This window comes from Coregonus clupeaformis, chromosome 1 (genome assembly GCF_020615455.1).
Source record: "Coregonus clupeaformis isolate EN_2021a chromosome 1, ASM2061545v1, whole genome shotgun sequence".
NCBI lineage: Eukaryota > Metazoa > Chordata > Actinopteri > Salmoniformes > Salmonidae > Coregonus > Coregonus clupeaformis.
Window position 1 is genome coordinate 10,930,897 of NC_059192.1, and position 144,179 is coordinate 11,075,075.

Consider the following 144,179-nt stretch of genomic DNA (forward strand, 5'->3'; position numbering starts at 1 on the left):
GTACATGTCCAGGCCCGTCTGAAGTTTGCTAGAGTGCATTTGGATGATCCAGAAGAGGATTGGGAGAATGTCATATGGTCAGATGAAACCAAAATAGAACTTTCTGGTCAAAATTCAACTCGTCGTGTTTGGAGGACGAAGAATGCTGAGTTGCATCCAAAGAACACCATACCTACTGTGAAGCATGGGGGTGGAAACATCATGCTTTGGGGCTGTTTTTCTGCAAAGGGACCAGGACGACTGATCCGTGTAAAGGAAAGAATGAATGGGGCCATGTATCGTGAGATTTTGAGTGAAAACCTCCTTCCATCAGCAAGGGCATTGACGATGAAACGTGGCTGGGTCTTTCAGCATGACAATGATCCCAAACACACCGCCCGGGCAACGAAGGAGTGGCTTCGTAAGAAGCATTTCAAGGTCCTGGAGTGGCCTAGCCAGTCTCCAGATCTCAACCCCATAGAAAATCTTTGGAGGGAGTTGAAAGTCCCTGTTGCCCAGCGACAGCCCCAAAACATCACTGCTCTAGAGGAGATCTGCATGGAGGAATGGGCCAAAATACCAGCAACAGTGTGTGAAAACCTTGTAAGACTTACAGAAAACGTTTGACCTGTGTCATTGCCAACAAAGGGTATATAACAAAGTATTGAGAAACTTTTGTTATTGACCAAATACTTATTTTCCACCATCATTTGCAAATAAATTCATTAAAAATCCTACAATGTGATTTTCTGGAGAAAAAAAATCTCATTTTGTCTGTCATAGTTGACGTGTACCTATGATGAAAATTACAGGCCTCTCATCTTTTTAAGTGGGAGAACTTGCACAATTGGTGGCTGACTAAATACTTTTTTCCCCCACTGTAACCTCTCACTCAACGTCAACAAAACAAAGGGGGTGCACCCACCTATCCACATCGACGGGACCGCAGTGGAGAAGGTGGAAAGCTTCAAGTTCCTTGGCGTACACATCACTGACAAACTGAAATGGACCACACACACAGACAGTGTGGTGAAGAAGGCGCAACAGAGCCTCTTCAACCTCAGGAGGCTGAAGAAATGTGGCTTGGCACCTAAAACCCTCACTAACCTTTACAGATGCACAATTGAGAGCATCCTGTTGGGCTGTATCACCACCTGGTACGGCAACTGCACCGCCGCAACCGCAAGGCTCTCCAGAGGGTGGTGCGGTCTGACCAACACATTACCGGGGGCAAACTACCCGCCCACCAGGATACCTACAGCACCCGATGTCACAGGAAGGCCAAAAAGATCATCAAGGACATCAATCACACGAGCCACTGCCTGTTCACCCCGCTATCATCCAGAAGGCGAGGTCAGTACAGGTGCATCAAAGCTGGGACCGAGAGACTGAAAAACAGCTTCTATCTCAAGGCCATCAGACTGTTAAACAGACATCACTAGCACATTATAGGCTGCTGCCTATAGACATTGACTAGAAATCACTGGCCACTTTAAGAAATGGAACACTAGCCACTTTAGTAATGTTTACATGTCTTGCATTACTCATCTCATATGTATTACTGTATTCTATACTATTCTACTGTATCTTAGTCCATGCCACTCTGACATCGCTCATCCATATATGTATATATTCTTAATTCATTCCTTACTTAGATTTGTGTGTATTGGGTATATGTTGTGAAATTGTTAGATATCACTTGTTAGATAGTACTGCACTGTCAGAGCCAGAAGCACAAGCATTTCGCTACACCCACTATAACATCTGCTCAACACGTGTATGTGGCCAATAAAATTTGTTTTGATTTGAAAAGTGCCCCAAAACTCCTGGCCCTACTCATACTGTATTCAGACTTTTGTCTGGCATACGGTGACTCAAGAGGTGATAAAATAGCCTTTTCCTCCACAACGGACTGTTTGGAAAGGGCATAATTAAAACAGAACACAGCCCTGCTCATATAAACCACATTAGGGATTGACAATGGTTTAGTTCTCTCCAGAGGAATAGAAATGTTGCAAAACACCACTCCCGCCCCCTCCCTCCCTCCATGGTTTTTTGCCAATGTTGCCAATCCAAACATCACTTTGCCTTCATTCTCGATTGAGGGAGAGAGTTCTAGGGTGTTTCTTGCCTACAATTTGTATTTATTTATTTTTGCGCAAGGGTTCTACTGTCAGCAGTGGTAGGAGAGTAGGGCGTACTTCATCTTGAACATTACAGGTAAGACATTCACACAGTCCAGTATACCTCCTCTCAGGTGTTGTATGAACCATCTTGACAAGAAGATTAGACCGACTATCACAATGCACATAACACAAAGGCCTACTGGAGGCATGTTGAATAGGCCCACAGAGTAAGCCATTCAAGCCAATCTGATGGTAACAAAGAATTTGATATTGGTATAGTGACATGCAGCCAGGCAACCTAACCCAAAGACCTGTAACCAGAGAAAGGGACAGGGCAACAACTCTTACAATTCCCAACTATTTTTTTCATATATTTGTTGTTTTTTTCCTCACAGAATTTTCAGGGTACAACACCTCTACTTCCCATGGCTATGAGGCGATGCCATTCTGTAAAGCATATATTTGACACTGCAGACAAATCAATAACTATAGCCTAGTCGGCCCTTTTTGTCTAAAGGTAGGTGCTTGCTGAATAGTGCAAACTGATATGGAACTGATCTAGGCTACAGATTTAAATGTTACTCTAAAATAACTTACTTCAAGTGCAACAGTGCTGCGCGCCTTAGGTCAATGCAAGGCAGGTAGTTCGTTGCCGACGCAAGGTGGTAGCCCCCCGGATACACGTGAAGTTGACACGCTTCAGCTACATTTAGCCTACCATATTGCTCTAAATCCAGTCAAAATGTCATTGCATACAAAATGTCCAAGTTTAGAACTTTTTGGACAGTCTCCCCAACCGATTCTTCCCAAATCCAACTCTTGCGCTTTGTTCCAACACACTGTCCAGTGCCAAACTCGGATTTCCATGACAAAAGCGCGCGTTCAATATAGTCTTTGTGCAGTTTTTTCTTCTTCTATGAAACGGGTTCAAACACGGCCAATGAGACATATGGCCTGTTTCTCGGGGGAGTGGGACACCAATTCATGAAGACATACCCTAGGCTACATAAGTGCTTGGCGTTTCAGTGCATTTTGTCCAAATGTGTTAGACTTCAGTAGCTAGCCTATCATTCTTTAGGCTATCTATGTTTTAAAAGAGTATATCTAATTTTCACAATGGATAATGTTTTAGACAATTAGACCTCTTATTCACCAAGTACATTGAGTCATACCTGTGTCAGTGTACCAGATGGAAGGTCTGTTGTGTTGAGGCAAGGTTTAGGCCTGTTCAGCACTTTAATAGCTGTACACTGGGTGTGTCTCTGACTCACCTCTGTGCAGAAACACACACACACACGATTCCAAGGACAGGCCCAGATCAGCCAAAATAGTGTGTGTGTGTGTGTGTGTGTGTGTGTATGCTGGGTAGGACTGCTATGCAGAAGCTACAGATGAAATGCAGCCTGCAGGCATGTATCTCAGCACACTTCCATAAAACAGTATTTAACCCAACAACACAGGGAGGGGAGGGAGATGGAAAGAGAGAAATAAGTACTGACATAACAGGGGGACAGAAAGAGACAAGTAGTAGAAACTGATTTTGCACAAGCAGAATAAAGATTCATTACATACTGAACCTCATACTGTTTCTAGTTCTCCACTCATCTGGTTTTACAGTTCAGGAGCATCTTGGGGAGCCGAGCCAGTGGTGGTGGGACGATATCCAGGAGAGCATGCCAGTGGCTCTGAACCACAGCTGACAGACAGACAGACGTCTTCCATATTCTTAGCTGACATTCCTGAGACAGAGAAATATCTGGGTGGTGGGCCCCATCACGTCTAACAAGCTGAAAAAAAACACAATCATATTCACTTTAAACAAATGTTTGTTCATTTACAAACGTCTCAAGATTGGTCTGAAAATGCCTTGGATGTGACTTCATACTCTTTCATGGCTTCCTTTCCATAAATCACCACTGACAGGTGAAATGACTGGATGGGTTATCACCATATTGGCTTTCACTCTTTACAGCAACAAAAAAACTAAAGCCCTCTTCACTCATCAAAAGACAAACCAGCCACCTGTGACGACTTCAATACACTGATAAATGATACAGTTAAGACTTACTACAGGCTTCTAAGTACTCAAATCCAAATGGCGCTATGGGGATCTGTGGAGGGTAAGCTGATCCTAGATCTGTGCCTAAGGGCAACTTTAACTCAAACGGCACTTACTCTAGTGAACGACTACTCTGAACTATGACCTCCCGCGGTGCTTCAAAAGACTGCCGAGTGGGGCAGTGTTTTATCCTTCCTGCTGGATGGAACTCAGATGGAGAGATAGAAGATGGGAAGAGGTGAAGGATGGGTGTAAATCACAACCGCACCTGGACACAAATACCCAGGGAAGGGTGGAATGGAGAGAGTGTGAGAGAGGAAAAGGGAGAGAGAGAGCGAGAGGAAAATAGAGTGAGTGAGTGAGAGTGAGGAAGAGAGTGAGTGATGAAAGAGAGAGTGAGTGAGGAAAGAGAGAAAGGAAAAGAGAGAGAGAGAAGCAGGAATTCCTCCAGCCAGATTCAGACCAGTGGCTGAAGTCAACAGCACTGGAACACAATAACATCCCTTCATTTCCAGACAGAACATTCAAAAGCTTATGTACAGTATGAAAAGTATTTGATCATAGTTATTTTATCTTACATTATGTATAAAACACAGTTGCTATTGAAGCCAAGACAAGTGTACAAGAACGGGCACACAGTCCGATTGAAAAGGCAGTATGACGTTTGTTTTATTGACCGTACCATCATCATCATCATCATCAGTGATATATATGTACATTTGTAAAAAATATTCCCCTTAAACTCTTTGAATAGGTCATTTAAAATTAAATGAGGCAAGAAACGTTGATGCAAATGTCCATAGTCTGAGTATTCCCCTTTCAGCCTTACTAGACCGCATCCAAGTACATTCTCAAAACACAGTCCAGGATATAGTACAGATTCACTGTGGGTAGACAGGAAATCATGTTGTAAAGCCCAAAAATAATACAAAGATATACTTTACCATAACAGGTGGGTGGATACTGTAAGAAACCATTTACAGGAGGAAGTAAGAAACCATTTACAGGAGGAAGAAAGAAACCATTTTACAGGAGGATAAAGGAACAACTTTACAGGAGGAAGTAAGAAACCATTTACAGGAGGAAGAAAGAAACCATTTACAGGAGGAAGAAAGAAACCATTTTACAGGAGAATAAAGGAACAACTTTACAGGATGATAAAATAAACCATTTTACAGGAGGAAGAAAGAAACCATTTTACAGGAGGATAAAGGAACAACTTTACAGGAGGAAGAAAGAAACCATTTTACAGGAGAATAAAGGAACAACTTTACAGGATGATAAAAGAAACCATTTTACAGGAGGAAGAAAGAAACCATTTTACAGGAGGATAAAGGAACAACTTTACAGGAGGAAGAAAGAAACCATTTACAGGTGGAAGAAAGAAACCATTTACAGGAGGAAGAAAGAAACCATTTACAGGAGGAAGAAAGAAACCATTTACAGGAGGAAGACAGAAACCATTTACAGGAGGAAGAAAGAAACCATTTACAGGAGGAAGAAAGAAACCATTTACAGGAGGAAGAAAGAAACCATTTACAGGAGGAAGTAACAGAGAGACAACCTCTCCAAGTTTCAGACATGAGGCTAATATCTTATCCCATAACTAGGCTACTTCCTAGGTAGGATGGTTTTCCCAATGGACAGTCATTAGCTAACATCTAAACCCAGTTTCTAGCTGACAGAAACACAAACAGATCAATGGATAACTTCAACAGAGTGCTGACTGGAGAGCTGGATGAAAAAGGAGCCTCACATTGATATTCATAAAAATGTACAGACAAAGAGTCTTATTAAATCTCAAATCAGGATTGAGTCCTTTGACCATATGCTATAAATCCAATCATCCCAGAGACAGAAGGAGAGAAGGTCTTGTATGGCAAGGAGGGATGAATATAGAAATGTGACGTCCATATTGTCTGAAGACATTCTCTCTCACTCTTCATTCTTTTAGCAATACAGTCACACAGGACCATACACCAACACACTTCTCTCTCTTACACACGTTCTCATCCATCCATCCATCCATCCAAAACACACACTTCCTCCTCGTGCCTGTTCACTGCTTGGCTTTCTTCAGGATGGTGCCCACGGCAGAGATTACGGTGGTCTTGGTTCCGCTGGCGGTGGTCGTCACGGAGACGACCCCTGGCAGGGTTGCCGTGGTAGTGAGCAGGGTGGGCTGGGCCAGGGTCACCGGCACCGCAGAGTCCCACTTACTCTTCCTCTTCTGAGCTTCTGGTGGGGGGAGGAGAGCGAGAGAGAGAAAGGACAGGAGAGAGAGACAGGACGGAGAGAGAGCGAGGACGGGGGAGAGCGACAGAGGACGGGAGAGAGAGAGGGGAAGAGAGAAGATGGGATAGAGAGAGAGAGGAGAGAGAGAAGATGGGAGAGAGAGAGAGAGCGAGAGGAGAGAGAGAAGATGGGAGAGAGAGAGAGGATGGAGGGAGAGGGGAGAGAGAGAGAGAAGATGGGAGAGAGAGAGAGAGAAGATGGGAGAGAGAGAGAGAAGATGGAGGGAGAGGGGAGAGAGAGAGAGAAGATGGGAGAGAGAGAGAGATGGAGGGAGAGGGGAGAGAGAGAGAGAAGATGGGAGAGAGAGAGAGAAGATGGGAGAGAGAGAGAGAGAAGATGAGAGAGAGAGAGAGAAGATGGGAGAGAGAGAGAAGATGGGAGAGAGAGAGAGAAGATGGGAGAGAGAGAGAGAGAAGATGGGGGAGAGAGAGAGAGAAGATGGGGGAGAGAGAGAGAGAAGATGGGAGAGAGAGAGAAGATGGGAGAGAGAGAGAAGATGGGAGAGAGAGAAGATGGGGGAGAGAGAGAGAGAGAAGATGGGAGAGAGAGAGAGAAATAGTGAATGGGAGAGAAAAGGGAACCAGATATAATCTGAATCTTTCTTTCAGGAAGGTCATGTTTCTATAGCGGGGGGTTTCTCTCTGTTTCTATAGTGGGGGGTTTCTCTCTGTTTCTATAGTGGGGGGTTTCTCTCTGTTTCTATAGTGGGGGTTTCTGTCTGTTTCTATAGTGGGGGCTTCTCTCTGTTTCTATAGCGGGGGCTTCTCTCTGTTTCCGGGGCTCTCTGTTTCTACAGTGGGGGGCTTCTCTCTGTTTCTACAGTGGGGGGCTTCTCTCTGTTTCTATAGCGGGGGGCTTCTCTCTGTTTCTACAGTGGGGGCTTCTCTCTGTTTCTATAGCGGGGGCTTCTCTCTGTTTCTACAGTGGGAGGCTTCTCTCTGTTTCTACAGTGGGGGCTTCTCTCTTGTCTGTTTCTACAGTGGGGGGCTTCTCTCTGTTTCTACAGTGGGGGGCTTCTCTCTGTTTCTATAGCGGGGGGCTTCTCTCTGTTTCTACAGTGGGGGGCTTCTCTCTGTTTCTATAGCGGGGGGCTTCTCTCTGTTTCTACAGTGGGAGGCTTCTCTCTGTTTCTATAGCGGGGGGCTTCTCTGGGCTTGTCTCTGTTTCTATAGTGGGGGGGGGGGCTTGTCTCTCTGCCAGTGACAGTAGTGGTGGTGTTGCTGGTGATACCTGTGACTGTACCTGTACCTGTGACTGTACCTGTACCTGTGACTGTACCTGTATCTGTACCTGTGACTGTACCTGTATCTGTACCTGTGACTGTACCTGTGACTGTACCTGTGACTGTAGTAGCAGCAGCAGTATTGGTTGTGGGAACTGCTGCGTTGGTGGGGTTGCTGCCCTTCTTAGTGGCCGTCACAAACTCAATCTAGGACAGAGAAGACAAAACACTTTATCACACTTGTACTGCAGAGGGCTGAGCTGGGCTGGGCGGTGTTGACGTGGTGTTGCGATGAGACTTAATCTCTTGGCAGGACACTTGAACATAAAGTACAGGCAGTTTGTGGCAACATGCCCCTGACATAGACTGATTACAGAACAGCCCTGTTTGTGATTGGTGAAACAGGAGAGCAGTAAATGAGAGTACAGAGTTGGCAAAGCTATTTTCTCTGTACGGGTTATATTTAACAGAGATTGAGCATTGCATTAGAGGAAGGCATGTGTTAGTTTTGTGAGGGGGGTTGAAAACAGGTGTATTGTAATTCAGGTTACCTCAGGTGCCCTCTTCAAGTCAAATAAAACGCCCGTGTCCCTCACCTTCGTCCTGTCCTTCTTGGCTTTCTCCAGTTTCTCCATCTCTGCTTTCTGAGCTTTGGCTGCAGGGAGGGAAAGAAAACTGTTGAGTTGATAGGACATACAGCCACAAACACACCAATGACTTCCTTACCCAGTGCGTCATAGTAGGAGTCCTCTGTCCAGCCGTGGGGATCAAACATGTCTTTAGGGTAGTTGGTTCCCAGTTCATCAATGCCACAGAACTGGATGAGTTTCTCATAGATACTGGATAGACACACACAGACATGTCAACAAATGTATCTGGAAAAGCAACAAGCTTATCGTCGACATGATCATAACTCTAGGAATCTGTGTGTGTGTGTGAGTGTACCTGGGATTCCTGAACTCTTTTTTCCTCTGAATGTGGTTGTTTGTGTCAAAGCCTCCATGTAGATTCTTCTCATACAGCTTCTGGATCTTCACCTGTTGACAGAAAACCAACATATCTGATATGTAACACAGGAGTCAAATCCCCACTAGTAAAGTTCCTACTACAAGTTTCTAATACCTCAGGGAAATATTTGGCAACCAGGCTCCAGGGAGCCGGGGCCTGTCAACTGGAGCCAGGGGGATCCACTACGATAAATTAGCCTTAGAAACGGACAAGATGGAGGATTGGAATGTAATGGCACTACTGTATCTACGGTACTCACAACAGTCCGTTTAATTGGCCCAAGTACTAGGACAAAGGAAGTGTTGAAACGGTCTTCTTTGGAGAGAGACGTGAGCTCTAATGAGCTTTTACTAACACAAGACAGACTACACCCTGGCTAACAGTCCCCAGCCCTTCCTGTGTGTGCGCTGGTGTTAGATGCAGCCTGAGGTGAGGGATATCCAGATAGTGATGAATCATCACTGATTCACTTGATAGAGGGGTGTTGTGGTTTGTTCGCACCCTGAGGCAACGCTATAAAGTGCTGAACTGTTCACTCAGCCAGTCAGCCACACCCTCACCTGCCTCAACATCTACCCAACAAGAGCTACATTCACTTTACTAAACTTCTCCCTTATGGGTAGGGTTAAGATTTGGGGAGGATACGATAATCCTACATCTGTGCATAATGCCAAAGGTTACGGGAAATGTACTACCTGGAAACCAGTGTTCATCTCATACCCAGCCCAATTTCAGTACACCACACCTACCTGTCCTCCCTCCCTCCAGTACACCACACACCTACCTGTCCTCCAGTACACCACACACCTACCTGTCCTCCCTTCCTCCAGTACACCACACCTACCTGTCCTCCCTCCCTCCAGTACACCACACACCTACCTGTCCTCCCTTCCTCCAGTACACCACACACCTACCTGTCCTCCCTTCCTCCATAACACCACACACCTACCTGTCCTCCCTCCCTCCAGTACACCACACACCTACCTGTCCTCCCTTCCTCCATAACACCACACACCTACCTGTCCTCCCCTCCTCCATAACACCACACACCTACCTGTCCTCCCTTCCTCCAGTACACCACACACCTACCTGTCCTCCCTTCCTCCAGTACACCACACACCTACCTGTCTCCCTCCCTCCAGTACACCACACACCTACCTGTCCTCCCTTCAGTACACCACACACCTACCTGTCCTCCCTTCCTCCATAACACCACACACCTACCTGTCCTCCCTCCAGTACACCACACATCTACCTGTCCTCCCTTCCTCCATAACACCACACACCTACCTGTCCTCCCTCCAGTACACCACACACCTACCTGTCCTCCCTCCCTCCAGTACACCACACACCTACCTGTCCTCCCTCCCTCCAGTACACCACACACCCACCTGTCCTCCCTCCCTCCAGTACACCACACACCTACCTGTCCTCCCTCCCTCCAGTACACCACACACCTACCTGTCCTCCCTTCCTCCATAACACCACACACCTACCTGTCCTCCCTCCAGTACACCACACACCTACCTGTCCTCCCTCCAGTACACCACACACCTACCTGTCCTCCCTCCAGTAGTCTACTACTTGTTGACAGAGTGCTTACTGTGTCACTGCTAAATTGGAGGTACTGTAGGCCAGTGTGACAAACATGAAAGTGATGGTTGTTTAGACCAGGTGACCAGACCCTTTAGACAAAGAGGAATTGCACAGGTATGCAAGATGTGCAAGAGTGATAGCTAGTCATATAGCACAGCAGTTCAGGTGACTGGTACAGGTAGGTAGGGGTGTGTACCTGTAGGTGACTGGAGCAGCGTCCTGGTGGTTCAGGGGGGATCCGGATCTTGTCAGGTGACATATTCCTCACCTTCTCCGAGAACAGAGCTGGGAGACACAGAGAGAAAGAACCAATCAGAAGAGCAGACTACAGACAGACACTCTGAGAGTGTAGTAGCTACATTCTTTAGAGGTGAACCCAGAAATCATGTGTGTTGAATCAACATGTTCATCGCTGAATGTTGTTCTGCTTGCGTGTGCAGTGTTAAGGAGCGTCTGGTCCTGGTACAAGACCTAGGCACCACACCCAGTCAGGGAGTATTTGTTGGGGCGAGAAGGGAGTAGCTCCCTCCCTCCCTCCCTCCCTCCCTCCCTCCCTCTCTCTCTCTCTCTCCCTTCGTCTCACAGCCTCATCAGTGGGAGAGCATTTTACAGTCCCTCAGCACTGTCAATCTAACACAGGCTTTAAATGGTTGCGCAAAAATGTGTTTCTAAACGTTGCATGTGAGAACAGTTAAGTTGGGTACAAGACTGAGCATGAATTTAGATGAAGGCAACAAGCTCCTCTATTCACCCAACACACTCCAGTCCAGTCTTGACAGGTCGAGGGACCCCTCTATGACCTGTCCCTCCTCAATCTCTCTTTACCCTCTTCTTTCTTTTCCAACTTCTCTCTCTTCTTCTTGTTGTTGTTTTGTTTGATGCTGGGGTGGAAACAAACCCACTCCCCTCACACTACCCTGCTTGACCTTACCCTCCCCTCACACTACCCTGCTTGACCTTACCCTCCCCTCACACTACCCTGCTTGACCTTACCCTCCCCTCACACTACCCTGCTTGACCTTACCCTCCCCTCACACTACCCTGCTTGACCTTACCCTCCCTCACACTACCCTGCTTGACCTTACCCTCCCCTCACACTACCCTGATTGACCTTACCCTCCCCTCACACTACCCTGCTTGACCTTACCCTCCCCTCACACTACCCTGCTTGACCTTACCCTCCCCTCACACCCTGCTTGACCTTACCCTCCCCTCACACTACCCTGCTTGACCTTACCCTCCCCTCACACTACCCTGCTTGACCTTACCCTCCCCTCACACTACCCTGCTTGACCTTACCCTCCCCTCACACTACCCTGCTTGACCTTACCCTCCCCTCACACTACCCTGCTTGACCTTACCCTCCCCTCACACTACCCTGCTTGACCTTACCCTCCCCTCACACTACCCTGCTTGACCTTACCCTCCCCTCACACTACCCTGATTGCGATGCAGTGCCTTAGACCACTGTGCCACTCGGGAGTATCATGTACTCAGAGACAAGAACACATGAAAACACAAATATGCACCTGGCTGCACGCACACTAATTAGCAGTAGAAGATACCATACCGAATCAGACGAGTCATACGCCCTAGCGTGAGCGTGAGGTGCTTTACATGAACACCGCCTGCAGTGTGGGTGTGGTAACAGGAACATAGCAGACAGTGGTCTGAATCACAAGAGGCACCAGCCCTGTATGATCAACTCTGACTAGGCCTACCTCAAGCTAGAGGTGTTCTCGGATCCCATTTGTAAAAAAAAAAAAAATCAACACCCAATCCGATTCGGATTTCAGGTGGAACCAGATCCGACCCAAAATATGTCCCAGATGAGAGAGAATCGGATCCAAATTGGGTCGGATCTATAGCGGCTTGTCTGGCAGGCAGTGGCTTGTCTGTTAGACAGTGAACGTTAACGGTTCACATGCATTTTCTGTTGTAGGCCTATCTAAAATAATTGAGTCGTGGTCTACACTACAGCTTAGTGTTTTCATAAATGACATCCCTAATTTAAAATGTGGACACAGTGAGAAGGGAAGGGGTGTGTGGTGATGTCACTACTAGTCTTGTCTCTGCAGAATGATCTCTGTTTCCCGCTAATTCATGTGCATTCATTGTTTCATTGTGTGAATTGTTTGTTAATGTTTATTTTTTTATATTTTTTGTTAGAGCACGCATAGAAGTACCTGGCCTGTGTGCAAATGTAGGCCTAGAAAAGTTGCCATTTGGGGATGTCTGATAATATTTCTGATCGTCTTAACTAACCACCATGTATGATCTGCGGAGCTTCTCAAAGTGGTTGTTCCATCAACTCACACAGGAAGTCAACAGAGTGTTTTACAACCATTGTGAACGACAATAGTTCCTCACTCTTTCTCGATAGGCCGAAGTAACCACCACGCCTCGTGTGAAATAGCAACATATTGCTGATCCCATATCTCCAGTGGAAATGTCATAAAAAAGGCTACCTGAACATGTATCCTTTGCGCAAATAGAGTGGTGTCTGTTTGGAGCTCATTGGCGCAGGAAACAGTGAAGGCCCAGTTGAAACAATGTTGCAAGTTCGCTACAGCGAGACCTCAAGCCAGACAGAGAGAGAGAGAGGCAGACAGGAGGAGGAGAGAGATGAATCCTATTGACTGAACCAACTGCCATGCGTAGCAAATGTGATTTATAGAGGATATTTATTTATCATCAGGATATTTTCTTCAAATATAGTTTGGGATCTGGGCAGCATTTCACATATGATCAGACTGATCCGAGGTCCGTGGCCATCGAGCATTATCCGAGGGTCAACTACCGTATTTTGGATCCAACCTGTTCGGATACCGAGTCGGATCTCGGGTATATGCGTGAAGACCTCTACATCAAGCTATGCCATATATACAAAAGTATGTGGACACCACTTCAAATTGGTGGATTCTACTATTTCAGCCCCACCCGTTGCTGATAGGTGTATAAAATTGAGCACACAGCCATGCAATCTCCATAGAAAAACATTGGCAGTAGAATGGCCTTAATCCTTGATCACACAGACAGCGTAATTGCGCAAAATGGTCCGCAGCATCATCTGGATGTGTGTGCAACAAAAGTTCAACACTAACCTTCTGCTACCATTTCTGTCAAGCCGTCTACGCATAAAGTTTGACCCAATACGTTCGATAAATCCAACATATGCACCACACAGAACGCACTGCAACTGCCTCTGCAAGTCAAACGCAGCGTTCCATTGGAAATAAATGTATTGCTGGTGTACCAAAACGCAATGACGCTGTCAGTGTGATCGAGGCGTTACTGAAGAGCTTAGTGACTTTCAACATGGAACCGTCATAAGAGCTGCCCTGGTCAACTGTAAGTTCTGTTATTGTGACGTGGAAACGTCTAGGAGCAACAACGGCTCAGTTGCGAAGAGGTAGGCCACACAAGCTCACAGAACGGGGCCGCGAAAAAAATCGTCTGTCCTCGGTTGCAACATTCACTACAGAGTTCCAAACTGCCTCTGGAAGCAACGTCAGCACAAGAACTGTTCGTCGGGAGCTTCATGAAATGGGTTTCCATGGCCGAGCAGCCGCACACAAGCCTAAGATCACCATGAGCAATGCCAAGCGTCGGCTGGAGTGGTGTAAAGCTCACCGCCATTGGACTCTGGAGCAGTGGAAACGCGTTCTCTGGAGTGATGAATCACGCTTCACCATCTGGCAGTCCGAAGGACGAATCTGGGTTTGGCGGATGCCAGGAGAACGCTACCTGCCCGAATGCATAGTGCCAACTGTAAAGTTTGGTGGAGGAGGAATAATGGTCTGGGGCTGTTTTTCATGGTTCGGGCTAGGCCCCTTAGTTCCAGTGAAGGGAAATTGCTACAGCATACAATGACATTCTAGATTATTCTGTGCTTCCAACTTTGTGGCAAGAGTTTGAGGAAGGCTCTTTCCTGTTTCAGCATGACAATGCCCCCGTGCACAAAGCGAGGTCCATACAGAAATGGTTTGTCGAGATCAGTGCGGAAGAACTTGACTGGCCTGCACAGAGCCCTGACCTCAACCCCATCGAACACCTTTGGGATGAATTGGAATGCCGACAGTGAGCCAGGCCTAATCGCCCAACATCAGTGCCCGACCTCACTAATGCTCTTGTGGCTGAATGGAAGCAAGTCCCCGCAGCAATGTTCCAACATCTAGTGGAAAGCCTTCCCATAAGAGTGGAGGCTGCTATAGCAGCAAAGGGGGGACCAACTCCATATTAATGCCCATGTTTTTGGAATGATATTTTCGACAAGCAGTAGTTCACGTAGTGTACCTATAACAGTAGCTTGAACAGAGGTTTGATATAGTAAGATAATATTTTATTTTGAAAACAAAAGCAACCTTGCGCTATTATGAGAACGTATTTGTTTTGGGGGGATGTTCAAAGTTTTAATGCAATAATATGGCAATAGGAAGGGCTAGTCCAGAGTGTGCTTTATATTCAGCAGATACTCAGAGAAGCTGCAAAAAGGGACAGAAAGAGAAAGGCGGACAGAAAGACAGACGTGGCAGTGCCAGACGACAAGACGGAAACGAAACAGACAGAGTTCAAGGCTCAATCAACAGCTAGACAGACAATTGAACTCCAGGCAGTAAACAGACAAAGCCCATATTCAGTCTGCTGTCTGGCGTGAGACCTTTAGACCAGAACCCCCCAGACTGGGCCCAGGGAGTGACAGTCTCAGGCCATGAGGATGAATCACAGTTAAGACACTGGAGGACAGTGGCTGTTTTTCCAAAAGCTTTTGTCCGTTACCCAGTCTGTTAAGTCTCTTTCCACTTTGTACGGAGAAAAGGGGTTGTATGTCGAGCTCTAGTATGGCTGTTGCTACAGACTGGGGAAGAATCTGTGCTTCATCGTACAACTGTGGACCGCTCAATCAGTCTGTTTAGAGTGTGGGAATCAGGTTAAGATTTCTCGCACACCCACGTTTCTTCCGTGCCCTGGAACTTAGCTCTAGGTATGTATTCGGACCTCTCCAAATGGCCAGACATACGTATCATACACATTCGTCATTCCTCTCTCCCATAAAGTAGAGTTTGGACGTGACACGGAAGATGAGTGTTGTATTACTTCATGTGTGTGAATTTTCGCACCTGGATGTGGGGTCATACATATGTGTACACACAGTTTCCCTCTCTCACACGCACACACACACTAAAAAAAGAGACAGTAACACACAAACACTTTTGTCAATGTGCACGCACACAAACACACACACTGTAGAGGGAGTGATAGTTGGCAGGGGTTTGGAACCGGTTCAGGGAACAGAACCGAAAACCGGAAAAGAACGACATTTTTCAAAGAACAGAATCAGAACCAGGAACAAAAGTGATCTATCCTGTTCTGGAGAAGCTATTTAAAATAATGGGAATCGGTTAACATTATTTTAAAGTTCTGGGCTGTTTTTTCCAGTCCCATAAAAAAACGCAACAAAAGTGCCTATGCAAAGCCCTCCCTCTGCCAATCAGAAACTTCTTCCAGTGTCTGCCTGCCAGCTGAACATCTTTACCAGTGTGTGTTTAGGCTACCTGCCGCTCCCCCTCTGAAGCAGAGGCTGCTGTATTGACATTACAAGCTTGATTCAGAAGATAAGAGGGATTTTTAAATCAGAGAATACTGGATTCACTTTTATAATGCTAGTTAGGGATCCTATAGTTATCACATTTCACATTGGATTTATTAACTACAAAAAAGGTAAGACGTGTTTTTTAATTCTGCTGTCGCTCTGCACGCATAAGGTTGCTAGCTAGCTTCTCTGGTCCAACGTTAAGCCAACTCTGAAGTTCAAAGACATTCAAAGTTCCTTCATAGAAGCCGCTCCTCCGTAGGTATAATTCTGTGGGCCTAATTCAGATAATGCATGTCGTCACAAGATGCCAAGCCACCTCCTCTACCCTCTCTTGCGCTCTCTCCCCACCTGCAAAATGTCAGTTGCATCTCGCGCCCAACACTTGTCTTTCCATCACGCATGTAAACAACTCACTGAGCTATAGCTTGCCCGCTCCATAGCAAGCCGCGCTATCCTCACTGCATGATTGGTGAAGTAATTTAATGTAGAGTGAAATAAAATAAATAAAATAAAAATCAGAAGTTTAAAAAAGGAACATAAACCGTTACTTCTTTTTTGGGGTCAGACCGGTTTATAACTTTATTTTGCTGGTCGGAACCGTGGAACAGGGAAAAAATAAAAAATAAAAGGTTCTGTTCAGAACGAAACGAGCTGAAAATAATTTGGGTTCCAACCCGATAGCTACTACTGTTTTATAGCCTAATAGAGCACGTATTAGCCAGGGACACTCCGTTCTCTCCTGCTCCGAACACACACACGTCAATTAACAATTATAAGGAATGATCTAAAAACATGTCAACTCCGATTTGTTTCATATTCGCATAATGTTGTAGCATAGAACCTATTTTACATTATCGGAGGTTGTGTTGTGTCCGCCATCGGTTGAGACACAACGTGCTCTTGAATACAGGGTGGGTGTCATGTGTAGGCTGACAAATGCACTAAAATGGACTTTTTCTACTTTCAATTGGCACCACAAAGATGGTTGGAGGTCCACACATCAGAGAAAGTTGACTTGAATGGGAATATCTGTTGTTTTAAATGATACTGTCACAGGAAACCTACTGAAATCATAGAGATATAGGTAATAGAATATACATGACCATTTAAGTTGACATTTGACGGTGGGTGGACTGGCGGCCATCTTTGTGGTAGTAATTATGAAGTTAACATTTCAATTCAAATTACATTTCAATGGTGTACCAGCTACATTGCAGCGCTCTGAAGGGATAGGTTCATTCTGTGAATTCTATTTGTATGATTGAAATTACAACCACCCTGTATTTAACCCCGTCAGTCCCGAGACCCCAGCAAAAGTAGGCTTTTCATTTATCTGACTTTCATTTATTAGCAAGTGTTTTACCATTTTCTATTCAGGACAACGAGTAAAACACAAAACAATTACATATACAGTTGCATTCATGAGTCAATAAAAAAATAAAGGTTCTCCAAAAGCAAAAAACCTGATAAAATGAATTTATATGAATGATGTAAGTACAGAAATGGTTTGCTCACTGGGAAATGAATATCCAACTAGTCAGTGACAACTGTGTGGAGTTTGTGACGGCAACTATGTGAGCTTATTACAGCATTATAGAGACTATGTCCTGGGATTTCCTATGATCTTCCATTTAGAAAAACCCCTCACTTTACTGTTAGATGTGTGTGTTTGTGAGTCTCAGCTTTTCAAACAGCTATTAATAGTTTGTAGCTCCAAACCGTTCAGACTCTACAGATGTTTTTGTTTAAAAAAAAAGACCCGGCCCTGGGCCCCTTCGGAATCCTCCCTTGTCTCACAAACACCGCTGGAGCTTAACCCCGTTAAATCACACTTACTAACGGTTGGTATCTACGGATACAGAAGAAATAGACGAATCCAAAAATGGTACAATCCAGAAGTCTGTAGCTCAAACGCGCAATGTTTATTATTATTATTGTTTTAACTATAAAATAGTTTGACAACCTTGTTGGTAAGCTTTTAAACTATGTCAAACACAACCGTTATATTCCAGTGATGAAGACATGGATGTCTCATGGTATGGTGGGGTATGCAAAATGGGTCAACTTTGAACACCTTTATCTCATCAATGTTTTGGCATTCAGGTCCTGAAAGTCCCTTTCTGACCACTTCTTCCATGGGCAAACATGTATGGAAAGTTTGGTTTGAATCAAAAGCGATGCCGTCAAAAACATATTGAATTCAAATGGATTTTCCCTATGACACATTTAGACCCTGAATTACCCCGTCTGAAGACAAATGAAGACTTATTGAACTCCTATCTACATCAGTTACTCATTTAAATCACTCCATAGCATAGTTTGGGCATCTAATGTTCAATTGTCACAATATGAATAAATATTTCACACCAAGTTTGTATTGTATGTCTGTGTCTCGAACACCTTGGTTTGTCTGTTGGGGTGTGTGTGTGTGTGTGTGTCTATGTATATATACACTCACCAACCAGCTCATTGGGGTCCCTCCTCTCTGCCTCTGGGATCTCCTGAAGAGAACACACAGAAGGGGGGTTTGCACATTAGTCAGAGAACCATAGCCTGTCCTGGATCTCCAGGAAGCATAACATCACAGCTGCGGTTGATGCACTGTCAATTACACCAGTTATACATCTTGTTAAATGCCCACACCAGTAGAAATCCACTTTTTCAAGCTGAAAGACGATGGCCAGAGCTTACCCGCGATGTTGCACAACGATGTAATAAGTCATCGTTTTATTCAAAGTATGATATATTTAGGCTTGAAGTGCCAAATCCAAATGTCTGACTTCAGATGATTCCGTGAGTCTTACGCGTCAGTTCCTATGAGATGACGCGCAAATTCTTTTCATGCCTACGTTTAGTTTCAGGGCTGGATTTAATTTAGATGTTACAACCCACCAGCATGGCAATGTATATTAATCAGAAACAACAGCTGCAAAGTACTTCCTATTCGCGAGTCGTCAGAGCCAATCAGCTTTTCTCTGTAGCCTACACTTGGGTTTCCACAAGATAAAAACAGCCAAAAAACAGCCAGTAAAAATTGCCTATATTGTACAAATTCATGACAATAAAAATGAGCTTTTTGGTCTTAATTTAAGGTGAGAGTTTGGTTTAAAATCCAATTTTAAGAAGATAACATTTAGAAATAGGTTTATGACTTTGTGGCTGTGTTAACTAGTGACGACCCTACACATGGCCGCCTTGCCCTGGAGCAAATTAAAATAGGGTGTGAAAACTAATGTTTTTGCACCTCCCGCTTATTACCAGCAAATTGGATAGTTAGTCAAGTTCCACTTATTTTTTTAGCTAGTCTGCATAAAAATACAAATAAATGACCATTTTATAAAATGGTAAAATTATGTGATATGATTGCATTTTAGAACCCCGCTTCCCCGTCGCCCAATATTAATGGATTTGACCAATGACGTTTTAGGCAAATTCGTTTTGCATGCAGGGTTTGCTAATTTTCAACCATTCCATTGATCCTAAAAGAGAGTCACCCACCCGGGGCACCGGGCAATGCAAAACAAACTCGCCCATTACTTCAATATACAAGCTCCAAACCGTTTAATAGTAGCAGTAGTAGCAGTAGCAGGCTATCCGTATTACCAGAGCTTATATGCTGTCTATTTCTATGGTGGATTCGCGGACGCAATTTAGATCATGCATTGATATATAGCTATGCAATTTAGATCATGCATTGATATATAGCTGTGCAATTTAGATCATGCATTGATATATAGCTGTGCAATTTAGATCATGCATTGATATATAGCTGTGCAATTTAGATCATGCATTGATATATAGCTGTGCAATTTAGATCATGCATTGATATATAGCTGTGCAATTTAGATCATGTATTGATATATAGCTGTGCAATTTAGATCATGTATTGATATATAGCTGTGCAATTTAGATCATGTATTGATATATAGCTGTGCAATTTAGATCATGCATTGATATATACAGTGGAGAAAAAAAGTATTTAGTCAGCCACCAATTGTGCAAGTTCTCCCACTTAAAAAGATGAGGGAGGCCTGTAATTTTCATCATAGGTACACGTCAACTATGACAGACAAAATGAGAAAAAAAAATCCAGAAAATCACATTGTAGGATTTTTTATGAATTTATTTGCAACTTATGGTGGAAAATAAGTATTTGGTCAATAACAAAAGTTTCTCAATACTTTGTTATATACCCTTTGTTGGCAATGACACAGGTCAAACGTTTTCTGTAAGTCTTCACAAGGTTTTCACACACTGTTGCTGGTATTTTGGCCCCATTCCTCCATGCAGATCTCCTCTAGAGCAGTGATGTTTTGGGGCTGTCGCTGGGCAACACAGACTTTCAACTCCCTCCAAAGATTTTCTATGGGGTTGAGATCTGGAGACTGGCTAGAGCCACTCCAGGACCTTGAAATGCTTTTACGAAGCCTCTCCTTCGTTGCCCGGCGGTGTGTTTGGGATCATTGTCATGCTGAAAGACCCAGCCACGTTTCATCTTCAATGCCCTTGCTGATGGAAGGAGGTTTTCACTCAAAATCTCACGATACATGGCCCCATTCATTCTTTCCTTTACACAGATTAGTCGTCCTGGTCCCTTTGCAGAAAAACAGCCCCAAAGCATGATGTTTCCACCCCCCATGCTTCACAGTAGGTATGGTGTTCTTTGGATGCAACTCAGCATTCTTTGTCCTCCAAACACGACGAGTTGAGTTTTTACCAAAAATATATTTTGGTTTCATCTGACATTCTCCCAATCCTCTTCTGGATCATCCAAATGCACTCTAGCAAACTTCAGATGGGCCTGGACATGTACTGGCTTAAGCAGGGGGACACGTCTGGCACTGCAGGATTTGTGTCCCTGGCGGCGTAGTGTATTACTGATGGTAGGCTTTGTCACTTTGGTCCCAGCTCTTTGCAGGTCATTCACTAGGTCCCCCCGTGTGGTTCTGGGATTTTTTGCTCACCATTCTTGTGATCATTTTGACCCCACGGGGTGAGATCTTGCATGGAGCCCCAGATCGAGGGAGATTATCAGTGGTCTTGTATGTCTTCCATTTCCTAATAATTGCTCCCACAGTTGATTTATTCAAACCAAGCTGCTTACCTAATGCAGATTCAGTCTTCCCAGCCTGGTGCAGGTCTACAATTGTGTTTCTGGTGTCCTTTGACAGCTCTTTGGTCTTGGCCGTAGTGGAGTTTGGAGAGTGACTGAGGTTGTGGACAGGTGTCTTTTATACTGATAACAAGTTCAAACAGGTGCCATTAATACAGGCAAGGAGTGGAGGACAGAGGAGCCTCTTAAAGAAGAAGTTACAGGTCTGTGAGAGCCAGAAATCTTGCTTGTTTGTAGGTGACCAAATACTTATTTTCCACCATAATTTGCAAATAAATTCATTAAAAATCCTATAATGTGATTTTCTGGATTTTTTTTCCTCAATTTGTCTGTCATAGTTGACGTGTACCTATGATGAAAATTACAGGCCTCTCTCATCTTTTTAAGTGGGAGAACTTGCACAATTGGTGGCTGACTAAATACTTTTTTTCCCCACTGTAGCTGTGCAATTTAGATCATGCATTGATATATAGCTGTGCAATTTAGATCATGCATTGATATATAGCTGTGCAATTTAGATCATGCATTGATATATAGCTGTGCAATTTAGATCATGCATTGATATATAGCTGTGCAATTTAGATCATGCATTGATATATAGCTGTGCAATTTAGATCATGTATTGATATATAGCTGTGCAATTTAGATCATGCATTGATATATAGCTGTGCAATTTAGATCATGCATTGATATATAGCTGTGCAATTTAGATCATGCATTGATATATAGCTGTGCAATTTAGATCATGTATTGATATATAGCTGTGCAATTTAGATCATGCATTGATATATAGCTGTGCAATTTAGATCATGCATTGATATATAGCTGTGCAATTTAGATCATGTATTGATATATAGCTGTGCAATTTAGATCATGCATTGATATATAGCTGTGCAATTTAGATCATGCATTGATATATAGCTGTGCAATTTAGATCATGCATTGATATATAGCTGTGCAATTTAGATCATGTATTGATATATAGCTGTGCAATTTAGATCATGCATTGATATATAGCTGTGCAATTTAGATCATGCATTGATATATAGCTGTGCAATTTAGATCATGCATTGATATATAGCTGTGCAATTTAGATCATGCATTGATATATAGCTGTGCAATTTTGACAATGCATTGATGTATAGTTAGCTAGATAGCTGAAATAATGAGAGAACAAAGAATATAACTATTTGATCATGTCCGTGTGCATGTCCAAATACTAATGACGTCTGAGAACAAAGAATATAACTATTTGATCATGTCCGTGTGCATGTCCAAATACTAATGACGTCTGAGAACAAAGAATATAACTATTTCTTCATGTCCGTGTGCATGTCCAAATACTAATGACGTCTGGAATCCGACACAGTTTTATTGGAATTATCAAAACGGCAAGTCAGACAAAACATCAACCCTCAACATGTCAACAGGTCGTATAGGCACGGTTTAGCGGAGTCTCATCTCTTGACAATAACTTTCACCTGACTTACAATATGTCTTAACTGAAATGGTGCTCACATAACTTGAAATAGGTTCAGCAACTTCCTCTGAGGTGGGCCTTTACCTACTTCCCCAGAGTCAGATGAACTCATGGATACCAATTTGTATGTCTCTGTGTCTAGTATGAAGGAAGTTAGAGGTAGTTTTGTGAGCCAATGCTAACTAGCGTTAGCACAATGACGAAGTCTATGGGTTCATAAGTTGAATGCACCAATTTGTAAGTCGCTCTGGATAAGAGCGTCTGCTAAATGATGTAAATGTATATGCTAGCAGATACCATTGACTTCCAGTGATTGTGATTACACTAGTTAGCAATTACGCTAGTGCTAGTTAGCAACTTCCTTCAAACTGCTCACAGAGGCATAAAGTTTATCTACTTCCCCAGAGTCAGATTAAGGGCGTCATTGCCAAAATCACAAAGTATCCCTTTAACAGTGATAACTATTAGAATAGGGTAATAGCAGTGGAACTGTCTGCAATAGGATATCAGTTTGTCAACCATGGTGACGTGACAGAACCTCCTTCAGTTGTAGCCTTCCTGACAAGTTAAACAGTGCTTTACCTTTTGGAAAAAACTGTGCCACAAATAGCGATATCAAACAGTTTTTTAGCATAAGATTACCTTCATGGTATCATGGCAAACGTGGCTACAGGATAGTCAATTAACGAGTTTCAGGACATTCTAGTGAAAACAGGGGCTTGGCAGGAGATGGGGGCGATCTGAGCTGCTTCTAAAATATGGCCCGTCTTCACCAGAACTGTGGGCATAACACAGGTTCAGCAGAAAGGAACAGCGCTCCTATTCACTGGAACACACACACACACACACACACACACGTTCTGCCACCCAGTCACCTAGCAATTGCATGGTCACATCTAAGAATTGTCATGAATTGGCCCGAGGGCCAAACTTAGTAGAACAGGAGGACCCAGGAAGGGGTGTTTGTTACCAGAGGTTCCTCCGAACCCCCCTGCCCCCATCTCACTGTAATGAATGGTACTTTCGGCCAGAGAGAGAACTACAGCAACAGAACTAACAGGGCGGCCAAACTGCCATTAATCTGGGTTACTGCGTCTTCACTATGGGCCAAAACACAGGTCAAGACTGTAGAGAGAAGGGGGCAAGAGACAATCAAACAACCCCCACTCTTTCGCCACTGTCCCTGACACAATCAAGAGCCAAATGTGACATTTGGTGACAACCCCTCCTCTGCCCATCGCTTTCCACCCCACTGCTTTCTCATTGACCAAGGAGAGGAGTGTTGGTTCTATCATGGTTCTAAAAGTATCCCAATATATCCATAATGTTCTATAAATGAATCCCCTCTATAAATCCATTAAATTATTACTGTTATTTATAATAAGAATAGAATGCAGTATATACATATGAGATGAGTAGCGCAGGATATGTAAACATTATTAAAGTGACTAGTGTTCCATTTCTTAAAGAGGGTCTTCTTGGGTATGACGCTACAAGCTTGGCACACCTGTATTTGGGGAGTTTCTCCCATTCTTCTCTGCAGATCCTCTCAAGCTGTCAGGTTGGATGGGGAGCGTTGCTGCACAGCTATTTTCAGGTCTCTCCAGAGATGTTCGATCAGGTTCAAGTCCGGGATCTGGCTGGGCCACTCAAGGGCATTCAGAGATGTTTCCCGAAGCCACTCCTGCATTGTCTTGGCTGTGTGCTTAGGGTCGTTGTCTTGTTGGAAGGTGAACCTTCGCCCCAGTCTGAGGTCCTGAGCGCTCTGGAGCAGGTTTTCATCAAGGATCTACATTTACATCTCTGTCATTTGCTCCGTTCATCTTTGCCTCGATCCTGACTAGTCTCCCAGTCCCTGCCGCTGAAAAACATCCCCACAGCATGATGCTACCACCACCATGCTTCACCGTAGGGATGGTGCCAGGTTTCCTCCAGATGTGACGCTTGGCATTCAGACCAAAGAGTTCAATCTTGGTTTTATCAGACCAGAGAATCTTGTTTCTCATGGTCTGGGAGTCTTTAGGTGCCTTTTGGTGGAGTGCTGCAGAGATGGTTCTCCTTCTGGAAGGTTCTCCCATCTCCACAGAGGAACTCTCAAGCTCTGTCAGAGTGACCATCGGGTTCTTGGTCACCTCCCTGACCAAGGCCCTTCTCCCCCGAGTGCGGTTTGGCCGGGCGGCCAGCTCTAGGAAGAGTCTTGGTGGTTCCAAACTTCTTCCATTTCAGAACGATGGAGGCCACGGTGTTCTTGGGGACCTTCAACGTCTCTGAGTTCTACGGACAATTCCTTTGACCTCATGGCTTGGTTTTTGCTCTGACATGCACTGTCAACTGTTGGACCTTATATAGTCAGGTGTGTGCCTTTCCAAATCATGTCCAATCAATTTGTAGAAACATCTCAAGGATGAGCAATGGAAACAGGATGCACCTGAGCTCAATTTCGAGTCTCATAGCAAAGGGTCAGAATACATAATTAAGGCATTTCTGTTTTGTATTTATAATAAATTTGTAAACATTTATAAAAACCTGTTTTGCTTTGTCATTATGGGGTATTGTGTGTAGATTGCTGAATATTTTTGTGTATTTAATCAATATTAGAATAAGGCTGTAACGTAACAAATTGTGAAAAATAGTCAAGGGGTCTGAATACTTTCCAAAGGCACTGTATGTCTGTAAAACAGATATGGCATTTTCTCAATTCAATCTAATCAAAGCCATTGCATTTGCAGTGGATAGGAGAAAGCAGTGGATAGATAAATCATGCTTGTGCAACAAAGAAGCTATTACCAGTAAGTTTGGCTAAGAGTTGGAGACGTGTTTGAACAAACTGCTAAACGTTTAACTCCCTTAGATTACCAGTAAGCAATGTGCAACATTCACACAAGATCCTGCTCCTAGATACATCTCCCTTATAGAAACTAACCTAATCCAAACCAACACTCTATGACTTGTAAGATACAATAGGAAGGCCAAAGCAGTCGATTATGACTGTGTGCCATATTTGAGTGGGGATCAACGGTGTGCTGACAAGGCATAACTCATAATAGTGGGTCTCAGGATTATAGGGCAGCAGTAGCTAGTAAAAACACATTCCTGATTTAGTTTTTGTCAGGTTCTGGATCAGTTTACCACAACTCCAGCACTCCCTCTGACAGAAAGACACACACCTCACCAGTCCTCCACCTGATCCCCCCCCCTCCTATGTTATGAAATGCTATAGTTCTGCAGACATGTTGCTTCCAGGGCCTGATCATAGGCCTCTCGTAGCATTGCCAATTGTCAGACACACACAGGATGCTATGTCATTAATGTGGCCCTGGCCCTGTAATGATTATATTTGTTTGAGCAGCACCTAGTCCTCCGCGGCCCCGCAGAAATCTAATTCGCATAATAAACAAATCCCCATGACTAGCCGTCATTTTAAGCTTGAGATATCTGTTTTTTTATCGGTTGTTTTGCTCTAGGACGCCCACAAGCCTCACAAGACTCATCTGAAGGTCCCCCGGTACCAGATGAAAAAATGAATGGAAGTACAGAACATATGGAGATAGTTTAGTGCCAAACATAAGGGGTTAAATACATGTAAGAAAATATGTACAAATAGTTTCCTGATCTTGCTTATATGTCTCAGATATAGCACAGACACTTCGGGAACAAACCTCCTTTAGATTTTTTTTGGGGGACCATCTTTTGTTCCATGGAGCTAATCTGTTATTCAATGCATTTGTATGGGCTGTAAGGCCAAATTCAACGTTTCATCAAATCATTTTTTGATTTAAAAAACTGTATATTTCAAGGGGTCTTAAAATTCCAAATCAAATAGCTAAATTGTCCTTGGTATGACCTTCTTAAAACAATTCCATATGTTAGATTAGTAGAACTAAAACCAGTAGATAGTGATAGCAATAGCGGCCAGCAGGGCTTGTGACCTCATTTAATAGATCAACAGTCCCACCTAGTGGCACATACCAGAATTGTAACAATCTTCACTATTCTTTGTAGCCCCATGACCCCCTAACAAAGTCCAAAACATCCCACAATCAGGGGGGGTTCAAATACCTTATAATCATCTGTGTCTCCCCCCTCGTCAGACTCATCCATTTCCTATGAAGACAAGCATGCAACAGGTTAACATCCCTGAGTAACCCCCCCACACACTGAGAAATACCTCTAGCAGGGTGCTGTGGGAAAGAGACTGACTAAATTGTTAAGAGAAAGAGAACCGACAGAGTTGCGGGAGCTCTCCCCACGTTCCTCGTCTCCAGATGCCTTGTCGTCGCCATCCTCAATCCGGCTAATGTCATCCTCTCCATAGGCAGCCGACACCAGACCTACTCCATGGCTCTCTGCAGAATGACAAAGAGCTTGGTTATCTGGTTGGAAACATGACAGCATTCAGTTTACCGGGTTCCTGACCCAATAGCAAGCTAGCTTGGTGAGATTAGGTTGGCCTCTACTTCATTTACATTTTGTATAGCCAGTATATTGAATAAACTGTCATTTTAATTTACTCTACTGGTTGTCAAATTGGTTGGTCCTTATGCCATTGGAAATTTTAGACATAAATATCCACAGGAAAGTATTATTGACTCATTTTTTCTGGTAATGCCATTCTGACTTCCATCACCTGACACATGCGCAAAACCATGCCTGCACAAACTCAGCAAGTCTCAATATCGCGAGAGCATGGGTCAGGTGATGCACAGACGGTTTGAAAAGTCACTTTCAATAATAATAATAACAACAACCTGTCAATATTTTGTCTAAAATGTCCAACGGCATAACATATTAAGGATGAACTTAGCGGACAACCGGTAGAGTGAGTTTAGCTAACGTAATATGGATAAGTAAAAATTCAAATGAGAGTTTATTCAGAATTCTGACTTATAAAGGTGCCGGACTGTTCCGTCTTAATGGCTCGTTAAAGTAACATTCCGATACTAGATAGTAACGTTAGCGGGCTGATGACTTGCCCCTCTTCCACCCACACACAAAGCTAGCTAACGTTAGTTATATTCTGTACAGGGTTCACACAACGCCTTGTTTTAGATAACGACGATAATTCAGTGTTTGTTTACCGTGCTGTGGGACAAAATTAATTAGAAAAGTAACGTTAACACATCGATAAAGTATTTAGCTAGCTAGCCAGCAACATTGTTGAACCTACACAATGCGAGTTCTGGTTAACCACTTCCGTCTCAGTTAGGACTGATCTGGGGCCGAAATTCTCATTTCTATGCAATATCAGTCAGGGTATGTGAGCGGAGCTGGGGCGAGATTCCCAAAGACTGGCGCGTCGGCCTTCTCGCCCGCTCCAAGTAGCGCCCACTTCACCAGCTCAGGGCGTGCCTGGCCAGCATGCATTTGTAGTGTACTTGTGTGCTGCTATAGCCCCTTGCTTTAGCTACTGTCATGGAGTTCGCTAAATATTTTCATAAAGAAACTGATAGAACACACAGGTGCTAAATCAAGGTGACTTACAATGATGAGGACCAAGAGCAAGAGAGGGAGTGCTGTGATGTAGTGTCCACAACTAAAGAATCACTGTGGAATCTGAAAAGACACGTATCCCGAAAGCATGATGGTGTACTTATTACTATGTGCACATGCTAAAAGAAAGGAACGAGGTGGGTAGATAACTGTGTCATTGTAGCAAAGTATTTATAAACAAAAAAATCAGATTTCTTAAACGTTTCGTTCATTTTTGTTCTATTATCTATACTAGGGTTCGTCAACTAGGTTTGGCCTCGGGCCACATTTTTTCTGAGCTAATAGTCGGCGGGCCAGAACTCAATTAGCATATAATATTACGCTCATAAAATCACAGATGTCTCCATTCAATTATATTTTGTCTATTTCTCTGTTTGTTGATAGGTGGGGGGAAAACAGGTCTACGTAGACTTCTGTTGGCTACACTACTTTTTGTTTTACTTCAACATTCGTTCAGAACAATTAGCTTGATAGCAAGATAAATTGTCGCTCTCAAAAAGTATCAAACGAAAGGTGGATAATGAAAATCGAAGTTTCAGGGAAGAATGGACAGAGAGATATGCGTTCATCTTACCATCTTTTCTCAATGCCAAGCCAGTGTGTCTTATTTGCAATGAAAATGTCGCTGCTTGCAAATAATTAAATCTCAGACTTCATTATGAATCTAAGCATGGTCCTTTTTAAAGTGGCATTCCCGCCCCAGACAGAGGCCCGACGCAGAAACATTGAAGCGTGAACTGCAAGCTACACACACAGCTTTTTTGGCTGACATATTCTGTCACTTAAACTGATTAAATCTGCAGTTACAAGGAAGAGGGAAAACAGTCGTGGACATGGTGGAAAAACTTGAGGCCTTTACTGGGAATAATGAGTTGTTGGATTTGGACTTGTCATCTGGAAGGCACTTCAGCACACTGAAGAAACGACAGGCAGAGGGACCAGGCCGCAGCATTGTCACAGAGGGGATGGAAGATTTCATCAAGCCGCTGAGGGACAACTTCTCCACCAGATTTGAAGACTACAGCATGCCCAAGGATATCATTGCGTTTGTACGTGATCCTCTCACAGTCCGCCCAGGTGGAAAATTCTCCTCCCTTGCTAAGAAAACGATATGGATGAGGCCACAATTCAAACTGAGCTAATTGAATTCCAGACGTTGAGCCAAATCAGGGATGCGCTCAGGAGTGCAGAGTCCTTGTGTGCGTTTTGGGTGGCATGCTCAAAAGAAATACAGCACAATAAAGAAATGTGCATTTTATGTGCTAACAATGTTTGGATCGACTTACACCTGCAAGTCCTCATTTTCCTCTATGAACACAATATAAACTGACGACAGGAACCAGCTTTCACATAAGTCAGACTGCCAGCGCATTAAAATCACATCCATCACACCCGACATCCACAAGATCATGTCTGAGTAAGTCACTTAGTGGCCTATATGACTGTATTTAGTAAATACAAACATCATTGTGAGTGCTTATCCAGGGATATTTAGGTCTCAAGCTGACAGTATTTTCTGTTTGTTCTGTCGTTACAGGAGCAGGCTATCCTGATACAGACATTCAGACATCGCCTTTTTTTGTTTAAATGATTGTTTTATCTAGGATGCTACATTTTTGACCAGTTGCAATTGTAAGTAGGCCTAATAAAAAACATCCCACTTCTATTTGGCCATTTTTCTTTCTCCATTGTGAAAGATACTGTTAAGTCTCATAGCCTACCTCAGCCAGTTAAGTTATTTCATATAGGCCTAGGTTCAGAAGAAATAGACTCCAATTAAACCCTCGTTGTTTGTAAAGTCAAATTCAAATGAAGATTATTGTTGAAATGAATTACTTGACTGGTGTAGTTTTTCTCCATCTGTTGCTGTGTGCCACTTGCATATCAAGTTGGCTATATGTTCAGCACCAGGTGCTGTTCACCTCCTAATGATTGCGATGCGGTTGCAGCTTTACATTTCAGCACCTTAATTGGTCCGCTGCCTGCTTTGAGTTGACCGTCTCCTGCATTCTCTCTCCTCATGAATGAAGTTAAAATGTAACTTTTGCTTTATTTAGGTAGAGTAACTTCCTTCTTGGGACATTGCATTTGGGACTTCTTGCATGTCTTTATTTTTATTTTTTATGAAAACAATATTCATAATAATTTGGGGGGCCAAATAATATTGCCAGATTTGGCCTGCGAGCCGCCAGTTGGGGAACCCGGATCTATACAATAGGCCATATTCCCATGTTAAAGGAGCGTTCCGTTTTGATTAGGTTCATTATAGTCATTTAGCAGATGCTCTTATCCAGAGCGACTTACAGATAATGAGTGCATACATTTCTTTTTATTTCATACTGGTCCCCCGTGGGAATCGAACCCACAACCCTGGCGTTGCAAGCGCCATGCTCTACCAACTAAGCTACACGGGACTACAGGTTATTTTGCCTAAAAACCTTTAGGCCTACCTATAGAAAGAAAAAAAATACTCTGCATCTCTGCCCAGCCTGGCAAGAGTGCCTAAAAGGGCGTTTAGCATCCCCAGTGGCTCTGCAGGGGTGGAGAGGATATTATCTGCTGCTGGCCTGCTCTCCAGGCACCATCGCATGAGCCTGAAGCCACAGACTGGCCAAACTCGTGTTTCTAAAAATGAATTCAAAAGCACTAAGTCATTTTTCGTTTAATTTGTATTTAATTCTAAGTAAGTCACAGCCTATATGCGCAATTTATAGACTATAATGATTTAATACAACTAAATGTTGTTTAAATGCTGAGCGTTTTATGTCCCTACCAGCCTAGTGTGTAGCACTCGCAAATGCTTCCAATGTATTTCTTTGTAGGCTGTAGCCTTGAAATAATATAGACGAAATCATTCATTTTCGTTCCTTCTTAGGCTCCCTGTCTGGCCCCAGACCTATTTAATATGACATGTGCTCTTCTTACGTTCACCTTTTCATGTTTATTCAAATACTTTTCATTCAAATCCATATGGTTTGGTTTCAATACCTCAAAACGAAATGGTAGGTCCAGGTAGTCACACAAATAGATGGGTGTTGGAGCGCAAGCACTGCTCCATGAGCGATGAGCGAGATTTCTAACCGCACAACTTCGCTCACATGCTCTGATATCAGTAGCTAAGCAAATGATCTACCTGTTTCTTCGGTCTCTGGGTTGGAATCTGGCTCCGAGTCGTCTCCATATTCCGCCAAAGAAGAGAGAAGTACACTCTTCTTGCCGCTCGCCATTTCTCCTCCGGTCGCACAACAATGACGTCACCTTCTTCTTCTTCTTCTTCTGCTTCTTTTCTTTAGAATTTGGTTGACGGATGGCATCCTAATTTTAGACGCATACACCGCCACCTACTGTACTGGTGTGTGAGGCCATTCACGGCTTACCTACATGAAATTATTGATACGATAATACAAATTGGGGAAAAGGAAACGGAAAATTGCCCTGCCAACTATTAACCCTCTATTAAAAAAACACCACCCCATTCCACTATTAAACCCTATCTAATCCTACTCCAGGCCACTCAACATCCCTGTTTAGCAGTAAATCCTCGCAATCCCAAGTACTTCTCTGCAGCTGCCACCACAACCTATCCTCTGTGATTTACGTTCCATTCCTGCGGTATAGTTGACAACCATGGCCACGAACGCCAAAAAACTGACCTTACTGAAGCACATGCTATTCCTATCACTCTCTATCACTCTACCCCCAGGGATCTTCTTAGGATCCCTCACCCTGGACCGATCTTCCTCTACCACTCTCTTCACTGCCTCAGCATACGACACCTTCTGTACTACTCTGATCCTGGCAACCTCAACCTGCCTTTCTCTCACCGGACACCTCTGCTCTCCAGCACCATTGGTACCCCTACAGTTTACACACACAACTTTTTTTCCAGCGATACTACACATTCCTTTGTCTCATGTCCTACTGCACACTTATCACATCTAGGAATCTCCCTCCTACACACTGCTGCCACATGACCATAAGCTTGACACCTAAAACACCGTAATGGGTGACACCTAAAACACCGTAATGGGTTTGGGACAAAAGCTCTAACTGACACATCCTAACTTGACTTTATCTGGTAAAAACTCTGCATCAAAACTCAGTAGTACAGACAGTGTCTTCTCTGTTTCACCACGCTCTCCACTGGGTCTGCGTCGTACCAAATGGCAGGCGTCACAGACACCGGGAATCTTCAACTTCAGTTGACCCTCCTCAACTCTTAACGCCACTCCAGTTATCACACTTTCACCAACCCAACATTCCCCAACCTCTTTTCCACCCAACCTGACAACACATATGGATCAGCCAGAAGGCAAGGATCCATTCTCTCCAAAGATCTCACTCCTAATGGGCAAAAAAAACATATTTATCACCATCGGGACGAGGCTTCAATTCTGTGTTCTTTACCGCACCTGCCACCGCAGTTAATTAATCCTCACTTTTTAATTGAAATAATTCATTTAAAGTTTCAACATTAATTATAATCAAACAGCACATTTTCATAATCAAATACACAAATCAATTTAAGAACGTTATTGTCTTGGCTTGATCGAATTACTGAATATTTAGACATTCCTCCAAGTGTTTTTTTTTATCACGGTCCCATTGATAATGCTCGGGCTGGAAACTTTTTTTGCACAGTCTTTTCTTTTGGAAAAGTCATCATAGACGTAGGGTTACAGAAAATCTAAATGGGAGTGGGACCCACTTCTCTAAACCACCCCCTTCTTCATTCTCCTTTTCCCCTCTCTAGGTGTGCAGCAACAGCCATATATCAGAGCGAAGACCACCAAGCCCAGGATCATCAGCAGGAACAGCCCTATGACCACAATGCCCCCCAGTGCCCAGGGCTCCATCTGCAGGCGCTGCACAGCCCACTGGACCCAGTCGTCTGGTGTCCCTGCCGGGCCAGGGGGTTCTGGAACACTACAGCGGGAGTGAAGAGTCAGAGGTAGGGGTCAGGGGCTAAAGTGGGGTACAAAGTTGTTTTGTTCTATTTTTGTTGTTGTTGAAATGATCCAGGGAAAGCCCATTTAGAAGATTTCTTCAGATTTGTTTGGCCAGCTCTTTCATAGAGCAACCGATGACAGTTTTAAGATACAGCATTTTCCATTTTTCCTTTAATTCCACCGATGTTTGTTTCACATTGTACAGGAACAAGAAGGCTTTCCTACATGTTACAAGTCTGTTCATTATTTCGATTTTCTTACTAGCTCTGACTTTGCTAATAGCTACTTTATTGAGGAAAGATGTACTGGCTATGACTGTGACATGTGGTTGTCCCACCTCGCTACAGTATCTGAAGCTGAATGCACTAACTGTGAGTCGCTCTGGATAAGAGTGTCTGCTAAATGACTCAAATGTAAAATATAAATGTAAATCTGTTGATCAACAAGTTTCCAATCAATGACTCACCTTTCCACAGCCATCTCTCAATGTTCTCAGCAGCGGCTACCTGTGTATACAGTCTGTGAGACCTGGGGACTGGACGTGTAGGCCTCAGCTAGTAACTCAATACCTGCTCCAACCCTGCATCTGTATTCCAAACAAACACTCCACTTCAGCCCCCAGAATACCTTATTTAGTGTGAGAGCCTTGGTATCCTGTGAGGTATGCTCATTTACTCACTCTCAACTCCAACTAGATTTTTTTCTTCTGGATTCCACTTGATTCCAAAAGCCTAAGCAGTGATCGTAACTAGTTCTCTTGTTGTGAGGGCTTTCAATATGTGGCGCAGTAGGAGAGAGAGAGAGGTCGAGCTGGGTTAATGTTTACTGACAATATTGACTCTATTGGAGGTGAGGCAGAGACTGTGCTACAAGGTCTGATAAGGTATGCTCTACTGCACAACACACTACGTCTCTTAGTGACACAGTTATATGGCACCTGAAATGAAAGTATCAGGTATAGGGTGGGTCAGTATAAAGATGTGGTCTTTAATTGTAGGAACGTTAGATATGACATAGGCTATTGGAGTGTTACATTCCAAAGGTTTTAACTGTTGACACAATGCACTCAATGCGTCATGCACTGATAACAACAAGAATCACAATGTACATTTTTTCATTCTTTAATGTACTATGTTTTATTTGCACTTAAACATTAAGTAAAGCTAAACTTGTTGCTCCTCAAACGACAACTACAGATGAATATAATCCAAAAACACAGCTTGTTTCACTCCAAATGAATTATGTACAATCAGAGATGGTATAGTAACAGCATAACTAATGATAATCACGATTCACCATTTATAAGGCAACAGATATTAATACTATTTCTACAATACTGCATCAATAATGTACAACAGTTTTCTGCTTTGGCACATACCGAGGGCGGCAGGCAGCCTAGAGGTTAGAGCATTGGGCCTGTAGTCACTGGTTCAAATCCCCGAGGCGACAAGGTGAAAAAATCAGTCTGTGCCCAAGGCATTTAACCCTAATTGTTCCAGGATTGCCATTGATAGTGGGTCACCCCACTCTCAGGGGCAGGTGGGATATGCAAAAAAAACAATATAATACATACTTGTACATGTGTGAAATGGGACAAATATAAGCACCCACCAATTATTTCAGTACCTTAAATGTTTTGTGCTCATTGCACCAGCAGAGGGCACTCTCTATATGACTGTCCCTTCTTTTCCACTGGAAAATACAGCCACACAAAAACAAGTTTGGAACTTCAGCCCTTTATCCATGTGGTCATCTTGAAGGAGAACAGAGATGGGTTTAACATTCTGGACATAAAAAAATACTTTGCTAAAGAACAAGATACAAAACTGAGGGAGTTTTTTATGTATCCTTCTGTAGGCCTACAAAACACACAACATAAAACCTATCGGCTCTTCCAGGTTAAATCACATGAGAAAGCAGGATCAAACTTGGGTGGGTCTTTCAACCTCAGAGTGGTTTGTGTCCTCATCCAGAACAACAGCACAGAAGCAATGTTCACAGTGCTCTGTTCATAGTGCATCATTGTCCTGTCTATAACGACTGCTACGTAGTCTTAATGAGTCGGCCATTACTCATCAGTATTTAGACACACACGGATTCCTCAGGCTGGTTGCAGAGCAGTCTGTCTGTCCCCTCCAAGATACATTGTCCAGGTGATTCTAATACTTAATTGGTTCTTCCCTGGAATTGCTGTTTCCTCCCTTCCTTTAATTTTATAAGTATTGTAACTGGGCCAATGTCTCCTCCTCAGACAGCCTGTAAGGGCTGGACCCGAGAGCCCTGGTATTTAAGCTTTCCACAGCAGCAGCAGTGAACGCAGGACAGCACAATCATAAACAAGAACGTGGCTGGAAGGAGAGAGATTTTATGACATTATTATGTAAACAGAGACTAACTTGTTGCTCTGCCAATAACAGATTGAAATGTTGCATGATACATGTAATTACTGACTACATTAGTGTTGTCGTGATCACTGTAATTCAACTAATGTGGTTTTACCCAGTTAAAAATAGAAACAGTCCAAGATCACTGATCTGATTGCTTATTCGTTTGAAAGTTAATCTATGTTGCCATGGTTTATGTCGTGCTCATATGCTATCAGTGACTCAAACATCAAAAACAAAATCAATGGGGGCCCGCTGGAGGCCTGGCCACTGGGCCCGGTCGGTAATCCGGCCAAAAACAACATTATAAAAACATGAAGACCTCCATTGACAGGCGGTAGGCTAATTGGAGATTCCACAATATTGCTTATATGCATTTTCTCCTTTCAGATCTACCAGAGGTGTCTAAGCGTTGAGGCTACGGACTTGGAATGTGCCTAGACTCACCGACGAACAGGATGAGGATGAAGAAAGCCCCAAGCTCTAGCGAGTTGGCCTGAGGGAGGGTCTGGAGTTTAGTCCACACCTTATTCAGGATGGCCAACACCTCCTCCCTCACCTCCATCTTGGATTCCCCTGGCCTGGTCAGGTCACACAGAGAGGGTAATGTTTGTCAAACTTATTGTGCTGTACGTGAGAAAACGGTACAAAGACATGGACAGAATTAGAGGTTTGATGCATTTCTTCAACACACACAAGTCTGTACATACATACACACACGCGCACACACACACACACACACACACACACACACACACACACACACACACACACACACACACACACACACACACACACACACACACACACACACACACACACACACATACTTTAGGCACACACACACTTCCTGTAAGATATCTATCATCTCTTACATATATTACTGTGAACACCTTTCAATGTTTCCTTTGACTTATTTAGGTGAAAGACAGTATTATGTGTTCGTATCAAACTCTCCCTGGACAAAATAGCCCTTCAACCCCACCCACCCTAACCATTCCAGTCCACTATGCAATTTGTACTGAACACGCTACAATTACCTTCCACCATCTACAGTGAGGGAAAAAAGTATTTGATCCCCTGCTGATTTTGTACGTTTGCCCACTGACAAAGACATGATCAGTCTATAATTTTAATGGTAGGTTTATTTGAACAGTGAGAGACAGAATAACAACAACAAAATCCAGAAAAACGCATGTCAAAAATGTTATGAATAGATTTGCATTTTAATGAGGGAAATAAGTATTTGACCCCTCTGCAAAACATGACTTAGTACTTGGTGGCAAAACCCTTGTTGGCAATCAAAGAGGTCAGACGTTTCTTGTAGTTGGCCACCAGATATGCACACATCTCAGGAGGGATTTTGTTCCACTCCTCTTTGCAGATCTTCTCCAAGTCATTAAGGTTTCGAGGCTGACGTTTGGCAACTCGAACCTTCAGCTCCCTCCACAGATTTTCTATGGGTTTAAGGTCTGGAGACTGGCTAGGCCACTCCAGTACCTTAATGTGCTTCTTCTTGAGCCACTCCTTTGTTGCCTTGGCCGTTTGTTTTGGGTCATTGTCATGCTGGAACATCCATCCACGACCCATTTTTAATGCCCTGGCTGAGGGAAGGAGGTTCTCACCCAAGATTTGACGGTACATGGCCCCGTCCATCGTCGCTTTGATGCGGGGAAGTTGTCCTGTCCCCTTAGCAGAAAAACACCCCCAAAGCATAATGTTTCCACCTCCATGTTTGACGGTGGGGATGGTGTTCTTGGGGTCATAGGCAGCATTCCTCCTCCTCCAAACACGGCGAGTTGAGTTGATGCCAAAGAGCTCGATTTTGGTCTCATCTGACCACAACACTTTCACCCAGTTCTCCTCTGAATCATTCAGATGTTCATTGGCAAACTTCAGACGGCCCTGTATATGTGCTTTATTGAGCAGGGGGACCTTGCGGGCGCTGCAGGATTTCAGTCCTTCACGGCGTAGTCTGTTACCAATTGTTTTCAGCCTTATATAGGTCTACAATCTTGTCCCTGACATCCTTGGAGAGCTCTTTGGTCTTGGCCATGGTGGAGAGTTTGGAATCTGATTGATTGCTTCTGTGGACAGGTGTCTTTTATACAGGTAACAAACTGAGATTAGGAACACTCCCTTTAAGTGTGCTCCTAATCTCAGCTCGTTACCTGTATAAAAGACACCTGGGAGCCAGAAATCTTTCTGATTGAGAGGGGGTCAAATACTTATTTCCCTCATTAAAATGCAAATCAATTTATAACATTTTTGACATGCGTTTTTATGGATTTTTTTGTTATTCTGTCTCTCACTGTTCAAATAAACCTACCATTAAAATTATACACTGATAATTTCTTTGTCAGTGGGCAAACGTACAAAATCAGCAGGGGATCAAACACTTTTTTCCCTCACTGTATGTTGTATGTATATTTATGTCATACTATATGTTGTATGTATATTTATATTATATTATATATTTTATGTATATTTATATTATACAATATGTTGTATGTATATCTATATTATACTATATGTTTTATGTATATTTATATTATACTATATGTTGTATGTATATTTATATTATACTATATATTTAATGTATATTTATATAATACTACATGTTGTATGTATATTTATATTATACTATGTGTTTTATGTATATTTATTTTATACGATATGTTTTTTGTATATTTATATTATACTATATATTTTATGTATATTTATACGGATAATATAGAGCTGGCTGGGTTTTCTGTGCATCGGCAGGACAGAGAAGCTACGTCTGGTAAAACGAGGGGCAGGGGTGTGTGTCTATTTGTCAATAACAGCTAGTGCGCGATGTCTAATATTAAAGAAGTCTCCAGGTATTGCTCACCTGAGGTAGAGTACATCATGATAAGCTGTAGACCACACTATCTACCAAGAGAGTTCTCATCTATATTATTCATAGCCATCTATTTACCACCACAAACAAGCTGTATAAGGCCATAAGCAAACAAGAAAATGCTCATCCAGAAGCGGCGCTCCCAGTGGCCGGGGTATTTAATGCAGGCAAACTTAAATCCGTTTTACCTAATTTCTACCAGCACATCACATGTGCAACCAGAGGAAAAACAACTCTAGACCACCTTTACTCCACACACAGAGACACATACAAAGCTCTCCCTCACCCTCCATTTGGCAAATCTGACCATAATTCTATCCTCTTGATTCCTGCTTACAAGCCAAAACTAAAGCAGGAAGTACCAGTGACTCGCTCAATATGGAAGTGGTCAGATGACACGGATGCTACGCTACAGGACTGTTTTGCTAGCACAGACTGAAATATGTTCCGGGATTCATCCAATAGCATTGAGGAGTATACCACCTCAGTCACCGGCTTCATCAATAAGTGCATCAACGACGTCGTCCCCACAGTGAACGAATGTACATATCCCAACCAGAAGCCATGGATTACAGGCAACATCCGCATTGAGCTAAAGGCTAGAGCTGCCGCTTTCAAGGAGCGGGACACTAATCCAGACGCTTATAAGAAATCCCGCTACGCCCTCAGACGAACCATCAAACAGGCAAAGCGTCAATACGGGATTAAGACTGAATACTACTACACAGGCTCTGAATCTCGTCGGATGTGGCAGGGCTTGAAAACTATTATGGACTACAAAGGGAAACCCAGCCGCGAGCTGCCCAGTGACGCAAGCCTACCAGACAAGCTAAATGCCTTTTGTGCTCGCTTCGAGGCAAGCAACACTAAAGCATGCATGAGAGCACCAGCTGTTCCGGACGACTGTGTGATCACGCTCTCGGTAGCTGATGTGAGCAAGATCTTTGAACAGGTCAACATTCACAAAGCCGCGGGGGCCAGACGGATTACCAGGACGTGTACTCAAAGCATGCGCGGACCAACTGGCAAGTGTCTTCACTGACATTTTCAACCTCTCCCTGACCGAGTCTGTAATACCTACATGTTTCAAGCAGACCACCATAGTCCCTGTGCCCAAGAAAGCGAAGGTAACCTGCCTAAATGATTACCGCCCCGTAGCACTCACATCAGTAGCCATGAAATGCTTTGAAAGGCTGGTATACTATATGTTTTATGTATATTTATATTATACTATATGTTTTATGTATATTTATATCATACTATATGTATTTAGTATATGCTCCTTCATTACATCTCACCACCTCTAATCCGTCTACTGATTTACTTCATGTGTTAGTGTTTATTTCAAGGTCTCTGTGTGTGTGTGCGTGGTGTGTGTGTGTGCGTGGTGTGTGCGTTTGTGTGTGTGTGTGTGAGTATGTGCGTGTTTCCCGGGTGTAGCTGGAACAGTCATACTGTCTACACTATTTCAGGATTGGCTTTTCAGACTGGGCCCTGTCATTAACTAGAGTAGCTGTGTGTGGGCTAGCTAACACACACTAATACTGGACTGAAATGTGTGTCGGTGTGTGTGTGTTTCCTTTGTACTTATCTAGTTCTCTAATCACTATTCTGTGGATGTGTATGGCTTTGTCACATCTGATGCAATAACGCAACAACCTGCCTGCACAGCTTCCTGTTCTGTCACTGTGGTCTGTCACTGTGGTTTGCCACTGTGGTCTGCCATCTCTCTCTGTCGCCCCCTTATCTCCCCCTCTTCTCTCTCTCTGTCTCCCCCCTTATCTCCCCCTCTTCTCTCTCTCTGTCTCCCCCCTTATCTCCCCCTCTTCTCTCTCTGTCTCCCCCCTCATCTCCCCCTCTTCTCTCTCTCTGTCTCCCCCTTATCTCCCCCCTATTCTCTCTCTCTCTGTCTCCCCCCTTATCTCCCCCTCTTCTCTCTCTGTCTCCCCCCTCATCTCCCCCCTCTTCTCTCTCTGTCTCCCCCCTTATCTCCCCCTATTCTCTCTCTCTCTGTCTCCCCCTTATTTCCCCCTCTTCTCTTTCTCTGTCTCCCCCTTATCTCCCCCTCTTCTCTCTCTGTCTCCCCCTCTTCTCTCTCTCTATTCTCTCCCCCCTTATCTCCCCCTCTTCTCTCTCTCCCCCATTATCTCCCCCTCTTCTCTCTCTATGTCTCCCCCTTATCTCCCCCTCTTCTCTCTCTGTCTCCCCCCTTATCTCCCCCCTCTTCTCTCTCTGTCTCCCCCCTTATCTCCCCCTCTTCTCTCTCTCTGTCTCCCCCTTATCTCCCCCTCTTCTCTCTCTCTGTCTCCCCCTTATCTCCCCCTCTTCTCTTTCTCTGTCTCCCCCCTTATCTCCCCCTATTCTCTCTCTCTCTCTGTCTCCCCCTTATCTCCCCCTATTCTCTCTCTCTCTGTTTCCCCCTTATCTCCCCCTCTTCTCTTTCTCTGTCTCCCCCCTTATCTCCCCCTCTTCTCTCTCGCTGTCTCCACCCTTATCTCCCCTCTCTCTCTATCCTCTCCCCCCTTATCTCCCCCTCTTCTCTTTCTCTGTATCCCCCTTATCTCCCCCTATTCTCTCTCTCTGTCTCCCCCTTATCTCCCCCTCTTCTCTCTCTCTCTGTCTCCACCCTTATCTACCCCTCTTCTCTCTCTCTGTCTCCCCCCTTATCTCCCCCTCTTCTCTCTCTGTCTCCCCACTTATCTCCCCTTCTTCTCTCTCTCTGTCTCCCCCCTTATCTCCCCCCTCTTTTCTCTCTCTCTCTGTCTCCACCCTCATCTACCCCTCTTCTCTCTCTCTGTCTCCCCCTCTTCTCTCTCTCTATTCTCTCCCCCCTTATCTCCCCCTCTTCTCTCTCTCCCCCATTATCTTCCCCTCTTCTTTCTCTTTGTCTCCCCCCTTATCTCCCCATCTTCTCTCTCTCTGTCTCCCCCTTATCTCCCCCTCTTCTCTCTCTGTCTCCCCCTTATCTCCCCATCTTCTCTCTCTCTGTCTCCCCCCTTATCTCCCCCTATTCTCTCTCTCTGTCTCCCCCTCTTCTCTCTCTCTGTCTCCACCCTTTTCTCCCCCTCTTCTCTCTCTCTGTCTCCCCCCTTATCTCCCCCTATTCTCTCTCTCTGTCTCCCCCCTTATCTCCCCCTCTCTCTCTATCCTCTCCCCCCTTATCTCCCCCTCTCTCTCTATCCTCTCCCCCCACTCTGTCTCTCTCTGTCTCACCCTTGTCCCCACTCCCTCTCTCTCTGTCCTTGTCCCCCCTCCCTCTCTCTCTGTCCTTGTCCCCACTCCCTCTCTCTCTGTCCTTGTCCCCACTCCCTCTCTCTCTGTCCTTGTCCCCACTCCCTCTCTCTCTGTCCTTGTCCCCACTCCCTCTCTCTCTGTCCTTGTCCCCCCTCCCTCTCTCTCTGTCCTTGTCCCCCTCCCTCTCTCTCTGTCCTTGTCCCCCCTCCCTCTCTCTCTGTCCTTGTCCCCCCTCCCTCTCTCTCTGTCCTTGTCCCCACTCCCTCTCTCTCTGTCCTTGTCCCCACTCCCTCTCTCTCTGTCCTTGTCCCCCCTCCCTCTCTCTCTGTCCTTGTCCCCACTCCTGCTCTCCTGGTTTTGTTACCTGTGTGAACGTCTAAAGAGACTCCAAAGGTGTCGCTGAAAGCCTACTTTAACTTTTAATATCTGCAATGTTGAAGTTTTTATGTAACAAACAAACAAACTATTTTCAGCCACTACGTTTTTGTCTTATTTCTTAACAATTGAGCTTGTCCATGTCGAATAGACAAGAGTGTAAACAACGTAAATACCAAAACATCACTGACAGGGCAACTTCACTGTATCGCAAATCTTACCTTTGGAGTGAATGAGTTTAGATTCAGAGTTTGGCAACGTCTGTCTCTCCAACTTCAGTACAGATCGTTTTCCACTTCTCCCAAAGTTTCTCAAATGTTCATTAAAAACTCTGACAAACAACTTAATGGTATCCCAAAGCTCTGGGATCTTTTCTCTCTCTCTCTCTCTCTCTCTCTCTTTCACCCTCCCCTTCTTGTTATTCCTCTCGTTCGTGTGGTCTCCTCTCCGCTGTTTAAGCTCTTCATCTAATAATTCACTTGCTCCAGTTTTCCAGTTGGACTAAAAGATTGTAGTTTGTCCTTTGAAGTCTCTGTATCTGTAGTTCACCGGATTGTCAGTCTGTCTGTCTGTCAGTTTCCCTCTCTTTAAAAGTCTGTGTTCACTTTCTACTTCTTTGTGCTGCACTCCTCTTCTGAGTGAGTCTGTGTACTGCCTCTACTCCCCCTCTCTCTCTGTAGTCTCCTGCAGTAACTCTCTCCTGTTTCTCTGCCTCTACTCCCCCTCTCTCTCTGTAGTCTCCTGCAGTAACTCTCTCCTGTTTCTCTGCCTCTACTCCGCCTCTCGCTCTCTCCTGGCGCCGTCTTTCCAAACTCATTCACTCTCTCTGTTTTCTCCTCCTTACACACATCCTCTCACTCTACACCCCCTCTCTTTCTTTCTCTCTCTCTCTTTCTCCCTCTCTCTCTCTCTCTCTCTGTGTGTGTCTCTCTCTCTGTCTCTCTCTCTCTCCCTGTCCCCCTCTCTCTCTCCCTCTCTCTCCTACTCTCTCTCTCTCTCTCTCTCTCTCTCTCTCTCTCTCTCTCTCTCCCTGTCCCCCTCTCTCTCTTTCTCTCTCTATCACTCTGTCTGTCTGTCTGTCTGTCTGTCTGTCTGTCTGTCTGTCTGTCTGTCTGTCTGGCTGGCTGGCTGGCTGTCTGTCTGTCTGTCTGTCTGTCTGTCTGTCTGTCTCTCTCTCTCTCTCTCTCTCTCTTCTCTGGAGGCCAGCTGCTCTTTTTGCCCTGCCTCCTTTTTCGTCTTTGGTCACCGTGGAGACCAATCTCCTTTTACCGCAAAAGAACAAGGGGAGAGGGCTGTGTGTGTGTGCGTGTGTGCATGCTCCGTCTGGTCGTCTGGTCGTCTGCCAGCAAACACACGCATTCCTCAAATGCGGGACGTAGGATGTGTGTGTATTAGTGTATTAGTTATTGATTTCATTAGTCCTCTTGCACTTCTCAATGTCAACATGATACTAAAGCGAGAACTGCAGTCTACGGCCATGGATCTAACACCCCAGTCAACTTCAACAGGCACATTAAAGGTGGAACTCTTTTGAAGATAAATGTGTTTTTTCCCACTTTAAAGGCTCCCCTGTTCTTCCTTTTCTTGCTGTTCCATCTGAGGTATTGGAGGTGTGGTCTACTTCACTACGGAAGGGTTCCAGAGAAGGAAACAGAGTACAATGTGGTTTCTCCTCCTGTCTGTTTGTGGGGGGTTTTCTGTAAAAGAACCCTGAGCTACAGGGCCTCTGTGTTGGTCAGACAGAGGCAGAGTGATCATTCAACTGGGTGAAAGTATGCAAATGTTTATTTACATCTCCTTTGACTTTGTGTTGTTGGTGCATGCAGGAAAATGAGGAAGAATGTTATGCAGGAAAGAATTCCCTAAAGTATTTTAGAACGTCTCCATTGTTCTTAAATACCCGTGTGTTCCCTGCATTTCCCTTTAAACACAGGATTACATGACCACGGTATTAATTGACATATTTTCTGGCAAAGCCACAATGAATAATGCTCTCACCTCTCCTCTTTTCCTCTCCTCCTCTCCTCCCCTTCTCATCCTCTCATAGCGTCATATTGTTACGTCATTGTCAAGCCCACTGTCATCCGATATAACAGGGAGAGGTGATGTGAATGTGGGTATGCCAACGATGGAAAAACAACTGTGCGTGTTTCTGCCATCCTTCATGTGAAAGGCTGCTCTCAGTTCTGTTGGCCTACTCACTGTACTGTTGCATAACTCATTGGAAGACAGACACCACAGCTCAGTGGAAAGAATAGATAGAACACTTCTGACAGAATACCAGCTAAAGAAGAAAGAGAGAGAGGGAGAGAGAGAGAGAGCAAGAGAGAGAGAGAGAGGGAGAGAGAGAGGGAGAGAGGGAGGGGAGAGGGGGAGAGAGAGAGGGGAGAGGGAGAGAGAGAGGGAGAGAGAGAGAGAGAGAGAGAGAGAGAGAGAGAGAGAGAGAGAGAGAGAGAGAGAGAGAGAGAGAGAGAGAGAGAGAGGGGGGAGAGTAAGCAAGCTGGTCCTGAGGCTCTGTTCACAAACACAAACATACCCCACAGAGCCACAGGACAACAACACAATTAGACCCAACCAAATCATGAGAAAACAAAAAGAGAATTACTTGACACATTGGAGAGAATTAACAAAAAAACTGAGCAAACTAGAATGCTATTTGGCCCTAAACAGAGAGTACACAGTGGCAGAAAACCTGACCATTGTGACTGACCCAAACTTAAGGAAAGCTTTGACTATGTACAGACCCAGTGAGCATAGCCTTGCTATTGAGAAAGGCCGCCGAAGGCAAACCTGGTTCTCAAGACAAGATTGGCTATGTGCACACTGCCCACAAAATTAGGTGGAAACTGAGCTGCACTTCCTAACCTACTGCTAAATGTATGACCATATTAGACACACATATTTCCCTCAGATTACACAGATCCACAAAGAATTTGAAAACAAACCCAATTTTGATAAAGCGAGAGAGAGAGAGAGAGAGAGAGAGAGAGAGAGAGAGAGAGAGAGAGAGAGAGAGAGAGAGAGAGAGAGAGAGAGAGAGAGAGAGGAGAGAGAGAGAGAGAGAGAGAGAGAGAGAGAGAGAGAGAGAGAGAGAGAGAGAGAGAGAGAGAGAGAGAGAGATTCCAGGTAACGTTAATTACTGAAACAGGATTCAAATTCATAGAATGAAAGTTGGAAGAATGTACAATTGGGAGAGTGGGGTGAAAGTTGAAAGGTTTCAGTAGAGGTAACAATGAAGATACAGAATTCTCATTCAAACCCATAAGAATGCAGAGCAACAAGGAAGATCAGAGAGCTGTGGCCCTGTGGGGGCAGAGTTGTATAAAGCCTGTCTTTGTGCAGGTGGTCCTGACCCTCTCTATCTCCTCTGACTCTCCAGTCTGCTCTGGACAATGTTCTCCCTGTCTCCAGAGCCTGAGTCCTACAATGTTCTCCCTGTCTCCCAGAGCCTGAGTCCTGTCCTGAGTCTGGTCTCTACCATGCTGTTTGCTGAACTGTAATACTACCACTGGAGCCTGCCAGGGCTGTGTGAGCCAGGCTGGGCAGAGCAGTGAACTTTTGGTTCCAACTCTCTAGCCATCATGGTGATTTATGGTAAAGAACCAAATAGGTTCAGCACTCAGGCTTCACCCAAAGTTGTGAGGATGATTTTGGACCAGACACACCCAGCACACTGCAGGCCAGAAACCCTTCATGGAATAAGGATGGGTATAATAGTAGGATCAGATGTTCATACTGTATGGCATCACATCTAATAGTAGGGAAGATTCCGCACAAAACCATCGCTGACTCTTTTAGCACTCCTCTCCCATTTCACTTCTCCTTCCTTCCTTACTTGGGTGTCCTATCCTATCAGCAGAGTGGGCAGGGTACGTAGGTTCTTAGTAAAGTTTCAGCTGTTGTTGTAAATGATGCTGTGACGACATTCAGGGTCCAGCCAGGACTGATCATCTGGCAGGTTAGTGGTTGTATAATGGATACATCATGTGTGAATGTGTGATACAGTCTACTCATGGTGACAGTGTTAACAGTCTACCAGCCGGTTACTGTAGGAGTCGTGTAGCCTGTTGGTACTGTATGGAGAAGAGAGAGAGAGAGAGAGAGAGAGAGAGAGAGAGAGAGAGAGAGAGAGAGAGAGAGAGAGAGAGAGAGAGAGAGAGAGAGAGAGAGAGAGAGAGAGAGAGAGAGAGAGAGAGAGAGACAAAATATAGATGAGAGCAGAAAGGCTGGATTCAGACTGGCCTCCCTCCCTTTAGAAATCAGAGCAGCTGGATTCAGACTGGCCTCCCTCCCTTTAGAAATCAGAGCAGCTGGATTCAGACTGGCCTCCCTCCCTTTAGAAATCAGAGCCGCTGGATTCAGACTGGCTTTGTTGACATCAGTAGAGCGGAGCTGAGCAGCTTTGCAATTCCAAACGATTTGTGTAAAGAAAACAACGTGTGTTATTTTCCGCCGCGCATATGTATCACTGTAGGCACAATGGTGATCTAATGGCTCTGATGTAGCGCCCCTCTGTTAGCCAATGCTGTGACCTATAGGGTGACATCCCCACAGACAGCATCCTCAGACCTCTATTCTAATACTGTGCATAATCGCACATATCTATCTGTTCCTGCCATACTTACAGCACTGTGACCATATGTCCTGTCTTTACCCTGACCTAGGGAGTAGGAGTAAGCCCGCATGCACAGATCTAGGACCAGCTCACCCTCCCCAACACTGGGGAGAAAACCAAACAACTGAGCTTAGATCAGCGGAGCGATTTACATCCTCCCATGTCACAAAGCAAGATTAGTTACCTGTGGCTGGCTCCCTCCATCAATACAACCCTGCTGCCATTAACCCCACAGAGCTAAGACTTTCATTGGGCAAAGTGATCTGAGTAATTACTGCTCAGAGCATGAGAGAGAACCACATCAAGCTGCCTGTTTTGGTGGTGGTTGGTGGAACTGAAAGGCTGGAGTGCCCCCTGGTGGTTATATATATGTGTGTAACACTGAATCGTGACATTAAATATTGTCTGCTCTGCTGCATGCCTGTGGGGGTAATTCAGGGGATGTGAATGAAACTCAATAGCGTGATTCACTGCTCCTCAATTGGCCCTCAGGCAACACAGCTACAATGTGCTTTATTTCAATGCATGAATTTCTTGCATGTAACGCACCATGCATAATAGTGTCTGTGTAGGCCTACACTCATTTATTTAATCATAGTTCACCGAATTGTAATATTTTAATCTCTACAAGCACAGCTGCCTCCACTGGAACACATTTGGAGAATAAAGTGTGAACGCCATACGGACAGCAAATTTGCTGGGTGTTAAAATCTCAGTGTTGAGGTAAAAAGTGTTGTGAGTGTTATATCTGAGTGTTGATTCTAGTGGGGTTAACACCAGTGTTATATCTGAGTGTTGATTCTAGTGGGGTTAACACCAGTTTTATATCTGTTGATTCTAGTGGGGTTAATACCAGTGTTATATCTGAGTGTTGATTCTAGTGGGGTTAACACCAGTGTTATATCTGAGTGTTGATTCTAGTGGGGTTAACACCAGTGTTATATCTGAGTGTTGATTCTAGTGGGGTTAACACCAGTGTTATATCTGAGTGTTGATTCTAGTGTTAACACCAGTGTTATATCTGAGGTTGATTCTAGTACACCAGTGTTATATCTGGTGTTGATTCTAGTGGGGTTAACACCAGTGTTATATCTGAGTGTTGATTCTAGTGGGGTTAACCCCAGTGTTATATCTGTTGATTCTAGTGGGGGTTAACACCAGTGTTATATCTGAGTGTTGATTCTAGTGGGGTTAACACCAGTGTTATATCTGTTGATTCTAGTGGGGTTAACACCAGTGTTATATCTGAGTGTTGATTCTAGTGGGGTTAACACCAGTGTTATATCTGAGGGTTGATTCGAGTGGGGGTTAATACCAGTGTTATATCTGAGTGTTGATTCTAGTGGGGTTAACACCAGTGTTATATCTGAGTGTTGATTCTACTGGGGTTAACACCAGTGTTATATCTGAGTGTTGATTCTAGTGGGGTTAACACCAGTGTTATATCTGAGGGTTGGTTCTAGTTGGGTTAACACCAGTGGGATTGAAATTGAGTATGGCCTTGTGATATATGTAATGTATTGTCATTAAGAGTTTTATTTCAATTATAAAATATTCACTTGGGCACTCACTTGGTCAAGGCTAAGGCTCTGTGACTAGCAAACACAGTCATGGGTGTTACTGGTAACTCTAAAATGTACTGGAAAGGCACCCTGGGAAATAAATATGCAAATAAGGCTTTACACCCTACAGTGTTAAAACGACACCCCAAAATGAGTTTCTGTAACACCCCAGTTGTTAATTCCCTAACACGGAGTAAGTGTAACAGCATCAACTCATATAAAGTGTTAATTTAAGTCTGTGTTTGGGACCCACACTCTTGGGGTATTAGTCTATCAACACTTTTAAAAGTGTTAGTTGAACACTTTGAGATGGTCACATATAATTTCTAAGAAAGTGTTACATTTAAAACTGTTGGTGTTAAAATTCCGATCTCAAAACTGCTGTGCATAGTAAAATCATCCGCTCTGCTCTGCCCCGTTTGTAATAGCGTTAGGAAAGGAGGAAGATACTATTGCGACATCTGCCACGTCTGTAAACTACACAGCCTCTCTCTAGCGGTCCTTGGAACAGGATGGGACGGGGGATTGAGAGAGAGAGGTCTGAGTGACAGAGACAGAAACAAACACAAGTGTCAACAACCCTGTTTTACTTTAGACCAAACAAAGCCCCTACAGACCCGTTTCTGAGTTTGCAAACATTGCAGCATGAGGGAGATGCGCACAAGTTCGTAACAGAACACCAACTTATAGAACAAAGGCGAAAAACCCCATCTATTTACATTTTGCTTAGGAGTGCATTTCACACTACTTTTGGATAATAATTGGATTTTAAGGCTCGTATGAATGTCCTGCTTAATATAATGTTTGTGTTATCATCGCAAATCAACTGCATTACACTGCATTACACTTCAACATCAACCAGTAAAATGGCTCTTTGGCTAGCTTTTGCTACAGCCTATGTCAATGAGCGTTAGCATTCTAGCTAACAACTGCTGCATTCAAAATAGTTATTTTGCAAAGATCACAACCAAATAATCTTAGCGACTGTTCAAGCAAGAATCAAAACATCATTGTAAGCGTATGAGAACTCAAAAAACTTATTTTGTTTAGAATAAATATAAAAGTAAATCTAGGTTTTGTTGAATGGGCACAGATAGCGATGGCTTTCTTACTGCAGCCAAGAGTCGCGCGCATCTGTGCGTGACGTCAGTGTGTCATGTACTGGAAAGGGGTCTATAAGAAACAATAACTGGCGAATTCAGACTGGATGGTTTTAAAACAGTGTTCGAGTCTCTTGTCTTTATGTATCATTTTGCTGCCAAGAAAAAAAACATTTTGTTTAGCCTGCTTCATCGGTTAACGTCACAGCTCTTTCCTCATTCGAGTGTGGCGGCGGCGGTCAGAATCTGAAGAAAGATGAGCTAACGTTTTCCAGAGGCGGGCGGACAGCGAAATTGCGTGTGTGCCTGATTGTGGAGCAGTTTGGTAGGCAAGTCTTCGCTGGGTTCCAGGACAAGGCGGATGGTGGTATCCGTTTCTCGATGCTAGGTATGGATGAATTTGTCACCGATGAGGAAGAGCCATGGTACGACCAGCAAGATCTCGAATCTGGTAAGTAACGACGCATTCCTGGGAGCGCCGTTTGCAGCCAACCGCATCCCATATGTCAATGCACCGGGGAGCGGTTCGTTATTGGTGAGCTCAGATGTTCTTCCCAAACAAAGGCCTTTATGATGGAAGGCTTCTAGATAAGCATGCGAAGGTACATTTGTCCGTGCATCTTGACAAATAGAAATGGCAATGCCTTCGAAATGTGCAACCGCAGTTGAATATATTACTACTCTCTGACAACAATGCATTGAAGGGATTCCAAAGGCCTTTGTGACAGAGATGGGGAAAATCCGTTTCCCGCTGTTGTCACAATGTTGCAAGAAAAACCAAATACTCTACACAGTGGTCTGTTGGTAATTGTAAACAATGGGTTACAATGTTACATTGTAATAAGGAACAGAAAATATAAGTTAATAGATGTCGGCTGTCATCAATGCAATGCAATTGTTCTTTGTAGGTTGCAATAATGAGCAAGCTTACGTCAACTTCTTATGGCAAAGTCGCAACAACAAAAAAGGTGTTCAAAATGCATTTATTTGCACTAACATCCATTGTCTCATACAATGTTGCAGGCTAATTGACATTTGCAGCATTGACCTTTAGCTAACGCAAGTTGACCATCACCTTAGTGGAATATAACCTTTTAAGCCCAAAGGTTCAAAATGCAATCTTTGTTTAATTAACACATTGACCTCTTCACACCTCAGAAGACCAGCACAAGCTCTTCTTTTGTCCACAACCCGAACTATCTTACCTCTGGTCAAAGGGTTGGGGAGTAACTGATTGCATGTAATCTGTATACAGCCTAAAAAGCTTTTGAAAAACTAGATGATTACTTTTAATTTCAGAAAGGATGTTTGCAACAGCAACAAAAACATGACACCTTTCTGTTTCCTCAATGCCATTTAATTCAGCTTTGAAAAAAGGCACGTTTAAAGGAGTAGTTCACTCCTCTAAAAATAAAAATAAAATAAAAAATTCAACTTGATGTTAGACGGTTCCTCACCCTGAAAGTAGTCTATGGGCCAGGAGTAACTGTAATCCATGGTTCAGTTTTCTTTAAACAACCATTACAAACTTCAGCTAACTTTAGCCAGCGCTAGCTAAAAATCAATGGAAGTGATGGGGGCATGGCTTCCTATAGCACTTAACCTCGTTTATGCAGTCAATTAGGTTGTTTTGATTTCCTCATTCAAGCATGACATATTATGTTTTCCTTTTAGAATGTAGTGACTTTCAATGCCAGTAGACTGTCATGTCCATGTCCCCATAATTAAATAAACACTGAACATATCAGTTTAACATAATCAATAAGAAAGTGATTGGCTGGGACAAAGAGCGTACATGGGCCAACAAAGCCATGAAACATGCTTGACTTGCAGACTTGCAGATCCACTGGAATAGTTAATGAGCCAGATATTATTTTGCTGCCCACAACATTTCCCCACAATGCACCATAATTCACAGTATGCTGCTGTAAATATACAGGGTAATACAGTATTTACTGTAAAATTGTATAGTACAATTTTACAGCAGTGTAGTGGAACGCCATTGAACCCCCATAATGCATTGCTCTTTACAGTACTGTAATATATAATTACAGTAGCTAACTGTGAAACATATATAATTACAGTAGCTAACTGTGAAAGTGTTGCTGTAAATTTACAGCAATTTGTTACAGTGTACTGTTTTCAATCACAAGGCTATTCCCCAAATTATTATTGTAGTAGCCTATTCAACTACGGTCCAGTCCTTGTACATCACCTCCGTTCCACATTAATTATATGGGACCATATACCATTTGCAAAAGATAACCTGCTTCACCTGGACTATCTAGATTGTGTAAATGCCATCGTTCAGCGGAATCACTATTAGTCTGAATTCGATTTGTATTTTATTAGGGATCCCCATTAGTTCCTGCCAAAGCAGCAGCTACTCTTCCTGGGGTTTATTATGGATCCCCAGTAGTTCCTGCCAAAGCAGCAGCTACTCTTCCTGGGGTTTATTATGGATAATCCACTTTATACACACTGTACACACACTGTACACACACTGTACACACACTATATACACACTATACACACACTATACACACACTAGATACACACTATACACACACTGTACACACTATACACACACTATATACACACTATATACACACTATATACACACTATACACACTATACACACACTATACACACTATATACACACTATACACACTATATACACACTATATACACACTGTACACACACTATATACACACTATATACACACTATACACACACTATATACACACTATATACACACTATATACACACTATACACACTATATACACACTATACACACTATATACACACTGTACACACACTATATACACACTGTACACACACTGTACACACACTGTACACACACTATATACACACTATACACACACTATACACACACTAGATACACACTATACACACACTGTACACACTATACACACACTATATACACACTATATACACACTATATACACACTATACACACTATACACACACTATACACACTATACACACTATATACACACTATATACACACTGTACACACACTATACACACACTAGATACACACTATATACACACTATATACACACTATATACACACTGTACACACACTGTACACACACTATACACACATTATACACACTATACACACACTGTACACACACTATATACACACACTATACACACACTAGATACACACTATACACACACTAGATACACACTATACACACACTATACACACTATACACACACTGTACACACTATACACACACTAGATACACACTATACACACACTAGATACACACTATACACACACTGTACACACTATACACACACTATACACACACTATACACACTATATACACACACTATACACACTAGATACACACTATACACACACTATATACACACTATACACACACTGTACACACTATATACACACTATAAACACACTATACACACACACTATATACACACTATACACACTATATACACACACTATACACACTAGATACACACTATACACACACTATACACACTATACACACTATATACACACACTATACACACTAGATACACACTATACACACACTATATACACACTATACACACACTGTACACACTATATACACACTATACACACACTATACACACACACTATACACACACTATACACACTATATACACACTATACACACACTATACACACACTATACACACACTGTACACACTATATACACACTATAAACACACTATACACACACACTATATACACACTATACACACTATATACACACACTATACACACTATAAACACACTATACACACACACTATATACACACTATACACACTATATACACTATACACACAGTAGCGCTGTGAGAGGAGAGACCCGAGGATCAAAATAAAAGCTGATGTATTATCACTTTACTCAGAAAGAGGGAGAGTGAGGTAAAGGAAGAATGCAGTGTTGGAGAAAGAGAGAGACAGTAGAAGATAAAAGGATGATGACAGGATGAGAAATGAGAGAGAGAGGAGAGTGAGATCAAAAGAGAACAAGCCCCATCCCCCCTCTGCACCCAGCCTTCCTGGTGCAGCCTGTTTCCATCAGAGGTGCTATTTAGCCAGAAGATTTGGCAGATTGAGATGTACACTATATACACTATACACACGCTACACAGATTGAGATGTGGTAATAATCAGATTAAGAAGAGAAATTCAATGCTTAGCATCAAAGCAGGCATCTATTGATGCAACGAGGCGATTTGCAGTTCTATACCGTAAGGAATCAGCAAACGTGGTGCATCTACAATACAGACGCAGACGTTTCCATGCGTTCTAAGAACACTATATGAGGAGGAAAACATATCAATGATCGTGCTTTTCTATGGAGCCCTTTGTAAGACAGACCAAGGCTGGCTCTAGCCCAAAACGCTGAGCTGAAGCTATGTGGCCAGACCAGCTGAGGCCTGTTGGGACCTATTGGTTAGCAGAGTTGAGAGGGTTGTTATATATCATGTTCCTGCTGTTATTACAGCTTAGCAACGCTTCAAAAACCACCTCTCTACGGCTCTAAACACACATTCTGTTTCCTTGTTATCCTGCAGGCAACAATTTGTGTTGCATCATTTGTATAGAGAATTTGAGCTTACTATGGGATTGACTGCAGACTGTAGTGAAGTCGTACTGAAGGGGTTGGTCTGCTATACAGCCTTTCTGCAGAAAAGGAAAGTAGGTAGGAGAGAAGGAAGGAAGGAAGGAGAGAAGGAAGGAAGGAAGGAGAGAAGGAAGGAGAGAAGGAGAGAAGGAATGAAGGAAGGAAGGAAGGAAGGAAGGAAGGAAGGAGGACAAAACCGGTAGAGGCCCTGTTTTCCAGATTCCTGTGAATCCTATGGGCCCTGTTTTCCAGATTCCTATGAATCCTATGGGCCCTCTTTTCCAGATTCCTGTGAATCCTATGGGCCCTGTTTTCCAGATTCCTGTGAATCCTATGGGCCCTCTTTTCCAGATTCCTGTGAATCCTATGGGCCCTCTTTTCCAGATTCCTGTGAATCCTATGGGCCCTCTTTTCCAGATTCCTGTGAATCCTATGGGCCTTCTTTTCCAGATTCCTGTGAATCCTATGGGCCCTGTTTTCCAGATTCCTGTGAATCCTATGGGCCCTCTTTTCCAGATTCCTGTGAATCCTATGGGCCCTCTTTTCCAGATTCCTGTGAATCCTATGGGCCCTCTTTTCCAGATTCCTGTGAATCCTATGGGCCCTCTTTTCCAGATTCCAGGTCAGGCACATTCCAAACCAGGCGTGTTTCCTTTCACGTGTGCACACACACACACGAACACACACACACAAACGCACACACACATATGAACGCACACACACAGGTTACAGTTTTATTACAGTATTTCTGCAGCCAACAGTTCTGTGTCGTTTCAATGTTTGACTCCCCAGCACTAAGCCCCATCTGATCTGATTACAGGGCTCAGACAGTGGCTCTGATACCAAGACTGTACAGTGTGTGTGTGCCTGCCTGCCTGTGTGTGTGTGTGTGTGCTGTCAGTGGGTTGTGACAGGAGTGTGACCCTTCCCCTGAGGACAATATGTACCCTCTTCACTCTACCAAAGCGTTTCCCTCCGGTATGGATTCCATGCAGCCATTGTGGGTTCCTGCTTGGGCCCTCAAAAGGACATCCCCCAGTCAGTGTAACTGATCCTGCTAAAACATGAAAAAAGAAAACCATAGAATTGGCCTGATAGCCCATGCAGGAAATGCATACAATCCATTCCATTATGTCTCAGTCACTGGGTCTGGGTGGTGATGTCATCCTTTATGGGTCAGTTGACTTCCTGGTCTCCTTGTTTGGAGACAGTGGCCTGTTGAGGGTACTGGTTAGGATGTTTGATGCTGCAGAGAAGCACAGTGCTTGCCTCTCTCTCTCTCTCTCTCTCTCTCTCTCTCTCTCTCTCTCTCTCTCTCTCTCTCTCTCTCTCTCTCTCTCTCTCTCTCTCTCTCTCTCTCTCTCTCTCTCTCTCTCGCTCTCTCTCTCTCTCTCTCTCTCTCTCTCTCTGTAAAGTCTCTACTTAGCATCTAATTTGCATTCGTATGTGCTGTCCAGCATCCCAACTCTGGCTCATCACTGGTTCATGTGTGTACTCCGCATCGTCTGAGGCCCTGGGTTGCCCAAGAGGAGAATTTAGTTATTTTTAATGTCTGAAAATATCTCTCTTTGTTTTGATGTATGAGAGGGAGAGGGAGAGGGAGAGGGAGGTACCACTTGTAGTGTTGTCACGATACCAGCAAAAATATTCCACGGCAAAAAAAATAAGGTATACTGTATTAGCCAAAGTCACAGAATGGCACTTGATCCAGACAGATAAACTCAGCTACTGCTCTGTACAATCGTGCAGCATCGTTTTAGTTCAATATCGTTACATAATCATTTTTTTACGTCAACAGTTTTCAGAGACAGCCATGTATACATTAATGAATCAAGTGTACAATCGTTTTTTTATAATTGAAAATTAATATATATATTTTTTTTATTATTGTTTTAAAACACATCAAATCTGAGGGGGCATGTGCCCCTGTGCCTCCTATGGGCACCTCTGCTTGTACCAAACCGTTTTTCATGTTCTAGTGTCGATGTTTCGGTATACCGTGCAACACTACCAACTTGTGTTATTTCTACACTGCTAACCCAGCTTTTGTCTGTCTATGACAGGAATAATACGGCATTTATATTCACTAATATAGTTGATGTTGGTGGTCCCTCCCACAGTCCTATACGAATAAGCCCTATTCTATTCTATACACGGTCCCTTAGCCCCATTCTAACAAGCCCTATTCTATTCTATACACGGTCTCTTAGCCCCATTCTAAGAAGCCCTATTCTATTCTATACACGGTCTCTTAGCCCCATTCTAACAAGCCCTATTCTATTCTATACACGGTCTCTTAGCCCCATTCTAAGAAGCCCTATTCTATTCTATACACGGTCTCTTAGCCCCATTCTAACAAGCCCTATTCTATTCTATACACGGTCTCTTAGCCCCATTCTAACAAGCCCTATTCTATTCTATACACAGTCCCTTTGCCCCATTCTAACAAGCCCTATTCTATTCTATACACGGTCTCTTAGCCCCATTCTAACAAGCCCTATTCTATTCTATACACAGTCCCTTTGCCCCATTCTAACAAGCCCTATTCTGTTATACACGGTCCCTTTTCCCACTGCCCTATTCTAACGGAGCAGTGGGACAGCTCTGAAGCCACAGAACTAGAATGAGATTCTATTTCTATGGCTGATTGTTAGCGAGTTTAACCCATTGAGGAGTGACTTCTCAGTGTTCTTTTCCTGAACACTGTTGTTCAGTAATGATTGAATTGTCCATAGAATTTACATTTGAATGGGAATTAGCAGTCATGAAACATGAATCAGTTACGAAACGTTCAACGTAGGATTGAATGTGCTGTGCATAGTCCTCGAAGGGTCAACACCCATTCAGAGATACATGTGTAGTAGCGGAGGTCCCACAAGAGTTCATTAGCTGTGAGTGCTGCAGGCAAGTCTATGTATATGGCCCATGCTGGGGAGGAGCTGGCAGCAGCCTGACTTTCTCCTCATTAGTTGAATTGAGGGAAGACAGGACAAGACAGGACAAGACAGGACAAGACAGAGAGGAGACAGCATGGTTGAAAAGCAAGCGCTGGAACACAATGATGTGTGTGCAACAAATTCCCAAGGCTGTGTGTGTGTGTATATGTGGTGTGTGTGTGTGTATATGTGGTGTGTGTGTGTGTATGTGTGGTGTGTGTGTGTGTGTGTATGTGTGGTGTGTGTGTGTGTGTATATGGTGTGTGTGTGTGTGTATATGTGGTGTGTGTGTGTGTATATGTGGTGTGTGTGTGTGTGTGTGTGTATGTGTGGTGTGTGTGTGTGTATATGTGGTGTGTGTGTGTGTGTGTATGTGTGGTGTGTGTGTGTGTGTATATGTGGTGTGTGTGTGTGTGTATGTGTGGTGTGTGTGTGTGTGTGTACGTGTGGTGTGTGTGTGTGTATATGTGGTGTGTGTGTGTGTGTGTGTGTATGTGTGGTGTGTGTGTGTGTGTGTATATGTGGTGTGTGTGTGTGTGTATGTGTGTGTATATGTGGTGTGTGTGTGTATATGTGGTGTGTGTGTGTATATGTGTGTGTGTGTATATGTGGTGTGTGTGTGTGTGTGTATGTGTGTGTATATGTGGTGTGTGTGTGTGTATATGTGGTGTGTGTGTGTGTGTGTGTATGTGTGTGTATATGTGGTGTGTGTGTGTGTATATGTGGTGTGTGTGTGTGTGTGTATGTGTGTATATGTGGTGTGTGTGTGTGTATATGTGGTGTGTGTGTGTATGTGTGTATATGTGGTGTGTGTGTGTGTATATGTGGTGTGTGTGTGTGTATGTGTGAGAGAGCTTGCCATCTCTCCTGTCTGTTCTTTCTGTTTCTGAACACTCTTAAGAACAACAAGCATTCTGTGTTCAGTCTCATTGAAGGTCCGATTCTGATTAGAATGAACTCTGATTATCGACTGACTGAAGTATTGATCAGGCGATCACAGTGTTCATCACGCTCAACCTCAAGAGTTTAGCTGTCAGCTCAGTCTCTACAATGAGAGTGATGGTGTTTCCATTGAGTTGTTTGTTTTCCCTATCAGATATGACCACAGGTCCACAAAACGCAAAACGTATCTCGCTGCTGAGTCAGACCTGAAAATTTAGACTGTGAATCCTGCTGATTCACTATGAAGGCAGAATACAGTGCCTTCCACACCTGTTTGGTCCTAATGGCCCCACATCACCTTCTATTGCTTCACTACTAGAACAGTGTTCTTCAATCCTGTTCCATGGTGTACATGACTACACATTTTTATTCGAGCCCACACTCTGTTTGCATGTGAATACAATGCATAATCTAACAGCAATTTCATATCCTGTCACTTTCTACTATATACATCCCCTCCACCCTACTGCAGAGAGAGATACTGCATAATATATAGACTTTGTGGAGACGTGGTGTCTTGTCTTCTGATGATCTTGGCACACATCTCAGACCGTCACTGACAGAGATACAAGGGTCAAAACATCTCAGACCGTCACTGACAGAGATACAAGGGTCAAAACATCTCAGACCGTCACTGACAGAGATACAAGTGTCAAAACATCTCAGACCGTCACTGACAGAGATACAAGGGTCAGAACATCTCAGACCGTCACTGACAGAGATACAAGGGTCAGAACATCTCAGACCGTCACTGACAGAGATACAAGGGTCAGAACATCTCAGACCGTCACTGACAGAGATACAAGGGTCAGAACATCTCAGACCGTCACTGACAGAGATACAAGGGTCAGAACATCTCAGACCGTCACTGACAGAGATACAAGGGTCAGAACATCTCAGACCGTCACTGACAGAGATACAAGGGTCAGAACATCTCAGACCGTCACTGACAGAGATACAAGGGTCAAAGTAGGGGAGATAAATATTTAGGGAGAGACTTGGTCTTTCTAGCATTCTCTCTCTCTCTCTCGAATCCTCCCTTTATCTGTATCTCTCACTCCTTCTTTCTTTGGTTCCCTCTCTTTCTCTCTAGAATGAGCTTGTTCATCTCTGTGTATCTCAGGTGGAATGAAGAGGTAGAATGTTTTAACGTTTGATTGTTCTGTTTGCAGACGCTCTTAGAAGCCTTCTGGTACATAGAACTGTGATGTATTCCAAAGTGAATTAGCATGTTACAGTGTGAACAATGCTTTCTACTGTGGCTGTCATAGGGACGAGTGTAAACCTAAAAACTGCTTTTAGTATTTTCACTGGCATCATAGCTTTGGACTAGCGAAGGAAAATCTGTTCCTGATGCTACCTTATTTAGACAGTTTGTTACAGATCTTGCTCTCAAAACGTCAAATCTCTTTCTCTCCCCCCTCACTCCCTCAAACCTGTCTCCCTCTCCGTCTCCCATGGCCATCTCCATCCCTAAACTATCTCTCCCCCTCTCCTCTCCCTCCATCCCCCTCTCTCTCCCACCTTCCACGCCCCTCCATCTCTCTCCACCTCCCTCCCTCCCTCCCTCTCTCTCTCTCTCTCTTCCTCCTTCCGTCCCCCTCCATCTCTCTCCACCTCTCTCTCCCTCCTCCCTCCCTCCCACTCTCTCTCTAGACCTCCATCTGGCAGCAGAGCTTGGGAAGACTCTGTTGGAGAGGAACAAAGAGCTGGAGGATTCTCTACAGCAGATATACATCACCAATGAGGAACAGGTGCAGGAAATCGAGGTAGGAGGGCCAAGTCTCAAAAGCTTCATGGATGCATCTCAAGTAGTCTAACCTCTTAACGTAACCTCTACCCACATCCAGGGGTTATAACCAAAATTATTTTCCAATCGTTTCGTTATGAACAGAAATATTTTTTTTTTCAATCCGTTCCACTGATCCGACAAGCAAAATAAGGTTCTAAACCGGTTCAAACCCCAAAAAAGTTTCCTTTCTGTTTTTTTTTTACAGTTAGCTCGACATTAAATTACTTTACCAATGGATAGAGCCGCTTGCTATGGAGCGGGCAAGCTATGGACATGCATTGAAACTTTGCGGATGAGGAGAGTGCTGGGCATGAAGAGCTGGGCCTCTTGTTGTTATCACAGACATGATCTGAATTAGCCCCACAGAATTATGCCTACGGAGGAGCGGCTTCTATGAAGGAACTTTGAATGTGTTTGATCTTCAGAGAGTTGGCTTTAACCAACGTTGGACCAGAGCTAGCCCTTGGTCACGACTCTCAGTTACGTTACACATAATGCCGCCTAGAGTTTTCGAGAGCTAAACCGAGAGCTAGCTAACAAACTAGCTTGTGTGTGCAGAGCGGCACCAGAATAAACATTAAAATACGTCTTACCTTTCTGTAGATAATAAATCCAAACGTGAAACGTGATAACTGTAGTATCCTTAACCAGCATTGAAAAGGTTAATCCATTCTTCTCTCCCTAGTTTCTGTATCACGCCTATACATCAGTAGTTACAGTAGACTATGTATGCTTCGGATGGAGGGGGAGAGGCAGGTAGCCTACACACACTGGGAAAGATTTTCAGCGGGCGGGCAGGCAGGCACTGGGATACGTTTCAGAGTGACAGGGAGGGCTTTGCATAGGTGTTTTGTTGCGTTTTTTTGTGGGACTGGAAAAAAAACGTCCAGAATGTAAAAGTACATTATTAACCGGTTCCCATGCTTTTAAAATGAAGGTTCTGTTCCGGGACAGTATAGATCACTTTTGTTCTGGTTCTGTTCCTCGTAAAATGATGTTATTTTCCGGTTTTCGGTTCTGTTCCCTGAACCAGTTCCAAACCCTGCCCACATCTCAACAGTCTAAACTCTAACGTAACCTCTACCCATAAGTTAGGTGTAGATTGGATAACAATCTACCTGTTGACTAAGCAGAGTCAGGTGATGTAGGATGTTGGCTCTTCCCTGCTGTGGTGGGTGGGTTAAGGCCATCGGGCTGTGGACTACCTAATACCTCAGGTTTTATCATTAGAAAACCCTTTTGTAATTATGTTAGCACAGCTGAAAACTGTTGTGCTGATTAAAGAAGCAATAAAACTGACCTTCTTGAGAATAGTTGAGTATCTGGAGCATCAGCAATTGTGGGTTCGATTACAGGCTCAAAATGTCCAGAAACAAATAACTTTCTTCCAAAACTCGTCAGTCTATTCTTGTTCTGAGAAATGAAGGCTATTCCATGCGAGAAATTGCCAAGAAACTGAAGATCTCGTACAACGCTGTTCTGTGAAGGGAGTAGTACACAGCGTTGTACGAGATCTTCAGTTTTCAGCTGTGCTAACATAATTGCAAAAGGGTTTTCTAATGATAAACTTGGATTAGCAAACACAACATGCCACTGGAACACAGGACTGATGGTTGCTGATAATGGGCCTCTGTACGCCTATGTAGATATTCCATAAAAAATCAGCCGTTTCCAGCTACAATAGCCATTTACAACATGAACAATGTCTACACTGTATTTCCGATCAATTTGATGTTATTTTAATGGACAAAAAAAAATTGCTTTTCTTTCGAAAACAAGGAAATGTCTAAGTCACCCCAAACTTTTGAACGGTAGTGTGTATGTATATGAGTGTACAGGATATAAACACACTGTATGTCTCTCTGTGCAGTACCTGGCCAAGCAGCTGGAGGTGCTGAGGGCTATGAATGAGCAGCATGCTAAGGTGTACGAGCAGCTAGACGGGACAGCCAGAGAACTAGAGCTCACCAACCATTCCCTAATACTGGACAGCAAGGCCTCGCAACACAAGATAGAGAGGTGAGCTGGACGGATGCACAGTGTCACACGCACGCGCGTACACGATACTAACCCTTTTCCTCTTTTCCCTGGTTCTCCCAGGTTGACAGGGACCATCGAGACCCTGCAGACCCAGGTGGAGTCTCTCTCTGGGCAGGTGGAACAGCTCCACTCCCTGGAGCAGCTCAGGGTCCGGAGGGAGAAGAGGGAACGACGCAAGACCATCGCCTCCTTCCCCTGCCTCAGGGAACTCTGCACTGCACCCAAGTGAGGGCTCGTAGCAATCACACTCACATCTTTGGTTATTGGATGTCAAGGTCTCTAGAGGAGCTTTGTAGGAGGATGCTTGACTCATATTGCGCTTGTCTGTCTGCGGCAGGTACATGTAAAGCCGGGTGTACACTACACGATTTTGGCCCCGATTTAGCTGTCCCAGACAAGGTTTTGAGATCGGAGACAGAATCCCCATGTCGTTGCCTACTCGGGGCGCGCGGCCTTCACCGACGCTCGTTTAATGTGAGCGGGTCAGAGACACAATCTGAGGGCTACCGATCCCATCTTTGAGCAGCATCAGACGTCCCGATATTTTCAAACGTTTAATTTTATCGGCACAAATTCCGCAATGTTCTTGTAGTGTGCGATGTACAACGACAAGTTGAGAACGGTGATCAGCAGTAGCCAATTAGAGCTCGCCAGAGAAGAAGCCAGTGAGATGATGACGTTGTTTCCCATGACCCAGAATGTGTAGACTCCTGAGCAGGAACGATGACCAGTACTAGTATGCGTTTGTACTTGCCTTTTAACCAAAGTGTCAAATCGTTACAGCGCTGAAGTGCACAAGCAATGTTGTTCAACTCAAAATGTTGGCTAAATATTTCAACTCTGTGTGGCAGGTGTGAATGTCTGACTGAAAACGTTTGAGGCTGCTTTGTTCTAGCTATGTTAACAATCTAATCACGTCATTGTTTTCGCCAGACAGTGTGGCGGTATCGAGAATCCTCACGACGAAGTGAAGAATCTTGTAGTGTGTGACGCCCGTCTATGTCACATCGCTTAGTCGGCAAGACAAAAAAAACGACAGGAAAGACGGTGGTTTAATGTGAGAGGCTCATTGATGTTAGGGTTTTGTCCTCCCGGCTTAACTTAGCTGATATTGTGTGTAACTGTGTGTCTCTCTATGTCTGTCTGTCCGTCAGGTATGAGGATGGGTTTGTGGTGGGCCGCTCAGACAGCTTCACCTCAGAGTCGAAGCGCCAGCCAGCAGAGGAGGAGAACGAGCGTCTGAGAGAGGCGGTGTCGGCACTGCGCTCTGCCGTGAGGGCGGAGCGGGGTCGCAGGGAGGGGGCGGAGAGAGAGTGTCACGTCCTCCTGGGGGAGTTCTCTCGTCTGGAGTCACGTGTGCTGGTCAGAATCACTCCTATCTGAACTCCATTTAATCTTCATTCCAAAAGGAGTGCCTCCATTTTTTTAGTGGTTGCATGTTCTACTAAGTCTGTTCAATCCAATTGTCATGATTTAACTGGATTAGAACCCAAATGCAGACAAGTACACCAAGCCAGAGAAGGTTTAACAGGTTTATTTACAATGTTCAAAAAGTCCAGGTTTCCAGTAATAGGGGAAGAGCAAGTCCAGGTTACAGGGAGGGTAACAGATCCAGGTCAGGGCAGGTGTGGTACCGTAATGTCCTAGTGTCCGTGGTGAGTCCAAAAGGGAGGTCCGGTAGTGGGGAGCAGGATGGTGGTGGCAGGAGTGAAGCGGAGGCAGAAGTCAGGTTCCCATAATCTGTGGCACAGGAGAAAAGTAAATAGAACAGGCCAAAAACACAAAGAGCGAAAACAAACAGGTTGAGTCGGCAGCGAGACTAACATGGTCGTCTTGACTATGATCTGACGATGAGTGGAAAGTTTGACCGGGTCTTAAAGGCTGAGGTGATTATGGTGAATGAGCTGCAGCTGGAACCCTGACTCCCGCACACCAGACTTCACTCCTGCAATCAAGGACAGACAGAGGGGAGGGGGAGAGCAGAGAGAGAGCTACCTAGCAGCAGTAGGCCTAACACCAATGAGTGATACTGATACTTGTTCCTAACTTAAATATAGCAGGGCTCCTAACTCCCTTTTTTTCTGGGAGAATAAAAATATTAAGTGATTGGTTTATTGACTGTCTGACTGACTGATTGATTCATTGACTCATTGATTGATTGACAGGGTGCGGAGAGCTGCCAGGCACGGGTTCGTGAACTAGAGGCAGAGCTCCAGGAACTCCAGCAGCTCCGACGGGCGAGGACCCTCCTCCTGAGCAGCGAGGACGACGGCGTGGGCTTCACCCAGACCCTCCTCAACAACACCCCCGAAACAGACACCCTGGAGGGGGAGGGGGGAGAGGTGGGTGGAGGACGAGGGGAGCAGGGCGAGGGGGGAAGAGGCTTAGGCGGAGAGTCGTTACCTGACTCCAGCCCCGTCAGGAAGAGCTGCAGCGACACGGCGCTGAACGCCATCGTGGCCAGGGACGCGTCCGGGAAGAGAAGAGGGAGCTACGCCATCCACGCCAACAGCGTCCGTAAGAGAGGGATGTCCATCCTGAGGGAGGTGGACGAGCAGTACCACGCTCTGCTGGAGAAGTACGAGGAGCTGTTAGGGAAGTGCCGGCGCCACGAGGAGTCCCTGTGCCACGCGGGGGTGCAGACCTCGCGCCCCGTTTCCAGGGACCCCTCCATGAAGGACTGTGCCATGGGCCCCACCCCTGCACCCCCGCCCTCCCCCACCCAGTCCCCCTCCACCCCCGAGGCCATGGAGAGCATCAGTAAGCAGGTGGAGGCGGTGGATAAACGACTGGGCCAGAACACGCCAGAGTACAAAGCTCTGTTCAAGGAGATCTTCTCTCGTATTCAGAAGACCAAGATGGACATCAAAGCTACCAAAGCTACCAAATCCCCCAAAGCCAGCAAGTTTGGCAAGTCCAGCAAATAAATGATGATACTGGATTGGTTTGGTAGTGCAGTGCAGTGCTTTTTCCATGCTCAAAGCGCTTGAGATTAGAGGAGGAACTTGCCTCATACTCTACCGATGTGTAGTACTCATGAGTAGGCTTCTGTATGGGGTCTGGTCTCCTTCTGCTTCACAAGAGGCTACTGATGGGAGAACGGCTCATAATAATGGCCGGAACGGCGCAAATGGAATGGCATCAAACTACTGGAAACCATGGAAACCATGTGTTTGATGTATTTGTTACCATTCCACTGATTCCGCTCCAGCCATTAGAACACTCCCGTTCTCCCCAACTAAGGAACCTCCTGTGGTCTGCTTCTTTTACTACACTGCTCAAAAAAATTAAGGGAACACTAAAATAACACATCCTAGATCTGAATGAATGAAATAATCTTATTAAATACTTTTTTCTTTACATAGTTGAATGTGCTGACAACAAAATCACACAAAAATTATCAATGGAAATCAAATGTATCAACCCATGGAGGTCTGGATTTGGAGTCACCCTCAAAATTAAAGTGGAAAACCACACTACAGGCTGATCCAACTTTTATGTAATGTCCTTAAAACAAGTCAAAATGAGGCTCAGTAGTGTGTGTGGCCTCCACGTGCCTGTATGACCTCCCTACAACGCCTGGGCATGCTCCTGATGAGGTGGCGGATGGTCTCCTGAGGGATCTCCTCCCAGACCTGGACTAAAGCATCCGCCAACTCCTGGATAGTCTGTGGTGCAACGTGGCGTTGGTGGATGGAGCGAGACATGATGTCCCAGATGTGCTCAATTGGATTCAGGTCTGGGGAACGGGCGGGCGTCCATAGCATCAATGCCTTCCTCTTGCAGGAACTGCTGACACACTCCAGCCACATGAGGTCTAGCATTGTCTTGCATTAGGAGGAACCCAGGGCCAACCGCACCAGCATATGGTCTCACAAGGGGTCTGAGGATCTCATCTCGGTACCTAATGGCAGTCAGGCTACCTCTGGCGAGCACATGGAGGGCTGTGCGGCCCCCCAAAGAAATGCCACCCCACACCATGACTGACCCACCGCCAAACCGGTCATGCTGCAGGCAGCAGAACGTTCTCCACGGCGTCTCCAGACTCTGTCACGTCTGTCACGTGCTCAGTGTGAACCTGCTTTCATCTGTGAAGAGCACAGGTCGCCAGTGGCGAATTTGCCAATCTTGGTGTTCTCTGACAAATGGCAAATGTCCTGCACGGTGTTGGGCTGTAAGCACAACCCCCACCTGTGGACGTCGGGCCCTCATACCACCCTCATGGAGTCTGTTTCTGACCATTTGAGCAGACACATGCACATTTGTGGCCTGCTGGAGGTCATTTTGCAGGGCTCTGGCAGTGCTCCCCCTGCTCCTCCTTGCACAAAGGCGGAGATAGCAGTCCTGCTGCTGGGTTGTTGCCCTCCTACGGCCTCCTCCACGTCTCCTGATGTACTGGCCTGTCTCCTGGTAGCGCCTCCATGCTCTGGACACTACGCTGACAGACACAGCAAACCTTCTTGCCACAGCTCGCATTGATGTGCCATCCTGGATGAGCTGCACTACCTGAGCCACTTGTGTGGGTTGTAGACTCCGTCTCATGCTACCACTAGAGTGAAAGCACCGCCAGCATTCAAAAGTGACCAAAACATCAGCCAGGAAGCATAGGAACTGAGAAGTGGTCTGTGGTCATCACCTGCAAAACCAGTCCTTTATTGGGGGTGTCTTGCTAATTGCCTATAATTTCCACCTGTTGTCTATTCCATTTGCACAACAGCATGTGAAATGTATTGTCAATCAGTGTTTCTTCCTAAGTGGACAGTTTGATTTCACAGAAGTGTGATTGACTTGGAGTTATATTGTGTTGTTTAAGTGTTCCCTTTATTTTTTTGAGCAGTGTAGATAACAATTGAACAATATGCTACTTAAACCAATCTACTACTAATGCTATATGCTATTAGCACCTGCCTACCTTTACCGGTGATATCTAACACGTTCTTTCAGCTGCCTTTTCCTACCGTTACACAGGTTACACAGGTATGATAACTGTCACCCACAACTTGTTGGACATGGACATCGATTTAATGGCGAGAAGGTGGAGAAAAAAAACAGGAAAATATGCGTACTTTCTTTATGAAACACCATTTTCCACCACCATGCTAGAGTGGCTAATGCAACTTCCTGATGTTGCGCCCCGCGTCCAGCCAAGGGTAAACATTTGAGGCATTAGCCACTTTAGCATGGTGCTAGTCCATAACTCCAACCACCTTTCCTTATTATCATGAATGTTATAGTGTACGTTGCATTACTTTTACTTATGTACGTGAAATACTCACATTGTAATGCCATACCACATGGGAAAACCTGCAGTATACAGGAAATATAGTTTTATTATTACGTGTTTTACCTTTCCATTATTTCTCTATGTTCTGTGCAGGCTTTTGTCCCAGCCCAGCATTCAGGTATACTGCTGGGCTGGGACAAAAAGCCTGCACAGCCTGAAGCTCTTCAGTGCAAGGAGATAATGACACTGTGTGATAGCAATGGTAAAATAAAATGTTCTATATTCTAATAAGAGACAACAAAATGAAGCGGTTTACATGTCCACCCTTCCCAATGGGGACTCACTCAGTAGTGGACATCCATCCTTCAGTATTCCAAAATGGAACATTCTGACTCTGTCCTTTGAAGGCTCCTTGGCTTTCTCTGCACTGTAATGTTTTACTGATTGCACTTAAAAAAAAAAAAAAAAAGTCTGCCGCCTCATTTCTTATTATTGCTTGTGTATTTATTCCATTATTGTGTGTGTCTGTGAGCATTTATTCATAATAACAGCACTTATCTGCCAAGGTGCCTATATGTGATTGTATTAATGATTGATAGGCTATATCTTTAGAATGAAAATCAAGTCATATTTGGTTTTTATTTATCTACTCGACCTTTATCATTCAGATGAATGAGCATATTAGTTCGCCTTCGGCACCACAGGTTTTGTCATTGTAGTAAGCCACAGTAGCTCTCTCTCTCATTGAACTAAAAGTCATTATTGTTGTGGCACTCTGTATCATTGACTAACTTGTCTGCTCTGTGCAATTAAAGCATTGGAATGAAAATATATCTTTGTGGATTTTGTGATATTACTCTGAAAATGTATATTGATGGTTAATTAATTGATTAATTGGCTGGTGGAGCCACACACAGGGTCAAGTTTGTCCGATTTTCATTCACCCGCCCCGACGATCCCCGAGCCTTCCACCAAGGGGCGCTATTGACCAGGCCAACGGCGTCTACCTTGTCATATAACTATATTATTTCACCCGTCTTTAGTTATATTTACAGTGTTTAGCTGCACACACTCACTCCAGCACAGCGAGCCACTGAGCAGAAGAAAAAAAATATTCAATCAGAGTTCGTAAACCCAGAGGCCCAACATCGCGAGACTTCCGTGAACGCTTTTGCGAAGCAGACACGGCAGAACAGACCAGGGTTTGGTGTTTGAGAAGTCAATGAGAAATATAACAATTATTCCTTAGTTGTTACATTTTCTAGCTAATGTCTTAAGTAGCTGAACATGTTATTACTCCAACCTCGTGAAAGTGACAAACTGACACGTTTTAATTTTCCATAGAACTGCTTTATATCGAAGGAGTGCCACTGAAGACGGCGCGATACGACCTTTAGACCCGATTACGTGTTTCTGCGCATGAGCTCAGCTAGTCAAGGTCGCCATGACATCTCCTAAAGGCGTGATTTCTATCTTGATATTAAACCAGCTTTAATTCCATGTTCAATAGTAGTAACCTTTACTTATCCGAAATGGAACTTTCTATCTACATAGACCGCGTGGCCTAATGGATAAGGCGTCTGACTTCGGATCAGAAGATTGAGGGTTCGAGTCCCTTCGTGGTCGCATTTTACTGAATCGTACGCAATATGAGACCAATAAACGAATCGTGGAGTTTGCACGAAACTTAACAACACTTATGTCTTGTTTGATAAATAGTGGTGGCAAATATGCAGCTAGCTACGTTCATTGGAATGCGAAAGTGTCAGGGATTGACAGTAGCCAGATTCAGCCTAATTTAATACGTAAACAAGTTAAATGTTCAAATTTCTCATACTGTACACGGCCGCATAGCGTTTGTAGATTTTATTGCACAGTTGCGGTAGCTAGTGACTACCGCACCGAGTGCACCCTCACTTTCGCATTCCTGTCGTACAGTGTGGGCGTATCTCGCTAGATCTATAAATGTAACTGCGTTGCACTTTCATAGCATAGGCAGCAGAGTGGCGCAGCGGAAGCGTGCTGGGCCCATAACCCAGAGGTCGATGGATCGAAACCATCCTCTGCTAGTTTTTTCTTCCCGTTCACGCAGAATCCGATGTCAATGCTCATTCATTGAATAGCATTTACTTTTAATTTATAGACAAATACTGTGACAGCAATCAACTCATGTATACAAAAACTCAACATAGATGTTTTATACTTTCAAACAAATAAAGTGTTAATGTATTGATTATGTGAGAAAATAGACACAAAGCATGTTTCGCTTCTTACTGTGTCCATTTGGGGTCCGGCCCTCAGTCGGAAATCTGCTCCTCTAGTCTGTTTGACCACTGAGCGCAGCATCTTCTGTTTCAGTCTCTCCTTATTCCTCTTCTCTAACCTGATCAAAACACATACAGTACCAGTCAAAGTTTTGCACACACCTACTCATTCCAGGGTTTTTCTTTATTTGTACTATTTTCTACATCTTAGAATAATAGTGAAGACATCAAAACTATGAAATAACACATATGGAATCATGTTATAACCAAAAAAGTGTTAAACAAATCAAAATAAATGTTATATTTGAGATTCTTCAAAGTAGCCACTCTTTGCCTTGATGACAGCTTTGCACACTCTTGGCATTTTCTCAACCAGCTTCACCTGCTTTTCCAACTGTCTTGAAGGAGTTCCCACATATGCTGAGCACTTGTTGGCTGCTTTTCCTTCACTCTGCGGTCCAACTCATCCCAAACCATCTCAATTGGGTTGAGGTCGGGTGATTGTGGAGGCCAGGTCATCTGATGCAGCACTCCATCGCTCTCCTTCTTGGTCAAATAGCCCTTACACAGCCTGGAGGTGTGTTGGCTCATTGTCCTGTTGAAAAACAAATGATAGTCCCACTAAGCGCAAACCAGATGGGATGGCGTATTGCTGCAGAATGCTGTGGTAGCCATGCTGGTTAAGTGTGCCTTGAATTGATCTTCGACCATGAAGGCCTGATTCACGCAGTCTCCTCTGAACAGTTGATGTTGAGATGTGTCTGTTACTTGAACTCTGTGAAGCATTTATTTGGGCTGCAATTTCTGAGGCTGGTAACTCTAATGAACTTATTCTCTGCAGCAGAGGTAACTCTGGGTCTTCCTTTCCTGTGGCGGTCCTCATGAGAGCCAGTTTCATCATAGCGTTTGATGGTTTTTGCGAATGCAAAATTTTCCGTATTGACTGACCTTCATGTCTTAAAGTAACGATGGACTGTCGTTTCTCTTTGCTTATTTGAGCTGTTCTTGCCATAATATGGACTTGGTCTTTTACCAAATAGGGCTATTTTCTGTATACCACCCCTATCTTGTTACAACACAACTGATTGGCTCAAACGCATTAAGAAGGAAAGAAATTCCACAAATTAACTTTTAACAAGAATCTCAAATATAAAATATATTTTGATTTGTTTAACACTTTTTTGGTTACTACATGATTCCATGTGTTATTTCTTAGTTTTGATGTCAAAATAAAGAAAAACCCTGGAATGAGTAGGCGTGTCCAAACTTTTGACTAGTACTATATGTGAAAACAAACCTTTGCTTTGGTGCTGACTACGAACACAGACAGACAGTCACAATACCATTTCAAAAAGGCTCATATACTGACTGTAGGAAACAATGTTTTCAGCTCACTCCAAGTTACATTACATGGGTAGTGTGATGTACAGGTATGTGAATAGTAATGATGATGATGTTACCTTTGTTAAAATGCTGACCTGGACCCCTGCTTCGGCTGTAGGATACTGTGAGACGGTCTATCAAACAGACAGCGTAAAATAAAAAGATCTGTGTATTTACGTGTACAGCGCACATATATTCATATGGGTGAAAAGGTAAATAACCATTTAATTTTGCTAATGTATAGTTTGGTAATTATACTCACCAACTGGACTGTTCACATGTCCATCCTGCATCAGATATAGACATTCATTTAAAAATCGAATCGATCAGTAACTGCATAACTACTCACCGTAAGCATCACTCCAAGCACCTCCACAACACAACACACTGTCTTTGTTGAACTAGCTACAGCTTGTGTCTTGTAGGCTACATTCCAGCAAGACATCTTGATAATGAGTTACTGGTATGTGTTACAAATTCATTTATAGACAGCTCAATGCATTTACACTTGATGCATTCACCTAGCTTGTACGACAGTAGATACACTATATATACAAATGTATGTGGACACCCCTTCAAATTAGTGGATTTGGCTATTTCTGCCACACCCGTTGCTGACAGGTGTATAAAATTGAGCACACCGCCATGCAATCTCCATAGACAAACATTGGCAGTAAAATGGCCTTATTGAAGAGCTCAGTGACTTTTAAAGTGGCACTGTCATAGGACGCCACCTTTCCAGCAAGTCAGTTGGTGAAATTTCTGCCCTGCTAGAGCTGCCCCGGTCAACTGTAAGTGCTGTTATTGTGAAGGGGAAACATCTAGGACAGGGGTGTCAAACGTCCGGCCCGCGGGACGGATCAGGCCCGCAAACGGGTTTAATCCGGCCCGCGAGATGATTTTTTAAATAAAAAATAAATAAAATAAATAAAAATTTTTTTTTTTTTTGTAAAGTATAAAAATGCGCTGCAATTTTTCAATAAAATAAACTGCTGTTCCAATTGCGTCCACTGGATGGCGCAATAGCAATTGTGTTAAGCAAGCAAACTGTTTATACCGGGGCAGAGCAAGTAGGTCAAGCATGTGCAGCCCGCGATATTTATTACGGCTTCTACTTTTAACATTATGTGCTTTGGCACCCTCATTGCCCCAATATGTCTCTGTCAAAAAAGAGAAAAGTGGACGCAGAGTGCAGAGTGTTCGAAGAAAAATGGTCATCCTATTTATTCACGGAATTGAATGGGAAAGCTGTATGTTTGGTGTGTTCAGAGCATGTTGCAGTGCTGAAAGAATATAACCTTCGCCGCCACTATGTGAGTCTTCATGCCGACAAATATGACAACTTTCAAGGACAGCGGAGATGAGAGAAGGTGAATGAACTGTTGGCGGGTCTGAAGAAACAGCAGTCTGTGTTTACTCACAGCCGAGACATCAGTGACGCTGCAGTGAAAGCTAGCTACCTCATTGCTAATGAAATCGCAGTGGCTTCAAAACCATTTAGTGAGGGTGAATTTGTAAAAACATGCATGATGAAGGCAGCGGAGATTGTGTGCCCTGAAAAGCGGCAGGCTTTTGCAAATATCAGCCTGACAAGAAACAAAGTTGCAGACAGCATTTCCGATCTTTCAGTGGATTTGGACAGCCAGTTGAAGCAAAAAGTAAAGTCATTTATTGCGTTTTCGGTTGCAATTGATGAAAGCACGGACATTACAGATGTTGCACAACTGGCCATTTTCATCCGCGGAGTTGATGACATTGACCGTCACCGAGGAGTTCGTGGAGTTGGTGACGATGACAGATACAACGACAGCAGCTGATATTTTTACCGCTCTCGTCGGGCGCGCTGGACAGGGTCGGAGTGGACTGGTCCCGCGCTGTCAGCCTGGCTACAGATGGTGCGCCCTCAATGATCGGGAAAAAAGCAGGCGTTGTGACAAAGTTCAGAGAGAAAGTGCAATCTGCAAATGGAGGACGTGATTTTTTGACTTTTCACTGTATTTTGCACCAGGAGGCTTTGTGTTGCAAGTCATTAAAGATGGATAACGTCATGAAGGTGGTCATCCAAACTGTTAATTTCATCCGATCCAGAAGCCTGAATCACCGTCAGTTTGACAGCCTTCTCAGAGAGAAAGACCACATCTATGGCCTGCCATACCACACTGAGGTAAGATGGTTAAGCCGAGGTGCTGTGCTGAGGCGTTTCTTTGATTTACGAGAAGAAATTGAACAGTTCATGGAAGAAAAGGGCAAACCAGTGTTAGAATTTCATTCCGCAGAATGGATGCAGGACCTTGCATTTATGGTGGATGTTACAGAGCACCTGAATAACTTGAACAAACAGCTGCAAGGGCGCAACAAAGTTGTCACGCAGTATTATGACAGCATACGTTCTTTCAAGTTGAAGCTGTCATTGTGGGAGACGCAACTTGCCGGTGGTGATGCAGCTCACTTCCCCTGTCTGAAAAATGTGTGCGCGACCCAACATGTGGCAGACATGAAGCGGTTCAAAGATAAAATAACGGGACCGTTACGGGAGTTTGAGAAACGCTTTCAGATTTATGTTTATATGTTTTTATGTTGATGTGCTATTGTTTTTAATTGTTTTTATTTTATTTGTATATTTAACCTATTCTTGACTCTGTGGTTCTTGCACTTGTTTGGGGAACAGGATTTCATTATTTTTATCTACATTTCTGCCTGAGAAATGACACCCTGATATAGTTCTGTGATCTGTGAAACAGTTCTGTTAATCACTGAGGCATTGTGTGTTTGTGTGTTCTTTTTCTTTAGAATTTTCAAATAAACTTGACGTGTTTTATGATTAATAGTGATGTTGTGCTTGTACTATTTTGGACACACTGTCCTCAGGCTCCAGCTTTATGTTGTATGTTGATCGTATTAAAACAAAGAAAACTATCTGAAGTTGTTGTTTTTAAGTTATATATACCATGATTTTTCCGGTCCGGCCCACTTGGGAATAGATTTTCCTCCATGTGGCCCCTGAGCTAAAATGAGTTTGACACCCCTGTTCTACACCATTCTGTGCTTCCAACTTTGTGGCAACAATTTGAGGAACCCCTTTCTTGTTTCAGCATGACAATGCCCCTGCGCACAAAGCGAGGTCCATACAGAAATGTTTTGTCGAGATCGGTGTGGAAGAACTTGACTGGCCTGCACAGAGCCCTGACCTCAACCCCATCGAACACCTTTGGGATGAATTGGAACGCCGACTGCAAGTGAGTCCTATTCACCCAACATCAGTAACTGACCTCACCATGCTCTTGTGGCTGAATGGTCCCCGCAGCAATGTTCTAACATCTAGTGGAAAGCCTTCCCAGAAGAGTGGAGGCTGTTATAGCAGCAAAGGGGAGACCAACTCCATATTAATGCCCATGATTTTGGAATTAGATGTTCATTGAGCAGGTGTCCACATACTTTTGGTAATGTAGTGTATATGATTGTGTAGCTAGCTTGCTAAATCCACTAACCTATGGGTTGTCAGACGCTCGGTTTCCATAACTAAAACTTGGACATTGGCTGAGGAGGTTTCTCTTTCTTATATACAAAGGGGGCAATTGTCCTTGTAGAGTAATGGACTGAATCATCCCTGAACATTGAGAGGGTTGAAAACAACATTTTACTATGTATCAATCCGTTACGTTTTTTCTCGGTTGCCAAGATCGTTTTGCTATGACAAGATAGTCTTGAAAAATCAAACTAGCTAGCGAGTACCTCGTATGCATTAACAGGGTGTAAATGTAGGTAGGACAAATGTGCGTTGGGAATACGTGACAAATCTTGTCCATCGTCGTGATAAAATGTTAGGTTCTACCGAGATTTGAACTCGGATCGCTGGATTCAGAGTCCAGAGTGCTAACCATTACACCATAGAACCACATTTCGCTTGCTGTACTGCAACATGTTTTGAACTATTGTAACGGCATGCTTCATTATACGTAAGACAAATACCATTATTGACAACCAGGAAGCTGACAGCTGGCTGTTTTTGAGGCAGTTGATATTTATTCATGCTACATCATTCCCTACGTGAATATTATCATACCGAATGGATAGCGCGATCAAAATGTAACCACCCCAGACGGGACTCGAACCCACAATCCCTGGCTTAGGAGGCCAGTGCCTTATCCATTAGGCCACTGGGGCTCAGTAGCAAATATACAAATTCATTCCATTATTGCTCACGTTTAAAAGCATCATTTTCGATCTACGATTTCCATAGAGAATGGAAAAGGTAGATTTGCACGAACAGCACGCGCGCGCGAGGGCCAATTTTACCAAGGACCTGTCATGGGTTAGAGCGAGAGTTGCCAAACAAGCTATCTACCTTTTCAGGTTGGCACCTGGCTAGCTAAATTTCATCTGAATGGAGCAATGTCTGTCTCTGGTGTACTTCCTCAGATATCTCTGGTGGAGACCGACAATGTAGTTATGTCTGTCATATACTCGGGTTGCGGTTAGCGTTCCTCTTATATTTCATTTTATTTCTTCAAAATAATACAATTTTATCACCATCCGTCAGTCACTGGCGACAACTAGCAAACTAGCTTTTTGCGAAAGGATATATCGTCATACTGCAGCAAACGCTTTTAAAGGCCCAAATAATCAATATTATCTTATTGATCGTGGTGATAAACTTGCCCCTGAATGAAAAATATCATATAATTTTAAACATCAATATTTATTTTTAATTAAAATACCCAAATCATTTGAATGTAAACTGTTTTCGCAATATTTAGTTTGTTTGTGTCAGCCTGAGTTATTTTAGTGCTCAAATAAGTATGAAGAAATCTGTTTAAAAGGGGTATGCATAATTGCATTATGGGGCATTGATGTTCTTGTGGGAAACTGGGTGTCGTAACTCCGACATTGTGTTCAAGTGCTTTTGCATTCGGACCAAATCTTCACCCATTAAGATTTTACCTAGCTTGATAAGCTAGCTAATGTCACAGATAGAACAATGAGAGTTGTTATAAAATCTTTGCTAACATTGCCTGGCTTGCTTAAAGATAGATGCAGCGAAATGACGTTGCCAAGAGCAGCACGGGAGATATTGAGATGAGCAAGATGCAGATATTAATATTGCAGATAGATTGTAACTTCCATCAATGTAATTGTCTGCATCTCTTCCAATCCCCCATGTTTTATATATATATATACATATATACATACACATATATACACACATACATACACACACATATACATACATTCACATACATACATACATACATACATACATACACATACATATCCTTTAAAAAATATATATATATTCCCCTTTATTACTTTCCAACCCCACCACCCTTTCCCTAATTGGAGTAAATTAGTGAACAACAATGCTTAGGCCTCTACTTCCAGCTTATACTAACATTTTATGGACACAGTCAATTTTACATTTACATTATTTTTACATTTTAGTCATTTAGCAGACGCTCTTATCCAGAGCAACTTACAGTTAGTGAGTACATACATTTTCATACTGGCCCCCCGTGGGAATCAAACCCACAACCCAGACGTTGCAAGCGCCATGCTCTACCAACTGAGCTACAATAATTATATTTTGTTCGTTTTTTCTCCTGAACTTCTTCTACTCTCAACCTCTCCGATCATTTTCATGATGTCCATCCGGTTTGCTTCTATATGCCATATCTTTCTAACTGTGCTCTTTCACAAAAGCTCTCAACCTACAACCTATATACTTATTATGGACACAGTATGCTTACATTATTAGTTATCTTGTTATTAGTTGTTGTTAGTTGTTATTAGTCCCATCCTTCAACTCCATTCAACACCACCCATCTATCTCTTAACACCATCCATATAGGATTTCTATTTGCCATATATTTTTCAACTGTACTGTGATGTTTTACAAAAGTTCTGAACCTTTCTATTCTCATTGTTTCTACAGATTGTAAATTGAAAATATTTTTTTTGCTAAAAGTATTATTATATTATTGATCAATTGACTATGACTTTTCAGATCACCCAGTAATGCTATCTGCAAGGTTAGCTCCAGGTAAATATTGCAATCCTTTAGCCATTCCTGGACCTGTGTCCAAAAACAAGCTACAAATGGACAGTACCAAAACAAATTATCTAATGATTCTGTCTCTTCGCAGCAAAATCTGCAGAGCTGGGAAGATTGTATCCCCCATATAAATAACATTCTATTGGTAGCAAGAATTGTATATAATAATTTAAATTGAAAGATTCTAAGTTTTGAATCCGGTGTCGTTTTGCGTATCAGTTCATAAACACTATGTCATGGGATCGGTACGCCAAAAATCTCTTCCCAACTATTTTGCAATCTATATGGGACGGCTGTCAATCCTTTGGTCGTTAAATGAAACTGATATACTTTTTTATTCATCACAGTTTTATTTAACCAATTATGTTCTTTAATGCAAGGCCGACAGACAAGTTCCTTACTTTCTCCCCCTTCCACTTTCCTCTTCCATTTTTGCGGTAAGGCTGCAATTATTTGGTTGTAATTTTGGGTAGAGCAGACATTTCCATATGTTTTTGTTAGCTGCATGTGCGACATAACTCCACCAGTCCTACCGATGATATCATTTACGAAGATTCTACCTTTTTTAAACATTTTGTCAAAAAAAATAGTTTTTTTTTGTTAATTAGTATATTTGAGTTTAACCACAATATTTGTTGCATTATTTGTTCTGTCGTTTCTGGAGGATTCAATTGAAATTGCAACCAACTTTCTATGGCTTGTTTTAGAAATAGTGATATTTGGGAGATTATTTCCTTTTCAAATAACTGAAAGTGAGAGGTTGTAATCTGAATAAAGGGAAAAAGGCCATTCTTGAACATTGGGTGAGACAATCTTACTAATTTGCTAGAGAACCAGTTCGGATTTAAGTATAACTTTTGTATGACTGAAGCTTTTAGTGATAGGTCTAATGCTTTAATATTTAATAATTTCTGTCCTCCGAATTCATATTCATTATATAAATAGGCCCGTTTAATTTTGTCTGGCTTGCCGTTCCAAATAAAATGGAATATTTTTTTTTTCTCATATAATTTAAAAAACTGTTCGCTAGGCGTAGGCAAGACCATAAGCAAATAGGTAAACTGGGATAATACTAAAGAGTTAATCAGGGTGATTTTTCCACAAATTGACAGGTATTTACCTTTCCGTGGTAGCAAGATCTTATCTATTTTTGCTAACTTTCTATTAAAATGTATTGGAGTGAGATCATTTGTTTCCTTTGGGATATGTATTCCGAGTATATCCACATCACCATCAGACCATTTTATTGGTAAATTACATGATAATATAAACATTGTATTTTTTAGTGATCCAATGCGTAATATAGTCCATTTATCATCATTTGGTTGTAATCCAGAGCGGTTAGAAAATGTATCTAGATCCTCTATGAGGCGGGATTCTAGTTGTGGATTTAAAAGAAAACATGAATCATCAGCGTACAATGACACCTTTGTGTTTTTAAGCCCTGGATTTCTAATCCCTTGATATTATTGTTGGATCTGATTTTAATAGCTAACATCTCGATGGCCATAATAAATAGATATGCTGATAGTGGACAACCTTGTTTCACTCCTCTTGACAGTTTAAAACTTTCTGAGAAATAGCCGTTATTTACTATTTTACACCTAGGGTTACTATACATGATTTTGACCCATTTTATAAGAGATTCTCCCAAATTGAAATGATCCAGGCATTTATATATAAACCCCAGTCGTACTTTATCAAATGTCACATTGATAAGTTTGTAATTGTACAAAATTAAGAATTTGTTTTCATCTTTTGGTTGAGAAGGTGAAAGTGCAGTGGTGAAACTTCACAACTCTGCTACTGGGGGGTGCAGTTCAACCTCTGCTACTGGGGGGTGCAGTTCAACCTCTGCTACTGGGGGGTGTAGTTCAATAGGACCGGACGGTGTTCAATGTTCATCTGCTAAGGGGAAATTCGAAATTTTATGGGGGAGGCTGGTCCAACTCCAAGGTGTCATTAAGAAAAATGCACCCCCCTCCCAATGTCCTTTTTTAAAATTTTATTTTTTTACATGACCATCCCCTTGTACTGTGAAATAAATTTCACACATACTCCCCCCTCATATAATTAACTCAAAATAATGTTTACGACCACAAATAACAATAACTGTAGCAACTCTGTGTTTATAAACGTGGATATCAACTTTGCCACTTCAGCATGCTTTTGTGGCACAGTCGATGTCATGCAGGGCTACTGGCTAGGGTAAAATCTGATTTTCAACATTTTGATGCCATGTTTATAATTATATAATATATATATGCAACAAATTTCCCACCAACAGGTTTCTGTGCCAATGCACCACACAACCAATAAACATGGTTTATCATGGTTTTCAACATCTCAATAAATAGACTATGTTAATTTCAACAAACAGAAAATGCATCCCTTCCTACCTTGTGGGCCTACCCAGTATTGATAGTTGGCTTGACGATCTCTGAATGTCATTAAACTTTTTGTTGATTTGTAACAGATGTCTCTTTCCATTCATCAAATGGTCGCTGCACGGTTTGGATTGATTGATTTTATTTGTCAGTTTAAAAAATACATACTGTATACAAGATTTTTTAAAGTGACCAGGATTGCAAAATAAAGTTCGGGGAATTATTTCCATTGTGGTCCCTATTTCTTTACATAAATAAATATAAAATTACCAAGATACGGACACATTACAGAGAAAAATGCTTGACCTCCAGATGAGTATGAGGCGAGAGTTTAAGTACAATTCTTACCAGCTTGTTTTGGCTGGTCTGTAACTTAGTCTTTAGATGTATGGGGCTGCTGGTGAACCTTGAAGTACAGGCATAATCAAAGTGACACTGGACTGGCGCACTTGAGTCTTTAGGGTGTCTATAGCCAGGTTTCCACCCAATTGGTGACAGACTTTTATGTGAATATTCAAGTGGAGGCTGGTGGGAGTAGCTATAGGAGGATGGGCTCATTGTAATAGCTGGAAAAAAATGTGTTGGGTAATTTAACAGACGCTCTTATCCAGAGCCACTTACAGTTAGTGAGTACATACATTTTTCATACTGGCACCCCGTGGGAAACGAACGCACAACCCTGGCGTTGCAAGCGCCATGCTATACCAACTGAGCTACAGGAGGGAATGGCACAATTGGAACAGAGTCAAACATGTGGTTTCCATATGTTTTATGTGTTTGATACCGTTCCATTTATTCTATTCCAGCCATTACAATGAGCCCGTCCTCCTATAGCTCCTCCCACCAGCCTCCACTTGAATATTCAAAAATCTGCATAAAAAACATATGCACATTTTCCCATCAGAGATGTGTTTCCATCAAATTGACTTGTTGCGGATATAAGTCTGTGCGTAAATAGGTAATGCACAAAAAAAATACTTTGGGGGATAAATTCCCATGTACCGGATAAAAAAATACAAATTAAATTTGTTTCCATCCATTTTCAACTCTAGGCCTTCTGATGGTTTAGTCACAAAAAAATTGTGCACTATGGTATTGGCACCTGTATTCTAGCCAACAGCTCGCAGATACAGTGTGCTTATAGCCTACTACATGATGAGATTATTATGGACAAACGTGCAAAATACATTTTCTTTGTCAAAACGGCAGCCAAGCAGATGGCGGCCTCGCGACTAGCTCTTAACAAGCATTTTCGCTACACCCGCAACAACATCTGCTAAACACGTGTATGTGACAAATAAAATTGGATTTGATGTCACCAGAATAAGACCCTCAATAATTATTGAAAGGAGCATCAAGCTTTCCCATGATGTCTTGACATTTTTTAGCCAACGTACTTTACTCTGATAAAAAATGTTGGATGGAAACCTGGTTAATGTCAAGCCATTTTGAGGATGCTGGAACTATATTTTGGACGAACGTGCGCATGACTACAGGAGACTTTTAAAGTAGCCTAATCAGATTAAAACATTGTGACTGGTTGCGTTAATGCCAAATATAAAAGGTAATACATTTTGAAAGTTAAATAACAATAGGCTATATTGAAGCATTAGGTTGCAAGTTAGCCTATTGCAGATCTGGAAAAACTATCCACCTACCACTATTGTCACTATGAATGGTGGATAGAGGGCAGGATAGAACAGACTGGTAGACTATATTGGTCTGTGGTATAGTAAAAGTTAGCGCGCGGAAAAGCAGAGTGCATAAGTACCAAAACAGTACCAAGTAACCCCCCCCACCCACCCCAGTAAATTTCGATCTGTCCTTAGGTCCTGAGCTGGAGTGGTTACATGTGCTCTGCGGTTGTGAGGCCGGTTGGATGTACTGCAAAATTCTCTAAAACGACATTGGATACGGCTTACGGCAGAGAAATGAACATTCAATTCTCTGGCAACAGCTCTGGTGGACATTCATGCAGTCAGCATGCCAATTGCACGCTCCCTCAAAACTTGAGACATCTGTGGCATTGTGTTGTGTGACAAAACTGCACATTTTAGAGCAGCCTTTTATTGTCCCCAGCACAAGGTACACCTGTGTAATGATCATGCTGTTTAATCAGCTTCTTGATATGCCACACCTTTCAGGTGGATGGATTATCCTGTCAAAGGAGAAATGCTCACTAACAGGAATGTAAACACATTTGAGCAGAACATTTGGGAGAAATAAGTTTTTTGTGCAAAAGGAAAATTTCTGGGATCTTTTATTTCAGCTCATGAAACATGGGACCAACACTTTACATGTTGCGTTTAATGTGTATATTTATGTTGTATCATACAGGGCGCACTTGAAAAAGATACCCAGGTCTCAATATGTCTTCTTCCCTGTTTAAATAAAGGTTAAAAAAAGTTGTTTCAGTCTTTGGTCTAGTACTGAAACTCCCACTCCCAATCGATCGATCGATCGGTACTCGTTTGAGCGTCCTGGAACCAAGAGCTTTATCTCTTTGGCTCTGTTGTTTTTCCTGGCTGGCTGTCTGTGGCACAGGAGCAACGCTAGCTAGCATTCTGTTAACATTCGGTTGACTGTGATTATCTGATAGAAGTAATGAATTTACTACCATCAAATGCACATGGGAACGGACTCTTGTATGCTGGATTCAACCAGGATCATGGTGAGAAATGGTTTCTTCATCGAAATCGTCTTTTGACAATTCTGTCGTCGATGCCACGCTACCGACGTGAGGCCGGGCGTTAACTTTAAACGTTACACTCAGCCTACGCTGGCTAGCTCGCTAGTTGTTCTCTAGCCATATTCAGTTGTTGTGAAAGTGATTTGATTGTCATTTGAGCAAACTAAATAATATTACATGTAACATAATTTACATGTAACATCATGACCAGAGCGAGCTAAATGTCATGGATCTGTTAGGCTCTCTCACATTTATATTTTAATGATACGGAACCATCACTAACAACGTAACGCCAGGAAAGATATCTGTGGGGGTTCCACTGTTGTTGACAAGATAACGTTTGCACTAATGATATATTCTAAACATATTCAAATAAACATATTCTAAACTTTCTTTACATGTATGTTGTAAATAGCCAACATAACGTTACTAATCACTTTACCGTATATACTTGCAGGGTTGTCAAATGTCCTAATCTTTAGCGCCTCTCTGTCGTTAACAAGCTAGCTAACTTAGCTGCATAGGTAACATTATAGCAAAGATGGTAGAACTTTCCCATTTTATCTGTGGTTATAACGTTAGTTTGACAACTGCTAAACTAAAGAGTTTACATCAAAATATGGCTAGGTAGCTCAAGCTGTGAGGGTGGGTGGATCTAGGTGGCTCTAGTCAGCTTTTCTTCACTGAGCAGTGAATGAATGGGTTTCCTTCCAAACAAAGAAATGACTGGTAGTTAATACTCTGTTCAATGCCCACTGTGTGTGCATTCCTCACAGGCAGCATAATATAATAACAATATGCCATTTAGCAGACGCTTTTATCCAAAGCGACTTACAGTCATGCGTGCATACATTTCTGTGTATGGGTGGTCCCGGCGATCGAACCCACTACCTTGGCGTTACAAGCGCCGTGCTCTACCAGCTGAGCATCAGGTTACTGGAGCAGTAGGACAAACTCCAAATCTGGTAGGATAGAGCGAAAGAACAGGAACAGATAGGAGGCTGAATGGAAGCATAGTCTGTCCTTAGTTGACCTCCCATATAATCACGATGTCTTCGAAGACAGATACACATTGTGGCACAAAAGCAGTGATTATCTTGGGTTGTTCATACACAGTGAATTGACTTGGACCTAGCTTCGATCAGGGTTGTTCTAACCACTGGTATTTTCTGTTCTCCTTCCAGGATGCTTTGCTTGTGGAATGGAGAATGGGTTTAGAGTGTACAACGCAGACCCACTCAAAGAGAAAGAAAAACAAGGTAGGTATATGTGAAAATAATGACTGTACAGCAAATATGAAACATAAATTATTATTAATTAAAAAGCATCTATAAAAATAAAAATATCCTTAAAAAAAATATATTATTCATTTTAGTCATTTAGCAGATGCTCTTATCCAGAGCGACGTACAGTTAGTGAGGTCATACATGTTCATAATGTGCTTTTTCCACAGTTTACTATTAATCAAAAGTTCTGGGCTAACTATTTTATTGATACATAAATAAACCCAATGGGTCGGTAGCAGTGCTCCCAGTAAATCAAGGCCATTTTGCTACACACAGGGACACAGCATTGTGACGGCGAGAGCCAAGGTACTTCCTTCCTGCTCCTGCTGTGTGTGACACGAGATGGATCTGTCTGTGGCTGGATTGGTACTCTGGTTTGGATGAGGAGGGCTAGATGAGAAAGTTAATAATTCCGCCACTGAGCCCTGCACATGTGACTCCTCACTCCGCACGCAACCTGGTCCAAAGTCACTATAGGAAAATGACAGCTTACTGTAATGTCTTTAGTACTGTAGGGAAATGATTAGCCTATAGGCCAGGGATAACCTGGTCCTGTTGGGTTGCTGCAGGGTGTGCAGGCTTTTGTTCCTGCCCAGCATTATTTAAAACAAACACTTTTCTGTGTAATTGTACAGCCTTTACCTATGTGTGCAGGTGCTAGGATATTGGGTTTTTTACAGCGATGCATCATGCATGCTGGAAAGGCTTGTTTTAATATGCAGATGGACTGAGGAGTTGTCTGCTATTGGCTGTCTGCTACTTACACGAAAACAAGTAAAACCTTGAGATATTAAAACTATTTAAATCCTCATTATCAGGGATGGATCTTTCTAGTAACATTTAGAGATCTTTTCGGAATAATGTTTTTGACAATTGTGGTGGTGTTTGAGGCAACATCCTTGATTCTCATTGGGTCGGTTTACTCAGATTGACAGCTTTAATTGGCAATAATGTGGTTGTGTGTGTCTTCCAGAGTTCATGGAGGGCGGGGTCGGGCATGTGGAGATGCTGTTCAGGTGTAACTACCTAGCGCTGGTCGGAGGAGGGAAAAAGCCCAAATACCCACCTAACAAAGGTATGGTTACTGTGTGTGAGATGCTTGTGTTGAACTTGCCTGTATCTATGAACTATGAGCATAATAAATATATTTTGGAACCCTCAAAATAACACTTTTATCTGTTTGAAATGTTTCAATGATCTCTTAAAGGTAGACTTTTCCATCAGATTGACCGTATTCCAGTTATTTCCTTACATTGGTCTGACACTACAGACAAACCTCATGTCATGTTAGTCTTGACTGTTGTTAATCCCACCATGTCCTCCGATACTTTCCTCAAGTAATGATCTGGGATGACCTGAAGAAAAAGACGGTTATAGAAATCGAGTTCTCCACGGAGGTCAAAGCAGTGAAGCTTCGAAGGGACAGGTACGAACACCTTCCACATGTTTTTTCTTGTGTTGTTTCAATCAGCAGTGTTGAGTGCCAATATTTCTCAAAATGCATACTACCGTGCGCCACACTCTCATGCTCCGAGTGCGTTCTCCGACAGCGTTCTCTTGAGTACGTTCTTGTGAGGACGAGAGTGTGTAGAATGCACAAAACATTACATTTGAGAAGGACTCGCACTCCCCCTCCTGTATTACCTCACGCTTCACCTCCCTATTCACTGAACCTTCTTCCAGCCAGAACAATGGCAACAATAGAGACGAAACAAGACCTACACAAAGAAAACATTTTACTTCATAATTATCAGCTAGATATGTTCATTGTAATAATCTAGCTAGCCAGATAGTTTAACAGGCAAAAATACCTACAACTAATATTATGCAAAATAGATGTCAATTCTTTGTGGGTAGCTAGCTGACAATTCTTCGTGGCTAGCTAACAGTAGTAGCTAGCCAGTTAGCCCTATTGACTTACTATGGTAAACATGCCAAAATGAACACAGCATGTATTTATTAACGTATCAAGATAAAGTATTGTAGTCCGGCAACATATGAGATATGAAAAGGCAACATTTCATTCCGAAGTCGGAGTGTATTTTCTTGCTTCAGCTCAAATAATGTCCATCATTAATTTCAATACATTTTGCGTCGTTTTTTACGTGGTTGCACCATGTTTCTTTGCATACTTTCCATTGAAACTTGCATCGATACATGCTTCAAAATATGTACAAATGGAGTACGCATTCAAGAAGTGCCCTCCGTGCTCCGTTTCGCATACTTTGATTTGGACTCATACTCCGACCCTCCCGTGCTCCAATTTGCGTGCTTGGAGCACGGGAGTATGCATTTTGAGAAACACCCATTGACTCAAATGTACTCACAATTTTTGTACGAATTTAGTACCACTTTAACTCCCTCTTTACGACCAATTAGGAATGCAGTCGTTGTGTTTCATCATCAATGGCATCAATGACACACAGCGATCACATAAGCATTGCTACCACATGTAAGCATTTCACTGTTAGTCTACACCTGTTGTTTTGCGAAGCATGTGACGAATAAAATGTAATTTCATTCGATCTAGTTGGAAGTAATGCAGGGCAATATATAGGGAGTAGGGTATCATATGAGATGTAGCCTTAGTTACAGGACAGAGGGTGGGAGATGGTACCAGTATTTTGCATTTTTACGTTTTAGTCATTTAGCAGATGCTCTTATCCAGAGTGACTTACAGGAGTAATTAGGGTTAAGTGCCTTGCTCAAGGGCACATCGACAGATTTTTCCCCCCAGCTAGTTGGCTCGTGGATTCGAACCAGCGACCTTTGGGTTACAGGCCCAACGCTCTTAACCTCTAGACTACCTTCTGCTCATACCAGTACAGTAATAGCCGGCTGTGATTGCACTCCCTCTTCTTAGGCCCAGAACCTGTTAGATTGGCAGTCATTACATAGTAATTGGTTGGTAGTTATACACTACTAGGTCCTGATGCAGTAATGGTGTAACACAGTATAGATCCTTGTTGTTTTTAGAGAGGACTACTCTGGAATTGCCTGAACAGCAATGACTGTTAAGACGTTCACCTTTTTAGGTCACTTTTTAAAGGGAATATTAGAAGGTAGTATGTCGGTGTCAGGAGTAGTGAAATGTTTTCTTACCAATGTTTCCCCCATTGGATTGCTGTATGTTAGCGGACGAAAAATCTTTAGCCTAATGTCTGTATCTCTCTCATGTCTTCAGGATCGTGGTGGTCCTGGACTCGATGATCAAAGTGTTCACGTTCACCCACAACCCTCATCAGCTGCATGTGTTTGAGACCTGCTTCAACCCCAAAGGTCAGTACTACAATACAGACAGACCATCTACTGTCTACTGCAGCTCTCAGATTCCTAACCAACCTGCTAAATACAATATTAGACGTGCTCATAATTGAAATAAACAAACAACCTTTACAAGAGTGTTACATGGTTGTAATGTGTAGCTTCTCCTCACGTCTCTCTCTCTGTCTCTCTCTCTCTCTCTCTCTCTCTCTCTCTCTGTCTCTCTCTGTCTCTCTCTCTCTCTCTCTCTCTCTCTCTCTCTCTCTCTCTCTCTCTCTCTCTCTCTCTCTCTCTCTCTCTCTCTCTCTCTCTGTCCCCCCCCTCCTCAGGTCTGTGTGTGCTGTGTCCCAACAGTAACAATTCTTTGCTGGCGTTCCCGGGGACCCACTCTGGGCACGTGCAGATCGTGGACCTGGCCAACACAGAGAAGCCTCCAGTGGACATCCCCGCCCATGAGGGGGCGCTGTGCTGCATCGCCCTCAACCTGCAGGGGACCAGGATAGCCACCGTCTCCGAGAAAGTACTACAGCCCCTTTAAAAATACTGATTGGCTAAAGGGACATTTCACAGTAACAGACTGACACAGAGACTCAGATGATTTACTTTGAAATGTATGTCAAACAAAAACCAATGATTGCAGAGTTAAACAAACCATACAACAAAAGGAGCACTTTTAACTATTTCCACTGCAAATTGTACAAAAACACATTTACTTGAAGAACACTGCGGATGCAAAGTTTGGTAACAGAATGATGGCACAAACAGTACCAGTTTCCCAACTTTGCATTTGCAGTGTTCAAGTAAATGTTTTTTTGTCAAATGTTCAGTGGAAATAGTTCAATGTACTCCTGTTCATAGTTATATGGTTTGTTTAACTTTGCAATCTTCGGTTTTTGTTTAACATACATTTGTTTAACATCACTCTGTTACCGTGGAATTGTCCTTAACCCTTCTACCACTACTCCTGGGCTTAGACGGTACCTTTTATATCTAGAACTGGTTGTCATGGTTGCTTGTAGACTAGGCATAACCAACTCCCAACACCGTGTCTGTTTGTTTCTCTCTCTAGGGGACCCTGATCAGAATATTTGACACCATGGCAGGTCACCTGATTCAGGAGTTGAGGCGAGGGTCACAGGCTGCTAACATCTACTGGTGAGACCAACCAACCAACCAGGGTGTCGTCTTCACCTGATATTAGATGTGACAAATGAACTAATGTTTCCATTTGAGTCATTTAGCAGATGCTCTGATCCAGAGTGCGTCTATCTTAAGGTTGCTAGGTACAACCACATATTAGTCACAGTAAGTAAGTAAGTTGTTCTAGTCCTGATTGGTAACCCTCTATTTCCCCTCCCCAGCATCAACTTCAATCAAGACGCATCCCTCATCTGTCTGTCTAGTGACCACGGGACAGTCCACATATTCGCAGCAGAGGACCCCAACAGGAACAAACAGTCCAGGTCTGTCTGATTTGATTTGTCTGAGACAAACATTTTGACCTTTCTATGTACTTTCGACTGGAACTCTTAAGAGGTCCAAGTACTGCAACAGTGATCATAGATTGAAGTACTGCCTTGGTGCCAGTGGTGATAAAGCTCTTTTTGAGAGAGTTGTCTATGTTATTGGAAGAGTAACTTTGAAGTTATCACATTGCTTTTTAATGTTAATCTTTAAACCAGCCACCATTCCAAACCCATTCCCAAATCATTGCTTTGTTTCCTATAATTCCAAACACATCCCTGAATCCTTTTTTTCCTCTTTTTTTTCTTTTCCTTAGCTTAGCCTCGGCCAGTTTCCTTCCTAAGTACTTCAGCTCCAAGTGGAGCTTCTCCAAGTTCCAGGTTCCATCAAATTCGCCGTGTGTGTGTGCCTTCGGAACAGAACCCAACTCTGTCATAGGTGAGGTGTGTGTGTGTGGTGTGGTATCGCTCTCTGTGTACATGTTTGTGTTGGCACACCTCTGGAACAGAGCCCAGTGCAGTCATAAGTTAGTCATACTCCAGCTACTTCCTGCTTCCTGTCCAGTGTCTATAAACACATTCAGAGTGACATTTTTTCCATGTTGACACATTTTATTGTTGACCTGACACCACTTATTTGATTGTTTTATTGTTGACACTATTTTAGACTTTGAGCAGGAAACTGTGTTCTTACATTTGTGGATAGTTTTCTGCCAACACCAGAATATAGCTGATGTACATTCTCTTATTGGGTCTCTCTCCCTCACTGTCTCTCTGTCTCTCTGTCTCTCTGTCTCTCTCTCTCTCTCTCTCTCTCTCTCTCTCTCTCTCTCTCTCTCTCTCTCTCTCTCTCTCTCTCTCTCTCTCTCTCTCTCTCTCTCTGTCTCTCTCTGTCTCTGTCTCTGTCTCTGTCTCTGTCTCTGTCTCTGTCTCTCTCTCTGTCTCTCTCTCTCTCTGTCTCTCTCTCTTCCTTCCTTCCCCCCCAGCCATTTGTGCTGACGGCAGCTACTACAAGTTCCTGTTCAACCCGAAGGGGGAGTGTTCCCGAGACGTCTACGCCCAGTTCCTGGAGATGACTGATGAGAAGATCTGACCTTTAACCCCAACCACCTCCTGCAGAAAGACAGACCTTTAACCCAACCACCTCCTGCAGAAAGACAGACCTTTAACCCAACCACCTCCTGCAGAAAGACAGACGTGTCCAGGGTTGACCTTTAACCCAACCACCTCCTGCAGAAAGACAGACGTGTCCAGGGTTGACCTTTAACCCAACCACCTCCTGCAGAAAGACAGACCTTTAACCCAACCACCTCCTGCAGAAAGACAGACCTTTAACCCAACCACCTCCTGCAGAAAGACAGACGTGTCCAGGGTTGACCTTTAACCCCAACCACCTCCTGCAGAAAGACAGATGTGTCCAGGGTTGACCTTTAACCCAACCACCTCCTGCAGAAAGACAGACGTGTTTATTTTCTGGAGCAGGATGACAAGGGGGATGGACATAAGGAGGAGGTGGTTAGGTGGATCTGCTTACAAGTGCTGATAGACTTTCAATGGAGGAGTGTCAGAGGGAAGGAGAGGGGGAGACCGTCTCAGAAACGACAGAGGACGAAAGAACGGATGGAGGGAGCGATTGAATAAACTCAATGCCCTCTCTGACACAAACTACTTAGAGACCATCCTTGGACAACTAGTGAAAGACAGACAGATGGACAGACTAACTGATGGCACCTGGACCTCCTTGTCCTGCAACTCTGAGATCCAAACAGGGAAACTAATTTTTGTTGCTTTTTAAAGATGTCTTCCGTGGAATTTAGGATGATGGTCGATTATTCTGGTTATTTTTTAAAGGGGTATAGCGTTGATTCTAACAGGTAGATACATAGAAAAATAAATATAGTAAACTAATACCACCTAATCTAACTATAGGGAGTGCCTCTGAGCGGAATCAAGAGTGGAGTGTGTATATACTCGCATATGTGTCTTCAGAAAGTATTCAGACCCCTTGACTTATTCTACATTTTGTTGTGTTACAGCCTGAATTCAAAATGGATTAAATATTTTTTAAATTGCACCCATCTACACACAATACCTCATAATAACAAAGTGAAAACATGTTTTTAGAAATGTTTGCACATTTATTGAAAATGAAATACAGAAATGTCTCATTTATATAACTATTCACACCCCTGAGTCAATACTTTGTAGAAGCACCTTTGGCAGCGATTACAGCTGTGAGTCTTTCTGGGTAAGTCTATAAGAGCTTTCCACAACTGGATTGTGCAACATTTGCCCATTTTTTATTATTTTCAAAATTCTTCAAGCTCTGTCAAATTGGTTGTTGATCATTGCTTGACAACCATTTTCAGGTCTTGCCATAGATTTTCAAGTAGATTTAAGTCAAAACTGTAACTCGGCCACTCGGGAACATTCACTGTTCTGTTGGTAAGCAACTCCAGTGTAGATTTAGCGTTGTGTTTTCGGTTATTGTCCTGCTGAAAGGTGAATTCATTTCCCAGTGTCTGTTGGAAAGCAGATTGAACCAGTTTTTCCTCTAGGATTTTGCCTGTGTTTAGCTCCATTCCATTTCTTTTTTTTATTCTGAAAAACTCCCTAGTCCTTAACAATTACAAGCATACCCGTAACATGATGCTGCCACCACTATGCTTGAAAATATGGAGAGTGGTACTCAGTAATGTGTTATGTTTGGGGCAAATCCAATACAACACTTTGTGTTCAGGACCAAAAGTTAATGGCTTTGCCACATTTTTTGCAGGATTATTTTAGTGCCTTGATGCAAACAGGATGCATGATCTGGAATAGTTTTATTCTCTACAGGCTTCCTTCTTTTCACTCTGTCAATTAGGTTAGTATTGTGGAGTAACTACAATGTTGTTGATCCATCCTCAGTTTTCTCCTATCACAGCCATTAAACTAACTGTTTTAAGGTCACCATTGGCCTCATGGTGAAATCCCTGAGCAGTTTCCTTTGGAAAACCTCCCCGGTTTTTGTGGTTGAATCTGTGTTTGAAATTCACTGCTCGACTGATGGACCTTACAGATAATTGTATGTGTGGGGTACAGAGATGAGGTAGTCATTCAAAAATAATGTTAAACTCAATTATTGCACATAGTGAGTCCATGTCAGTTTTAATTTGTAATTATTTTGTAAAAATTTTGAAAAACATTATTCCATTTTGACATTTTGGGGTATTGTGTGTACACCAGTGACAAACAAATTTCAATTTAATCAATTTTCAATTCTGGCTGTATCACAACAAAATGTGGAAAAAGTCAAGGGGTGTGAATACGTCCTTAAGGCACTGTACATATGTATATTTGGGTGGGATTTCACAAGGTAAGATCTTTGAGTTAGCCAGATGGATAAACATTTTGAAATAGATCTAGAAAGATCTATTATCTTCCTACAGTTGAAGAATTGAGTCACCCTTTAAAGTTCCTATTTTTATATGAACTTGATGCTTCAGGCTTTATTCACGTTGGTTAGGTTATCTGGTTAACCTCAGGGATTCCTCTTGGTGAAACCTCACCCTGGTAGAGTTAGAGTTAGCTTTTACCCGCTGTATAAACACAATGAATACGCCAGACTGAACATATGTAACTTACTGCATATAGATCGTACAGAATAGAAAAAGACATCTCTCATGGTGATGAATGTGTTATTGTTTCCCCTTTCCTGACGTTTCATGTTGTTGCTTACTATGTATGTATGTATGTATGTGCAATATTTTTGACAGTATGAGTCTCCCTTGTGGAGAGAAGATGAGGTAAATTAGTTAGAACTCTAGTTAGTACCTATAAGCCAAACCAAAAGCACTGATTTCGGGCTAGATTCAATCCGATTGCCCCTTTTTCGGCTATGCACCTTTTTAAAGGCGACGTTTCCGTGCATCTGTCGGCTCAATCGGAAATGAATGTCAATCGCGCTGTATCGCAGCTCTTCCGCGGTACGGATTGAATCTAGGCCCAAGTACTTTTGATTATGATCAAAACTCAATGTAAAGGTCAAACTCGGAAACTTGATCAGTCTCAGATGATTTTGAATGACATATCTCTTCCTAAGCGGACCTAATTATTTCAAAGAAACAAATGTTTATCATACATCCGTTCATGAATGAATACAACCGTTTCCCCAGAACCAAGCCTTCCCAGTCATTGTGGAAACTGCTGCAATATTCTGCCATGATCAAAGTGAATAGAAAATACAGTTCCCACCCCCTTTGCTTACATTTAAAAAATGTGCTTTCAAGATTAAAGTCTTATGAGTGACACATTCTAGCTGAATTAAACCAAAATCCACCTCCTTGTGTGACTGAATGCACACCCATTCCTTTTTTGTGAGGTTTAATTGACTGGTGTAGTTTATCTCTTGAAGCGAGAACTCTCTTCTGCTTGGTCAGCTTGAGCAAGCGTCTGCATAAATGATCTCATCTACAAATGATGGTAACATTTGTGGATCTACAAGCAGTATTGACTTTAGATCTCATGTTTGTCACAGCATCAGATCCAGCTTTTTGGGCCATGTGACCTTACAATGCAGTACTACAATGTATTTTTCTGTATCAGTGTGTTTGTCATTTGTCCGACGCACATTTCTCTTTCAGTTTGAATTCAATGGGCACCGCTCTCTGAATGCATTTCATTTGTTGCATCCAGCTCTGATTGTACATATGCCGGGGGAATTTAATCCCTACACATTTCACAATGTGAAGAAAAACCACACACACAATGCTATGCTACCATTTAACTACACAGGGACGCGGCACAAACTCTCCTGTTTATATGACAAATTCAAAATGATTGTAAAATCCTGCATTTAAATTTGTGAATAAAACGTCATGTTCGTATGGACATTTGTACATGACCCGGGGTAGTGTGTGTAACTCTGTTTAAGGTAGTGTGTGATCTGTTTTAGTATGTTATTTCAGCATATGCATTCACAAGGTTACTTTAGTTTAGAAGGAACCATGCTTGGTCTGAAAACAACTCCCCAAGCCATCCCCTAGACAGCTGTTAACCCCTCCCCTAGCCAGCTGTTAACCCCTCCCCTAGCCAGCTGTTAACCCCTCCCCTAGACAGCTGTTAACCCCTCCCCTAGCCAGCTGTTAACTCCTTCCCAACCCCTCCCCTAGCCAGCTGGTAACCCCTCCCCTAGACAGCTGTTAACCCCTCCCCTAATAAGTTTCTAAACACTTCTACATTAATGTGGATGGTATCATGATTACTGATAATCCTGAATGATGCACAAATAAAATACCGCCATGGCATACTAACCTCTCACCATAACAGGGGAGGTTATCATTTTGGGGGGGGGGGTATGATATTTGTGAGTAACTTTCTCACTCATTATTCACGATTCATTCAGGATTATCCGTAATCATGGTAGCATCCACATTAATGTAGAAATGTTTAGAAACATTCTTATTTACAATGTGACTCCAAAATGACACAATACATTATTTACCATTCATTTCTATTGGGTACAAATGATCTGAAACACAACCAAAACAAACAGCAAATGCATCCAACAAGTTTGTAAAGTAACAAGCTATTGCGTGCCATAAATATGGGACCAAATACTAAACTTTTGACTACTTTAATACGCATTAGTGAATTAGGCCCAATACATTTGGTCCTTTAAATGGGGGGGGGACTATGTACAAAAAGTGCTGTAATTTCTAAACGGTTCACCCGATGTGGATGAAAATACCCTCAAATTAAAGCTGACAGTCTGCACTTTAACCTCACAGTCATTGTATCGTTTCAAATCCAAAGTGCTGGAGTACAGAGCCAAATGTGTCACTGTCCCAATACTTTTGGAGTTCACTGTGTGCGTCAGCATACGGACATACACTACATGAGCAAAAGTATGTGGACACCTGCTCGTCAAACATCTCATTCCAAAATCAGCCAAACCCGCCCCTATCCCGGACTACGATGGGCCAATTGTGCGCCAGCCATTTGGGATCGAACCCCGGGCTGCAGTGACACCACAACACTGTGATGCAGTGGCTTAGACCGCTACGCCACCCGGGAGGCCCAGTGCACTACTTTTGTTCAGGGTGATGTAGACCAAAGGTAGTGCACTACAGTGGGGAGAACAAGTATTTGATACACTGCCGATTTTGCAGGTTTTCCTACTTACAAAGCATGTAGAGGTCTGTAATTTTTATCATAGGTACACTTCAACTGTGAGAGACGGAATCTAAAACAAAAATCCAGAAAATCACATTGTATGAATTTTAAGTAATTAATTTGCATTTTATTGCATGACATAAGTATTTGATACATCAGAAAAGCAGAACTTAAAATTTGGTACAGAAACCTTTGTTTGCAATTACAGAGATCATATGTTTCCTGTAGGTCTTGACCAGGTTAGCACGCACTGCAACAGGGATTTTGGCCCACTCCTCCATACAGACCTTCTCCAGATCCTTCAGGTTTCGGGGCTGTCGCTGGGCAATACGGACTTTCAGCTCCCTCCAAAGATTTTCGGTTGGGTTCAGGTCTGGAGACTGGCTAGGCCACTCCAGGACCTTGAGATGCTTCTTACGGAGCCACTCCTTAGTTGCCCTGGCTGTGTGTTTCGGGTCGTTGTCATGCTAGAAGACCCAACCACGACCCATCTTCAATGCTCTTACTGAGGGAAGGAGGTTGTTGGTCAAGATCTCGCGATACATGGCCCCATCCATCCTCCCCTCAATACGGTGCAGTCGTCCTGTCCCCTTTGCAGAAAAGCATCCCCAAAGAATGATGTTTCCACCTCCATGCTTCACGGTTGGGATGGTGTTCTTGGGGGTTGTACTCATCCTTCTTCTTCCTCCAAACATGGCGAGTGGAGTTTAGACCAAAAGCTCTATTTTTGTCTCATCAGACCACATGACCTTCTCCCATTCCTCCTCTGGATCATCCAGATGGTCATTGGCAAACTTCAGACGGGCCTGGACATGCGCTGGCTTGGGCAGGGGGACCTTGCGTGCGCTGCAGGATTTTAATCCATGACGGCGTAGTGTGTTACTAATGGTTTTCTTTGAGACTGTGGTCCCAGCTCTCTTCAGGTCATTGACCAGGTCCTGCCGTGTAGTTCTGGGCTGATCCCTCACCTTCCTCATGATCATTGATGCCCCACGAGGTGAGATCTTGCATGGAGCCCCAGACCGAGGGTGATTGACCGTCATCTTGAACTTCTTCCATTTTCTAATAATTGCGCCAACAGTTGTTGCCTTCTCACCAAGCTGCTTGCCTATTGTCCTGTAGCCCATTCTAGCCTTGTGCAGGTCTACAATTTTATCCCTGATGTCCTTACACAGCTCTCTGGTCTTGGCCATTGTGGAGAGGTTGGAGTCTGTTTGATTGAGTGTGTGGACAGGTGTCTTTTATACAGGTAACGAGTTCAAACAGGTGCAGTTAATACAGGTAATGAGTGGAGAACAGGAGGGCTTTCTAAAGAAAAACTAACAGGTCTGTGAGAGCCGGAATTCTTACTGGTTGGTAGGTGATCAAATACTTATGTCATGCAATAAAATGCAAATTAATTACTTAAAAATCATACAATGTGATTTTCTGGATTCCGTCTTTCACGGTTGAAGTGTACCTATGATAAAAATTACAGACCTCTACATGCTTTGTAAGTAGGAAAACCTGCAAAATCGGCAGTGTATCAAATACTTGTTCTCCCCACTGTATATACTCTCGTCGCACCCTCCAAAAAAAAATAAAACGTTGTGAGTTAACACACACACGTGACACTTTATCCCCCCTCCCCTTATTCGCTCTGACTTTGCTGGTAGCTACTTTGAAGAAACATATACTTACTATGACTGTGATATGTGGTTGTCTCACATAGCCATTTTAAAATGAACACGCTATCTGTAAATCGCTTTGGATTAGAGCATCTCGTAAATGACTCAAATGTTTAATAGGGTGCCGTTTCATAGAGGAAGTGTTCTCCCTAGGTCTCCCACACATCTGGCCTGCAGTGACTTCCTGGAACACCAGTGAAAATCCTAGGAATGCAGCTACAGTCACGGTGAAAACAAACCATGTCCTACCTACTTCCCTAGCACTAGACTAGTATTCCCTAATCTCAACACCAGGCAGAGCCGTCAACTATCTGCCAAGCAGCTGCTTCTCTGTAGTGTCGTTTCTCTCCAGTGGTACAGAACAGACTGTAGCTTGGGCCCCTAGAAGACCACTGCATTAGAGGAAATAAGAGATTCACCGATGTTACATTAAAATGGTAAGGTTTCCACCGCTGTCAACCCGGAGACGCCTTGCAAAAGGATGGTTGATCTCACCGTGGCTGGCTTTTGCCCCCTTGTCAAGGCATCTCAGGTTGAAAACAATGTCCTTTGACAAGGCGACAAACACTGAGTGTCCGTTTCTCTGTGTGAATGTGCCTTTATCAGTAGCAGAGCGAGTCAAAAACACACAGACAGACAACGGTACGACAGGACAGAGGTTGAAATTAATTTATATATAAAAAAAATACCCCAAAAAAAGGATGCATTTACCCACCGAAGCAGAACAAACAAATCACTTGTTTTTCCTCGCGGAAACTAAATACAATCTGAAGAGACTTCAGGGAGCCTGAACAGAATAAAACAATCAAGCAAGGAGACTGCCAACTTTCAACACAAAAGGTAACAAACACAGCCATTGATGACAGGGAAAACAGAATAAAGGGAAATAAAATAAAAAAGGAAATGAAGAGGGTAAGTGCTGCACTGGTCAGAATCATACAGTATATAGCATAGATTCAGTCTCATTTTCTTCAGTTCCATATTCAGTTATCTGCTCATGTACATTCTCTCTAAATTCAGTAACATGCAAGCATTGATGAAGCATACGGTCAAACACGCATGGAAATATACTTTTTCTTATAGGATATTTGTTAAAATATGACAAATCTGTAGATATTCAGTGATTTGGAAACTTATTTTGTGTTTGACAACAGAAAAACAAAAACAATCCACTCAATAGTGTGTTCTTGAAGGAAAAAGGTGACTACATTCATTTCACTGAACAAAGATTCCACAATATCAGGTGACGTTAAATGTTTTTGACCTCATTTCTTATAGCTTTTAGTATTGGTTATTACTAAAATGTCTGTGCCTTGGGAAACGGGTGGTACACTCAAAGACGATCCTAGGATACACGTGTACAACAAAATACGACATCTCTACTCACTCACGACTGCATTAGGTAGGTCAACATGAAGGCTAGCTGCCAGAGATATAGGAAATGGTTCCACACACACCCTTTAGGAATACACCACTGTTAACGGTTGTTGAAGTCATTTCTTTCCAAATATTAAGCGCTTGTCTATCATGCTGCCGGGATGACGCCATTGGCTACATCCCTCCCTTGGGGGCATGTGCTGGGAAAAAACTGACAGGGGAACCTACCAATCAGCAGTGGAAGCCTTGGTGATTCTGGTAGTTCCGTTTTCATCTTGTTAACATATATTTTTTTACTTTTTATTTTTGTAACTTGTATATGAAGGTTTACCGCGCTTCTCTTAAGGTTTAATCTCTCCAAAACAATGTCACCTCTTTAGCAACTTCATTCAATTATTATTTTCCTATTTTTATACCAATTGTGAGTGGTTGAGTGGTCTGTCTACTGGTCACACATTCTGTAGTCCGGAGGTGGATCCATATCTCTTTTCTCCCTTTAGAGTAATGATCAACGTGGTTCAGCGTGGGAGTCAGGTCGGGGGGGAGAACAGATGGAGGGGGCTCATTGAGGAGAGGGGTCAGAACCTCTAGTCATCGCTGGCCTTTTCACTAACCCCATTCTCCTCGTCTCTGTTTGTGTGTGAGTTGTTGTTTACAGCGGGGATTATGCTCTCGCTCCCGTCCTCCATTTTGACTCTCTTGGGTTCGGGGGGGTCGGCCAGCTCCCCGTTCTGCCTCTTGGTGGGCAGTGATGCAGAGGCCGAGGCGTGGGCTGCCAACAGGTGGAGGGGGTTCACCACTGCTGAGAGGGGAGAGAGAGAGTTTTACTACTGGATTCATGGCAACCCTGACATAAACAAGCACTACTGAGTGAAAAGGCTGGTAATTTTAGACATGTCATTCCAATCATGTGCCATTTTTACAAGCTTCATCCATTTTGAGTGTGTCTCACCTGTGTTAGCAGCAGTAGTGATTGGGATCAGGCGAGTCCCGTTCTGTGTGATGGTCTTTATAGGAAGCCGATGCTGGCCCAGGGGGGCCTGCTGCAAGATGGTAACCGTTGTTAGGGGCGTGGCCTGGGAGGTCTGGATGATGCGATTGGCCCTGACTATAGAGGAAGTAGTGACGGCTGGGACCGGCTCCACTTTGACTGGGGAAGAGAGAAACACAGAGATATATGACTACAGTTTTTCATTTATAAGGGACTGTTACATTTAAATGTTCTTTCTTTGCTGTAACTGTAAATCTATACGCTAAACTGTCTCCTCACCTTTGACCCCATTGTGGTCTCCCCCTCTGTTCTCCTGCGGTTCTGTCTTTACGGTAACGACGGAGTTCTGTGTAGCAGCAATAGTAGCCATGGTGACCATTGGGATCTGTTGGAGTACATGCACCGTCTGCATGACGGGGGCGGAGCTTACAGCTGTTGTCATGACAGGTGTTGCCATGGTGTAGGTAACAGGTTTCATGGTCGTCTGGGGCAACTGTCGCTGCATGGCGATCAGCACCGGCTGGCTGTTCAGAGGGGAGCCTATCAGAGACAAGAATCAGAGGTCAGACAAGAAGTGGAGTTGTTAACCACCCACCAACACAGTTGAAACAACAACCTCCAACATAACATAGCTCACCAGGAGCGAATTGGGCCTCCTGGATGACAGCTAGTTTGGGCTGTAGGGCAGTGGCTGTGGTGGGGGCTATGGCCCGGGCTGGCTCTGGGTCCATGGGCACAGGGGAACCCTCCCTGGACAGGCTTTCTGGGGTCTGCACACCACTGGAGTGGGCTGACAGTCCCCCTGTGTGGCTAGGAGAGGCCGGGGCACTCCTGAAGGGAGAACAGCAGGTAGACTATTAGAATGATTAGCAAAAGTGAGTGTCCATTCATCTTTGTGTTCTACATGCCAAAAATAAACATCCTACCCAGAGCCCATTGACTCCTTTAGAGCTCAGTGTCCCAGACAGACAAATAATTTCATCTACCTGCACTGCCAAACTGTGGTGAGTTAATATACTGCTGTAGAACTGCATGCTATTTCAAACTACAGTATATACGAGAGGGAAATATACAGGGAAATACAGGAACATCTGACTTATAGTGAAAACGATTTTTACCTGGATGAGAGTGGTCCTAGTGGGGTCCTGAAGCAGGGTACCCCCCTGGGCCTGCGCTTCCTGAACGCCTGTTCACACAACTTGCCCTCTGATGAGGGGTCGATCCTCCAGAACGATCCCTTACCCGGCTCCTCCTGAGACCGAGCCACTTTGATGAAGTAGCGGTTCAGAGACAAGTTGTGACGGATCGAGTTCTAGAACACAGTAGAGAGAGACAGTATTCATTACTATGGTACGGTTATGGCGAATTGAGATTCTAGAACACAAAAGCGACATATTGTGAGAATGATGAAAGCGAGAGAAACAGATCAGATTCTAGAACAGAAAGATGTACAGTGGGGGAAAAAAGTATTTAGTCAGCCACCAATTGTGCAAGTTCTCCCACTTAAAAAGATGAGAGAGGCCTGTAATTTTCATCATAGGTACATGTCAACTATGACAGACAAAATGAGAAATTTTTTTCCAGAAAATCACATTGTAGGATTTTTAATGAATTTATTTGCAAATTATGGTGGAAAATAAGTATTTGGTCAATAACAAAAGTTTCTCAATACTTTGTTATATACCCTTTGTTGGCAATGACACAGGTCAAACGTTTTCTGTAAGTCTTCACAAGGTTTTCACACACTGTTGCTGGTATTTTGGCCCATTCCTCCATGCAGATCTCCTCTAGAGCAGTGATGTTTTGGGGCTGTTGCTGGGCAACACGGACTTTCAACTCCCTCCAAAGATTTTCTATGGGGTTGAGTTCTGGAGACTGGCTAGGCCACTCCAGGACCTTGAAATGCTTCTTACGAAGCCACTCCTTCATTGCCCGGGCGGTGTGTTTGGGATCATTGTCATGCTGAAAGACCCAGCCACGTTTCATCTTCAATGCCCTTGCTGATGGAAGGAGGTTTTCACTCAAAATCTCACGATACATGGCCCCATTCATTCTTTCCTTTACACGGATCAGTCGACCTGGTCCCTTTGCAGAAAAACAGCCCCAAAGCATGATGTTTCCACCCCCATGCTTCACAGTAGGTATGGTGTTCTTTGTCCTCCAAACACGACGAGTTGAGTTTTTACCAAAAAGTTCTATTTTGGTTTCATCTGACCATATGACATTCTCCCAATCCTCTTCTGGATCATCCAAATGCACTCTAGCAAACTTCAGACGGGCCTGGACATGTACTGGCTTAAGCAGGGGGACACGTCTGGCACAGCAGGATTTGAGTCCCTGGCGGCGTAGTGTGTTACTGATGGTAGGCTTTGTTACTTTGGTCCCAGCTCTCTGCGGGTCATTCACTAGGTCCCCCCCGTGTGGTTCTGGGATTTTTGCTCACCGTTCTTGTGATCATTTTGACCCCACGGGTGAGATCTTGCGTGGAGCCCCAGATCAAGGGAGATTATCAGTGGTCTTGTATGTCTTCCATTTCTTAATAATTGCTCCCACAGTTGATTTCTTCAAACCAAGCTGCTTACCTATTGCAGATTCAGTCTTCCCAGCCTGGTGCAGGTCTACAATTTTGTTTCTGGTGTCCTTTGACAGCTCTTTGGTCTTGGCCATAGTGGAGTTTGGAGTGTGACTGTTTGAGGTTGTGGACAGGTGTCTTTTATACTGATAACAAGTTCAAACAGGTGCCATTAATACAGGTAACGAGTGGAGGACAGAGGAGCCTCTTGAAGAAGAAGTTACAGGTCTGTGAGAGCCAGAAATCTTGCTTGTTTGTAGGTGACCAAATACTTATTTTCCACCATAATTTGCTAATAAATTCATTAAAAATCCTACAATGTGATTTTCTGGATTGTTCTTTCTCAATTTGTCTGTCATAGTTGACGTGTACCTATGATGAAAATTACAGGCCTCTCTCATCTTTTTAAGTGGGAGAACTTGCACAATTGGTGGCTGACTAAATACTTTTTTCCCCTACTGTACATGAAAGAGACAGGTTGTGATGGATAAAGTGAGACTGGATGACTTAGAAAGATGTCAGTTTGTCTGGTTTGAAGAGAAATATACCACAGCAGCATGAAATACAGGGTGGATTCACCGACCTGCCAGCCCTTGTCTGCAGTCCTGTAGTAGGGGTAGTTCTTGGTGATGTGCGTGTAAATCCCATTGAGAGTCAGCTGCTTGTCGGGGGCCATGGTGATAGCCTGGACTATTAGTTGGGCATAGGAATACGGTGGCTTGGAGTCATCCTGAGGACAGAACAAATGGAGAAAGCATTTTCTTTCATGCTCCAGATATTTGATTAGATTTGTGTTATGATTGATGTGTATGTATTGCATGTGTTTATCTGGGTCAATAAACGTTTTAATTTTTTTAAAGGTTCAAGAGTTTGGTTTTCAGTTTCACGTTCCTCACACACACGTTGGAAAGCAAGGAGAGTTATAGTTCAACAGGATTCGTTACTCTAAAGTCTACATTTTCACCAACATTGGGCAACTTTTGGACTTCAATGAGTAACCCATCCCAGAGAACCAAAACAAAACCAATGTTTGTTCCCCATCACCCTAGGATCTACCTCTAAAGACAATGGAGTCAGGGGTGTGTTCAGGAGGGTGCCACATTACAGAACGTGGAGATAGAAACGCGTTGTGTAGAACAGACACGACTGTCAGGCAGAGCAGGGATTTGTTTAGCTCTATTAGTCTCATTTCTATTTTCAACGTTCTGAATGCTTCCACATCACCGGTTCACCCCAGTACTAGGTGTGCATTTCAACCGTCTAAAGTGGAATTCTCTGTAAGGTCAGGTCTCTCATTTGGCTTCAATTATACTGCTTTGACTGACCTCTTCATATCAGCGTGTGAGGAATAGAGAGGAAGCCACTTTAGACTATTGGGATGCGCCCCTGTGTTGCTGGTGTCTCACCTTGGGGCTGTCTCCTCCCGAGCAGTCCTTTTCGTCTGATTGGGAGTTCTCATTGATGAGGTCAGCGGTCAGTACACGGCCCATCCTATAGCCAGACAGACCCGCCCCTCGGGGACTTGACGGACAGGAGTTTGGACAGGAGTTGGCAGCACTGTTTTGGGGTGAGAAACAATTTAACGGTGAGACTGAGTGGTAGAGAGTGTGGTTTGGTGATGAACATGGAAATCCTGTGATGGCAGAAAATATCTTAGATCCATCAAGCATCCAAGACATAACCATGGTATCTTAAACCTCCTCTGGTGGCGCAATAAACACAGTGCCTTTGGGAAGTATTCAGACCCCTTGACTTTTTCCACATTTTGCTACGTTACAGCCTTATCCTAAAATCGATTCAATAAAAATTAATCCTCATCAATCTACACACAATACCACATAACGACAAAGCAAAAACAGGTTTTTAGACATTTTTGCAAATTTATTAAAAACAGAAATATCTTATTTACGTAAGTATTCAGACCCTTTGCTATGAGACTCAAAATTGAGCTCAGGTGCATCCTGTTTCCATTGATCATCCTTGAGCTGTTTCTACAACTTGATTGGAGTCCACCTGTGGTCAATTCAATTGACTGGATATGATTTGGAAAGGCACACACCTATCTATATAGGTCCCACAGTTGACAGGGCATGTCAGAGCAAAAACCAAGCCATGAGGTCGAAGGAATTGCCCGTAGTGCTCCGGGACAGGATTGTGTCAAGGCACAGATCTGGGGAAGGGTACCAAAAAATGTATGCAGCATTGAAGGTCCCCAAGAACACAGTGGCCTCTATCATTCTTAAATATAAGAAGATTGGAACCACCAAGACTCTTCCTAGAGCTGGCTGCCCGGCCAAACTGAGCAGCCTGGGTAGAAGGGCCTTGGTCAGGGAGGTGACCAAGAACCTGATGGTCACTCTGACAGAGCTCGAGAGTTCCTCTGTGGAGATGGGAGAACCTTCCAGAAGGACAACCATCTCTGCAGCACTCCACCAATCAGGCATTTATGGTAGAGTGGCCAAACAGAAGCCAATCCTCAGTAAAAGGCACATGACAACCCGCTTGGAGTTTGCCAAAAGGCACCTAAAGACTCTCAGACCATGAAAAACAAGATTCTCTGGTCTGATGAAACCAAGCTTGAACTCTTTGGCCTGATGCCAAGCGTCACGTCTGGAGGAAACCTGGCACCATGCCTACGGTGAAGCATGGTGGTGGCAGCATCATGCTGTGGGGGTGTTTTTCAGCGGCATGGACTGGGAGACTAGTCAGGATCGAGGCAAAGATGAACGGAGCAAAGTACTGAGAGATCCTTGATGAAAACCTGCTCCAGAGCGCTCAGGACCTCAGACTGGGGCGAAGGTTCACCTTCCAAAAGGACAACGTCCGTAAGCACACAGCCAAGACAATGCAGGAGTGGCTTCGGGACAAGTCTTTGAATGTCTTTGAGTGGCCCAGCCAGAGCTCGGACTTGAACCCGATCTAACATCTCTGGAGAGACCTGAAAATAGCTGTGCAGCAACACTCCCCATCCAACCTGACAGAGCTTGAGAGGATCTGCAGAGAAGAATTGGAGAAACTCCCCAAATACAGGTGTGCCAAGATTGTAGAGTCATGCCCAAGAAGACTCAATGCTGTAATCGCTGCCAAAGGTGCTTCAACAAAGTACTGAGTAAAGGGTCTGAATACTTATGTAAATGTGATATCAGGTATTTTATTTTTAATAGATTAGCAAACATTTCTAAAAACCTGTTTTTGCTTTGTCATTATGGGGTATTGTGTGTAGATTGATGAGGGAAAAAAACAATTTAATCAATTTTAGAATAAGGCTGTAACGTAATTTTTTTGGGGAAAAACTCAATGGGTCTCAATACTTTCCGAAGGCACTGAGTGTATAACACACCTGCTCTTTCCATGACAGACTGACCAGGTCAATGGTATGATCCCTTATTGATGTCACTTGTTAAATCCACTTAAAGTCAGTGTCGATGAAGGGGAGGGGACAGGTTAAAGAAGGATTTTTAAGCCTTGAGACAGGGATTGTGGATGTGTGCCATTCAGAGGGTGAATGGGCAAGACAAAACATTTAAGTGCCTTTGAACGGAGTATGGTAGTAGGTGCCAGGCGCACCGGTTTGTGTCAAGAACTGCAATGCTGCTGGGTTTTTCACGCTCAACAGTTTCCTGTGTGTATCAAGAATGGTCCACCACCCAAAGGTCATCCAGCCAACTTGACACAACTGTGGGAAGCATTGGAGTCAACATGGGCCAGCATTCCTGTGGAACGCTTTCGACACCTTGTAGAGTCCATGCCCCGACGAATTGAGGCTGTTCTGAGGGTAAAAGGGGGGAGTGCAATTCAATATTAGGAAAGTGTTCTTAATGTTTTGTACACTCCGTGTATATGCCAGGAGTTAGATGGGACGATAAACTCAAAACGTATCCATACCGACCATTTATAATTTTATTGATCGATAATAACGATAATTAGCCTTTACTAGAGGAATGTGAAGTTTGAAATAAAATAAGTCTGCTAATATGGGCTATTGGTAACCGGACAATTGATAGCTACAACATTCAAAGTTGTATTAGTACTTTTAAGGGTAATATTTAAAAAGCTACTGGTGCACATTAATGTTATGAATTTATTGTTCAATTTATCATTATCATGATAATTCAGTCAATTTACGCGAAATTGATTTTTGTCCATATCGGCCAGCTCTACCAGGAGTATTCAAATCTGAGCCTGGAGGTCCGGAGTATTGCTGGTTTTCTGTTCTACCTGATAATTAATTACACCCACCAGGTCACCAAGGGAAGAATGAAAACCAGAAGTGGCACAAGCTTCCAGATCCAGATTTGAATTACCCTGCCATCTGCAATGCTCTTCACTTCAGTCTCACCTGATGGTGCCAGTGGGTGAGGGCAGGGGGCTTATGAGGTGTGCGATGTTGTCTGGAATGTTGATGGTCAGCGGCGCCATTTGGGGCTGGACGGGCTTTACCGGCGACTCCGACACGTTCCTACGCTCCTTCTTATCGCTGGACAGGGCTGTGAACGTGATCTTGATGTTGGTGCTAGGGAACCGGAGACAGCACCTGGAGAACAGCGAAAGAGAGGGAGGGAGAGTCAAAGACAGAACAGTAGGACATGACAAGTGCAGGCCATCCAGACCTACCAAGACTCACTCAACATTAATAGTGAGAATGTCACTTTCATTATGCATTCTGACTGCAACACACCAGCAGTGTTGAGTGGGCATCTTCTCATATCAAAACATGCAGAGGCAGTCTAATAGGACCTGAACCAGTGTGGGCCAGAAGAGTTAGCCTATAAACAGGGTTTATAAATGGCACTTACATAACAGGTCTTACTTACTATTACAATGGGGTATATTTGGACCATATCATCTGCTATGGGACCAGCTGACTGGCATGCTGTGACATATAACTATTTGACATTTCAGACCAGTAAAACACCACATTTCACTGCACCTTTACAGTGTATATGACAAGAAAAAATGTATTCAATAGAATCAGATTGGTATGCAGTTCTACTAATCATAACAATCAAGACTATTTCCAACCCTCTATTTCTATTTACCATTTCCTGCTCAGTTGGTAGAGCATGACACTTGCAACGCCAGGGTTGTGGGTTCGATTCCCACGGGGGACCAGCACGAAAAAGTATGACAAATAATTTGCCCTCACTACTGTAAGTCGCTCTGCTAAAATGTAAAATTGTAAACAGAAACGTCGGGTAACATTTGGTTACTGGCTCCATTTGGAAAAGCTATTAATTCAGCTTGATTTACAGCCCATACTGACAATAACAAAACATGGGGCAGGCTTGTTTATTTGTACATTAAGCTGTGCAAAAATTGCAACACATCCGACTACAAACGAAGCTGACGTTTAGCCAAAGCATGGCCCTTTGCACAAGTAAAGCTAGCCTTAGATAGCTACATACACATTCCCCGTAAACACGTTTAGCTTTCAATAAATATATATACAAACATAGCTAGCCAACTACAGTACCTACATACGCACGCTTAGTAATGTTAAATTACAACATTTTTTGGTTGTTCTTTGCGTAACCCTTCTATGCAAACAAAGCCAGCGTTACCAGCGGCTCACTGTGTGTGGACAGGCGCTTGTCACAACACGTGCTGCGGCTAGGGAACAAAACAATAACAACGCGAGGTCAGAATATCATCACCTTTACGTTAGCGCTTTTACCTCGACATAAAATGTTAAATACTACCCCATCTTACATTCGTGGGAGCTGCAGAGGTGGAGCCCCTCGTCTCTGGAACACCCCATCAACAAACACCCCGTTTTTGCCAAGGCATCGGAGGTAGAATTCCCCGCTACCGGTGCCGTCTTCACCGGCGGTGAAAATTTCGAGGTGCCGACGGGAAATGAAACTGGAGTGGCCCATGCTGACGTCCACCGAGCCCTGCGATGAGTTCCGTCCGATGGTCGCCGACCTCTTCTTCATCAGGTATTCGAATTCTCGGCCCTCAAGCCGGGCAACTGCTGAGCCAACCGCCATCTTATTGGGGGTTATAATATTGAGACTGTGTGGGGGGGAAATAGGCTCGAATTAGGGAGTACTGGCTTTAAATTTGGTGGGGTTTAGCACTGTGGAGATATCGTAAAAGGACAATCCAATTTTAAAACCGTTAAGAATTTGGCTAGGAACGTGCCAGTTTGGGGACACAGCAACTCCGACCCACCGCCGCGACAGAGAGAAGGAGAAGGGACAACAGCCAACCAATGGAGGCCAAATGGGAGGAAAGGAGGTGACTGAAAGCTCAACGGCCCAATCCCTTGAAAGACTGGGTAGGCAGATAAATCGTGTTTACCAATGACAACCAAAATATAAATAGTGTGTAAAAAAATCACTGTAAGTATAAAAATCACGGTTGGTTGCACTGTAGGCTGAAGAGCATATCGATGGCTGAATGTAAACGATGGAATCTGAGATTTACGATATGGACTGGAGTTTTGTAGCTTCACGAAGGGATAATTCACCCAAATTACATATTGGTTTCCTTATCAAATCAAATTGTATTTGTCACATGCGCTGAATACAACAGGCCCTTAACCAACAAAGCAGAGTTTTTTTGAAAGTAAGTAAGTACAAATTGATAAATAAACTAAAGGAAAAAGAGTAACACAATAAAATAACAATAAGGAGGATATATAAGGGGTACCAAGTCAATGTGCAGGGGTACGGTTAGTCCAGGTAATTTAGGTAATATGTACATGTAGGTAGGGGTAAAGTGACTATGCATAGATAATAAACAGATGGTAGCAGTTGCGTGTGTGAATGAATGTGAACGTATTCAGACCTCTTGACTTTTTCCACTTTGTTACGTTACATCCTTATTCTAAAATTGATTAAATTGTTTTTTTCCCCCCTCAATCTACACACAATACCCCATAATGACAAAGCAAAAACAGGTTTTTAGAACTGTTTGCTAATCTATTAAAAATAAAATACCTGATATCACATTTACATAAGTATTCAGACCCTTTACTCAGTACTTTGTTGAAGCACCTTTGGCAGCGATTACAGCATTGAGTCTTCTTGGGTATGATGCTACAAGCTTGGCACATCTGTATTTGGGGAGTTTCTCCCATTCATCTCTGCAGATCCTCTCAAGCTTTGTCAGGTTGGATGGGGAGCGTTGCTGCACAGCTATTTTCAGGTCTCTCCAGAGATGTTAGATCGGGTTCAAGTCCGGGCTCTGGCTGGACATTCAGAGACTTGCCCGAAGTCACTCCTGCATTGTCTTGGCTGTGTGCTTAGGGTCGTTGTGCTGTTGGAAGGTGAACCTTCATCCAAGTCTGAGGTCCTGAGCACTCTGGAGCAGGTTTTCATCAAGGATCTCTCTGTACTTTGCTCCGTTCATCGTTGCCTCGATCCTGATTAGTGTCCCAGTCAATGCCACTGAAAAACATCCCCACAGCATGATGCTGCCACCACCATGCTTCACCGTAGGCATGGTGCTAGGTTTCCTCCAGACGTGACGCTTGGAATTCAGGCCAAAGAGTTGAATCTTGGTTTCATCAGACCAGAGAATCTTGTTTCTTTAGGTGCCTTTTGGCAAACTCCAAGCGGGCTGTCATGTGCCTTTTACTGAGGAATGGCTTCCGTCTGGCCACTCTACCATAAAGGCTTGATTGGTGGAGTGCTGCAGAGATGGTCGTCCTGCTGGAAGGTTCTCCCATCTCCACAGAGGAACTCTCGAGCCCTTCTCCCCTGATTGCTCAGTTTGGCCGGGCTGCCATCTCTAGGAAGAGTCTTGGTGGTTCCAAACGTCTTCCATTTAAGAATGATGGAGCCCACTGTGTTCTTGGGGACCTTCAATACTGCAGAATTTTTTTGCTACCCTTCGCCAAATCTGTGCCTCGACACAATCCTGTCTCAGAGCTCTATGGACAATTCCTTCAACCTCATGGCTTGGTTTTTGGTCTGACATTCACTTTCAACTGTGGGACCTTATATAGACAGGTGTGTGCCTTTCCAAATCATGTCCAATCAATTGAATTGACCACAGGTGGACTCCAATCAAGTTTTAGAAACATCTCAAGGATGATCAATGGAAACAGGATGAACCTGAGCTCAATTTCGAGTCTCATAGCAAAGGGTCTGAATACTTATGTAAATAAGGTATCTGTTTTTTATATTTAATACATTTGCAAACATTTATAAAAACCTGTTTTCACTTTGTCATTATGGGGTATTGTGTGTAGATTGCTGAGGAAAATGTTTTATTTAATCTATTTTAGAATAAGGCTGTAATGTAACAGAATGTGGAAAAAGTCAAGGGGTCTGAATACTTTCCGAAGGCACTGTGTATATATTGTGATGTCACGAGAGGCTGTGTCCTGGAGGGACGTTACATCCCCCTGAGATGGCTGCAAACCCAGACAGCTATGGCTCCATCTGCTGGTATGGTCGGGAACTCCAACCCTCTATGGCCAATCTTCCCACGCAGCTGAAACCAATCAGGAGCTGATGAGCTGAAGGTTTGTTGAAGGGAAGAGACACGGTCTCCAACCTGGGCTCTCTGGAGGACAAGAGTGCTGCATGTCCACTTCCATGAGGAATATAAGGATTTGGAGATACTTACCTTTGGGAAATACTCACCTTTGGATATATGCACCTGTGGAAATACGTGTGGGACATTTGGAAGGACGTTTTGCTGGGTTGGCCACTAGCTGCAACGTGGAATACAGTAAGACTGGGGAAAAGTTATTTGAGCGAGGGAGAGTTATGATTTTGGATGTGGAAGAGACATCCCTGAACTGTTAACCCTTAAAGAGCCACCAGAGAACAGAATTGTGTTATACTTTCGTTAGTTTCCCAAGACCTTTAATAAAATCCTTGTTTTGGTTGAACCTGGTCTCCTTGCACTACTTGAGCAATCCCGCTGAAAGCTGTGTAGCCTCTCGTGACATCACAGATGGTGGAGAATACGGGCACGCTCAAGCGTTAATAGTGCATGTCAGAGGAGGATACCGAAGGTTTGATCACCCAGTTTTCCAAGTTGGCCGTAGGCTCCCCGCCGACTGAAATGGAGGACATATTGAAAGCCCTTGTTGCTGGCCAGCAAGCCCAGATGCAAGCAAACGTGGCTCTCTTGGAGGAGCAAAAGAAAGCCAACCGTCTGAAGGCAGAGGAGTTGCAGTTGCAGAGACAGAGGGTGGTCCAAAATACCCGCCCAATAAAGGCAAGTGACTTTATATCTAAGATGGGAGCTACCGATGACATTGAGGCATACCTGCATGCATTTGAGGCCACGGCCACTAGGGAAGCCTGGCCCAAGCAACAGTGGGTTGGTCTGTTAGCCCCCTTTCTAACCGGGAATCGCTGAATGCTGTCCGGGACCTGGGCCCTGACCAGGTTACTGACTATGATGCCCTGAAGTCTGAGATCCTCAGCAGATATGGACTCACAAAGTTTGGTATGGCCCAGCGCTTTCACAGTTGGACCTTCCAACCAGACCAACCTCCTCGGGCGCAGATGCATGAACTTGTCCGAATCGCAAGGAAATGGCTGGATCCGCAGAGGAATACAGCAGCGGCGGTGGTGGAGGCCGTTGTGGTGGATCGTTACCTACGCGCCCCTGCCTTATGAGGCAAAACGGTTCATCAGTCAACAGGCCTTGACCACGGCTGATCTGACCGTGGAAGCTGTGGAAAAGTACCAGGCCACAGCGGAGATGCTGAATGCTTCCCGAAAGGACCCCAAGGTCTCGAACCCAGCCACGTCAGGACTTATCCCGGCTCCAGGGGGAGCCAGAAACCAGGCGGGTCCAAGAAGAGTACACCAGGAGGGGAAACTCGACAGTGTTACCGGTGTGGGGGAGATGGGACATATCTCCTGGCAGTGTGGGAAACCAGCCGATGAACCTATGCCCACTGCGGAGTCCTCCAGCTCAGCACCCACACACCGTTTGCCTCGCTCTTGGGAGTCGTAGATGGCGGCCCAGATCGACCCCCCCACCTGCCCGGTAACTGTGAATCACCATGATGTGGAGGCCTTACTGGATTCTGGTAGCCGGGCCACCCTGGTGCGTAAGGATTTGGTGGGCCCAACGTGTCTGACCCCGGGGAAAGTCCTCCCAGTTTCCTGTGTCCATGGGGACACCAGAGAATACCCCATTACTGAACTTACAATGACCAGCACACGGGGAACCATACACACGACGGCGGGGGTGGTTGATTCCCTCCCCGTCCCTGTCCTAATTGGACGAGACTGCCCAGCCTTTTACCCACTCTGGAGAGAGTCTCAGGAGAGGATAACCCGAGTACCTCGGAAACGGAGAGGCAAGACTCATCCTGGGAAGGCTCCGGTGCAATCCTCCGAATTACTCACTCCCGCCCGGGCTCTGATAGGGATGGCAGGTGCCCAGACCGACACAGAGACGGAGCTACAGAATCTGGACAAAGAACTGTCTGGTCTGAAGGGGACCGCTGAGAGGTATCGTTTGTTAAAGCAACAGTTAGACATGAAGACAGAAGAGTTAGATATCCTCCAGGCTAAACTCCAACAGAGCTCCTTCCCTAAGCAACAGGAGGAGCTGGAGAGGCTGCGCAGGACCATCGAGGAGTGTGAGGAGACCCTGCGCAGTAGTAAGGAGGTCCAGAAGAAGGCAGAGGAGAAGTACAAGGTGTTGGAGAACAAGATGAAGAATGCGGAGGCAGAGAGAGAGAAGGAACTGAAAGCTGCTCAACAGAAGCTAAACTCTGCTAAAACCAAGGCTGATGCGTTCAGTAAGAAACTCAAGGAGAGACAACAGGAGGCGGAGTCCCTGGTCCTAGAGTTGGAGGAGTTGAAGAGAGAGCAGTCTGGCAAGCACCACGGCAATGCGGACGCCCTCTCCCGGCGTGATGCCTTCTTCGCTGCCTTTACCCCGACGAGGACGTCGGTCCCGAGGAGGGGGATGTGTGATGTCACGAGAGGCTGTGTCCTGGAGGGACGTTACATCCCCCTGAGATGGCTGCAAACCCAGACAGCTATGGCTCCATCTGCTGGTATGGTCGGGAACTCCAACCCTCTATGGCCAATCTTCCCACGCAGCTGAAACCAATCAGGAGCTGATGAGCTGAAGGTTTGTTGAAGGGAAGAGACACGGTCTCCAACCTGGGCTCTCTGGAGGACAAGAGTGCTGCATGTCCACTTCCATGAGGAATATAAGGATTTGGAGATACTTACCTTTGGGAAATACTCACCTTTGGATATATGCACCTGTGGAAATACGTGTGGGACATTTTGGAAGGACGTTTTGCTGGGTTGGCCACTAGCTGCAACGTGGAATACAGTAAGACTGGGGAAAAGTTATTTGAGCGAGGGAGAGTTATGATTTTGGATGTGGAAGAGACATCCCTGAACTGTTAACCCTTAAAGAGCCACCAGAGAACAGAATTGTGTTATACTTTCGTTAGTTTCCCAAGACCTTTAATAAAATCCTTGTTTTGGTTGAACCTGGTCTCCTTGCACTACTTGAGCAATCCCGCTGAAAGCTGTGTAGCCTCTCGTGACATCACAATATATATACAGTACCAGTCCAAAGTTTGGACACCTACTCATTCCAGGGTTTTTCTTTATTTTTACTATTTACTACATTGTAGAATAATAGTGAAGACATCAAAACTATGAAATAACACATGGAATTATGTAGTAACCACAAAAGTGTTAAACAAATCAAAATATATTGTATATTTTGTTTTGTTTTGATTTGTTTAACCCTTTTTTGGTTACTACAACATTCCATATGTGTTATTTCATAGTTTTGATGTCTTCACTATTATTCTACAATGTAGAAAATAGTAAAAATAAATAAAAACCCTTGAATGAGTAGGTGTGTCCAAACTTTTGACTGGTCCTGTATATATAGGGCTATATATCAATCTAGAACAGTATTATCTATTTTGGATGCAATTTGAATGGAGTTGATGGATAGAGAGAACGACTGTGAGAGAGTGCTCACACCTGCATTGTTTTAAAGCCATGATATTTGAGTGATAGGCTGCAATAAAAATACAATAAAAAACATTTACAATTAAAAAAACAAGGTGGTCACCTGAAAGCCAGATGGAGATGGGTAAATTAGACATGCATTCAGTCTTTATATTACTGTAGTATAGGCTATGCTGCTGCAAATGTAGGCCTACCTGTCACAAGAAAAAAAGTAAACCATGATGAGATCATAGGTCTACATGCATTGTGAACTGCGCTCCATACTGAGATGAGATGTCTGTCCCAAACCTGAGCATTGATTCATCATGCGGAGGCCGTAGAGAAGCCAGATTTAGACCACATATAATTTAACAGTTCCATTTCACGCCATGCTGTTCATATAAATCATTTATTATAATTTGCCGGTTTCTCACAGTTATTTATCCGGGGAAAAGGGAGTGGTTTTGGGTGGTAAATCCCGGTAAATATTGGTAACCACCATTCAACCCTAATATATAGGGAGTAGAAAACAACATGGCTACAGTGCCTTGCAAAAGTATTCATCCCCCTTGGCGTTTTTTCCTATTTTGTTGCATTACAACCTGTAATTTAAATGTTTTTTTTTATTTGGATTTAATGTAATGGACATACACAAAATAGTCCAAATTGGTGAAGTGAAATGAAAAAAATAACTTGTTTCAAAAAATTCTTTAAAAAGATATAACGGAAAAGTGGTGCGTGCATATGTATTCACCCCCTTTGCTATTGTCACGTTCGTCGAACAGAGATGAGGACCAAGGCGCAGCGTTGCAGGCAAACATACTCTTTAATTAGAGACACAATCAAAACAACAAACGATACGTGACAGTTCACGGTCTAACATAAACAGACTTGAAACAAGATCCCACAAACACAAATGGGAAACAGACAGTTTAAATATGGCTCCCAATCAGAGACAACCAACGACAGCTGACACTCGTTGCCTCTGATTGGGAGCCACTCAGGCCAACATAGAAATACACATACTAGATAAACAAATGAAATGCACACCCTGGCTCAACATACAAGTGTCCCCAGAGCCAGGGTGTGCACCACAGGGGAGGGACCGGGTGGGCACTCCGCTTAGGCGGCGGATCCGGCTCCGGGCCTGATTTCCGCTCCCTCTCCAACCCCCCAAAGTACCCCTGGTCCGGTCTGGCCCCGCTGGCCGGAGCTGGACTGCACACTGGTGGAGCGGATTGCTCTAGCTCCGGCGTGAAGCATCTGACCGGTGCCGGACCAGCCACCGGTGGAACAGGCACGGGCCGTGCCGGACTGACGACGCACACCACTGGCTTGGTGTGGGGAGCAGGAGCGGGCCGCGCCGGCTGACGAAACGCACCACTGACTTGGTGCGGGGAGCAGGAACGGCGTGCCGGGCTGACGAGCGCACCACCGACTTGGTGCGGGGAGCAGGAACGGGCCGAGCTGGGCTGACGAAACGCACCACTGACTTGGTGCGGGGAGCAGGAATGGGCCGGACCGGGCTGACGACGCGCACCACTGACTTGGTGCGGGGAGCAGGAACGGGCCGCGCCGGGCTGACGAAACGCACCACTGACTTGGTGCGAGTGGCAGGAACAGGCCGGACCGTACTGGGAACACACACCACTGGCCCTACGTGGGGATCAGGAACAGGCCGGACCGGACTGGCAACACACGCCAGTACCTCTCGCCGTGCCTCTACATCCTCCTTCCCCCTGGTGACCAGTGACTCCCGTAACCTGGCGGCCTCCTGCTGCCCCGTCGTCCACGGCGTTAGCCCCCCCCAAAAAAATTTATGGGCTTCACTCCTACCCGTGGACCAGGTCTCCATGCTCCTCGCCAGCCTTTCGCCCTCTCTTCCTCACATGGCTTGACCCAGTCGAGGAGGCGAAGGAGATCCGCTAGAGATCTCTCAGGCGCTGGCTCCTGGACTTGCTGCTTGGTCCAGTCTTGGTGGGATCTTCTGTCACGTTCGTCGAACAGAGATGAGGACCAAGGCGCAGCGTTGCAGGCAAACATACTCTTTAATTAGAGACACGATCAAAACAACAAACGATACGTGACAGTTCACGGTCTAACATAAACAGACTTGAAACAAGATCCCACAAACACAAATGGGAAACAGACAGTTTAAATATGGCTCCCAATCAGAGACAACCAACGACAACTGACACTCGTTGCCTCTGATTGGGAGCCACTCAGGCCAACATAGAAATACACATACTAGATAAACAAATGAAATGCACACCCTGGCTCAACATACAAGTGTCCCCAGAGCCAGGGCGTGACAGCTATGTAGTACCTAAATAAGATATGGTGCAACCAATTACTTTCAGAAGTCACATAATTAGTTAAATAAAGTCCCCCTGTGTGCAATCTAAGTGTCACATGATCTCAGTATATATACACCTGTTCTGAAAGGCCCCAGAGTCTGCAACACCACTAAGCAAGGGGCACCACCAAGCAAGCGGCACCATGAAGACCAAGGAGCTCTCCAAACAGGTCAGGGACAAAGTTGTAGAGAAGTACAGATCAGGGTTGGATTATAAAAAATATCAGAAACTTTGAACATCCGACAGAGCACCATTAAATCCATTATTAAAAAATTGAAAGAATATGGCACCACAACAAACCTGCCAAGAGAGGGCCGCCCACCAAAACTAACGGACCAAGCAAGGAGGGCGTTAATCAGAGAGGCAACAAAGATACCAAAGATAACCCTGAAGGAGCTGCAAAGCTCCACAGCAGAGATGGGAGAATCTGTCCATAGGACCACTTTAAGCCGTACACTCCACAGAGAAGGCTTTATGGAAGAGTGGCCCTAAAAAAGCCATTGCTTAAAGAAAATAATAAACAAACACGTTTGGTGTTCGCCAAAAGCCATGTGGGAGACTCCCCAAACATATGGAAGAAGGTACTCTGGTCAGATGACACTAAAATTGAGCTTTTTGGCCATGAAGGAAAGTGCTGTGTTTGGCGCAAACCCAACACCTCTCATCACCCCGAGAACACCATGTTGTTTTTCAGCGGCAGGGACTGGGAAACTGGTCAGAATTGAAGGAATGATGGATGGCGCTAAATACAGGGAAATTCTTGAGGGAAACCTGTTTCAGTCTTCCGGAGATTTCAGACTGGGACGGAGGTTCACCTTCCAGCAGGACAATGACCCTAAGCGTACTGCTAAAGTAACACTCGAGTGGTTTAAGGGGAAGCATTTAAATGTCTTGGAATGGCCTGGTCAAAGCCCAGACCTCAACCAATTGAGAATCTGTGGTATGACTTAAAGATTGCTGTACACCAGTGGAACCCATCCAACTTGAAGGAGCTAGAGCAGTTTTGCCTTGAAGAATGGGCAAAAATCCCAGTGGCTAGATGTGCCAAGCTTATAGAGACATACCCCAAGAGACTTGCAGCTGTAATTGCTGCAAAAGGTGGCTCTACAAAGTATTGACTTTGGGGGGGGTGAATAGTTATGCACGCTCAAGTTCTGTTTTTTTGTCTTATTTCTTGTTTGTTTCACAAAAAAAATTATTTTGCATCTTCAAAGTGGTAGGCATGTTGTGTACATCAAATGATACAAACCCCCCAAAAATCCATTTTAAATCCAGGTTGTAAGGCAACAAAATAGGAAAAATGCCAAGGGGGGTGAATACTTTCGCAAGCCACTGTATGTACAGGAAGTACCAGTACCGAGTCAATGTGCAGAAGTAAGAGGTAATTGAGGTAGCCATGTACTGTACATATAGGTAGGGGTAAAAAGTGACTAGCAGTAACGTGTGTGTGTGTGTGTGTGTGTGTGTTGGGTTTTCAGTGTGAGTATGTGTGAGTGTGTGGGTAGAGTCCAGTGTGTGTGCATAGAGTTTCGTGCAAGAGAGTTAGTGCAAAAAAGGGTCATTGCAGGTAGTCCGGGTAGCCATTTGATGAGCTATTTAGCAGTCTCGTTTAGAAGTCTCATGGCTTGAGGGTAGAAGCTGTTCAGTGTCCCGTTAGTTCCAGACATGGTGCATTGGTACCACTTGCCGTATGGTATAGAGAGAACAGTCTGTGGCTTGGGTGGCTGGAGTCTTTGACATTTTTCTGGGCCTTCCTCTGACACCACATGGTATTGTCGTGCCCTCCTCACGACTGTGTTGGTGTGTTTGGACCATGATAGGTCCTTAGTGATGTGGATGCCGAGGAACTTGAAGCTCTCGATCCGCTCCACTACAGCCCCGTCGATGTGAATGGGGGCGTGCTCGGCCCTCCGTTTCCTGTAGTCCACGATCAGCTCCTTTGTCTTACTGACGTTGAGGGAGAGGTTGTTGTCTTGGCACCACACTGCCAAGTCTCTGACCACCAAGAAGGCTCTACCCTCCCTATAGGCTGTCTCACCATCGCCAGTGATCAGGCCTACCACCGTCGTGTTTTCAGCAAACAGAATGATGGTGTTGGAATCATGCGCGGCCACGCAGTCGTGGGTGAACCGGGAGTAGAGGATGGGACTAAGCACGCACCCCTGAGGTGCCCCAGTGTTGAGGGTCAGCGTGGTGGAGGTTTCGTTGCCTACCCTCACCACCTGGGGGCGTCCTGTCAGGAAGTCCAGGATCCTGTTGCAGAAGGAGGTGTTCAATCACAGGGTCCTGAGCTAAGTGATGAGCTTGGAGGGCACTATGGTGTTGAACGCTGAGCTGTAGTCAATGAACAGCATTCTCACATAGGTGTTCGTTTTGTCCAAGTGGGAAAGGGCAGTGTAGCGTGCAATAGAGATTGCGTAATCTGTGGATCTATTGGGGCGGTATGCGAATTGGAGTGGGTCCAGGATGTCTGGGGTAATGGTGTTGATGTGAGCCATGACCAGCCTTTCAAAGCATTTCTTGGCTACAAATGTGAGTGCTACGGGGCGATAGTCATTTAGACAGGTTAATTGTCGTTCTTGGTTACAGGGACTATGGTGGTCTGCTTGAAACCTGTAGGTATTACAGACTGCCTCAGCATATGACACTTTCTGCACTGCTCGAACCCTGGCAACCTCAAACTGTCTCTCGCACCAGACATTTTTGATCCCCACCAACATTGGCACCCCCACAATTGACATGAACAGCTTTTTCCACCGAAACTACACACTCATTTGTCCCATGCCCCCCTGCACACTTTCCCATGCCCCCCTGCACACTTCTCACATCTCGGAATCTCCCTCCTACACACTGCTGCAACATGACCATAAGTTTGACACCTAAAACACCGTGGTGGTTCGGAACAAAAGCTCTCACTGGATAACTGGCATGGATCCTAGCATGACTTTATCAAGCAAAAGCTCTGCATCAAAATTCAAAAGGAACTCACGCTCACCACCAGGTCTGTGTCGCACCAAAAGGGCGGGGATTACCAACACCGGGGATCCTCATCTTCAGTTGTTCCACCTCAACACAATGCCACCCCAGTAATTACATTTACGTCATTTAGCAGACGCTCTTATCCAGAGCGACTTACAGTTAGTGAGTGCATACATTGTTTTTTTGTTTTTGTTTTTCATACTGGAATCGAACCCACAACCCTGGCGTTGCAAACGCCACGCTCTACCAACTGAGCTACATCCCTGCCGGCCATTCCCTCCCCTACCCTGGATCAATTGTGCGCCGCCCCATGGGTCTCCCGGTCGCGGCCGGCTACGACAGAGCCTGGATTCGAACCAGGATCTCTAGTGGCACAGCTAGCACTGCGATGCAGTGCCTTAGACCACTGCGCCACTCGGGAGAATGTAATCAATCAATTTTATTTTATATAGCCCTTCGTACATCAGCTAATATCTCGAAGTGCTGTACAGAAACCCAGCCTAAAACCCCAAACAGCTAGTAATGCAGGTGTAGAAGCACGGTGGCTAGGAAAAACTCCCTAGAAAGGCCAAAACCTAGGAAGAAACCTAGAGAGGAACCAGGCTATGAGGGGTGGCCAGTCCTCTTCTGGCTGTGCCGGGTGGAGATTATAACAGAACCATACCAAGATGTTCAAAAATGTTCATAAGTGACAAGCATGGTCAAATAATAATCAGGAATAAATCTCAGTTGGCTTTTCATAGCCGATCATTAAGAGTTGAAAACAGCAGGTCTGGGACAGGTAGGGGTTCCATAACCGCAGGCAGAACAGTTGAAACTGGAATAGCAGCAAGGCCAGGCGGACTGGGGACAGCAAGGAGTCACCACGGCCGGTAGTCCCGACGTATGGTCCTAGGGCTCAGGTCTCTCAGTTGGCTTTTCATAGCCGATCATTAAGAGTTGAAAACAGCAGGTCTGGGACAGGTAGGGGTTTCGTAACCGCAGGCAGAACAGTTGAAACTGGAATAGCAGCAAGGCCAGGCGGACTGGGGACAGCAAGGTGTCAGCATGAGTAATCACTCCTTTCAGTGGCGCTCTGGTCCAGAGAGCAAATCAAGACACAGATTTGGTCCCAAGTGATGCAGAGCGCCCGTTCCCTCTGGGTGGAGGACACACAGATAATCAACACAAGTCCACTTCTGGATACTTTGACTGAGTTAAGAGTACCCAGATTCTTCTCCACCTAGCCTGATACCACATATGTGTCGGCAAAAAAGACTTGAATCCATTTTCTCCTGGAATCTTACTCCCTCTGGGCCAAAATCATCTCGGGCATTATCCTAATCTTTGGGGGTGTTGCTTGGATGTCTTCACCGCACCTGTCGACGCAGGTAGGCCTACATCCTCACTTTCATCAGGTTCGATTTCTGATATTTCACTAAACGATTCCATCTCTGGGTTTTTAGGAAAGGAGCATGTAACCTTCACTCCCATAGTTGATTCTTAAGTGAAATTAGTAAGCTTGTATTTGGGAGACAAATGTTTGTACTTAGTGCCATTCTTTCTGCCTCCCGACGTCCTCCCTTCCACCCACTTGTGAAAGTGCCTCACTCGCCCTTCAGTGAGAATGCTATTGGCTCTTGGCCCCTTGCCTCTCTAGCAGGGTTTCCCAAACTCGGTCCTGGGGACCTCAAGGGGTGCATGTTTTGTTTTTTGCCCTAGCACTACACAGCGGATTAAAATAACCAGTTAATCATCAAGCTTTGATCATTTGAATCAAATCAAATGTTATTTGTCACATGCGCCAAATACAACAGGTGTAGACCTTAAAGTTAAATGCTTACTTACAAGCCCTTAACCAACAATACAGTTTTAAGAAAAATAAGTGTTAAGTAAACAATAGATAAGTAAAAAATAAAAGCAGTAAAGTAACAGTAAAAATAACAGTAGCGAGGCTATATACAGGGGGTACCGGTACACAGTCAATGTGCGGGGGCACCAGTTAGTCAAGGTAATTGAGGTAATATGTACATGTAGGTATAGTTAAAGTGACTATGCATATATAATAAACAGAGAGTAGCAGCAGTGTAAAAGAGGGTGTGGGGTGTGGGGGGGGGGGGTGCAAATAGTCCGGGTAGCCATTTGATTAGCTGTTGAGGAGTCTTATGGCTTGGGGGTAGAAGCTGTTATGAAGCCTTTTGGACCTAGACGTGGCGCTCCGGTACCGCTTGCCGTGCAGTAGCAGAGAGAACAGTCTATGACTAGGGTGGCTGGAGTCTTTGACAATTTTTAGGGCATTCCTCTGACACCGCCTGGTATAGAGGTCCTGGATGGCAGGAAGCTTGGCCCCAGTGATGTACTGGGCCGTACGCACTACCCTCTGTAGTGCCTTGTGGTCGGAGGCCGAGCAGTTGCCATACCAGGCAGTGATGCAACCAGTCAGGATGCTCTCGATGGTGCAGCTGTAAAACTTTTTGAGGATCTGAGGACCCATGCCAAATATTTTCAGTCTCCTGAGGGGGAATAGGGTTTGTCGCGCTCTTCACGACTGTCTTGGTGTGTTTGGACCATGATAGTTTGTTGGTGATGTTGATACCAAGGAACTTGAAGCTCTCAACCTGCTCCACTACAGCCCCGTCGATGAGAATGGGGGCGTGCTCGGTCCTTCTTTTCCTGTAGTCCACAATCATCTCCTTTGTCTTGATCACGTTGAGGGAGAGGTTGTTATCCTGGCACCACACGGCCAGGTCTCTGACCTCCTCCCTATAGGCTGTTTCATCGTTGTCTGTGATCAGGCCTACCACTGTTGTGTCGTTAGCGAACTTAATGATGATGTTGGAGCCGTGCCTGGCCATGCAGTCATGGGTGAATAGGGAGTACAGGAGGGGACTGAGCACGCACCACTGAGGGCCCCCTGTGTTGAGGATCAGCGTGGCAGATGTGAGTTTCTGGGATATTGGTGTTGATGTGAGCCATGACCAGCCTTTCAAAGCAGTTCATGTTCTACGGGTCATTAGTCATTTAGGCAGGTTACCTTAGTGTTCTTGGGCACAGGGACTATGGTGGTCTGCTTGAAACATGTCTCAGTCAGGGACAGGTTGAAAGTGTCAGTGAAGACACTTGCTAGTTGGTCAGCGCATGCTCGGAGTACACATCCTGGTAATCCATCTGGCCCTGCGGCCTTGTGAATGTTGACCTGCTTAAAGGTCTTACTCACATCTTACTCACAGAGCTTTGTACGAGTCTCTGTGTGTGGAGTAAAGGTGGTCTACAGTTTATTTTCCTCTGGTTGCAGATTTTACATGCTGGTAGAAATTAGGTCTTACTCACATCAGCTACGGAGAGCGTGATCACACAGTCGTCCGGAACAGCTGATGCTCTCATGCATGCTTCAGTGTTGCTTGCCTCAAAGCGAGCATAGAAGTGATTTAGCTCGTCTGGTAGGCTCGTGTCACTGGGCAGCTTGCGACTTCCCTTTGTAATCTGTAATAGTTTGCAAGCCCTGCCACATCTGACGAGGGTCGGAGCCGGTGTAGTACGATTCAATCTTAGTCCTGTATTGACGCTTTGCCTGTTTGATGGTTCGTTGGAGGGCATAGCAGGATTTCTTATAGGCGTCCGGGTTAGATTCCCGCTCCTTAAAAGCGGCAGCTCTACCCTTTAGCTCAGTGCGGATGTTGCCTGTAATCCATGGCTTCTGGTTGGGGTTTGTACGTACGGTCACTGTGGGGATGACGTTATCGATGCACTTATTGATGAAGCCAGTGACTGATGTGGGGTACTTCTCAATACCATCAGAAGAATCCCGGAACATATTCCAGTCTGTGCTAGCAAAACAGTCCTGTAGCTTAGCATCTGCGTCATCTGACCACTTCTTTATTGACCGTGTCACTGGTGCTTCCTGCTTCAGTTTTGGTTCGTAAGCAGGAATCAGGAGGATAGAATTATGGTCAGATTTGCCAAATGGAGGGTGTGGGAGAGCTTTGTATGCGTCTCTGTGTGTGGAGTAAAGGTGGTCTAGAGTTTTTTTCCCTCTGGTTGCACATTTAACATGCTGGTAGAAATGAGGTAAAACTGATTAAAAAGTTTCCCATTAAAGTCCCTGGCCACTAGGAGCGCCACCTCTGGATGAGTGTTTTCCTGTTTGCTTATGGCCTTCTACAGCTCATTGAGTGCGGTCTTAGTGCCAGCATCGATTTGTGGTGGTAAATAGACAGCTACAAAAAATATAGATGAAAACTCTCTTGGTAAACAGTGTGGTCTACAGCTTATCATGAGATACTCTACCTCAGCCGAGCAAAACCTCGAGACTTCCTTAATATTAGTTTTCGTGCACCAGCTGTTGTTTACAAATATACACAGACCGCCACCCCTTGTCTTACCGGAGGCCGTTGTTCTATCTTGCCGATGCAGCGTAAACCCCGCCACCTGTATGTTATCCATGTCGTCGTTCAGCCACGACTCGGTGAAACATAAGATATTACAGTTTTAATGTCCCGTTGCTAGGATATTCGTGATCGTAGCTCGTCAATTTTGTTATCCAATGATTGTACATTGGCTAATAGGACTGATGGAAGAGGCATCGGATCCTTACAAGGCACCCTGACCTACGTCCCGATATCTCCGTCTCTTTCTCCTGCGAATGACGGGAATGACGGGGATTTGGGCCTTGTCGGGTGTCTGAAGTAAATCCTTCACGTCGTGTCGTTGAAAAAATAATATTTGTCTAGTACGAGGTGAGTAATCGCTGTCCTAATATCCAGAAGCTCTTTTCGGTCGCAAGAGACGGTGGCAGAAACATTGTGTACAAAATAAGTTACAAATAACGCGAAAAAAACACACATAATAGCAGAATTGGTTAGGAGCCCGTTAAACGGCATCCATCTCCTCCGGCACCATTATATATTCATCTGTGTAGTGCTGGAGCAAAAACCAAAACGTGCACCCAGGGGGGACCCCAGGCCCAAGTTTGGGAAACGCTGCTGTATAGTATTCAGCCAGTAGATGGTGATAGTATTGGTTTTAGTGACAGGCCATTGGCTCGTCACTAAAAGTTCCCCCTCACTAAAACAATACTATCGCCATCTACTGGCCGGTATATGAATAGCAATAACCAACACTTTCGCCATCTACTGGCCGGTTTATGTATAGCAATCACAAAAAGTGGTCCCTCACTAAAACCAACACTATCGCCATCTACTGGCCGGTTTATGTATAGCCAAACTAACATATGGTGGTTATTTCATCATCATGAAGAAACACAGACGTCAGGCTCATTTAATGCATTTATTAGAACTTTGAACTGACACCACTTCTTCTCCTTCTCCTTTACTCCTGTTATCATATTGAATTAAAAGGCGATGGCAAATAAAATAAAGAAATTGATAGATTAGAAATGAAATGTGCTTTTGTGCAGTCTTTTCATGATAATGGTCTATCCTAGGGAGTTTGTAAATATACATAACTTGATTTAAAGGGGCAATCTGGGATTCAAAACAACAACATATCAACTCCCTGCCACTTTTTTTTGGTAAACAGCTGAGGGATTGGGCTGGAGAAATGTGACCACTCTCAAATTCATAGACGGAGCTATGGATGCAAGGACTGCTCATCCATGAGATCAAAATGAAAGTTTTAACCATGTCTTGAAGCTATACAGTGTTTATTTAAAATTACATCGTTTACAAACAATTGAGTAAACCGTGTTTATATTTAGGGTTCTGATGGTGTAAGACAGTTGAATAAGCTCATCAGGCATTTACAAGTTACATTCTTCAAGAATCAAAGGCTATATACAGTGGGGGAAAAAAGTATTTAGTCAGCCACCAATTGTGCAAGTTCTCCCACTTAAAAAGATGAGAGGCCTGTAATTTTCATCATAGGTACACGTCAACTATGACAGACAAAAAAAAAAATTCTCCAGAAAATCACATTGTAGGATTTTTAATGAATTTATTTGCAAATTATGGTGGGAAATAAGTATTTGGTCAATAACAAAAGTTTCTCAATACTTTGTTATATACCCTTTGTTGGCAATGACACAGGTCAAACGTTTTCTGTAAGTCTTCACAAAGTTTTCACACACTGTTGCAGGTATTTTGGCCCATTCCTCCATGCAGATCTCCTCTAGAGTAGTGATGTTTTGGGGCTGTCGCTGGGCAACACAGACTTTCAACTCCCTCCAAAGATTTTCTATGGGGTTGAGATCTGGAGACTGGCTAGGCCACTCCAGGACCTTGAAATGCTTCTTACGAAGCCACTCCTTCGTTGCCCGGGCAGTGTGTTTGGGATCATTGTCATGCTGAAAGACCCAGCCACGTTTCATCTTCAATGCCCTTGCTGATGGAAGGAGGTTTTCACTTAAAATCTCACGATACATGGCCCCATTCATTCTTTCCTTTACACGGATCAGTCGTCCTGGTCCCTTTGCAGAAAAACAGCCCCAAAGCATGATGTTTCCACCCCATGCTTCACAGTAGGTATGGTGTTCTTTGGATGCAACTCAGCATTCTTTGTCCTCCAAACACGACGAGTTGAGTTTTTACCAAAAAGTTCTATTTTGGTTTCATCTGACCATATGACATTCTCCCAATCCTTTTCTGGATCATCCAAATGCACTCTAGCAAACTTCAGACGGGCCTGGACATGTACTGGCTTAAGCAGGGGGACACGTCTGGCACTGCAGGATTTGAGTCCCTGGCGGCGTAGTGTGTTACTGATGGTAGGCTTTGTTACTTTGGTCCCAGCTCTCTGCAGGTCATTCACTAGGTCCCCCCGTGTGGTTCTGGGATTTTTGCTCACCGTTCTTGTGATCATTTTGACCCCACGGGGTGAGATCTTGCGTGGAGCCCCAGATCGAGGGAGATTATCAGTGGTCTTGTATGTCTTCCATTTCCTAATAATCGCTCCCACAGTTGATTTCTTCAAACCAAGCTGCTTACCTATTGCAGATTCAGTCTTCCCAGCCTGATGCAGGTCTACAATTTTGTTTCTGGTGTCCTTTGACAGCTCTTTGGTCTTGGCCATAGTGGAGTTTGGAGTGTGACTGTTTGAGGTTGTGGACAGGTGTCTTTTATACTGATAACAAGTTCAAACAGGTGCCATTAATACAGCTAACGAGTGGGGACAGAGGAGCCTCTTAAAGAAGAAGTTACAGGTCTGTGAGAGCCAGAAATCTTGCTTGTTTGTAGGTGACCAAATACTTATTTTCCACCATAATTTGCAAATAAATTCATTAAAAATCCTACAATGTGATTTTCTGGATTTTTTTTCCTCAATTTGTCTGTCATAGTTGACGTGTACCTATGATGAAAATTACAGGCCTCTCTCATCTTTTTAAGTGGGAGAACTTGCACAATTGGTGACTGACTAAATACTTTTTTTCCCCACTGTACAGTATCATTATTTTTTTAAGTAAAACATGTTATGTACCAATCCCAGATTGCCCCTTTAATAACTTGAAGGAAGATATTAAGGGGAAAGCTGTATGGCCTAACCCTGTGCTAGGTCCATACTGCTCGCTTTTTTAAAGGCCTGACGACTCATTGCGAGCTCACAGAAGAGGGCTCCGGGCAGTCGAGCGGAAATGGAGGAAAACTAGACTCCCTGCGGACCTGTCATCTTTTCACTCCCTCCTCTCTACATTCTCTTCCACTGTTTCCGCTGCTAAAGCCACTTTCTACCACTCTAAATTCTAACCCTAGGAAGCTCTTTGCCACCTTCTCCTCCTTGCTGAATCCCCCTCCTCCTCCCCCTCCCTTATCCCTCTCTGTGGATGACTTCGTCAACCACTTTGAAAAGAAGGTTGACGACATCCGATCGTCATTTATTAAGTCAAATGACACCGCTGGTCCTGCTCACACTGCCCTACCCTATGCTTTGACTTCTTTCTCCCCTCTCTCTCCAGATGAAATCTTGCGACTTGTGACGGCCGGCCGCCCAACAACCTGCCCACTTGACCCTATCCCCTCCTCTCTTTTCCAGACCATTTCCGGAGACCTTCTCCCTTACCTCACCTCGCTCATCAACTCATCCTTGACCGCTGGCCATGTCCCTTCCGTCTTCAAGAGAGCGAGAGTTGCACCCCTCCTCAAAAAACCTCAGATGTCAACAACTACAGACCAGCATCCCTTCTTTCTTTTCTCTCCAAAACTCTTGAGCGTGCCGTCTCTAGCCAACTCTCCTGCTATCTCTCTCAGAATTACCTTCTTGATCCAAACCAGTCAGGTTTCAAGACTGGTCATTCAACTGAGACTGCTCTTCTCTGTGTCACGGAGGCAAAGCTAACTATCCTTCTAGACCTATCCGCTGCCTTTGACACTGTGAACCATCAGATCCTCCTCTCCACCCTCTCCAAGTTGGGCATCTCCGGCGCTGCTCACTCTTGGATTGCGTCCTACCTGACAGGTCGCTCCTATCAGGTGGCGTGGCGAGAATCTGTTTCCGCACCACGTGCTCTCACCATTGGTGTCCCCCAGGGCTCAGTTCTAGGCCCTCTCCTATTCTCTCTATACACCAAGTCACTTGGCTCTGTCATATCCTCACATGGTCTCTCCTATCATTGCTACGCAGACGACACACAATTAATTTTCTCCTTTCCCCCTTCTGATAACCAGGTGGCGAATCGCATCTCTGCATGTCTGGCAGACATATCAGTGTGGATGTCGGATCACCACCTCAAGCTGAACCTCGGCAAGACGGAGCTGCTCTTCCTCCCGGGGAAGGACTGCCCGCGACATGATCTCGCCATCACGGTTGACAACTCCATTGTGTCCTCCTCCCAGAGTGCAAAGAACCTTGGCGTGACCCTGGACAATACCCTGTCGTTCTCCGCTAACATCAAAGCGGTGACCCGATCCTGCAGCGTCATGCTCTACAACATTCGCAGAGTACGACCCTACTTTACACAGAAAGCGGCACAGGTCCTAATCCAGGCACTTGTCATCTCCCGTCTGGATTACTGCAACTCGCTGTTGGCTGGGCTCCCTGTCTGTGCCATTAAACCCCTTCAACTTATCCAGAACGCTGCAGCCCGTCTGGTGTTCAACCTTCCCAAGTTCTCTCATGTCACCCCGCTCCTCCGCACACTCCACTGGCTTCCAGTTGAGGCTCGCATCTACTACAAGACCATGGTGCTTGCCTACGGAGCTGTGAGGGGAACGGCACCTCCTTACCTTCAGGCTCTGATCCTACACCCAAACGAGGGCACTACGTTCATCCACCTCTGGCCTGCTAGCTCCCCTACCTCTACGGAAGCTATTCGCTGCTCTGGCACCCCAATGGTGGAACAAGCTCCCCCACGACGTGGAGTCACTGACCACCTTCCGGAGACACTTGAAACCCTACCTCTTTAAGGAATACCTGGAATAGTATAACGTAATCCTTCTTCTCCCACCCCCCATAAAAAAAGAAAAAAAAGGTGGTTGTCCCACTGGCTATCATAAGTTGAATGCACCAATTTGTAAGTCACTCTGGATAAGAGCGTCTGCTAAATGATGTAAATGTAAATGTCTTAAAGGGGCAATCTGGGATTGAAACATCAATTTAAGCACTATCAACCAGTCTGGCATTAAGCATATGTTAACCAAAAAGATTCACCTAGCAGGTTTTGTAGCTGAAATGTATTTGCATGCTAACAGTGACTAACCCCCAATCCGTACACATTTGCGCAACCGTGGCATTTAAACAAGGCTGCAATGAAAACAAATGGGACTGTAGCGACTGTGTAGGCATCAAAATCCTGGGTGTGAACTACGTTTCTATTCAAGCGTTGATTGACATGGTAATGAACCAATAGTATTGGAGAAAAGTTGAACAAACTGACCCCTCTGACGCTGTACGTTAAATTGTGATGTGTCACACACGACGTAACGTACAGCAGCCAATATGAAACTCATTCTGTGCCGTACAGCCTCTTTCCACCAGGTGTAGTGCTTCTCTTGCAGATTAAAACAAGAAATGATCAATGGTGAGTGTAATGGTGATTGTAAAGTTAATTACTTGTGAGTTCATCAATAGTTAATTCAATCAATTGTTAATCTTTTGTGTAATCACTGCGAGCCATCATGACTCTCAAAAACTGTGACAGCCGCAGTTTAATTGTGAAGGTAAATTTAGCGGCGCCTTAAAAAGCCTATTCAAATTTTACATTTACATTTACATTTTTGCAGATGCTCTTATCCAGAGCGACTTACAGTTAGTGTGTGCATACATTTTCATACTGCCCCCCCGTGGGAAACGAACCCACAACCCTGGTGTTGCAAGCGCCATGCTCTACCAACTGAGCTACAGGGGACTACATTTGACACAAACCTTCAAATAGGTATGTAATGAGACATTATATAAACTCTTTATAGTGTTTTATTTACATTTTAGAGGTGATAAGTTGGACAAATAGGGTGAAAAAAGCTGTTTCCCCACACGACATATTTAAAAAGACCCGGCGGAGCTCCAATGCCTTCTTCAATCATGCAGAGATGGGCAGCATGAAGGTCTCATCATTGATTTTGCTGGAAAGGGGAGAAATTGTGTTTTACAATGGTATTCATATTACAGTTGACCTGGAAGAATTACGTTTTTGGGGCGCTAAAATAATGTCAAATGTACGGAACAACGCGATGTACAAAAGTTAGTTAGCTATCGTTACACAGCTAAGATAGCTAGCCTGGCTAACTATAGGTTGATATATTTACTTTATTTATTGCTTGTCTGCACAAAAGTCCAAATGTGTGCATTTATTATGTAAATGATGCAATCAGTGTATCAATAAATCAATGAATTAATGTTCTTACCACATCTCTTGTGCTGGTAATCACTTCCTTCTGAGCCGTAACAGACGCCAAAATAAAAGGAAATTACGTGTCAGTAGGTGTGGCAATGTTTTGCTGAGGGGCCAGTTTAACCAGGGACTCTTTTAGCGAGAGGCCTGGCTCCTGGGATACAGCTGGACGCTACTCCCTTGCCTGGCCACATGATTCAAATTCAAATAGTTGATCCTGCCGGGTTTTCTATGCAGCCGAACAGCGTCTAGTTTACAAATCATCGTACCCACAATGCTTCAGGCGACTCGGAATGTTATGGAGGTCAAAACAAAGGTGTGGATATTAGAAATAAGCTTCGACAGTCCACATTTAATAACCTAATGCATAACACGTATAAATGGCCGATTTGACAAGCTGTCATCGTTGAATGCCCGGTGCTTTACGCGTTTTTTATGTTTGCAACATAAACAAGCGTGGTGCATAGAGAACATTCCATGTGGCATGCATGCGCGTCCGTTTATCGATGACATCATCGCATAGTGGAGTAGTTGCATGCAAGACAACATCTGTTTCTAAACGTTGCATAACATAATTTTACAAATAGGGAAAACAAGCTGACTACCTTCTTTTGAATTTCACCTTTAGAAATCTCGAGATAAACAGGATGTAGAGTCAGTTTGCCCGTTTATGTCACTGAAGATGTTACAATGTTTGTAATGACAGTTTGGTCATTTAGCAGACGCTTTTATCCAGAGCGACTTACCCCCGCACTACTGTGATCAACACTAGAGAGCTGGGCCGGCAGGTGTGCTTACATCTCAATAGTTTACTAAAGTAGCTGCTGTTTTATCATCTCCTACGTCTTCTGCACTGATCTGAAAACGGAGATAAAACAGAACGTTTGACGTCTTCAGGGTTGAGGAGTAAAGGATTACATGTCATCTATTACATGTAAAGGATTACAAAACACCTAACTGTAATCCGCTACATTACCAACAAACATTTTGAAAAACTAGATGATTACTTTTAAATTCAGAAAGGATGTTTGCGGATAATTTTTTTTTTTTATAACCAGGTTTCCATCCAACCATTTCATGCCGATTAATTACCTGATGCATGAAACAAGTCACGACCGGGATAATGGTAACAGGATACAGAGCTGCCAACTCTCCCGCTTTCGCCGTGTGACACACGTTTTTGCCTGTTTTCACACGCACTCACGCCACACATTCAATTTCTCACGCAAAAAAAATCGGCCGAGACTCGTTCGTTCCTTTTTTTCAAACTCCCCGACGGTAGATGAACCATATGCGCTGCACCCCGAAGTTAGCGACAGAAGAAGAGATACCATTGCCGCGAAAGACAAAAGGAGAAGAAACGGTCACTACCTCATGAAGTCTGATAAGAAGCTGAGCTGAGACTAGGTATGTAGCAATGAAATGTCGTCCAATTGAGTACTCACTCTCTTAAACTTTAAATCTTGAAATAAATTATTTGTTTGTGCGTGTGAACATGATTTAGTGTGGTGAATGTATTCCAAAGAATTTAACATAAATACAGGAAATGTGTGCAATAGAAGTATACCTGCTGTTCTTCCAAGCCACAGTACCAACTTTCACTTCTTTCAACTTGCTGCTTCAGAGAGAGCAGTCATCAATATTTTTGTTACATGATGAGGTGGGATTGGATTTTGCTGTTTTTTTCCATTCTGTGTTTCTTGCTGATATCTGCAGGGATCCTCTAAAACAGGTTTCACCTACTATTTTTGTAAATGTCTGTTATAGATGGTGAAATTCGAACGCAAGCTATGTTCCAAGTTTATGGTTCCAGCAGCTCTGCAGTGCCATGAGGAGCCTTGTGAAATTGCCTTTAAAGAAAAGGCAAACCATTTACCAGGTTAGTATTTGACTATTATTATGATCAAACACTGTGATATGTGATATTTAGCCTTGTACCTTATTCTGATATGCTGTATCTGTGACAGGAAGAAAGTTGAACATTGGGTTCACAACCAGGGCTAAACTTAACAGATTACTCGACGAGGGTGACATCACACCACAGCAGGTGGATTCATTCCATGAAGCTGTGTTGTGTTTCCTGACAAGTGCTGTGGACTATGCACTTAAGAAGCTGCCACTGGAAGAGCCACTGATCAAGCACGCACAATTTGTAGATGTACGGCAGAGGGCTGAAAGTGACATCGAAGATGTCCTGTACTTTGTTGAAAGGTTAGTTTTTTTTCTCTAATTATTGTCTATCATCTTAGCTAAAATACCCTGTGTTTTATGATGAGGTGTGTTCACTCCTAAACTGCACATGAGATATTCTTATGTGGCTTCTCCTCAAAGATGTGTATGAACTGCTGCTGGTTGATGACTATATACCTAAAACGTAACAACTTGTAACTCTACTTTCATAAATAGGTTTCCCCATCTCCTCCCATACCATGGGTCAGAGGAGCATGACCTTCTGGGTGAGGAGTTTCTAAATGATCAGACCATGCCAATGATATCCCTGCAGGACGAAACTGAAATGGAACGCAGATGCTGAGAGGGTGTTTTCAGTTGTGGGACTGAACAAAACCAAGAGAAGAAACAGCCTAGCATTGGATGGCACCCTGTCCTCAATAATGACCATAAAGATGGCCAATCTGGAGCCCTGCTTCAAATGGGAGCCCCCCTCCGATATCATCAAGGCCTCCAAGAAGGCCACAGGCCAGTATAACCATGCCGACAGATCCTAGACAAGTGGCTCATTTGAGATGAGCCCGGTCTGTGCAGAATCGATCACCGGCGATCACCGCCCAATGCATGCTGGTTAGATTTGTGTCTGACTTGATCCCGACTTTCTCTGACGTCATGCACACGTGGGCAACGATAACCTCATGAGATCAAGGCGGCCGCAGTTCTGAGACGCAGGCAGTGCAATTGCTTTTCACCGACTGCAGGACCCAGGCGGACCCAGGACAAAATCTCACTCCAAGGTTTTTTGAAAAGTTGGCAGGTATGGGATAGGCGGTACAATTTTATAAATGCTGACAGACAATTTGTTCATTCGACATGATTAGTATGCGAGAAATTGCGGTGGAAACGCCTTTATTCGCAAATATTGATATTATAACCATTATATCGAAGTAAACTTGTAGTCATGCGATGATACAGTATGTTGTGTGTGAAAAGTGCAAGTGATGAGTGGTGAAAGTGCAAGTGATGAGCTTGATGCTCCTTTCCAATAAATATCGAGGGTCTAATTCTTGTGACATGATACTGTATCTGCGAGCTCTTGAGCTGTTGGCTAGAGCGCATGTGCCAAGACCAGAGTGGGCACATGTGCTATAGAACGCAACAGTTTTTGTGACAAACCATCAGTAGAGTTGAAAATGCTATGGAAACCCATTTAACTTGTGTCTTTCATTCGGTACATGGGAATTCAACCGCAAACGTAATTTTTTATGTGCACGATGTCATCACTCACATACTTGTATCCGCAATAAATAATTTTGATAAAAACATCTCTGTTGGGAAAATGCGCATATTATTTTATGCAGATTTTTGAATATGTGCATGAAAATCTGTCACAAATTGGATAGAAACCTAGCTAATGACATTCAAATCAGCATTGAAAAAAGGCACAAATGTAAGTTTGTTCCGCCTGAGTGAGTCTGACCACAAGTCAGAGAGCACTATGATGACACAAAGTTTGATGGATCGCGGGAAAATAGCTTTTATAGGCTACATTCCAAGCGGTCTTCCAAGGGTGTGACTGCTGTTGACATCCAACTTGAATAAACGCTTGGAGGTAAGGAGGACAGCAGTGGTGTAGCCGACGGGCGATACGGATATCACGTCATTATTGACGTCTACATAGCGCATTGATATGAATCACACTGCTGCTCTCTCGTTGAGGATTTTGCGCCTTGTGGATGGCTGTTCACAAATGTATATGTGTATTTTAACCCAATAAACTGTCTATCAATCATTGTTTTGCGACCAGTGGACAGCCAGTGAAAAATGAGCTCTTGCAACAGCTGCCGATCGAACAGTGCGGATCGAGGGCCTGATTAATGGCCAGCTATGTCAACTCTACCGTTGATTAATCTTGCACTAAATGTCGTTCAATTGGTAATATTAATTTTCGTCTTATTCAAATGCCTCTTAAAATGAAAGTAATACAAAAGTAACAGAAAGTAATCATTACGTTACTGAGTTTGGATCATCCAAAAGTGACGTTACTGATGACAATTTTGGACAGGTAACTCGTAACTGTAACGGATTAACCTACCCATCCCTTGGACCTCTCAGATCAGTGCAAGACAAAGTGAAGGAGGGGTCATCAAGTCCAAGCAGACAGATGCGGTACAGTGCAGAAAGTTGTCTGTCATTGAGACAACACTGCCATCTAGTGTTTATAAGAAATGTTACAATCTAGTAGTGTATGCAGTGTCTAAAACAGAACGTCCACTTTCTCTTAGGGTCAGACATGGAAACACTGAAAAAATTATTTTATATTGTGGAATAATTAACCCCCTTTTTTTTATTCAGTAACTGTCACTTAAGTTTATAATGTAGTAATAAGTCCTGAGGGTCTGGTATGGATCAATGAAACATCACCACCACAGGGGGCACCAGAGGGCCACAGAAGTGTCAACCGTTGGCAGAGTTAAACAAGGCAGTGCAGTAGGCTGTCTGTCGCCACGTAGAACGGAATCCCAGCTCCCCCTTTGTTACATGGTGTTGCGTTCTCTTACCGCAGTGTTTGTTAGCTAGCGCTTCATTCAGTGGCTGTTGGCACCAGATAGTGCAGAGACTTAGGAAAGTTAACCCCAGGGGAACGAAAGGGGGGATTTCAATACCTTCTGAGTGACATGTCAACCGTAGCCGGACTCCTTGATTCCATGCTAGTGTAACAGTTAGTAATGCAGGCACATTTTCAAATTGGACATCAGCTAAACACAATGCCCAAGTGTTCTCCCTGTATAGGAGGAGTGGCGATTTTAGCATGTCAATCTTGGTGGGGCAAAGTCCCAATTTTATTATAGATGCATGCCAGCAAAGCCACTACACAACACAACACAACACTAAACAATACATGAAATGCACTATAACGGTGACAAACAGTGCCCACAAACTGTTAGGCCCTATATAAAGCTGTCCCAACAGCAGAGTCCCAACAGCAGTCCCAACACCTTACCACTGCTACACCTGGCTATCAGCGGAGCCTTGTCTGGCAGTGAAACAGTTCATTCAGCCTCATTTGCTGCCTTAAAAAAAAAACATAGCTGAAATGGCTGACTTGCTTAAACAAATGTGGTTTCTACTGACAATTGAGATGTACAAACTATGGCATAAGGGGACGACGAGCGGATAAGAGGCAATCCGTGATTTCGATTAAGACATTAATTAATATAACTATTTGTTCAGAACTTTTAAAATGTATAGTGACAGAATTCAGAACTTGGGGCGTTCTTACAGTATTCTCCCTGTACACCAAGTCAGAACCGTAGGATAAATAACGGGGGCATATAAGCAGACAATGAAAGCTCTTACAATATTCAATGATTACATTTCTCTAAAACAGGCTATAGGCTACATGTGCACCACCAAGTCAGAACAGTAGGCTAAGTTATGAGGGGGAAAGGGACCAAATTATTAGGGTGAGGCACATGGGCCACTAACAGCTTACTACACAACATACACTTAGTATTACTTTCTTAGCAACAGTATACATATCTCCCTGGCATATTACATAATTTATGCAGCAGCATACAATACATTTTTGGACTCACCTTGTTGTGCTGTGCTCACTTGAACAGGAAGGTGGCGCGGCGGTCCTTGTGGGCAAATTTTGTCATCAAAGTCTGTCATTCTCTGGATTTATGGTGCTTTCAAGACAACTGGGAACTCTGAAAAAAAACAAGGTTGAATCATGACGTCAGTGATCTTCAGGTCGGAGCCCTAGAAAGAGGCCTGAGTTCCTGACTTGGAATTCCAAGTTGGATGACCGTTCAAAACATGTTTTCCCAGTCGGAGCTCGTTTTTTTCAGAGTTCCCAGTTGTTTTGAACCCGGCAGAAGTCATGCTGGATTGACAGCATGGCCAATGTATTCAACAATGTTTATTCATATTAAGCTTGGAAAAGAGACCCTTAAACCCAGACTTGGACCACACTGCCACTCAACTGAATAGCAGGCTAATGATTGCTTTGCAACGCTTGCAGTTAGCCACTGATTTCTTCCAAACAACTCATTGTTGAATTTGCGATTTCCAACTTGTTGTGTAATTTTAATGTCCAATGAGCACCGATACGTTTTATCAATAATTTATCTTCATATGACAAGGATGGAAAAGGATTGTCGATGTGATTCATGATGATGACTGCTTGTCTAGCTTGCTAGAAAAGATTTTGAAAGTATGATGTTGACATTATCAGTCCAATCAAAGCTACGGTAGATAAAACTTGATTTGACGTCATTTTATATGTGGCCAATGACCTTGAGCCTTCATGGCTGGGAACTAATAATGTAACTCTATGGCAGCACCCAAGGGGCTTGAATTTTCTAAGTCTACCCTTAGATTTTGCGGTGACGTAGTGTCCCCACGAGTGACAGAACACCGAGCTAATAACGGCGCAACTAGAGAACATTACCAACCCCTACGCTCCGTATTTTCCGCTGGCTGCCCCACCACCACAGAAAGCACTGAGCTAGGCTGAAACACCTGCATTTTGGAGCTGCCTTACTCAAGAAAGCAAAAAAGAGGCCATGTTTGTATGCGGCTTTATTAACTCAATATATATATATATATATTTTCTTTTACATTGTTTGCAAACTGATATGTGACACGTATTTATGCCAAAATAACATGCAAAACAGGCAAAAATGAATATACAGTGGGGGAAAAAAGTATTTAGTCAGCCACCAATTGTGCAAGTTCTCCCACTTAAAAAGATGAGAGAGGCCTGTAATTTTCATCATAGGTACACGTCAACTATGACAGACATGGAGAAAATCCAGAAAATCACATTGTAGGATTTTTAATGAATTTATTTGCAAATTATGGTGGAAAATAAGTATTTGGTCACCTACAAACAAGCAAGATTCCTGGCTCTCACAGACCTGTAACTTCTTATTTAAGAGGCTCCTCTGTCCTCCACTCGTTACCTGTATTAATGGCACCTGTTTGAACTTGTTATCAGTATAAAAGACACCTGTCCACAACCTCAAACAGTCACACTCCAAACTCCACTATGGCCAAGACCAAAGAGCTGTCAAAGGACACCAGAAACAAAATTGTAGACCTGCACCAGGATGGGAAGACTGAATCTGCAATAGGTAAGCAGCTTGGTTTGAAGAAATCAACTGTGGGAGCAATTATTAGGAAATGGAAGACATACAAGACCACTGATAATCTCCCTCGATCTGGGGCTCCACGCAAGATCTCACCCCGTGGGGTCAAAATGATCACAAGAACGGTGAGCAAAAATCCCAGAACCACACGGGGGGACCTAGTGAATGATCTGCAGAGAGCTGGGACCAAAGTAACAAAGCCTACCATCAGTAACACACTACGCCGCCAGGGACTCAAATCCTGCAGTGCCAGACGTGTCCCCCTGCTTAAGCCAGTACATGTCCAGGCCCGTCTGAAGTTTGCTAGAGTGCATTTGGATGATCCAGAAGAGGATTGGGAGAATGTCATATGGTCAGATGAAACCAAAATATAACTTTTTGGTAAAAACTCAACTCGTCGTGTTTGGAGGACAAAGAATGCTGAGTTGGATCCAAAGAACACCATACCTACTGTGAAGCATGGGGGTGGAAACATCATGCTTTGGGGCTGTTTTTCTGCAAAGGGACCAGGACGACTGATCCGTGTAAAGGAAAGAATGAATGGGGCCATGTATCGTGAGATTTTGAGTGAAAACCTCCTTCCATCAGCAAGGGCATTGAAGATGAAACGTGGCTGAGTCTTTCAGCATGACAATGATCCCAAACACACCGCCCGGGCAACGAAGGAGTGGCTTCGTAAGAAGCATTTCAAGGTCCTGGAGTGGCCTAGCCAGTCTCCAGATCTCAACCCCATAGAAAATCTTTGGAGGGAGTTGAAAGTCCGTGTTGCCCAGCGACAGCCCCAAAACATCACTGCTCTAGAGGAGATCTGCATGGAGGAATGGGCCAAAATACCAGCAACAGTGTGTGAAAACCTTGTAAAGACTTACAGAAAACATTTGACCTGTGTCATTGCCAACAAAGGGTATATAACAAAGTATTGAGAAACTTTTGTTATTGACCAAATACTTATTTTCCACCATAATTTGCAAATAAATTCATAAAAAATCCTACAATGTGAATTTCTGGATTTTTTTTCTCATTTTGTCTGTCATAGTTAACGTGTACCTATGATGAAAATTACAGGCCTCTCTCATCTTTTTAAGTGGGAGAACTTGCACAATTGGTGGCTGACTAAATACTTTTTTCCCCCACTATATATATATATATATATATATATATATATATATATATATATATATATATATATATATATATATATATATATATATATTCAGTGCCTTCGGAAAGCATTCAGACCCCTTTACTTTTTCCACATTTTGTTACGTTACAGCCTTATTCTAAAATGGATTAAATAAAATAAAATCCTCAGCAATCTACACACAATACCCCATAATGACAAAGCGAAAATAGGTTTTATTTTTTGTGTGCAAATGTATTCAGTATAAAAAACAGAAATACCTTATTTAGATAACTTATTTACATAACTATCTCTAACTTGATTGGAATCCACCTGTGATAAATTCAATTTATTGGACATGATTTGGAAAGGCACAAACCTGTCTATATAAGGTCCCACAGTTGACAGTGCATGTCAGAGCAAAAGCCAAGCCATGAGGTCGAAGGAATTGTCCGTAGAGCTCCGAGACAGGATTGTGTCGAGGCACAGATCTGGGGAAGGGTACCAAAACATTTCTGCAGCATTGAAGGTCCCCAAGAACACAGTGGCCTCTATCATTCTTAAATAGAAGACGTTTGGAACCACCGAAGACTCTTTCTAGAGCTGGCCGCCCGGCCAAACTGAGCAATCGGGGGAGAAGGGCCTTGGTCAGGGAGGTGACCAAGAACCCGATGGTCACTCTGACAGAGCTCTAGAGTTCCTCTGTGGAGATGGGAGAACCTTCCAGAAGGACACCCATCTCTGCAGCACTCCACCAATCAGGCCTTTATGGTAGAGTGGCCAGACGGAAGCCACTCCTCAGTAAAAGGGACATGACAGCCTGCTTGGAGTTTGCCAAAAGGCACCTAAAGACTCTCAGACCATGAGAAACAAGATTATCTGGTCTGATGAAACCAAGATTGAACTCTTTGGCCTGAATTCCAAGCGTCACGTCTGGAGGAAACCTGGAACCATCTCTATGGTGAAGAATGGTGGTCATGCCGTGGGGATGATTTTCAGCGGCAGGGACTGGGAGACTAGTCAGGATCGAGGCAATGATGAACGAAGCAAAGTACAGAGAGATCCTTGATGAAAACCTGCTCCAGAGTGCTCAGGACCTCAGACTGGGGCGAAGGTTCACCTTTCAACAGGACAACGACCCTAAGCACACAGCCAAGACAACGCAGGAGTGGCTTCGGGAAAAGTCTCTGAATGCCCTTGAGTGGCCCAGCCAGAGCCCGGACTTGAACCCGATCTAACATCTCTGGAGAGACCTGAAAATAGCTGTGCAGCAACGCTCCCCATCCAACCTGACAGAGCTTGAGAGGATCTGCAGAGAAGAATGGGAGAAACTCCCAAATACAGGTGTGCCAAGCTTGTAGCGTCATACCCAAGAAGACTCGAGGCTGTAATCGCTGCCAAAGGTGCTTCAACAAAGTTCTGAGTAAAGGGTCTGAATACTTATGTAAATGTGATATTTCCGTTTTTATTTATTTATTTAAATTAGCATAAATGTCTAAAAACCTGTTTTTGCCTTGTCATTATGGGGTATTGTGTGTAGATTAATGAGGGGGAAAAACAATTTAATGAATTTTAGAATAAGGCTGTAAGGTAACAAAATGTGGAAAAAGTCAAGGGGTCTGAATACATTCCGAAGGCACTACACTACCAGTCAAAAGTTTGGACACTCCTACTCATTGAAGGGTTTTTCTTAATTTTTTACTATTTTCTAAATTGTAATAGTGAAGACATCAAAACTATGAAATAACACAGAATCATGTAGTAACCAAAAAAGTGTTAAAACAAATCAAAATATATTTTAGATTTTAGATTCTTCAAAGTAGCCACCCTTTGCCTTGATGACAGCTTTGCACACTCTTGTAATTCTTTCAACCAGCTTCACCTGGAATGCTTTTCCAACAGTCTTGAATGAGTTCCCACATTTGCTGAGCACTTGTTGGCTGCTTTTCCTTCACTCTGCGGTCCAACTCATCCCAAACCATCTCAATTGGGTTGAGGTCGGGTGATTGTGGAGGCCAGGTCATCTGATGCAGCACTCCATCACTCTCCTTCTTGGTCAAATAGCCCTTACACAGCCTGGAGGTGTGTTGGGTCATTGTCCTGTTGAAAAACAAATGATAGTCCCACTAAGCGCAAACCAGATGGGATGGCGTATCGCTGCAGAATGCTGTGGTAGCCTTGCTGGTTAAGTGTGCCTTGAATTCTAAATATCACCAACAGTGTCACCATCAAAGCACACCCACACCATCACACCTCGTCCTCCATGCTTCACGGTGGGAACCACACATGCGGAGATCATCCGTTCAGCCTCTCTGCGTCTCACAAAGACACGGCGGGGCGGTTGGAACCAAAAATGTCAAATTTGGACTCATCATACCAAAGGACAGATTTCCACCGGTCTTATGTCCATTGCTCGTGTTTCTTGGCCGAAGCAAGTCTCTTCTTCTTATTGGTGTCCTTTAGTAGTGGTTTCATTGACCATGAAGGCCTTTCATTGAACAGTTGATGTTGAGATGTGTCTGTTACTTGAACTCTGTGAAGCATTTATTTGGGCTGCAATTTCTGAGGCTGGTAACTCTAATGAACTCTGCAGCAGAGGTAACTCTGGGTCTTTTCTTCCTTTCCTGTGGCGGTCTTCATGAGAGCCAGTTTCATCATAGCGCTTGATGGTTTCTGCGAATGCACTTGAAGAAACTTTCAAAGTTCTTGAAATGTTCCATATTGACTGACCTTCATGTCTTAAAGTAATGATGGACTGTTGTTTCTCTTTGCTTATTTGAGCTGTTCTTGCCATAATATGGACTTGGTCTTTTACCAAATAGGGCTATCTTCTGTATACCACCCCTACCTTGTCACAGCACAACTGATTGGCTCAAACGCATTAAGAAGGAAAGAAATTCCACAAATTAACTTTTAACAAGGCACACCTGTTAATTGAAATGAATTCCAGGTGACTACATCATGAAGCTGGTTGAGAGAATGCCAAGAGTGTGCAAAGCTGTCATCAAGGCAAAGGTTGGCTACTTTGAATAATCTCAAATATAAAATATATTTTGATTTGTTTAACACTTATTTGGTTACTACATGATTCCATATGTGTTATTTCATAGTTTTGATGTCTTCACTATTATTCTACAATGTAGAAAATAGTAAAAATAAAGAAAAAGCCTTGAATGAGTAGGAGTGTCCAAACTTTTGACTGGTACTGTATATATATATATATATATATATATATATATATATATATTATATTATTGCTAAACAGGTGGGGCACCACTGTATAGGAGTGTACAATGGCCTTTATCAAATCAAATCAAGCTTTATTTATACAGCACATTTCAGACATGGAATGCAACGCAATGTGCTTCACAGGAAAAAACAAAAAAACATTGAAAATAAAATGTTAAATATTTACTACACAACAAACATAAGATACAAAACTAAAGAATGACAAAAACTGAGCGACTAAAAAGCACCCTAAGAAAATGCAAAGCTCAAAAGATGTGTTTTAAGATCTTTTAAATATGTCCACAGTTTCGTCCCACCTCGGGTTCTCTGGCAGGCTATTCCAGAGGCAGGGGGCATAATAACTAAAGGCTGCCTCTCCATGCGTCTTGGTTCTAGGATTTGGGATGGTTAGAAGGCCAGTCAGTGTCAGAGGACCTGAGGGACCTACTGGGTAAATAACTTAAAAACATATTACATTTACATTTACATTTACGTCATTTAGCAGACGCTCTTATCCAGAGCGACTTACAATCTGACATGTATCGGGGTCACAATCATGGATTGATTTAAAAACCAATAGAATAATCTTAAAATGAATTCTAAAACTCACAGGCAGCCATTGCAGAGACCTTAAAACTGGTGTAATGTGTGCTCTCTGCCTGGTCTTGGTAAGTACCCGTGCTGCAGCATTCTGTATGTTTTTCAGTTGACCAATGGCTTTCTTGGGTGGACCAGACAGCAGAGTATTACAGTAGTCAAGCCTGCTTGTAATAAAAGCATGGATGAGTCTCTGTATCAGCCTGAGAGAGAAACGGCCGGACCGTGGCAATGTTCCTCAGCTGGTAAAAAGCTATTTTGGTCACATTCCGATTGTGTGATTCGAAATTTAGTTCAGAATCTAAATTAACATCTACGGTTTTGTACCTGGTGTTTTATCTTTATTTCCTGTGAATTAAAATGTGCGGCCATTTTCTCTTTCTGTACTTTGGCTCCCAGCTACCCCAGGAAGAGTAGCTGCTGCCTTGGCAGCATCTAATGGGGATCCGTAATAAATACAAATACAAACAATAAGTACCTTTTTTTTTTTTTTTTTTTTAGCTGGAGGAAATTGTGAGCCATCCACGTATTTAAATCACTAATACAGTCTAATAATTTATCTGTGGAGCTAAAATCCTCTGGTGACACAGAAATGTAAAGTTGTGTATCGTCTGATAGCAGTGCTTTCTTATAACGCTGCCAAGGGGTAAAATAAATAATAATAAATTGGTAATTTAGCAGACGCTCTTATCCAGAGCAATTAGGGTTAAGTGCCTTGCTCAAGGGCACGTCGACAGATTTTTCACCTAGTCGGTTCGGGGATTAGAACCAGCGACCTTTCGGTTACTGGCACAACGCTCTTAACCACTAAGCTACCTGCCACCCAGTAATGTAACATATATAAACTGAACAGTACCGGACCCAATATCGAACCTTGTGGAACGCCACATGTAATATGTATTTTCTCTGAGTTATGTTCACCAAGGGTGACAAAAAACTCTCGACCGGTTAAATAGGTCCTAAACCAATTTAGAACTGGACCACTCTTCGGGGAAGGTTTTCAACTAGATGTTTATTATTATTATAACATTGCTGCGGGGACTTGCTTCCATTCAGCCACGAGCATTAATGATTTTGGGCACTGATGTTGGGCGATTGGGCCTGGCTCGCAGTCGGCGTTCCAGTTCATCACAAAGGTGTTCGATGGAGTTGAAGTCAGGGCTCTGTGCAGGCCAGTCAAGTTCTTCCACACCGATCTCGACACACCATTTCTGTATGGACCTCGCTTTGTGCACGGGGGAATTATCATGCTGAAACAGGAAAGGGTCTTCCCCAAACTGTTGCCACAAAGTTGGAAGCACAGAATCGTCTAGAATGTCATTGTATGCTGTAGCGTTAAGATATCCCTTCGTTAGAACTAAGCGGCCTAACCCGGACCATAAAAAACAGCCACAGACCATTATTCCTCCTCCACCAAACTTTACAGTTGGCACTATACATTCGGGCAGGTAGCGTTCTCCTGGCATCCGCCAAACCCAGATTTGTCCGTCGGACTGCCAGACGGTGAAACGTGATTCATCACTCCAGAGAACACGTTTCCACTGCTCCAGAGTCCAATGGTGGCGAGGTTTACACCACTCCAGCCGACGCTTGGCATTGCGCATGGTGATCTTAGGCTTGTGTGCGGCTGCTCGGCCATGGAAAACCATTTAATGAAGCTCCCGACTAACAGTTCTTGTGCTGACGTTGCTTCCAGGGGCAGTTTGGAACTCGGTAGTGAGTGTTGCAACCGAGGACAGACGATTTTTACGCGCTACGCGTTTCAGCACTCGGCGGTACCATTCTGTGAGCTTGTGTGGCCTACCACTTTGCTGCTGAGCCGTTATTGCACCTAGACGTTTCCACTTCACAATAACAGCAGTTACAGTTGACCGGGGCAGCTCTAGCAGGGCAGAAACTGACTTGTTGGAAAGGTGGCATCCTATGACGGTGCCATGATGAAAATCACTGAGCTCTTCAGTAAGGCCATTCTACTGCAAATGTTTGTCTATGGAGATTGCATGGCTTTGTGCTCAATTTTATACACCTGTCATTAACGGGTATGGCTGAAATAGCCGAATCATTTCAAGGGGTGTCCACATACAATTGTATATATAGTGTAATTTAGCTGTTTGAAAACAAATTTCTCAAAAATTCTGCTAAAGAATGGAAGGCTGCAGATTGGCCAAAAATTGCTAAGAGCTGAAGAATCTAGATTACTTTTCTTCAGAAGGGGTTTCACCATAGCAGTTTTTAGTGCAGTGGGGAAAGTGCCTGTGAACAGGGAGTGATTAACAATAGCTTGCACTTCTTCAGATATGCAATTAAAACTGTTTTGAAGAAGGTGGTGGGGATAGGATCGAGAAGGCAGGTAGAAGGCTTAAGTTGTGATGTCACTTTCCTGAGCATGTCTGTGTCAACCAGGGAAAATAAATCCATAGTGCCTTTGCGTGGTAGGCTAGGGACCATACAGTATCAAACTTCTCATCAGGTCTTGCTTGACTGATACCCAGCCTAATGTCGGTTATCTTACCTCTGAAATATGCCGCAAACTCGTCACATTTAGATGTGGAGGAAAGTTCACATACAGTAGGTGTGCGTGGGTAGGATTTATCAGGCCGTCAATGGTCGAGAAGAGCACTCTCAAATTATTCTGATTAATAGTGATCAAGTTAGTAAAATGAGCCCATTTGGCATTTCTAATTGCCTTGTTATATATGCCAAGTTGCTCTCTCAGAATATCATAATGGACCCTGCAACTTTGACTTTCTCCACTTCCGCTCTACCTTTCTGCAATGTCTCTTTAATTGATTTGTTTCCTCACTCATCCAAGGGGCTCTCCATTTGGATGGGGACTGTTTCTACTTTACTGGAGGTATGGCATCAATGGTTGCCCTTAATTGCTGTTAAAGTTATCAACTAAATCATCACAAGAGAAAGGCAGAATACAGTGCATTCAGAAAGTATTCCAACCCCTCGACTTTTTCCACATTTTGTTACGTTACAGCCTTATTCAAAAATGTATTACATTGTTTTTTCCTCCTCATCAATCTACACACAATACCCCATAATGACAAAGCAAAAACTGTTTTTTTTAGACATTTTTACTCATTTATAAAAAAACAACAACTGAAATATCACATTTACATAAGTATTCAGACCCTTTACTCAGTACTTTCGCTTTGTCATTATGGGGTGTTGTGTGTAGATTGATGAGGATGTTTATTTATTCAATCCATTTTAGAATAAGGCTGTAACGTAACAAAATGTGGAAAAAGTCAAGGGCTCTGAATACTTTCCGAAGGCACTGTAAGTTAAATAATTTTGACAAAACAGCCATTGGATTTCATAGCATCAATACACTGTTGTACAATTTGCAGTGATGAAAAAAGTACCCAGTTGTCATACTTTAGTAAAAGTAAAGATACCTTAATAGAAAATGACTGAAGTAAAAGTGAAAGTCACCCAGGAAAATACTACTTCAGTAAAAGTTTAAAATTATTTGATTTTAAATATACTTAAATATCAAAAGTAAATGTAATTTCTAAAATACACTTAAGTATTACAAGTAAAAGTATAAATCATTTCAAATTCCTTATATTAAGCAAACCAGATGGCACCATTTGTATTTTTCATTTATTTTTATTTAATGATAGCCAGTTCAACACAGACATAATTTACAAATGAAACGTGTGTTTAGTGAGTCCGCCAGATCA

At 43.7% G+C, this 144,179-nt stretch overlaps 4 protein-coding genes, 2 long non-coding RNA genes and 3 other non-coding genes across 19 annotated transcripts; 3 read left to right on the forward strand and 6 right to left on the reverse strand.

The window, feature by feature from the left end:
* Nucleotides 1–4,808: 4,808 nt before the first annotated feature.
* Nucleotides 4,809–31,290, reverse strand: LOC121559800 (SAP30-binding protein). 8 transcript variants are annotated; one of them, XM_041872887.2, is made up of 10 exons: nucleotides 31,098–31,290; nucleotides 26,729–26,820; nucleotides 26,534–26,578; nucleotides 18,340–18,382; nucleotides 10,482–10,570; nucleotides 8,627–8,718; nucleotides 8,408–8,520; nucleotides 8,233–8,336; nucleotides 7,786–7,888; nucleotides 4,809–6,402 (listed from the first exon to the last, which is right to left on the reverse strand). In XM_041872887.2, the coding sequence occupies exons 1-10, from the start codon at nucleotides 31,189–31,191 to the stop codon at nucleotides 6,224–6,226; spliced, it is 954 nt and encodes a 317-aa protein (XP_041728821.1). In that variant the 5' UTR covers nucleotides 31,192–31,290; the 3' UTR covers nucleotides 4,809–6,223. The 8 variants fall into 8 exon arrangements, with proteins under 8 accessions (XP_041728821.1, XP_041728824.1, XP_041728823.1 ...); XM_041872890.2 differs by having other exon boundaries at nucleotides 4,809–6,399; nucleotides 7,798–7,888; nucleotides 8,278–8,336; nucleotides 26,702–26,820; XM_041872889.2 differs by having other exon boundaries at nucleotides 7,798–7,888; nucleotides 8,278–8,336; nucleotides 26,702–26,820.
* A 2,738-nt stretch (nucleotides 31,291–34,028) lies between these two features.
* LOC123493075 lies at nucleotides 34,029–42,499 on the reverse strand. The gene is made up of 3 exons (XR_006661972.1): nucleotides 42,012–42,499; nucleotides 35,745–35,924; nucleotides 34,029–35,261 (listed from the first exon to the last, which is right to left on the reverse strand). It is a non-coding gene; the product is annotated as an uncharacterized LOC123493075 (long non-coding RNA).
* Nucleotides 42,500–49,003: 6,504 nt separating this feature from the next.
* Nucleotides 49,004–64,772, forward strand: LOC121559799 (cerebellar degeneration-related protein 2-like). Its single transcript, XM_045224028.1, has 6 exons — nucleotides 49,004–49,518; nucleotides 59,260–59,372; nucleotides 61,266–61,414; nucleotides 61,496–61,660; nucleotides 62,590–62,797; nucleotides 63,601–64,772. Exons 1-6 carry the CDS (start codon nucleotides 49,449–49,451, stop codon nucleotides 64,360–64,362), a joined length of 1,467 nt encoding a protein of 488 aa, XP_045079963.1. The 5' UTR covers nucleotides 49,004–49,448; the 3' UTR covers nucleotides 64,363–64,772.
* A 3,440-nt stretch (nucleotides 64,773–68,212) lies between these two features.
* On the forward strand, nucleotides 68,213–68,285 carry trnar-ucg. Its single transcript has one exon. It is a non-coding gene; the product is annotated as a tRNA-Arg (tRNA).
* A 5,844-nt stretch (nucleotides 68,286–74,129) lies between these two features.
* trnaq-cug lies at nucleotides 74,130–74,201 on the reverse strand. Its single transcript has one exon. It is a non-coding gene; the product is annotated as a tRNA-Gln (tRNA).
* A 196-nt stretch (nucleotides 74,202–74,397) lies between these two features.
* trnar-ccu lies at nucleotides 74,398–74,470 on the reverse strand. The gene has a single exon. It is a non-coding gene; the product is annotated as a tRNA-Arg (tRNA).
* A 6,792-nt stretch (nucleotides 74,471–81,262) lies between these two features.
* LOC121559796 (WD repeat domain phosphoinositide-interacting protein 3-like) lies at nucleotides 81,263–88,942 on the forward strand. 2 transcript variants are annotated; one of them, XM_041872880.2, is made up of 11 exons: nucleotides 81,263–81,413; nucleotides 82,616–82,690; nucleotides 82,994–83,023; nucleotides 83,691–83,792; nucleotides 84,056–84,143; nucleotides 85,902–85,996; nucleotides 86,311–86,501; nucleotides 87,051–87,136; nucleotides 87,343–87,444; nucleotides 87,762–87,883; nucleotides 88,431–88,942. In XM_041872880.2, the coding sequence occupies exons 1-11, from the start codon at nucleotides 81,347–81,349 to the stop codon at nucleotides 88,535–88,537; spliced, it is 1,065 nt and encodes a 354-aa protein (XP_041728814.2). In that variant the 5' UTR covers nucleotides 81,263–81,346; the 3' UTR covers nucleotides 88,538–88,942. The 2 variants fall into 2 exon arrangements, with proteins under 2 accessions (XP_041728814.2, XP_041728815.2); XM_041872881.2 differs by lacking the exon at nucleotides 82,994–83,023.
* Nucleotides 88,943–95,920: 6,978 nt separating this feature from the next.
* LOC121559794 (forkhead box protein K2-like) lies at nucleotides 95,921–106,416 on the reverse strand. 2 transcript variants are annotated; one of them, XM_045224032.1, is made up of 9 exons: nucleotides 105,917–106,416; nucleotides 104,547–104,741; nucleotides 101,614–101,764; nucleotides 100,791–100,937; nucleotides 98,754–98,947; nucleotides 98,273–98,466; nucleotides 97,915–98,175; nucleotides 97,597–97,794; nucleotides 95,921–97,443 (listed from the first exon to the last, which is right to left on the reverse strand). In XM_045224032.1, the coding sequence occupies exons 1-9, from the start codon at nucleotides 106,195–106,197 to the stop codon at nucleotides 97,232–97,234; spliced, it is 1,833 nt and encodes a 610-aa protein (XP_045079967.1). In that variant the 5' UTR covers nucleotides 106,198–106,416; the 3' UTR covers nucleotides 95,921–97,231. The 2 variants fall into 2 exon arrangements, with proteins under 2 accessions (XP_045079967.1, XP_045079965.1); XM_045224030.1 differs by having other exon boundaries at nucleotides 95,921–97,446; nucleotides 105,917–106,413.
* A 21,336-nt stretch (nucleotides 106,417–127,752) lies between these two features.
* LOC121559798 lies at nucleotides 127,753–129,392 on the reverse strand. 2 transcript variants are annotated; one of them, XR_005998822.1, is made up of 4 exons: nucleotides 129,304–129,392; nucleotides 128,958–129,069; nucleotides 128,225–128,254; nucleotides 127,753–127,942 (listed from the first exon to the last, which is right to left on the reverse strand). It is a non-coding gene; the product is annotated as an uncharacterized LOC121559798 (long non-coding RNA). The 2 variants fall into 2 exon arrangements; XR_005998821.1 differs by having other exon boundaries at nucleotides 128,225–129,069.
* Nucleotides 129,393–144,179: the final 14,787 nt, after the last annotated feature.

Coding starts and splice junctions, on each gene's coding strand:
- LOC121559799 (XM_045224028.1), top strand. CDS start 49,449: ATGCTAGGTATGGATGAATTTGTCACCGATGAGGAAGAGCCATGGTAC. Junction 49,519..59,259: donor CCAGCAAGATCTCGAATCTG/GTAAGTAACGAC, acceptor CTCTCTCTCTAG/ACCTCCATCTGGCAGCAGAG. Junction 62,798..63,600: donor GTCTGGAGTCACGTGTGCTG/GTCAGAATCACT, acceptor ATTGATTGACAG/GGTGCGGAGAGCTGCCAGGC.
- LOC121559794 (XM_045224030.1), bottom strand. CDS start 106,197: ATGGCGGTTGGCTCAGCAGTTGCCCGGCTTGAGGGCCGAGAATTCGAA. Junction 100,938..101,613: donor CGGGAGGAGACAGCCCCAAG/GTGAGACACCAG, acceptor TTCTGTCCTCAG/GATGACTCCAAGCCACCGTA. Junction 98,176..98,272: donor GGAGGCCCAATTCGCTCCTG/GTGAGCTATGTT, acceptor TGTCTCTGATAG/GCTCCCCTCTGAACAGCCAG.
- LOC121559796 (XM_041872880.2), top strand. CDS start 81,347: ATGAATTTACTACCATCAAATGCACATGGGAACGGACTCTTGTATGCT. Junction 86,502..87,050: donor TAGCCACCGTCTCCGAGAAA/GTACTACAGCCC, acceptor TTCTCTCTCTAG/GGGACCCTGATCAGAATATT. Junction 87,884..88,430: donor AGAACCCAACTCTGTCATAG/GTGAGGTGTGTG, acceptor CTTCCCCCCCAG/CCATTTGTGCTGACGGCAGC.
- LOC121559800 (XM_041872883.2), bottom strand. CDS start 31,191: ATGGCGAGCGGCAAGAAGAGTGTACTTCTCTCTTCTTTGGCGGAATAT. Junction 26,821..31,097: donor CCCAGAGACCGAAGAAACAG/GTAGATCATTTG, acceptor GTCATTCTGCAG/AGAGCCATGGAGTAGGTCTG. Junction 18,383..26,533: donor GAGACACAGATGATTATAAG/GTATTTGAACCC, acceptor TGTTCTCTTCAG/GAGATCCCAGAGGCAGAGAG.